Consider the following 144,179-nt stretch of genomic DNA (forward strand, 5'->3'; position numbering starts at 1 on the left):
CAGCTCCCTTTGTGTTGATGGTCATTTCCTCATCATTTAGTATGTCTATAATCATATAATGTTTTTTTTCACATGTTGTCTTCATCTAGAATAGATTTTATTCTAAGAGAAATATTGTCAATAAGAAATTGATCATTTACCTCAGTAGGAGTGTCAACCAATTGTGGGATGCCTATAATATTTTATTGTTGATATCATGAGTCCTTGAATTTTGCAGGAACCCCATTCAAGTCAATAGAAATGTGTAAGTACTTTATGATCTATGACATATTGTGCAACAAAAGGATTGGGCTATGTGCCTATGTTGGTTCTAAAATTATCTCTAGGATACTTAGAGGTTTTGCACTCAATTTTTGATGCATCGTTGGATTCTTTGGAGTTCCAATGGTGATGAATAAGTAAATCATTTAGTGATTAGTTTCTTTCATGCTCTTCCCTATAATTGACACATAATATAGAATGTTGGGGATAATGGTTTTTAGTATTGGCACTCGAGGAGTTGCTTCCATATTTTTCTATCTTATTTATTGTCAGTTAGATTTATTTAAAATGCGTTCTTGAGATCCACCTTGGTAAAATACTCCATTTATGGAGTTGGAAGCAATTTCCAATGAAATATTTCCTGCTTCTCCTAGGTTATTATGCAACAAATTTATTAGCTACAATCATTGGAGAAACAAGTGATTGGGATGTTTGGTAGCTAGTATTGTAGTTGTTGCAATCAAGGATATTAGCATTGTTATGTATATAAACCCCATACCTATATCCAAGTTATAGTCTCTTGTTGTTACAACAAATGTTTGGAAACCAGGAGTCTACTTAGGTCTTTTTATATATTCTTTCAAACTTGGAAGCTATAGATTATGACATAGGTGGCAAAACTACAGATGGATGCTATTTTTCAATTCTGAAATTTGCATAAAGTATATAGAACATTTGATATTCCTTGCAGTGAGATAAATTTTATCAACCACTAATATTTTTATCCAATGCAAGTTATGTCAAGGGCCTTCTATCCCAATACATGGAGTTTAATTCTAAAGCACAAGATGGATGACAATTCTTCAACAGGGTAATCTGGGTAAAGAACTTGAGGGCTTGATTATTTTCAAATAGAGCGAGAAAAGGAAGAGGCCAATATGACATAATTCAAAGGTTGGAAAATTTTACGTCCACTAAAACATGTAGAAGGAAATCATGTGGCAAGAAACCATGGGAAAGGACATCATGGTAGATGTTGTGTATATGTATCAAATGTGGAGAAGAAAAATGATGGGAACAATAATTCAAATCCTCAAGTTCCTGATTGTGAGAATATTTTAAGTAATTTGTTTGAGGGAAATTGTGGAAAGAACTATGTAAAAAATAACTCCCCTTATCTAAACTGATAACTATTTCCTCTAAGAAACAATTTCAAAATTAAAAATGAAACAAAATCCCCTAATTAAGAGATTAAACACAAATTCCCAATAACCTTATTTGACTTGTCAACAATATGTTGAGAATTGGACATCGAGTGCATTACTCTTTTCCCATCACATGCCAAAAATATACCCATCTTCAAAATTCAGTCCATTCTCAAATTGACAATTAAGTTTTTGTGAGTTGTAAAAGTCTTCAAATATTGACTATCAAGATGATATTGGATGTTATGTTTTGTACTAATTATTTTATATTGGTTATTGAAGTACAAATCCCTTGGACATGTAGGCATCGATCTAGGGACTAAAAAAAATGCAACATAACCACCAGTTTATTGTCCTTGTAACTCATACAAAAGCAACAAATCAATCCCTTTTGACACTTGAAAAAATTTGTAGCTAACCTGTAGAAATTTCTCTATAGATCAACTAGCTCTGATACCATGTAGAAATTCTATAAATTCTCTACAAATCTCACACTAAGATCATGTAGAAAATCTGACTGTAGATTAACCCGATAATGCAATATACCAAAGAAAAATGCTATAATCTACTTCTATTATCACTTTGCTTTGTGGAAGCTTAAATATTGAGCAAGATCAAGTTGAACACATATAACCAGAAGAAGAAGAATCAATGCACATGAAACACAAAAAATACTCAGGGGGAAGCCTCAGCTAAAAACCCCACTATCTGTATTATCATACAAGGTGGAAATACATCATAATTATACAAAGCCTTAGCTCTCACAGCTAGCCAACTCTCAGTACAATTCTCCTGGATGCTCATAGGCAATCAAAGCTTCTCACAAGCCTTCCTCTCTGCCCTCCAAGCTCCTATTTCCTTGTGCAGTTCCTTTGGGATGATCTCCTTCACCCAGTGGAACACTGCTCTCACACACCGCTCTAACACACTATTAGAACTACGCAATCCTCAAGGAACCTTACCTTGATTGCATGCATGAGTTTCCTTTATAGGAAAACACATGAAACTGATAGTACATTGTCCTTGACATTTAGCTCAATTGGGTCTTTCTCAGAATAAACATGCATGAGTTTCTGATGAGGGAATCTTTAGTTATCTAGAGTACACTGGTTGAGTGCATGCATGCATCAACTGACTAATAATTCACAATTAGTTCCTTAAATAGTTTGGAACTAATTTAACTGGAATTAACTCAGTAAACTGAGCTAACTAATTACTACTCAAATATAACTCAATCTTAACTCCTTAATTAAGGGATAATCTCCTTAATTAAGGGATAATCTCCTTAATTTAAGGGATAATTATTGCATGACTTTAGAAAGACTTCTAACTTGAATTTATCCAACTAATTAATACATAATGAATTAATTAACTATTTCCAAGCAACTGGTGAGGCTAAATTCGATTTTAATTCACAATTTTAATTCAAGGACAAATTAAAATTGGAATATTCTGGACTCTATTTTTATCATTTCTTGTTGTTATTTTCAACACTCCCTCTCAACATGAAAGGAATTCAACTCGATCATGATCGTGAACCTTTGGAATGTTATGCATGCAACACTTCTCTCTAGTGTTGTTTCTCCAGCAACTCTAGAAACAAAAAAAACATCTAACCTGAATTAGTATGATGCATCTGTTATCAAAGTCTCTGGCTGCTATTGCCTCTGTCAATTGAAAACTTTGCACTTCTGCTGACTCTGCCTTTCTACACTGTGGTCAATCCTTCTCTGCACTCTTCAATATCTAACTGCTCTAGCCTCTGTCACTTTGATCTTTGACTGCATCAATCCCACTGATTCCTCCCACTACTATGTACCTTGGGCTCCGTAGCAAGGTATGATCCATGAGATAAAACTTCTCAATGGACCCTGCCCAATTTCATCCTTCTTGGGACTATCACTTCACATCACCCAACCTCACACCTATAGGTATGGCTGCATGTGATCCCTCTGCCCACTTTTCCAATTGTGGCTCCTCCACAATTGTCTGAGACTTCTTCTAGGGCTACATGTTGAGAGGTAATTTACTCTCCCTCTCAACCACCAAGTTTCTAACATTTTCCTTGCTCCTCAAGGATTTTCATGCATCTTGAACCTCAAGAGTGTATAGGTTCTTGACTCGTGAACCGATCTGTTTCACTTGTCTTGTGGTGATGTGTCTAAGGAACGCATTTCCTTTACTAAAGACAACATCATAGCCTTTGTCCTCCAACATCGCAACCGATACCAAGTTCTTCTTCAGTACAGACACATACTTCACATCTGTCAAGGTGATATGAGCTCCATGCTCCCTTTGAAAAGAAACCATGCCTGCTCCTGAAACACTATACCTTTTTTCATCACCCATATCTTAAGGTCTTTCTCCTCAAAGGTACTGAATAAAATTTTATCGTCGGTCATGTGGAATGAGGCTCCCTTGTCAAGATACCAAACACAACCCATCATCGATGACACCATGCATTCGATGAGGGTAAAATCCATTTAAAACTGAGAGGCTAATGCCTCACCTTTCGATCCTTTCGAGGATCCCTTCTTGGACTTCTTCGATGGGCAATTAGTTGAATAATGTCCCATCTCATGAAAATTAAAGCATATCATTTTAGACTTGTCACCCTTCTTCCCTCCATGAGAAGATTTTTATTTGGAATGGGAATCCTTCTGCTTCCCTTTCCTTGCCTCCCTTGCTAAGGCCAGATTTTCTTCATCATTATCCTGGGATGAAGAACCATCTTGAGTGCTCCTGCTGATCTCCTCCTACATGAGATCCGACCATAGTCGTTTCCAATCCAGCAGTTTCTCTCTTCCATTCACAGAGTCTTGGTAGCTATTCCAGCTCTTTGGAAGTCTAAGGAGAGTGAGGCTAACCATATCATCACACTACCAATCTCATCTTTGCAAGTGGTGAGCTTGTTCAGATATGTGGAAATAGTATTGTCCTTGTCCATCTTGATTCTTCGAAGCTTATCCATGAGCGCCAATTTCCTCTGGTCGCTACTATTCTGGTAGAGGTCCTTCAATGTCTTCCACATTGAAAATGGAGTATCCTTCCCATGGAGACTCGAGACAATATGGTCTCGAACTCCCTCAAGGATAATCCATCTCACCCTCACCACACACTTCTTCCACTCAGCCAACTCTTGTGCATTAGTTGAACCTGGATTTTGGATTTCTTGATCAATGAATTCCTTCAAGTTGTTGTCTTCTAATACATCCTCCATGCAATCTTTCCATGCTATGTAATTTGAGCTGTCTTCCAAGGCATACTCGAGTCTCAGGCCATAGAACGCCATTGGCAAACCTTGAAGTATGATATGAATTCAATTTTCACCTGCAACCCCAAACTTCAAACTTCGAATTCTCATCTCTGTATACTTTTCATAGCTCCGATACCATGTAGAAATTTCTCTATAGATCAGCTAGCTTTGATACCATGTAGAAATTTCTCTATAGATTAGCTAGCTCTGATACCATGTAGAAATTCAACAAATTCTCTACAAATCTCGTACTAAGATCATGTAGAAAATCTAATTGTAGATCAACCCGATAATGCAATATAACAAAGAAAATACTATAATCTACTTCTACTATTACTTTTCTTTGCGGAAGCTTAAATATTGGGCAAGATCGAGCTGAAAACATATAACCAGAAGAAGAAGAATCAATGCACATGAAACACAGAAAATACTCAGGGGAAAGCCTCAGCTAAAAACCCCACTATCTGTATTATCATACAAGGTGGAAATACCTCAGAATTATACAAAGCCTTAGCTCTCATAGCAAGCCAGCTCTTAGTACAATCCTCCTGGATGCTCACAGGCAATCAAAGCTTCTCACAAGCCTTCTTCTCTGCCCTCCAAGCTCCTATTTCCTTGTGCAGTTCCTCTGGGATGGTCTCCTTCACCCAGTGGAACACTACTCTCACACACTACTCTAACACACTGTTATAACTACGCAATCCTCAAGGAACCTTACCTTGACTGCATGCATGAGTTTCCTTTATAGGAAAACACATGCAAATGATAGTACACTTTCCTTGACATTTAGCTCAACTGGGTCTTTCTCAGAATAGACATGCATGAGTTTCTGATGAGGTAATCTTCAGTTATCTGGAGTACACTGATTGAGTGCATGCATGCATCAACTGGCTGATAACTCACAATTAGTTCCTCAAACAGTTTAGAACTAATTTAACTGGACTTAACTCAGTAAACTGAGCTAACTAATTACAACTCAAATATAACTTAACCTTAACTCCTTAATTAAGGGATAATCTCCTTAATTTAAGGGATAATTGTTCCATGACTTCAAAAAGACTTCTAACTTGAATTTCTCCAATTAATTAATCCATAATGAATTAATTAATTTTTTCCAAGCAATTGGTGAGACTAAATTCAATTTTAATTCACAATTTTAATTCAAGGACAAATTAAAATTGGAATATTCTGGATTATATTTTTATCATTTCTTGTTGTTATTTTCAACATAACCCATATTATTCAGACATCGTTTGCATTCAAAACATTTGGATTATTTTTTATTCTTGTTTAAAATATCACATATCAACCAACAAGTATTCTTTTCATTGTTTGGAAACAAATTTTCCACACACAACATAGCTAGTGTATGGATTATAAATGCAATCTTCATGTATACCATAAGAAACTATAAATATAAGAAAAATGAAATGAAGAACTCAACTTTTTAAAATTTATGAGATTCAATCCATTGTCAAATTTACTCTATTATGTGCTGAAGTGCATTTCTTGAGTTTCTGTCCAAGCTAAATACATTATATTTATGATCTATATTTTCCTGTGTTAAGAATGTGATAAATTTAACTTAGACTTGAAGAAAACTATTTTTTTGCAATATCAAATAATTCTTCATTAATTGCATCTTGTTGAGGAACCTCAACAAAATGGACCTTGTGCATATTCCAGCCATGTGAGTGATTAGCATCCCTTGGATACAAGAAATCCACAAAAGATGTAGGTTTTAACCCCGTACAAAAATTACTTGCTGCATACGAATTCTAAAACACAGAAAATAAACAATGCGAGATCATAACACATAAAACACATATACAAAGATACTTTCCCCTGGATCCCAAAACTGGGACTACCAGCTTGATTTTTCATTATGTTCCTTTCAATATTACAATACATATTTATACATGCTGAAGCATCCAATACCATGGACCGAAACCATCGCGTCTAAAACCATGGACTGAAAACCATCACGTCCAAAACCATGTGCGAAAATCATGCACAAAACCATAGGTAGGTCTGCCTAACCTAACATAGGGTCCAAAACCAAAATTTCCCAGGGCACTACCTTGGACCCCATAGAGTGGGCTTACCTGCACCCCTCAAACCCCCTGTGACTCCCCCCGCTAAGCAATTGGCACAATGAAGGGGGGGGGATCCGCCCCCCTTATAACCCCTCAGTTAACTACGTGGGCTAGTCGTGGAAAGAATATAACACAACCCAAAATTCTCCCACTAGTTGTTTCCTTTCCACAGGGGTCAACAAGAGAGCTTAGTCATTTACCTAGCCCTGCAATTCCCATTGTTTCTCTACACCAAGAGAACTTCTCAGAGCTTACAGATTTTTTCAATGCATCTACAATATTCTTCAAAGTGTCCACCTTTACTAGTAACACCTTTTTTCTTCTATCATATCCCTCACAAAGTGATACTAAACATCAATGTGCTTTGTCTTTGAATGATATGCTGGGTTCTTTGTCAAGTAAATTGCACTTTGGCTGTCATAGTCTATCCTTATAGCTCCATGTACTAACCCCATATTTGAAAACAATATCTTCAACCAAACTGCTTCCTTGCTTGCATGAGTGGCTGCCATGTATTCTACCTTTGTAGTTGATAGTGCCACTATAGATTGTTTCTTATTCGTCCAACTAACTGCACCTCCAAATAGGTTAAGCACATAACCACTTGTAGATCTTCTCTGATAAAGATCTCCAGCCCATTCTGCATCAACAAAACCATGAATATCCAACACTCTATCCAATCCTGACCTTCCTTGGTAGCACAAAACATAATCACTAGTGCCACGCAAATACCTGAAAACCCGCTTCATTGTTGTCTAGTGCTCCTTCCCTGGTTTTAACACAAACCCGCTCAATACTCCCTTTGCATGTGTAATGTTTGGTCTAGTATAGACCATCTCATACATCAAGCTACCGACTGCACTTGCATATGGAACATGGGACATGTCCTCTTCCTCTTCTTATGTCTTGGGACACTGTTCAACAACTAACTTTACACCTACAGGAATAGGAACCTTCACCGGTTTACTATCCTGCATATTAAACCTTTGCAATATTGTCTCGAAATACTTCCTCTGGTTTAACCAGAGCTTCCTCTTTGTCCGATCTCTTTTAATTTCCATGCCCAAGATATATTTTGTAGCACCAGATCTTTCATGTCGAATTTGGAGGACAAATGGGTCTTCAAATCCTGGATAATTTCTTTGTCATTTCCAACCAGCAACATATCATCCACATACAAGACCAGATAAATAACACGGTCACCAATTAATTTAAAATAGACACAGTGATCTGCTTTTCTTCTAGTGAACCCAAGTCCCCGTATAAATGTATCAAATTTCTGATACCACATCCTTGGTGGCTATTTTAACCCATACAAAGACTTCTTTAACTTGCATACCAGTTATTTCTTACCCTTCACCACAAAGCCTTCAGGTTGTTTCATGTAGATCTCCTCTTCCAGATCCCCATGAAGAAATGTTGTCTTCACATCCATCTGTTCTACCTCAAAATCAAAAGCAACAACAATAGATAAAAGTAATCTAATAGAAGTTACCTTGGCAATAGGAGAAAAAATATCGCCAAAATCAATTCCCAGCACCTGGGAATAACCTTTTGCTACCAACCGAGCTTTGTATTTCTCCACCTTTCCTTCTGCATTTGTCTTCTTCTTGAACACCCATTTGCTACTAATGGGTTTCCTTCCAGCCATCAACTCCACTAGATCCCAAGCCTCATTTTTGTGCAAAGATGCCATTTCATCAACCATGGCCTCTTTCCAAAGTTTTCCATCCTCTGAATCTACTGCTTCCTTCACAGTTATGGGATCATCATTAGTAACAGATAAAGAAAAAATTGAGCAAAAAGCAGATGGACTATACCTTTTTGGTTTCCTTCTTTCTCAAACTGATCTTCTCAGACCCGGAGTTTGTGGCTATTCATCTTTTGATTCCTCCTCTGCTGTTGAGTATGATTCTTCCTCCTTTAGATCAAACTCTATCTTCTCAGGTTCCTTTGGTTGGAATTCATGTTTAATAACATCTTTCACTTCTCTGAACACCACATCTTGGTTGTACACAACCTTTCTTGTTACTGGGTTCTGTTATGTAGATTGTTTGGTAAACCAGACAACACCAAATTCTCGTTAGAATGGTTACCCATAGTAGATGCAGCCGTCAACGCTACAATACTGAATTGGGCCCAAATCCTATCTAATAACTTAGTTACAACGATTTTAGAGTACAAAAGAAAAATGGGTATTGCTTCAAGGGTTTACCCTCCATTTTTCATGAGTGCCTATGTTATGGATGCTATTTGTTTTGGTTCCAAGTTTCCTCTTATGGGATGTAAGTGGACTGCTCAAAATCCACTTCCTATTCAAATATATCACAAAGACATGTGGGAGTCTAATTTCACACCACATTCTTCAAAATTTGTCACGGGGTTATGCTTCTGATTCACAAAAGGATTTACAACCGAGATGCCCCTAGGTTCTCCCAAGAAGCTGAAGTAGATATTCTCCCCATAGCCAGATGGCTCGGGGAAGAATTATTCACATATATTAGAGTGTTTGGCAGTATTGCCTCTCCCAATGTTCTACCTTTCTATGTCCCAGACAAACTGATGGCTAGAGAGATAGCCTATCAAACATGCAACGAAGGAGGGATGAGTAAGATATTGAAGGATTCCAAGAAGGGAATTTGGTCTCAATTTCTTGTAACATGTGGAGTATTTGCATTGCATGACTTAGGAAATGGTTTCAAAGAGGTTGACAATGTATTATCTTTGCAATTACCTAAGTTCCCGGGAAGACAGTATGATCCATTTGGTATTGTCAAAGATTTTAAGGCAATGGTCAAAATAAGAATATTTACCCATGAAAATGATCCAGGTGGATATTGGTGGCCACCTGCCAAGTCCACCTGGACCCCCACCATTGTCTTTCTCAGCATTTTCAGTTTCCTTAATTGTAGCACAACTTACTATTTTTAGCAGTTTTTCGGGTCCTGAACTTCCGGAGCCATTTTGAGGCCCTAAACGACGTTTTTTGGGGAATCCAGGGGCAACACGGGTCCATGGAATGGACTGGTGTTGCCCGTTCCAACAATGATAGTGCTCGGATAGATCTTTCTAATGAGCTATTGTACGCGTAAAACGGAGATCATATGCCAAAGTTACGACCCCGGGAAGTTGATGTACCAACTTACCCCCAAACGGGGCCCACAGTTTGGCGTTTCATCTCCTAGGGTTAGGTTTTGGAATTTTAAGGGTTTTTCCATTGTTTCTCAACAATAAATAGGCCTTCGAGCCTCATTGTAACGTAGTTCAGAGGCATGTAGCCATCACATCTCTTCTCAGAGATAAGCTACCATCGCCCTAGCTAGTTTATTGCCATTTTTGTTTGTAAGCATATTTCAGTATTTTCCATTAATGAAATGAAGTATTATTTCCGCTGCATCTTTCTGTATATGGTTATCTCTGTAATTTGTTGCGTTCCTGTTTAAATCTGGATCAGTGGTATCAGAGCAGTCTGCTTTTTCTATGTTTTTCTTTGCATGTCCCCAACAAGGTCGGGATATAAGCAGTTAGGGCTTGAACTGGTTGAACCTTTGCAAGGCCAACCTCGCAAATCCCGACGGCCTCCCATGGCGGACGAGAAGAAAGACGAGGGGGCAGGAGATCCCATCAAAATCTTGCTCGAAGAAGCGCTCGAGCGACAACGGAATGCGATGATGGACAGCTTTGCGCAGATCCTTCAGCGGCTACCCAGAAGCGGCGCATCGGCTTCCAACAGCTCCTCTGGAAACGCTACACCCTTTAAGGTACAAGTTAATTTTGAAATCCCCATATTCGAGGGTCAGATAGACGCCGATGCCGTAGATAAATGGTTAAATATGCTAGAGGGTTATTTTTCTGTTCATGAATTTTCGAGTCGGGAAAAGATTGTTTTTGCTCTTCTCAAAGTAGCCCCCCACGTCAAGGACTGGTGGGAAACCTACTGCGAGCAGAAGGATGAAAGTACTGGCTCACTATTTTCAGCCGCACCCACCTGGGATTCGTTCCGGGATGCCATCAAGGAGCAGTACTACCCTGTCGGAAGCTATGAGGATGAATACATAAAGTGGACCACGCTGCGGCAGGGAAGGGACCAAGACATGCCGGAGTTCACCAATCTTTTCCATACCCTTCGCACAAAGTTGGGTATCAAGGATTCGGAGCAACATTTGATACTCAAATACCGTGGCTGCCTGCACAAGTACTCCAGGAAGAAATACAGTTCCTAAACATCCCCTCACTCGGCGCAGCATACCGGTATGCCGTCAAGGTTGAGCAGAAGTTTAAACAAAAGAAGCGCGACTTTGGATCTGCGAATCCAAAGTAGGGGAAAGGTGCCCCTAAACCACAGAACAAAGGACAAAGCCAAGGCGGGACAACCCAAGACAACCAGCCGAAGCTGCAAGTAAAGAGCAACACCGCGAAGCCGAGAAAGGACACTGGAAAATGGTGCGAGTTCCATAAGAGCTCCACTCACAACACAAGTGAGTGTCGGGCCAAGCAGTCACTGGTGGCTGAGCTAAAGGTTTCAGAATCAGATGCATGTTCCGACTCTAAGTCAGAACCCGATAAGGGGTATGAAAAAGGGAAGCAGATCATTGATGCGGATCCCAGCGCCACTGTTGCTACCGTAAAGATCCAGAAAAATGAACCCGAAGATCCAGAGGAGGAGGAGCGTCTCTTCCACTCCCAGATGTGGGTAAAGGGCTCCCTGATACAGTTCATTGTTGATAGCGGGAGTCAAAAGAACCTCATTTCGGCAGAGGTCGTGAAGCGGTTGGGCTTACCGACCACAGCACATCCACAACCATACACCATTGGGTGGCTTCACCAAGGGCGAGATCTTCGCGTGAGCCAGCAGTTTCGCCTTCCATACAACATCAAGCCCTTCACGGATGAGGTATTGTGTGATATTGCTCCCCTTGAAGTTTGTGATGTATTACTAGGAAAACCATACTTGTGGAAGTGACATGCTGTGTATGAATCAAGGCCCCGTGCTGTTATTATTACATTGGGAAATAAGTTGTTCAGGATACCAGAGGTAGCACCACCTGCTGCCATCTCTTTGATTACTGCAAAACAATGCAGTAAGATCATTTCCAAAACCAGGAAATTTGTTTTCCTGATGATACGCCCTCAAGGGAAGAAGAAGACAGTGGTCGCGGCCTCCAAATGGGGTCCCTCTGCACGGCAGCTACATATGGACAAGATTGTGGAGGAGTACGAAGACATCTTCACCTCCCCGGCAGGGGTTCCTCTGCACTGTCAAGTCAAGCACTCCATCGATCTGACCCCAGGTGCACTGCTACCCAATGGACCAATTTATCGGTGCTCCGTTCTGGAGAACAATGAAATCAAGAGGCAGATTCAGGAGCTCCTGCAGAAAGGTCACATCCGTCCGATTTCTTTGCCCTGTGGGAGCCCGATAGTGTTGGTACAGAAGAAGGATGGGACGTGGAGACTCTGTATTGACTATCGGGTGCTGAACAAGATCACTGTCCGTAATAGGTACCCGATCCCACGGATTGATGACCTCCTAGACCAACTAAAGGGGGCGAAATATTTCAGCAAGATCGATCTGAAGTCAGGATATCACCAGGTACCAATTGAACCCTCAGATGTGTGGAAGACTGCCTTCAAATCCAAGGAGGGCCTCTTTGAATGGTTGGTCATGCCTTTCGGATTGATGAATGCTCCTGCAACCTTTATGAGGCTAATGGATGACATATTGCGGCCATTCACCAACTCCTTTGTAGTAGTATACTTGGATGACATTCTGATCTTCAGCCAGAGTTGGGAAGAGCACCTCCACCACATCCGACAGGTTCTCCAAACACTGCGGAAACACAAGCTATGTGCCGATTTGGAGAAATGCACTTTTGGCATGACCGAGGTTCAGTATCTGGGATACATCATTGATGAACAAGGGGTGCATGTCGATCCAGCCAAGGTCCAAGTCATTCGGGATTGGCCCTCTCCAACCACTCTAACAGAGCTCCGCAGCTTTCTAGGTCTTGCCAACTTCTACTGCAGGTTTGTGTTGGGATTTTCTCATATTTCTTGGCCCTTGGTCAAGTCACCAAGGGCGGGGCGAAAGAAAAATTCTTTTGTTCTGAATCTCAACAGAAGGCATTCAGGGAGTTGAAGGATCGCCTCTGCACAGCACCAGTGCTCGCGTTACCAGATTTACAACAACCATTCGAGGTCGAGACAGATGCCTCTGACTATGCTATTGGGGCAGTCCTTACTCAACATGGACACCAGTGGCATATCACAGTGAAACACTTTCAGACACAGTCCGGAAGTACCCCACTTATGATAAAGAGATTTATTCCATTGTACAGGCCTGCCGACAATGGAAGCATTACATTTTGGGAAAGGAAACGGTCATCCACACAGACCACCGACCTCTGCAGTTCATACAGACCCAAGGGAAATTGCAGAATGATCGCCATCAGAAGTGGTCTACATACCTGCAACAGTTTCACTTGAATATCAAGTATAAAAAGGCCAGCACCAATAATGTTGCAGATTGCCTCAGTCGACCACCGATCATGGCGCTAACCACCGTGCTCAACTCTTGCGGGCATGAGACTTCTGATTGGCCACTTCTCTACAAAAGCGACCCAGAATTCGGCCACACATACCAGACACTCTTGGAGGGTCGGCAGGTTGCAGATTTTCACCTCCAGGATGCCCTATTATGCTACCTCGGTCACCTTTGTGTTCCTTCAAGCGAGCGTGCCAAGATGATTTGGGAAGCACACTACAGTCGGGCTGCTGGGCATTTCGGAGTCGAGAAATCAGTGGCAGTACTGCAAAACTATTTCTATTGGCCGAATCTTCGACAGGATGTTGGGAAGTACATCCGATCATGTACTGCCTGTGCCATTGCCAAACCGACCATTAAGAAGCAAGGCCTCTATACCCCATTGCCTACCCCTAGTCGACCTTGGGAATCCATCTCCATGGATTACATGTCAGGCCTTCCTTCCACTAAGCATGGAAATGACTGTGTTTTTGTGGTCGTCGACAGGTTCTCAAAGATGGCCATTATGATGGTCTGCAAGAAGAATATCACAGCAGAAGCCACTGCTAAACTCTTCTTTGAACGAGTGTGGGTGCACTTTGGGATCCCACAGTCTATCATCTCAGATCGGGACAGTCGGTTTCTCAGCACCTTTTGGTCCAGTCTCTGGTCAATGCTGGACACCAAACTCACGAAGTCCACAGCCTTCCATCCTCAAACTGATGGCCAGACAGAGGTTGTCAATAGGATGATTGTGCACATTCTGTGCATGTATAACTCAAAGCATCCACGCACATGGGACGAGAGCCTCCCCTACGTTCAACACAGCTACAACCGAGCTCTTCACAGCTCCACTGGCCTAGCCCTTTTCAGGTGGGTTTGGGATTCCAGCCACTATGCCCCATTGATGTGGCCATGCCACTTGCAGCTACTCACATCAGCTCATGTCCAGTCCGAAACAGATAAGGCCACCAGCTTCATTGAGCGCATCCAACATATTCGCCAGCAGGTCCATGACATTCTTGAGAAATCAAATGCCAAGTACAAGCAGCGACATGATCAACATCGGGTGCCACACAAGTTTCAGGTGGGCGACAAAGTCTGGTTGCATTTGCAAAAGGAACGCCTTACTAGAGCCTATCGGAAATTGAGACCACTCCGATATGGTCCTTACACCATTACTAAGGCTATGGGAGACAATGCATTTGAGCTGAGCATTCCCCCATTCCTTGGTCTGCACCCAGTATTTAATGTGGACCGCCTTCGGCCATACTTTCCACCATTGCTAGACACATCTGACATTGCAGAACAGCTCAAACCCACAGAATTAAATCCAGATTGCATGGAACAAGCTGCAACTGATCGGATCATGGACACACAGATCAAGAACACTTGCCAACAGAATATTCAATTGTATCGAGTTGTCAAAGCGGGCCAACTCCTTCAGCAGGGCAAGTGGCTCACCAGGGAACAAGTTCAGCAGAAGTTTCCTCATCTCATGGAGGAGCTCAACGCAATGGGGACCATTGCTTCCTAAGGGGGAAGGAATGATCCAGGTGGATATTGGTGGCCACCTGCCAAGTCCACCTGGACCCCCACCATTGTCTTTCTCAGCATTTTCAGTTTCCTTAATTGTAGCACAACTTACTATTTTTAGCAGTTTTTCGGGTCCTGAACTTCCGGAGCCATTTTGAGGCCCTAAACGACGTTTTTTGGGGAATCCAGGGGCAACACGGGTCCATGGAATGGACCGGTGTTGCTCGTTCCAACAATGATAGTGCTCGGATAGATCTTTCTAATGAGCTATTGTACGCGTAAAACGGAGATCATATGCCAAAGTTACGACCCCGGGAAGTTGATGTACCAACTTACCCCCAAACGGGGCCCACAGTTTGGCGTTTCATCTCCTAGGGTTAGGTTTTGGAATGTTAAGGGTTTTTCCATTGTTTCTCAACAATAAATAGGCCTTCGAGCCTCATTGTAACGCAGTTCAGAGGCATGTAGCCATCACATCTCTTCTCAGAGATAAGCTACCATCGCCCTAGCTAGTTTATTGCCATTTCTGTTTGTAAGCATATTTCAGTATTTTCCATTAATGAAATGAAGTATTATTTCCAATGCATCTTTGTGTATATGGTTATCTCTGTAATTTGTTGCGTTCCTGTTTAAATCCGGATCAGAAAAAGACCCCTTTGATGATGTTTTCCTGCAGAAAAACATCTTCAAAGAAGTACAACATATGGCACAAATACTTTTTGATCAAGAAGGTCTCCAAACATTTGATAACTACAATAAAAAGAGGTTATCTAAGGTACCATTAGACCAACTACTCATTGAACCAATGAGATATCCTACTCCCAGTGCAAGCATAGATGGGGACTCAAAGGAAAAATCCAAAACAAATTCTGGAAATGAGTCCGTCGAAAATTTTGTTGAACAATCTAAGAAAACATTAGAGAATGAACACAACAAGAGTGAGGAATCGATTAAAGACACAACCCAATGCACATCAAAGCTAGATCAACAAACTTTGCTCATAAAACAAGCTGAAACCTCAACTCCCCTTACACAGCGAGCAAGACAACTGAAAGCTGAAGTCGGCCAACCGACACTCCTTAAACCTATGCCGGATATTTGCGATCTCAAAGATCAAATGCAGGATTAGTTATAGGTATATTTTATTTATTTTCGCTTAAAAAGAGGCAGGTCATTTAAACCTCCTCATCTATTTTTGTAATTTCTATTTTTAGTTTCATAAATTAGTATTTAAACCCCTCTCATGCATTTAAAAAGGGGCCCAGAAATTTTATCAAAAAAATTCTTCAGAACATGCACTTTTGTCCCTTTGAGGAGGTTTTGATAAATTTAATGGGACATGATTTATTTTCTACTTGAGTTTAACATCTTCTACTGAAATTGCAGTTCTGTACTCTTAGTTGATGTTGAATGATTTGAAATTAGATCATTATTGCTGGAGCACATGAGTAGGACGTATTACAAATGTTACTTCTATCTCTTAATGCTTTTTACTTGTGTATCAAGCAATAAATCATTTTAAGTTATTTATGTATGAAAGTTTAAATTCTTAGTTATCATTATTGCACTTTTGTATGATGATGATTTATTCTTTATGTTGAATATATGAATGACTCTTTATGCAATATATCTCTCATATCATTTCAGCTAATTTTTTATATGAAACGATCATTATTAAACGAATTCTCTTCTTATCGTAATTGAATGATCTTTATTATCAATTACTTTTAGAAATAATTTTAGATCGCCTATATATTTGTTACTCCCGAGATAGTTTTAAAGTTAGATGTTTTCTTTGATTATGATAGATTGCATATGATAGTTAGAAGATAGATCCATTTTAGAATAAGTATTTACCTCATAAAATCCAGAAAATAAAAGCATCATCCTGTTAGCACAAACATTATAAATAGATTGGGAAACTAGTCCCATCATCCCCCGTCGGAGCCACTATTCCAAATGAAAAAGGAGTTGTCCTAAGTTCCGGACTGGTTGGTTATCTCCCTTGTTGGAGTCCCGATTTTTCAAGCCTTCAACATATTTGGCGCTAGAAGGAGGGCCCGACTGTGAATCGAAAGTAAATCTACATCTTCACGCCATTCTAAGAGTAAAACTCCCTCACCATCACCCTCAACTTCTCGTTCACATTCCAAATCTCTTATCTTTAAACCAGAAATTGAAAAGAAAAATACAGAGCACATTACTAAAATCCTAATCAAGCCAGATCATTCTTCTTCAGAGCCCCCTCAATTACAAACTTTAATCCATAAGTTATAGGGGATTTCAATATCTCAGGAAGAACCTGAGTTATCCCAAGGTAGTGTCACTTCTCATCAAACCCCATCTCAACGACTCACTAGAGCATAGAGCGAAAAACTAGGAATCCCACCAGTTGAGTTTCCTCTACCAAGTCGTAAGAAAGCTAAGAAAACACCCGAAGAATCTCATAGTGAGGTTCTATCGTCATTTTCTTCTGTCGTCCGACTCATATAATCACAAGGTCACTCATCCATCCCCTAACTCCAGATCATGGTTCATATAGGTACAGGAGCTACATCCTCCTCTACCTAATCACCTTCAACTACTGCCACACCTTCTTCTAATCATATCCTGATGATGGCACAAAATCCACCGAGGCCATGGGCCAACCCAGGGGCTGTAAGAATGGCTAGACCTTTATCTCAATTACCAGCTCATCTTGAGAAATGGTTGCCCAAATTCAATCCTGACAATGGCCTATTAGCCGAAGAACACATAAATAATTTTATGCTATCTGTTAATTTGAATGGAGTAACAGAAGAGGACGGAGTTGTAAGATTATTTCCCTATACTTTACAAGGAGTAGCAGGATCATGGTATTTTTCATTACCATCAGGCTCCATTAATAACTGGGATACATTTCAAGAACAATTTTTAACAAAATTTGGGGATGATAGGTCCACATAGACCTTAATAAATGACCTCTCTAATTTAAAATACGAACCAAAGGAACCAATTAAGGACTTCAACTCTCTCTTCAATAAATTATTGAACAAGATACCAACAACATCTAAGCCTAGCGATGAAGTCCAAAATGAATGGTACATTTCTACTTTACCTTTAAATTCATCCATATTTGTAGACAGAGCTACCAAGCCAACATTAGCAGAAAACATGAAAGAGGCAATAGCTGTAGAGAAATGTATCCTAGCTATAGAAAAGAAAAATGCTTTAGATGAAAGGAAATCGAAAAAAGTGTCCTTTAGAGATGATTCTTAGAAGAAACAACCGAAGGACCCTTTCTACCTGGAAGAGTTACAAAAAGTCTTGAAGACCATGTCTAATGAAATGGTTGATATAAAGAAACAAGTAGCAGAAACCTCTTCCAAGAAATCTTTTAGCCCCTATAAAAGAAATCCTCCAACCAACTCTAAACCTCCAAATGCTATAACAAACGCTGAATCAGAAGGGGAAGAGGAAGAAGTTTCAAATGAGGAACAAATCGACAATGAAGAAATCGTAGAACTACAAGGAATCTGGGACTTAACTCTTCCAAATAAGGAAGATCAAGAAGCATTACATGTTGCCACTAGAAGTATAAATCAACTCGATCCTCCATAGTCTGGTACAAAACAGGAAAACCCAATTCCACCTCCCAGGGATAAAATCGTAGGTAAAAAATCCTCACCAAAGTCTACTCAAACAAACCCAATCCAATCTGATTCGACATCTTCATCTAAAACGCTTATCATCTCAAATGAAATGGAATACAACATTATTGAAGATATGAAGAAAACTAGAGAAAACATTACTCTTCATGAGCTCAGTAAGTTAAAACATCAACATAAATTACTCTTGAAAGAACTCAATGCAGTACCTACTATGCCTCTTCCCACCGCTGTGATTTCACAGGCTGCTCATGAAATGGGAAGACCTCCAAATAGCATTGCAAATAAAATCGACCCAACCGACATTGCTCTGATTGGCAGAAGATCCAAATCCCATACTCCGCCATTTCTCCTTACTTTTGAAGTTTTTAATAAAAAGTTGCACAACTGTCTAGTTGATTCTGGTGCATCATCTAACATTTTACCTAGGACTGTTTGAACTAAGTTAAATGTTCAGCCTCAGAAATCTGCAGTAAAAATAGTACAACTAGATCGGTCTCAAGTCGAAGTCGTCGGAGAAATTAATCAAGTAACCATAAGACTTTCGTCAAACCCAAAAGTGTGTCAAGGATATACTTGTGGCTGACATTCCTAAATTTAATGGACTAATCCTCAGTACGGATTGGTCAGAAAAGCTTCACGATTACTTTGCAACCCACTGGTCTCATATGTGCTCCCCTACAACGACAAACCAAATCAGATCAAAGTTGAATGAGTAAAACATCAAAAGTACATAGTGACAGAGTTAGAAGGAGAAAACGAGTCTGTAGCGTATAGCAACAACATAATCAGAAATTATTCTGTTGAGTCATTCTTAGGAAATTTCAATGCTCACACTTCACCTTTTTCTGGAAAATTCCATTTTATCTCAGATAGGAATTTTTTCTCAAACTGACACTTCTAGATGTATCAATTTTGTAGATAAACCAGTAAATAAAACCTTGTTTTGGAAATTATTTTTTGATGGTTATAAATCCAACGATGGAGCAGGAGCAAGTTGTATATTAGTTAATCCAAGAGGAGAAAAAACCATGTTAGCATGTAGACTTGAATTCGATTGCACAAACAACACCGATGAATATGAAGCATTGGTTCAAAGGTTATACAAAGCAATCAGACTTAATATCAAATACCTTCAAGTATTTGGAGACTCTGAGATTGTCATTAGACAAGTAAGAAAAACTATACACTTTTTGTCGGGGCATTTGAAACACTATCAATCCCTAGTACAAGACCTGACCTCACACTTTATAGTGTTTAATATTTCATCTATTCCAAGACTCCAAAATTCTAGTGCCGATCTTCTTTCTAATGTAGCTTCCAAGCTTATTCCATCAGAGGACTACAACCCAGATAGATTCTCTATTGAATTAATTTTTAGACCCTCTATTCCCGATAACATTACCAACTAGAGAGTCTTCAACAGTGACCCAGATATCATGATTTTTATTACTTCAGAAGGCTCTTACAATGATCAGAAAATTGATGAAGACCAACATGAAAATCAACTAGAACAAGAAAACAACAATAACGCTATACCAAAATTTGTAGTCGAGTTAGAGGATCTATATGACTTACATGATAGATTTAAATGATCCACCAATTCAAAACTCCAGAGTTCGACTCTGAGATATGAATTAATCACTCTGGGGACTGACATGAAACCACAAAACATCAACCTATGTCTTGGCCTAACATCTGAAGAAAAATTAGCTTTTATTCGATTGTTGAAACAATACAAGAGTGTCTTCGCTTGGAATTACAATGATCTTAAAACCTATGACACTTCAATTATCCAGCATATAATTACTATGATCTCTGATGAAAAACCTATTCAACAGAAATTAAGGAAAATACATCCTAATTTGGAAAACCAGATTAAATCTGAGTTAAACAAATTACTAAGAGCCAAGATTATTTTTCCTGTCAGACATTCTAGATGGGTCTCCAATCTCATCCCAGTCAGAAAGAAAAATGGTGATATTCGGATTTGTATAGACTTTCGCAACCTCAATAAAGCTTGCCAAAAGGATAATTTTCCATTGCCCCCCATGGAAAAGATATTACAATCAGTCGCAAGGTCAGAGTTAATGTCCTTTTTAGATGGCTTTTCAGGGTATAATCAAATCTTAGTCCACCTGGATGATCAATTGAAAACTATGTTCAGAACAAAATGGGGCACTTATGCTTATCAAAAGATGCCATTTGGGCTAGTCAATGTTGGTGCCACCTTTCAAAGAGCCATGGACATTACGTTTAATAAATTAGTAAACAGGTTAGTGGTAATGTACTTAGACGACATAATGGTATATTCCAAAAAACTTAGTAATCATCTAAGAGACCTAAAACAAATCTTTCAACGTTGTCAAAAATATGGAATTTCGCTTAAACCCAATTTTATTTTATTTTATTTTTATTTTTTTTGGCGTTGAGCAAAGGAAAACTTCTTGGATTCATAGTATCCAAATCAGGGATCCATATTGACCCACATAGGATCAAGGAAATTTCTGAGATATATTTACCCCATAATAAAAAAGCAATGCAGTATTTCCTTGGTCATATACGTTTTTATAAGAGATTCATCTCTGACTTCTCAAGGATTGGGTCACCCCTCCAAACCATGAAAAAGAAAAATTCTCTTCAAATGGGGTCATTCGGAACATGAAGCGTTCAGCTTGATAAAACAAGCAATTATAAATGCCCCATCTCTACCAATGATAAATTTTTCCAATCCTTTCACCTTATATACATTTGCCTCCGAGAAATCATATGCCGCCATACTCACACAAGGGAATCAAGATAAAGCCGAAGCCTCAATTGCTTTCTTTAGTTAAAATTTACAAGGAGCTGAGTTAAGTTACTCTGATGTTGAGAAACAATATTATGTTGTTTTCAAAGCAATTAAACACTTCAGACCTTTCCTTCTCAAGACTCACACCAAAATAATAGTACCATTTCCAGATGTAAGAAATCTTCCGGTACAAAAATATGTGGGCGGAAAGAGAGCAAATTGGGTCATGACCCTACAAGAATATGACGCTATAATTAAACCAGCAAACATCCTAAAAGATCAAAGTTTTTGCAGGATGTTGGCAGGAGCATCCAACATATCAGAGTCACTGCCTCGAGATAGTGAAGTAAAAATTTATGAGGAAATCCATGACGGATCAGCGGGCGGACACTATGCAGGAGATGCTACAACACAAAATCGTGTGTGCTGGCTACTACTAGCCAACTCTATTTAAAGATGCACACAATTATGTAAGGAGATGTAAGATTTTCCAAACTGCTACTCGAAGACAGAAGAAACCATCATTTCCATTACAGTCGATCAACATTGATCAACCATTTGAACAATGTGGATTAGACATAATAGGTGAGATTGTTCCTCGTTCTTCTAAACATCAAAAATATATTCTTACAGCTACTGACTACTTTACCAAATGGGTAGAGGCAGTTCCACTCAGGACAACCAACTCTGAGAATATCATTGAATTTATAGATCAATTCATCATCACCAGGTTTGGCTTGCCTTCTGCCTTAATGTTTGATAATGCATCCTATTTCTCAGGCAATGCCATGACAAAATTTTCTCTCAAAATAGGTTTCAAATTCAAATATTCTGCTAATTATTATCCACAAGGAATTGGGTTAGCCGAATCAACGAACAAAAACCTTATTAGAATTATTAAACGGACTATTGATCAAAACCAAAAAAACTGGCATAAGTCTTTAGTGTATGCTCTCTGCACAGATCAAATAACTCAGAAAACCTCCATTGACACTTCTCCTTTTGATTTAGTTTATGGGAAAGAAGTGGTCTTACCAACAAATCTAGCTATTCCTTCACTAGCCTTAGTTCAATTCATTGAAGAAACTCCTTCCTCATCCATGCAACTAAGACAATTACAAATTCTTAAACTTGAAGAGGAATGAGAAAATGATAGAATTACCCATGAGCATCATCAACAATTAGTTAAAGCCTCTTTTGATTCAAACTTAGTATCTAGAAAATATTTTCAACTTGGAGACTTAGTATTAAATTGGGATGAATCCCATGAAGAGAAAGGCAATCATATGAAAAGAATAGTTTCGCATTTCAATTTTGTTTTTCGCTTGTATAAGTAGAAATGGTTATGAAAATTAATCTCCATGCATGAAAAATATGGTTAAGTGCTATTATTTTGAAAAAATATGCTTGTTCTTCTGTTTCAACTATCTGAGTTTTGGTTAGAATCAACCTTGGAGAGAAGTTTTCCTTACATTAGTCACAAAAAGTATCAATAACAAATCAGAGACTCTCTGCGGAAAAGCTATTTTTTAACTCTACAATTATCGTCCAAGAAAATTCTTAAGGAACCAATGACTCCCCCAGACTCGAGGAACTTGCAAGATTTGAGGTATAATCCAATTATACACTTTAAATTAAAGAATAAGAGGTCTCATCAAGAGCCGACTTATCATGATTATAAAGATTATAACTAACTAACATTGCCATACTGAATATCAAAACAGGGTAATGGCTTGAGATTGTTTCAATCAAAAGAAAAGGGGTCTTATCAAGAGCTAGCTTGTTCAGTTAAGTTATAAATCAAGTGAATGGAACTGTCAATTTTGGCCACCAAACCAAGAAATTGTTCTTTAAGAAATCAAAAGGAATAATAAAAGAAAAAAGCGATAAGTGTATATGAGGATTTATCTTTGAACATTGCATTCTTCTCCAGTGGGACACTCGATCATTGTTGGGTAACAGGTAACCCTGTCGAGGCTATGAATGCTTGATGGCAGTAGAGGCTCTACCTATGACAAATGAGTACACCAAAACTGATCTAACGAGATTCTTTTGTTTTATCTTTACAACCAAGTAATCGCTGATGTGAGTAAAATTACTAACTCAGAGAAGAATATAATCAGAATAAATATACTTAAAAAAAGATGTTACTAATAAACAACACTATTTACCTTATTTCGTACAATGTAATTTCATTTTCAAAACCATGTCTATTTTGGAAGTTTTAGAAAATTCAAAAAACTCTTTGAGATAACTGGTTCTTCCAAGTGAATCACCAATTTTTGTGCTTATCAACAACCCCTCTCCCCACCCATTTACTAGTATTAGTAATAACATTAATAAATGGGGACCCTTCCAAAAAATCAATCCTAGCATCTAGTCATGCCTTTTTATTTTTAGAATAAAATAAGATGTCAAAACAGAACTTGAAAAATCATGGAAAATTTCATACTTTATCGCATAAGACTTCACAGATGATGAGTTTCATAAATAAGCTCCACATGGTAAAATAACCTAAAAGTAACTTTATACCGAAAAGTCGTAAATATTAAAATAACCCTCGAAAAGACCATCTTTTAAAGGATAGATTCTCGCATCGCAAAACGATTACGACAGAAATTCCTTATAAAAAGTTACCCCATGAAATCACGATCCATGAAATGCAAAATCGTAAAACTCCTATAACCGTCTCGCATCACATTTTCAACCATGCAACACTACTCAATAAAGCATAGGCAAATATTGTGAAATGTGATAGCATCTCGCATATCACATATCACATCAACTCAAATGACGTTAAGTCTTAACGTAAATGAGTTTTTGCGATATAGCGATCTACGATATTGCGTAGCAAATCAATTTTATCGCAACTGAAAGGGCTCATGGTTCTAGGAGAGTGCTTCCCGACTTTCGATGTGAAGTGATGGACATTAAGTTAAATATAATGGTTCATTAGTGGACATTTATTAAAAGAATGATTACGATCAGGTGTGAAAGACCATTTGACGCAAGTTGATATCTTCTAACGTGATTTAGAATTAAGACCATCCGTCACCATTATTTTGTCCTTTTATTGATTTATTTTTGCATTCACTATCATTTTTATCCTATTCTGCTCTCCCCTTGGAACTTTCAGGAAGAACACACAGAGTAAGACATCCGAAAAAATGGTGAAGAAAGGAATGGCACCCACTTCTGAGAAATCAGAGATGACCCCACCGTTCACAAATACTACTTGTAATCAAGATGGAGGGACGTCCACATGGGAGACTATGTATCAGCTATTAGAGGAAGAATAACTGAAAGTTGTGGAAACAAAAGTTACAATGGATAGATGCATTTCTTCCAATGTTACTCTGACTGAACTTGCGTGCTCATTCTTGCACCGCATTGCAGCAAGATCAAAGATACTTCCTTATACCGACATGGTTAAATCGATCATAGACGATGCAGACATAGCAGACAGATAATTCAGGATGGCAAGCCAATAATTCATAGGGTCATTTACTCCAGACAACCTGAGACTCATGTACCATCTACCAGAGCCGCGGGCCATCTACAATGGGCAGTTTATCGAGAAGTCGTCAATTAAAATGAAGACCCAGGAGAATGCATGAAGAATTGGTTAAACAACGAAGAAAGAATAAAAAACGATAAGAACGGTATGTACACCATCAGTTCTCTTAGTTCCCCTTTCTGTGTGTTGCCGCTGTGTTATGTAGATTGTTTGGTAAACCCAGATAGCATCAAATTCTCGTCAGAATGGTTACCCTTAATAGATGTAGCCGTCAACGCTACAATAATGAATTGGGCCCAAATCCTGTCTGATAACTTAGCTACAATGATTTTAGAGTACAAAATAAAAATGAGTATTGCTTCGAGGGTTTACCCTCCATTTTTCATGAGTGCCTATGTTATGGATGCTATTTGTTTTGGTTCCAAGTTTCCTCTTATGGGATGGAAGTGGAGTGCTCAAAATCCACTTCTTATTCAAATATATCACAAAGACATGTGGGATTCTAATTTCACACCACACTTCTTCAAGATTTTTCATGGGGTTATGCTTCCGATTCACAGAAGGGTTTACAACTGAGATGCCCCTAGCTTCTCCCAAGAAACCAAAGTAGATATTCTCCCCATAGCTAGATGGTTCGGGGAAGAATTATTCACATATATTAGAGTGTTCAACAATATTGCCTCTGCCCATGTTTTACCTTTCTATGTCCCAGACAAATTGATGGCTAGAGAGATAGCTTATCAGACATGCAGCGAAGGAGGGATGAGTGAGATATTGAAGGATTCCAAGAAGGGAATTTGGCCTCAATTTCCTGTAATATGTGGAGTATTTGCATTGCATGACTTAGGACATGCTTTCAAAGAGGTTGACAATGTATTATCTCTGCAATTACCCAAGTTCTTGGGAAGACAATATAATCCCTTTGGTATTGTCAAAGATTTTAACACAATGGTCAAAATAAGAATATTTACCCATGAAAAAGACCCCTTTGATGATGTTTTCCTATAGAAAACCATCTTCAAAGAAGTACAGCATATGGCACAAATACTTTTTGACCAAGAAGGTCTCCAAACATTTGATAACTATAGGAAAAGGAGGTTATCTAAGGTACCATTAGAAAAGCTACTCATTGAGCCAATGAGAGATCATACTCCCAGTGCAAGCATAGATGGGGACTCAAAGGAAAATTCCAAAAAAAATTCTGGAAATGAGTCTATAGAAAAGTCTATTGAGCAATTTGAGAAAACATCAGAGAATAAACATAACAAGAGTGAGGAATCGATTAAAGACACGGCCCAGTCAGCAGCAAAGTCAGATCAACAAACTTCGCTCATAAAACAAGCCAAAACCTCAACTCCCCTTACACAGCGAGCAAAGTTGCGTGTAATTGATTTAGAAGAAGAATGGAACAATTTCAATAAGAGACTCAACACGGAGGAACAAATCACAGAGCTACCAACAAACCAACAAGAAATGACCACAAAAATTGTAACAGGAGGAGTTGTTAGCACTCAGGAAACTGAGCATATTCTCATTGCTCCACATCTGAGATTGTATTGAGAATAGAGGAAATTCCACCTCTAGATGTATTCTACAGCTCTCAACACAAAGTCGTCGTTAAAAGACAGATAAAGAAAATAAAGTTGGATTCCGTGCTCACTCCTGAGGATGAACCTCTAGATGTTCTCTGGAAAGACCCATCCACAGATCCATCGACTAACCTCACTAGACTCTTGCAGATCGCAGGCGCATATGCTTCAACGACCATTGACAAGGCAATGAAGGTACAACTGCTACTCAAAGAAAAAGAAGACAAAATTTTGTTATTAGAACAATAGTTACAACAGGCCAGTACCAACCAAAAAGCATAAATGTAGTTAGCTAAACTTCAACAGGAGTTTCGGCAAATGTAGATAGCACATCAAATCAGTTTAATATGTAAAGAAGTTCAGTTATAGAGTATAGCAGAACTGCATAAAGATGACCCAAAGATTGAACAATTTGTCACAGAAGTGCTTGGCCTCAGTTTCCATCTTTTTACAACAGAAAGAGTTATTATGCCAAAATATTTTGCAGTGGAATACTCATTTCGAAATGAGTGATAACATAATGAATCAAGTTGTGTACTTGCGACTTGAATATGATGCTATTCTTAAGAAAGTTTCAAATTTATTAAATTGGCAGAAATTCGAGAATGGGAAAAGAGCAGATATGCCCAAATTAGATGAATTGCATAAAGAAATCTTATTGTGAATTGGGATTCTCAACTCAGAGAGGCAGAATAGGCAATGGAGGATGCAGCAGCAGTAGCAAACGATGTCATCGAATGTGTGAATGAGAACTTATAGAATGCTAATTTGGTAGCAGAAACCACTCCTGGCTTTCTTCCAAATGCAAAACAACTTCAAGCAGTATGGAAACAGGCATCAGAGGAAAGGGTAGATGCGATCAGACGAGTAACCAGATTAAACTGGGAAGCATATTGGCAATACCTAATGAAACCGCACAACCAATGGATGACCCTGAGATGCCTGATTACTTCAACCGAGAAAATGATGCCAGCACTGACCATTGCCGTATTTGCAGGACAACTGAAAGCTGAAGTCAGCCAACCGACACTCCTTAATCCTACACTAGATATTTGTGATCTCAAAGATCAAATGCAGGATTAGTCATAGGCATATTTTATTTATTTTCTCTTAAAATGAGGCAGGTCGTTTAAACCTCCTCATCTATTTTTTTAATTTCTATTTTTAGTTTCATAGATTAGTATTTAAACCCCTCTCATGCATTTAAAGAGGGATCCAAAGATTTTATCAAAAACGTTCTTCAGAACATGCACTTTTGTCCCTTTGAGGAGCTTTTGGTAAAGTTAATGCAGTAGGATTTATTTTCTACTTGAGTTTAGCATCTTCTACTAAAATTTCACTTCCGTATTCTTAGTTGATGTTGAATGATTTGAAAGTAGGTCAATATTTCTTGAGCACATGAGTAGGACGTATTACAAATGGTACTTCTATCTCTTAATGCTTTTTACTTGTGTATCAAGCAAAAAATCATTTTAAGTTATTTATGTATGAAAATTTAAATTCTTAGTTATCATTATTGCACTTTTGTATGATGATGATTTATTCTTTATGCTGAATATATGAATGAATCTTTATGCGACATATCTCTCATATCGTTTCAGCTAATTTTTTATATGAAATGATCATTATTAAACGAATTCTCTTCTTATCGTAATTGAATGATATTTATTATCAATTACTTTTCGAAATCATTTTAGATCGCATATATAAACGCTACTCCCTGGATAGTTTTAAAGTTATATGTTTTCTTTGATTATGATAGATTGCATATGATAGTTAGAAGATAGATCAATTTTAGAATAAGTATTTACCTCATAAAATCCAGAAAATAAAAATATCATCCCGTTAGCACGAAAATTATAAGTAGATTGGGAAACTAGTCCCATCATCCCGAGTCGGAGCCATTATTCCAGCCGAAAAAGCAGCTGTCCTAAGGGCCGGACCGGGTGGTTATCCCCCTTGTTGGAGTCCCGATTTTTCGTGCCTTTAACATATTTGGTGCTAGAAGGAGGGCTTGAATATGAATGGCAAGTAATTATACATCTGACCATCACTCTCAATTTCTCGTTCTCATTCCAAATCTCCTATCTTTGAACCAAAATTTGAAAAGAAAAATATAGATTAGATTACTGAAATCCTAAACAAGCCAAATAATTCTTCTTTAGAGCCCCCAAAATTACAAACTTTAATCCATAAGTTACATGGGATTTCAATATCTCAAGAAGAATTTGAGTTATCCCAAGGTAGTGTCACTTCTCATCAAACCCCATCTCAATGAATGACTAGAGCACAGAGAAAAAAATAGGAATCCCACTAGTTGATTTTCCTCTACCAAGTCATAAGAAAGCTAAGAAAACACCCGCAGAATCTCATAGTGAGGTTATATCATCATTTTCTTCTGCCATCCCACTCATATCATCATAAGGTAACTCATCCATCCCTAAACTACAGATCATGATTCATACAGTTACAGGAGCTGCATCCTCCTCTACCCAATCAACTTCAACTACTGCCACACCTTCTTCTACTCATATCCGACGATGGTGCAAAATCTACCGAGGCTATGGGCCAACCCAGGGGCTATAAGAGTGGTTGGATCTTTATCTCAATTATCGGCTCATCTTGAGAAATGGTTACCCAAATTCAATTCTGACTATGGCCTATTAGCCGAAGAACACATAAATAATTTTATGCTATCTATTAATTTGAATGGATTAACAAAAGAGGACAAAGTTGTAAGATTATTTCCCTATACTTTACAAGGAGCAGCAAGATCATGGTATTTTTCATTACCATCAGGCTACATTAATAACTGGGATACATTTCAAGAACAATTTTTAACAAAAATTTGGGATGATAGGTCCACAACAACCTTAATAAATGACCTCTCTAATTTAAAAGCCGAACCAAAGGAACCAATTAAGGACTTAAACTCTCACTTCAATAAATTATTAAACACAATACGAACAACATCTAAGCCTAGTGATGAAGTCCAAAATGAATGGTATATTTCTGCTTTACCTTAAAATTCAACCATCTTTGTAGATAGAGCTGCCAAGCCAACATTAGCAGAAAACATGAAAGAGGCAATAGTTGTAGAGAAACATATCCTAGCCATAGAAAATAAAAATGCTTTAGATGAAAGGAAATCTAAAAATGTGTCCTTTAGAGACGATTCTATGAAGAAACAACCGAAAGACCCTTTCGACCTCGAAGGGTTCCAAAAAGTCTTGAAGACCATGTCCAATGAAATGGTTGATATAAAGAAACAAGTAGCAGAAACCTCTTCCAAGAAATATTTTAGACCCTATTAAAGAAATCCTCCAAGTGATTCTAAACCTCCAAATGTTATAACAAACGCTGAATCAAAAGGGGAAGAGGAAGAAGTTTCAAATGAGGAACAAACCAACGATGAATAAATCGTAGAACTACAAGGAATGTGACACTTAATTCTTCCAAATGAGGAAGATCAAGAAGCATTACTTGTTTCCAATAGAGGTAGAAATCAAATCGATCCTCCACAGTCTAGTACAAAACAAAAAAACCCAAGTCTACTCAGAGAAACCCAATCCAATCTGATTCGACATATTCATATAAAACACTTATCATCTCAGATGAAATGGAATACAACATTATTGAAGATATGAAGAAAACCAAAGCAAACATTACCCTTCATGAGCTGAGTAAGTTAAAACATCAACATAAATTACTCTTAAAAGAACTCAATGCAATACCTACTATTCCTCTTCCCGTCGTTGTGATTTCACAGGCTGCTCATGAAATGGGAAGACTTGCAAATAGCATTGTAAATAAAATCGACCAAACCAGCATTGCTTTGATTGGCAGAAGATCCAAATCCCATACTCCGCCATTTCTCCTTACTTTTGAAGTTTTTAATAAAAATTTGCACAACTGTCTAGTTGATTCTCGTGCATCATCTAACATTTTACCTAGGAAGGTTTGCACTAAGTTAAATATTCAGCCTCAGAAATTTGTAGTATTCATACAGCTAGATCGGTCTCAAGTCGAAGTCGTCGAAGAAACTAATCAAGTAACCATAAGACTTTCATCAAACCCAAAAGTGTGTCAAGTCATTGATATACTTGTGGCTGACATTCCTGAATTTTATGGACTAATCCTCAGTAGGGATTGGTCAGAAAAACTTCACGGTTACTTTGCAACCGACTGGTCTCATATGTGGCTCCCCTACAATGGCAAACCAAATCAGATCAAAGTTGAACGAGAAAAACGTCAAAAGTACATAGTGACAGAGTTAGAAGGAGAAAACAAGCCTGTAGTGTATAGCATCAAAATAATCGGAAATTTTTCTGTTGAGTCATTCTTAGGATATTTCAACGCTCACATTTCACATTTTTGGGAAAATTCCATTTTATCTCAGATAGAAATTTTTTCTCAAACTGACACTTCTAGATGTATCAATTTTGTAGATAAACCAGTAAATAAAATCTTGTTTTCGAAATTATTTTTTGATGGTTCTAAATCCAACGATGGAGCAGGAGTAGGTTTTATATTAGTTAGTCCAAGAGGAGAAAAAAAACCATGTTATCATGTAGACTTGAATTCTATTGCACAAACAACACCGCTGAATATGAAGCATTGGTTCAAGGGTTATACAAAGAAATCAGACTTAATATCAAATACCTTCAAGTATTTGGAGACTCTGAGATTGTCATTAGAAAATTAAGAAATATCATACACTGTCTGTCAGGGTATTTGAAACACTATCAATCCCTAGTACAATACCTGACCTCACACTTTACAGCGTTAATATTTCATCTATTCCAAGACTCCAAAACACTGGCGCCGATCTTCTTGCTAATGTAGCTTCCAAGATTATTCCATCAGAGGACTACAACTTAGATAGATTTTCTATTAAATTAATTTTTAGACCCTCTATTTCCGATAACATTACCAACTGGAGAGTCTTAAACAATGACCCTGATATCGTGAGTTTTCTTACTTCAGAAGGTTGTTACAATGATCAGATAATTAACGAAGACCAACATGACAATCAACTGGAACAAGAAAACAACAATAACACTATACCAAAATCCGTAGTCAAGTTAGATGACCTATATGACATAAAGGAGAGATTTAAATGATCCACCTATTCAAAACTCCAGAGTTCGACTCTGAGACATGAATTAATAAATTTGGGGATGGACATGAAACCACAAAACATCAACCTAGGTTTTGGCCTAACATATGAAGAAAAATCAGTTTTTATTTGATTGTTGAAACAATAGAAGAGTGTCTTCGCTTGGAATTACGATAATCTTAAAACGTATGACACTTAAATTATCCAGCACACAATTCCTATGATCTCCAATGAAAAACCTATTTAGCAGAAATTAAGGAAAATACATCCTAATTTCGAAAGCCGGATTAAATCTGAGTTAAACAAATTACTAAGAGCCATGACTATTTTTCCTATCAGACATTCCAGATGGGTCTCCAATCTCATCCCAGTCAGAAATAAAAATGGTGATATTTGGATTTGTATAGAATTTCGCAACCTCAATAAAGCTTGCTAAAAGAATACCATGGAACAGATATTACAATCAGTCATAGGGTTAGAGTTAATGTCCTTTTTAGACGGCTTTTCAGGGTATAATTAAATCTTATTCCATTCGGATTATCAATTGAAAGCTACGCTCAGAATGAAATGGGGCACTTTTGCTTATCAAAAGATGCCATTTTGGCTAATCAATGCTGGTGCCACATTTCAAAGAGCCATGGACATTTTGTTTAAGGGATTAGTAAATAAGTCAGTGGTAATCTACTTAGACAACATAACGATATATTCTAAAAAACGTAGTAATCATCTAAGAGACCTAAAACAAATCTTTCAACGTTGTCAAAAATATGGAATTTCGCTTAACCCCAATTTTTTTTTTTTGTTAGCGTTGATCGAAGGAAAACTTCTTGGATTCATAGTATCCAAATCAGGAATCCATATTGAACCACATAGGATCAAGGAAATTTCTGAGATATCTTTACCCCATATTAAAAAAGCATTGCAGTCTTTCCTTAGTCAGATAAATTTTGTTAAGGGATTTGTGATCCAAATGGAAAATAGCATCAACCCATGGTACTCATCCACCCATATTATTCATCGACCCATGGAATTTACCCATGGTATTGTAAATGGCATCCGCCCGTGGTATTGTAAAATCCACCCATGGTATTCATTCACCCATGGAATTTACCCATGGTATTGTAAATGGCATCTGCCCGTGGTATTGTAAAATCCACCCATGGAATTGACCCGTGGTATTGTAACTGAAAAATACTATAAGTAACAAGTCACATTTTGTAAAAGGAGAGATTGTCCACCACAATGTAGCCTTTACAGTTCAGAGGCATGTAGCCACACATCTCTTCTCAGAGATAAGCTATCATTGCCCTAGCTAGTTTATTTCAACTTGGGTTTTAATAAAAAGTCTCTTTGTGGTTTTTGTTTATTGGGAATTCTCCTATTTTTCTTCTGGCAATTTCAATTTTTCAGATCTTGGGGGTCTCTCCCCCCAAGATCCATTTCAATATTTTAGATCTTGGGGGCCTCCCTCCAAGATCTGGATCAGTGGTATCAGAGCAGGTTATGATTCCATGGGAATGAGGGTTTGATGCATATTTCAATTTCAAATTTTGTAGCAATATTCAACAAACTTCAGGAATATGCTACAACCTCCACAGAGCACTCTCTTGGGTCTAGCAGGAAGAATTTTTCTCTTCTCAATTTTTTGCAGGAATTTTTTTGGGCGGCACATTTGCATATCAGATTTGAAACATTTGGTACAAAATTTACAAAAGCAAATACCAGATCTGGATTCCTCTCGAAAAATCACCCAATTTCAAAAAAAAAAGGGTCGAATCGGAGTTTGGATGTGGAAGATATCGCTGATTTAAAATCATCTATTTTATCAGAATTTTTGTGACAGCGGAACTGTTGCAGCATGAATATGAGATCTTAGAGTGTCCAGATAAGGATTTACAACTCATGGGAAGATGAAAAATGATCCTTCTGCTTCTAAAAACAAGTTATAATAAATATAATGAGTTATATTAGCCGATTTATGTCCATTTTAATTCCGGAGCAGCATTCAGAGTGGGTTCCCATTGGAGACGTGCCCTCCCACCCCAATTTAGTAGGCACCTGCTTCACATTCATCACTTTCAACATAGCAGCAATCGGCTTGGGTTATTTGGAGATGTGCCCTCCCACCCCAGGCTATGTAGGCACCTGCTACTTCATCAGCAACCAACATCATGGTTGTGGGTCATCCACAAACCCACACTTCATCGAAGTCCATTTGATAGGCTGTACACTATTAGTATCATAGTTGGTCACAAGCATTACAGGGTATCTCTATCCTTGGATCTTCGTTCTTCATGGTTATGGGTCATACACAAACCCACAGTTCATCGAAGTCCATTTTCTAGGCCACACACTGTCAGAATCACAGTTGGTCACAAGCATTACAGGGTCTCTCTATCCTCGGATCTTCGTTTATCAGGGTTTTGGGTTAACCACATAAAACCCTTATCTTCAGTGGCTCTTCATATTCAACAAAGGCTTTGCAGGAGGGAACTTTATGCAATGGGGACCATTGCTTCTTAAGGAGGGAGGAATGATCCGAATGGAAAATGGCATCAACCCATGGTACTCATCCACCCATATTATTCATCGACCCATGGAATTTACCCATGGTATTGTAAATGGCATCCGCCCGTGGTATTGTAAAATCGACCCATGCTATTCACCCATGGAATTTACCCATGGTATTGTAAATGGCATCTTCCCGTGGTATTGTAAAATCCACCCATGGTATTCATTCACCCATGGAATTGACCCGTGGTATTGTAACTGAAAAATACTATAAGTAACAAGTCACATTTTGTAAAATGATAGATTGTCCGCCACAATGTAGCCTTTAAAGTTCAGAGGCATGTAGCCACACATCTCTTCTCAGAGATAAGATACCATTGCCCTAGCTAGTTTATTTCCACTTGGGTTTTAATAAAAAGTCTCTTTGTGGTTTTTATTTATTGGGCATTCTCCTATTGTTCTTCTGGCAATTTCAATTTTTCAGATCTTGGGGGTCTCTCCCCCCAAGATCCATTTCAATATTTTAGATCTTGGGGGCCTCCCCCCAAGATCTGGATCAGCAGATCCATTTCAATCTTTTAGACCTTGGGGGCCTCCTCCCAAGATCCAGATCAATTCGTCCCTGACTTCTCAAGGATTGTGTCACCCCTCCAAGCCATGATAAAGAAAAATTCTCTCTTCAAATGGGGTCATTCGAAACATGAAGCGTTCAACTTGATAAAATAAGCAATTATAAATGCCCCATCTCTAGCGACGCCGAATTTTCCAAATCCTTTCACCTTATATACATTCGCTTCCGAGAAATCATATGCCATCATACTCACACAAGAGAATCAAGATAAAGCCAAAGCCCCAATTGCTTTCTTCATTTCAAATTTACAAGGAGCTGAATTAAATTACTCTGATGTTGAGAAACAAGCTTATGCTATTTGCGAAGCAATTAAACACCTCAGACTTTTCTTTCTCAAGAATCACACCAAAATAATAGTACCATTTCCAGCAGTAAGAAATCTTCTGGTACAAAAAGATGTGGGTGAAAAGAGAGAAAATTGGGTCACGACCCTGCAAGAATATGAAACTATAATTAAACCTGCAAACATTGTAAAAGGTCAAGGTTTTTGTAGGATGTTGGTAGGAGCATCGAACATATCAAAGTCGCCGCCTCCAGATAGTGAAGTACAAATTTATGAGGAACTCCATGACGGACCAGCGGGCGGACACTATGCAGGAGATGCTACAACACACAAAATCCTACGTGTTGGCTACTACTGGCCAACTCTATTTAAAGATGCACACAGTTACATAAGGAGATGTAAGATTTGCCAAACTGCTGCTGGAAGACAAAAGAAACCATCATTGCCATTACAGCTGGTCAACATTGATCAACCATTTAAATAATGGGGATTAGACATAATATGTGAGATCATTCCTCATTCTTCTAAGCAGCATAAATACATCCTTACAGCTACTGACTACTTTACCAAATGGGTAGAGGCAGTTCCACTCAAGACAGCCAACTCTGAGAATATCATTGAATTTATAGATCAATTCATCACCACCAGGTTTGGCTTGCCTTCTGCCTTAATGTTTGATAATGCATCCTATTTCTCAGGCAATGCCATGACAAAATTTTCTCTCAAAAGAGGTTTCAAACTCAAATATTCTGTTAATTATTATCCACAAGAAAATGGGTTAGCTGAATCAACGAACAAAAACCTTATTTGAACTATTAAATGGACTACTGATCAAAAACAAAAAAAACTGGCATAAGTCTTTAGTGTATGCTCTTCGGGCAGATCGAATAACTTAGAAAACCTCCATTGGCACTTCTCCTTTTAATTTATTTTATGGGAAATAAGTGGTCTTACCAACAAATCTAGCTATTCCTTCACTAGCCTTAGTTCAATTCATTGAAGAAACTCCTTCCTCATCCTTTGGCAGGGAAAAGTGAATCTTTACCTGTTAATGGACAGGTCCTAAAGAAATATTTTCCATAGAAGATGATCTCTTCTATTTTTTCTATAGATCATAGTTTCAGTTAAGTTTTCTTTCGATAATAAAAAAAGTTGAGAATGTCCACTTTTGGCTTCACGAAAAGAATAGTTTCTCGTTTCAATTTTGTTTTTCACTTGTATAAGTAGGAATGGTTATGAAAATTAATCTTCATTCATGAAACATATGGTTAAGTGCTATTATTTTGAAAATTTTTGCCTATTCTTCTGTTTCAACTATCTGAGTTTTGGTAAGAATCGACCTTAGGAAGGAGTTTTCCTTACATCAGCCACAAAAAGTATCAATAACAAAGCAAAGATTCTTTGCTGAAAAGCTATTTTTAAACTCTACAAATGTCGCCCAGGAAAATTATTAAGGAACCAATGACTCCCCCCCACTCAAGGAACTTGAAAGATTTGAGGTATAATCCAATTATACGCTTTAACTTAAAGAATAAGAGATCTCATCAACAGTCGGCTTATCATGATCATAAATATTATAACTAACTAACATTGCCATATTGAATATCAAAACAAGGTAATGGCTGGAGATTGTTTCAATCAAAAGACAAGGGGTCTCATCAAGAGTAATCTTGTTCAGTTAAGTTATAAATCAAGTGAATGGCACTGTCAATTTTGGCCACCAAACCGAGACATTTTTCTTTAAGAAATAAAAAGAGGAATAATAAAAGAAAAAAGTGATAAGTGTATATGAGGATTTATCTTTGAAATTGCATTCTTCTCCAGTGGGACACTGGATCATTGCTGGGTAATAGATAACCCTATCGAGGCTATGAATGCCTACTGGCAGCAGAGGCTCTACCTATGACAAATGAGTACACCAAAACTGATCTAACGAGATTCTTTTGTTTTATCTTTACAACCAAGTAATGATTGACGTGAGTAAAATGACTAACTCTGAGAAGAAGATAATCAGAATAAATATAGTTAGAGAAAGATGTTGTTATTAGTAAAAAACACTATTTACCTTATATTTTGTACAATGTAGTTTCATTTTCAAAATCATCTCTATTTTGGAAGTTTTAGAAAATTCAAAAACTCTCAGAGATAACTGGTTCTTCCATGTGAATCGCCAATTGTTGTGCTTATCAACAACCCCCCCACATTTACTAGTATTAGTAATAACATTAATAAATGGGGACCCTTCCAAAAAATCAATCCTAGCATCTAGTCATGCCTTTTTATTTTTAGAATAAAATAAGATGTCAAAACGGAACTTGCAAAATCATGGAAAATTTACCTTTTCATACTTTAGCGTATAAGACTTCACAAACGATGAGTTTCATAAATAAGTGCCACATGGTAAAATAACCTAAAAGTAACTTTATACACAGAAAGTTGTAAATATTAAAATAATCCTTGAAAATACCCTCTTTTAAAGGATAGATTCTCACATTGCAAAACGATTACGACGGACCTTCCTTATAAAAAGTTACCCCATGAAATCGCGATCCCCGAAATTTGAAATCATAAAACTCCTATAACCGTCTTGCATCGCATTTTCAACCATGCAACGCTACTCAATACAGCATACACAAATATTGTGAAATGTGATAGCATCTCGCACATTGCTTCAGCTCACATGGCGGTAAGTCTTAATGTAAACGAGTTTTTGCGATATAGTGATCTGTGATATTGCATAGCAAATCGCTTTTATCGCAACTCAAAGGGCTCACGGTTCTAAGAGAGTGCTTCCCAACTTTCGATGTGAATTGATGGACATTAAGTTAAGGATAACAATTCATTAGTGGACATTTATTAAAAGAATGATTACAATCAGGTGTGAAAGACCATTTGACGCAAGTTGATATCTTCTAACGCGATTTAGAATTAAGACCATCTGTCACCATTATTTCATCCTTTTATTGATTTATTTCTGCACTCACTATCATTTTTATCCTATTCTGCTCTCCTCTTGTAACTTTCAGGGAGAACACACAAAGCAGGACATCCGAATAAATGGTGAAGAAAGGAAAGGCACCCGCTTCTGAGAAATCAGAGATGACCCCCCTGTTCACAGATACTACTTGTAATTGAGATGCAAGGACGTCCACATGGGAGACTATGTATTAGCTATTAGAGGAAGAACAACTGAGAGTTGTGGAAACAACAGTTACAGTGGATGGACACGTTTCTTCTGATGCTACTCTGACTGAACTTGCGTGCTCATTCTTGCATTGCATTGCTGCAAGACCAAAGATACTTCCTTATACCAACATGGTTAAGTGGATCATAGATGATGCAGACATATTAGGCAGAGAATTCAAGATGGCAAGCCAAGAATTCATAGGGTCATTTACTGTAGATAACCTGAGACTCATTACCATCTACTAGAGCCGCAGGCCATCTACAACAGGCAATTTGTCGAGAAGTTTTTCAAGGAAAATGAAGACCCGATAGAATGCATGAAAAATTGGTCAAACAATGAAGAAGGACTCAAGAAAGATAATAACGGTATGTACACAACTAGTTCTCTTAGTTCCCCTTTCTGTTTTGTTGCCGCTATGTTATGAAGATTGTTTGGAAAACCAGATAGCACCAAATTCTCATCATAATGGTTACCCCTAATAGATGCAACTGTCAACGCTACAATAATGAATTGGGCCCAAATCCTATCTGATAACTTAGATACAACGATTTTAGAGTACAAAAGAAAAAGGAGTATTGCTTCAAGGGTTTACCCTCCATTTTTCATGAGCGCCTATGTTATTGATGCTATTTGTTTTGGTTCCAAGTTTCCTCTTATGGGATGGAATTGGACTACTCAAAATCCACTTCCTATTCAAATATATCACAAAGACATGAGGGATTCTAATTTCGCACTAGAATTCTTCAAGATTTGTCACGGGGTTATGCTTTCGATTCACAAAAGGATTTACGACCGAGATGCCCCTAGGTTCTCCCAAGAAGCCGAAGTAGGTATTCTCCCCATAGCCAGATGGTTCAAGGAAGAATTATTCACATATATCAGAGTGTTTGACAATATTTTCTCTCCCCATGTTCTACCTCTCTATGTTCTAGAAAAACTGATGGCTAAAGAGATAGCCTATCAGACATGCAGTGAAGGAGGGATGAGTAAGATATTGAAGGATTCCAAGAAGGGAATTTGGCCTCAATTTCCTGTAATATGTGGAGTATTTTCATTGCATGAATTAGGAAATTCTTTCAAAGAGATTGACAATGTATTATCTTTGCAATTACCCAAGTTCCCGGGAAGACAATATGATCCCTTTGGCATTGTCAAATATTTTAACACAATGGTCAAAAAAAGAATATTTACCCATGAAAAAGACCCCTTTGATGATGTTTTCCTGCAGAAAAACATCTTCAAAGAAGTACAACATATGGCACAAATACTTTTTGATCAAGAAGGTCTCCAAACATTTAATAGCTATAGGAAAAGGAGGTTATCTAAGGTACCATTAGACCAACTACTCATTGAGACAATGAGAAATCCTACTCTTAGTGCAAGCATATATGGGGACTTAAAGGAAAAATCCAAAACAAATTCTGGAAATAAGTCCGCAGAAAAGTCTGTCGAACAATCTAAGAAAACATCAGAGAATGAACACAACAAGAGTGAGGAATCGATTAAAGACATAGCCCAATCCACAGCAAAGTCAGATCAACAGACTTTGCTCATAAAACAAGTTAAAACTTCAACTCCCCTTACACAATGAGCAAAGTCACATGTAATTGATTTAGAAGAAGAATGGGACAATTTCAAGAAGAGACTCAACACGGAGGAATCACAGAACTACCAACAAACCAACAAGAAACGACCACAAAAATTGTAACAGGACGAGTTGTTAGCACTCAGGAAACAGAGCATATTCCCACTCCTCCCACATCTAAGATCGTATTGAGAATAGAGCAAATTCCACCTCTAGATGTATTCTATAGCTCTAAACACAAAGTTGTCGTTAAAGGATAGATAAAGAAAAGAAATTTGGATTCCGTGCTCACTCTTGAGGATGAACCTCTAGATTTTCTCTAGAAAGACCCATCCACAGATCCATCGGCTAACCTCACTAGACACTTGCAGTTCACAGGCACATATGCTTCAGTGACCATTGACAAGGCAACAGAGGTACAACTTCTGCTCAAAGAAAAAGAAGACAAAATTTTGTTATTATAACAACAGCTACAACATGCCAGTACCAACCAACAATCAGAAATGCAGTTGGCTAAACGTCAGCAGGAGTTTCAGCAAATGCAGATAGCACATCAGAGCAGTTTAGCAAGTAAAGAAACATAGTTACGGAGCATATAAAAACTGCATAAAGATGACCCAAAGATTGAATAGTTTGTCACAGAAGCACTTGGCCTTAATTCCCAGCTTTTACACCAGAAAGAGTTATTATGCCAAAATATTTCGCAGTGGAATCCTCACTGTGAAATGAGCGATAACATAACGAATCAAGTTGTGGAATTGCAACTTGAATATGATGCTATTCTTAAGAAAGTTTCAGACTTCTTAAATTGGTAGAAATACAAGAATGGGAAAAGAGCAGATATGCCCAAATTAGATGAATCACATAAAGAAATCTTATTTGTGAATTAGGATTCTCGGCTCAGAGAGGCAGAATAGGCAATGGAGGATGCGGTAATAGCAGCAAACAACATCAACGAATGTGTGAATGAGAATTTACACAATGCTAATTTGGTAGCAGAAACCACCCCTGGCTTTCTTCCAAATGAAAAACAACTTCAAGCAGTATGGAAACAGGCAGTGGTGGAAAGGGCAGAGGCAATCAGACGAGTAACTAGATTGAACTGGGAAGCGTATTAGCAATATTTAGTGAAACCGCACAACCAATGGATGACCTTGAGGTGCCTGATTACTTCCACCGCTCATCAATGTCATATTCACAGGACAAATAAATCTGAAGTCGACCAACCGACACTCCTTAAACCTATGCTGGATATTTGAGATCTCAAAGATCAAATGCAGGATTAGTCATAGTCATATTTTATTTATTTTCGCTTAAAATGAGGCAGGTTGTTTAAACCTCCTCATCTATTTTTGTAATTTCTATTTTTAGTTTCATAGATTAGTATTGAAACCCCTCTCATGCATTTAGAGAGGGGTCCAAATTTTTTATCAAAAACATTCTTTAGAACATGCACTTTTGTCCCTTTGAGGAGGTTTTTGTAAAGTTAATGGAATAATATTTATTTTCTACTTGAGTTTAGCATCTTCTACTAAAATTGCACTTTTCTACTCTTAGTTGATGTTGAATGATTTGAAAGTAGATCAATATTGCTAGAGCACATGAGTAGGACATATTACAAATGGTACTTCTATCTCTTAATTCTTTTTACTTGTGTATCAAGCAATAAATCATTTTAAGTTATTTATGTATGAAAGTTTAAATTCTTAGTTATCATATTGCACTTTTGTATGATGATGATTTATTCTTTATGTTGAATATATGAATGAATCTTTATGCGAGATATCTCTCATATCGTTTCAGCTAATTTTTTATACGAAACGATCATTATTAAACGGATTCTCTTCTTATCATAATTGAATGATCTTTATTATCAATTATTTTCAAAAATCATTTTTGATCGCATATATAAACATTACTCCCAGGATAGTTTTAAAGTTAGATATTTTCTTTGATTATGATAGATTGCATATGATAGTTAGAAGATAGATCAATTTTAGAATAAGTATTTACCTCATAAAATCCAGAAAAGAGAAACATCATCCCGTTAGCATGAACATGATAAATATAATGGAAAACTAGTCCCATCATCCCTAGTCGGGGCCACTATTCCAAATGAAAAAGGAGTTGTCCTAAGGTCCGGACCAGGTGGTTATCCCCCTTGTTCGTGTCCTGATTTTTCGAGCCTTCAACAGGTTCCAAAGCTTATAACCCTTTAAACCAACCTTATACCCAATAAAGATGCACTTTTTAGATTTACTACAACTTGGTTTGTTTCACCTTTGGAACATGTACATATGCATCACATCCAAATACCCTCAGATGTGAAAGAGAGGGTTTCTTACCAGTCCATACCTCTTGTGGAGTATTATCCTCCAACGTTGATGAAGGTGATCTGTTGACCAGGTAACATGCTGTCTCCACCGCCTCTGCCTAGGATTCTTGTCCTAACCTGACACCATTGAGCATGCTTCTTTCCCTTTCCATCAACATCTTGTTCATCCTTTCTACAACTCCATTTTGCTTAGGTGTATATGGAGTAATCCTCTTCCATGCTATACCACACTTCTTACATAATTATTCAAATTCCTTACTGCAAAACTCTCCACCGTTATTTGTCCTCAGCACCTTTATCCTCTTCTCTATCTAGTTTTCCACCAGAGCCTTAAATTCTTTAAACCTGTCAAAGACTTCAGATTTCTTCTTAAGGAAATATATCCATGTATTCCTTGAGAAATCATCTATAAATGATACATAGTACACAGACTTACCTAGTGATGGAACCTTCACAGGTCCAAACACATCACTGTGTACAAGCTCTAATACCTGTTTCGGCCTCTTACCGCCAGAGGGGAAACTCACCTGATTCTGCTTCCCATATACAAAATTTTCACAAAAATCAAAATCCAGAGAGCTATTACTCATACCTTCTACCATATTTTTATCATGAAGTATTCGAAGGCTCTTCTCTCCAATATATCCAAGCCTTTTATGCCACAGCATGGTCTTCTCTCCAAAGACCACTAGATTTTCTGCTCCACTTTCAGGAACCACATAACTGTTGCACCCATCAACAACATTGCTACTTTGTAGCTTGTACAGAGTTCCAATCCGAAATCCCTACATCAATACCATTGCTTCTGAAACCATCTTGCATGTATCCTTCTTGAACATTGTTTTTACATCTGCATCATCCAACTTAGTTACAAAAATCAGATTTCTAGCCAATATAAGAATATGTAGGACACCTGGAAGTTTTCTAACCCTTCCACCTGTTGAGGGCCCGGAAATTGGGTAAAAAACAAGCGGGATACCCACCCAGTCCGGAACTTGGTTGGCAGCTCCTTGTCCGTTTGGTATAGCGGGTCCGACTGGGGATAATGGGACCAGTTTCCCAATGTAAGAGGGTGTATGTGTGTGTGTAGAGTTTGATGATGCTGATATAGAAGTAATTTAAGCTAATTTAATTCTAACTTCTAAACTGACTCTATGCTACTATAATCTAACAAAAAAAAAAAACACATCTAATCTACGCTAACCCGTGGTAGATTTCCTCTATTATGTGATCTAAAAAGATTTCGAACAATAACTGGTAATAAAGATCATTCAGCTATCATAAGAATAGAAATCAATTAAGATAAACCATTCTGCATAAAAAGTTAGGAAAAACAGTTGTGAACAGCATATCGCATAATAAGTTATTCATATGTCAAGCATAAATAAATGACTCCACCATACAGAAGTGCCAAATGGTAACCCACACATTCATACATTAGCATATAAACAACTCAGCTGCATATCACTCTAAGAATATAAGCAGAAATTAGTCAAGAGATAAAAGTACCATTTATGACTGATTTCACTCACAAAATTCAAGCAATAACAATTTATCTCTACTTGTTCTAATATCTACTAAGAGTACAGAAGTGCAACATCAGTAGCAGACATTAAAATGCAAACATAAATAAATCTCGATCCATCCATTCATCAAAAACCCCCTCCAAGGGTTCAAAAGTGCATGTTCTGAGGACAAGTTTTTTGACAAATTTCCGGACCCTTCTCCAAATGCCATGAGAAGGGTTAAATACTACTAACTAATTAATCTTAATTACACAAATTTAGGAAAGGGCTTCAAATGACCGCCCTTTTGCTAAAACAAATTTATTTCTAAAAATTGGATCTAATTTCTACCGTTTCTGTATCTGCTCTTTAGTGCTGTAAGCGATGCAACGTTCGCCTGGAAAGAGTCGGCTGGTTGTCTGTTCCTTTCGTTCGAGCGAATAAAAGTAGAAATAACAAAAGCTGACACCTCTTTCTGACAAACTAGAAGATATTTTCGAAAATCTTCCTCTGGCTGGGTGTATTCGCTGTGTGTATACTTAGTATAACCCAGATTTCTTTCAAACTGATTGTGTTGTTGCTATTTCGGTTTCTGGCCATGCGAATGACTCAATGAGTTAGGGATTTCATTGCCTGAACAATCTTCCGTATTGAAAATTGCTTCCGTTCTTTGTTCCAGGCTTTTCTGGAGCATCCTCCCTCTTTAGCGTTTTTCTTTTTGCTTTACCCAGTCTGAGCTTCAGGATCTTTTGCAAACATGCTACTTTTGTGCGCCTTTGACTCTGAGTCTTGGATAGTCTATTTTCATCAGTGTCTGTTGAGTGATACTCTGGAATCCGTGGTCCTGCTGCATGCGGCATCCATTTGCGAAGGCATCTCCTCTCTGTTCTCCTAGTATTGGCGCTTTCCCCTTTTCCTTAGATGTTTCCTGCATATTGATTTATATTAGCTGCTGCCTTACAGTTTACGCAAGGGAAAAGAGAAATGACGAAAAGATTGACATGAAAGCTTTAAGTTCTAATAAATTCATAATCATGACACTCATAATGACTTGACTCTTCGAAAAACGCAACACAATCATTCTTGGATATTTTGGCGTACAATCATTAATTTCCCTTAAGGTGTGTGCTCAATTTTGGGTTTACAGACCATGTCGAGGAAATCTTGCGATGAGTGGTTCCTACGATTCACATCGCAGTATCGAGGATTGCAATGTCAAGAAGTTGTTACACTAAAAAATGTCACCTTAACTTCTTACAGTTAGTATGGCTCAAATCAACAGTCATGCTACCCTCTTAGGCAAGTCTCATGCCTCTGTTATCCATCTCAAACTCAAAGAAGAGAGAAAGTCTTGTAAAAACTATGTTTATCTCTAGGGTCGCAGGTTCTCTCTAGCCTTACCTGCGGGGACGCTGACCATGTTCACAAAATCTGCGTCCATGGACGCTCTGTATGTTAAGGGACAGGTGCGTCCCTCTGTAAAAGGCAAAATGCGCGAGTTTTATCTTGAAAAAGTTACTTGTGGTTACTTCTAGAACATTCTAGAGGTCGGTTTGATGAAATGGATGCGCCTCCAGTTGGTTCATGTATCTCTATTAAGGGGGAACTTATCCCATCAATAAGGGAGCTATCCCACCCATAGAGGGGGATGATCCCATTGATAGTGGACCTGAATAACCTCTTTACAGCACTATAAATAAAGGCATTGAGCCAGAAGGAGAAGGGGTTGGAGCTATACATTTTCTTTGGGTAAATGCTGCAGGATTTAGGTCTTCCATTAGAGCCTTTGTGAGGAGAGATTGTCTTCACTTGATTCTACTTGGGAGAGGGTGAGCTTTGTCAAAGTAGAGGAAAACCCTTGATGGACCCTGGGAGGAACTTGCACAACACCAAGGCCAGGTTGTAAGAGTTTCTTTGTTTCGTTATTAATACAAACTGGTTTATTTTTCTCAATAGCTTGTGTTAATGAGTTATTTCATGTGTTCCTTGGTCTGCATGTTGAATATATGTTTTATTATATGAAATACAAGTGCTTGGTAATTGTTTGATTGTTTGTGGTTGCAGGAATTGACTTGAAGGAGGAGCTCATCCGGATCGTCAAGAACGGACTTCAACAACAGCGTTTTGGAATAAGGTAAGCCTAAACACTTGTAGTTTTCATGTTGTAAAAGGTGTATTTAGAGAAAGATCACTCCATTTTGTCTTGTTTGTCATTAGAATGTCTTAGACTTCTAGGAAGGTCAGTCGTGTCCGCACCCTTGACAAATTCCGTGTGACAAATTGGCGACTCCGCTGGGGAATCCATTAATGAGAGAGTCTTTTCCTTTATATGAACTTTGCTTTGAGAAAATCATTTTTATTTTCTGGTTTTTGACTGTGAGAATTAGTATTTGGGTGGCTTAGCTGTAGATTTAGTTGGCTTTAGTTTTTCTTCCTTTTTCCAGAAGGACGCAGTCTCTGTGTGCTGCACAGTGCGTCCTTGGACGCGCTGTTGTCGACTGCACAGTGCGGGGCCGCACCTGTGACAACGGGTGGCCTGCGTCTTCCTGTAAAAGTTAAGAAAATTCCATTTTTGCTTTAAATTACTTTTAGATTTTGTTTTTCCTTAGTGTTTTCTGCCCAGATCCTTTAGTACCCTGTCAAGAATTCTCACCTGAACTAGTTTTGTGAGCTTTGAGTGTTTTAGTGGTTTTCAACGAAGTTTAGACCTAGGGTTTGATTTTTGGAAAGGCTTTGTAGTGACTTTGATAGTAGAAAGTTGTCCAGCCTTAGATATCTCTGGTTAGTCAACCTTCTTAGAAGTTGAGCCTGCCGTAAAGTCTCCTTGTTTGAGCAACTTGTCATTTGAGTTGTTTTGGGTCAAATTTCGCTTTGCTTGTTTTTAAAGTATTGATTTCCATTTTACAAAAAGAACAAAAAGATTAGAGTTTTGTTTTGGCTAGTTTTTGATTCTGCAATAAGCTAGTCCTTGATTTGATTGTGATCAAGTAAAACACCTTAGAAATAATCATTGTTAGTTTTGGCCTCGTTAAGATTGCTTAGAGTAAATTTGCTTTTAGTTTGCTTATGAGTGCATTTTCATAGATTTTAAGAGTTGTTAAGATTGATTTTTGGTTATATTAGATTTACTTGCTTTATTAAAAGAAAAATACAAAAACATCTTCTTAAAAAGTCTTGTTTCAAGTAGCTTTTTGTTTTCAAAAGAAGAAAAGAGTTTTTTCGTGCATGTAAAGAGAAGTTATGTTTTTATGCTTGGAAAAGAAAAACGAATTGTTTCTTTGATTGTCTTCAATTAAGAAGTTGCTTTTATAAAGATTGCATTCTCTCAACTTTTTAGTTAAGCAATTCATCGAAAAAGTAAAGTAGTGGATAAATCATTTTAGGTGCATTTTGTAGTGGTTTCGAGTCGAGTCAACACACCACTAGTTTCACTTCCATCACCTTTTGACTTAAGAAACAACCTTAAAAGTAACGCTTAAATTAAAATCAATCTAGTAATCTTTATTTTTCTAGGGCTCTGAAGCACCAACATAGCTTAGGCTAGGGTCTTGGAGTAGGTGAGTACTTAACTCTCCAAGACTACAAAACCAAACAGATAGTCTATCTTGAGTAGAACAAATCCAATTGTTTCAGTTACATTCTGGGAAAGCTCCTCTTAAAGGAGAAACACGAGCTCGTGTCCGAACCAGTGAGGGGATCATTCCTCCCTCGTTGGGAACGACGCCAGGCAGTACGTATTACAAACGGTAAACCTCGGATTAACCATTGTCGAGGAGCCAGGGGTCACTTATCGGTAAACCTTGGATTGTTGTCAAGGAGCCGGTAAGGGGATTGGAGCTTGCTACTCTGCCCTTGCGTGCTGTCGGAGTTTAGACTGTTCCCCCAGGTGTAATTGTTGTGATTGGTAACCTTAGTGGCCATAATATCTAGGATTCTACCCAAGGTGACGGTGGAGGGAAGGTCCCACTGTACCTGGAGCAGACGTCGGTTATACTCACTTGGATTTTCTGGGGGGTTCGCTTCACTTCGAGACGGTTAAAGTGGAGGAACTTGGTCCAGTCTATTCATTAAGCAGGTTGCCGGGGTAACTGTTCCACCCACTATTTCTGTACTGAATCCTGCGAGGTTGGGCCTAATCACCAACTAGCGCTTTTGGTCCGGAAGACTACTGTTTGTGTGTGGTTTGACGCTCTAGATTATTTAGGCGTGTGCTTCAAATTTGATTGGTTCTTTAGAAGACTTTAGGTGGTTTGATTTGAAATTTTTTACTTTGATTTCGTGTGTTGTAGTTAAAATCTTTAATTGTGGCGGAATTACCGAGAAGGTCCCGTCGCATTGCGGGCCAGTCTCCTGAAGTTGTTTCTGTGGCCGAATTGTTGAGAAGATCCCGTGAACTTAGGGGTTCACCTCCTCGAGACGACCCCAGTAATTTAGAAGGGTTAAAGGTCCTTGTAACTCCTCCTAGTGGCAGTAGAGTAGGTTCACCTGAAGAAGGAGAATCTTCTTTGGTAGTCCATCCAGATTACCAAAGATTAGAAACAGGTTACAATCCCGAAGCTGTTACAGTTTCCGAGCTTGCTGGTAGTTTTTCATCTGCCAGTGAAACAGGCGAAGAACCTGAAATTTCCGAACCTGTTACTCCAACTCCTAGTGTTCCTGATTCACCAAGAATAGAAAGAATTATCACCGAAAATCTTCCTGTTGGATTAATTGCTATAGAAGAACTTGTTCCAGAGGAAGAAATAGGCGTTTCTGATTCTGAAGATCTAATTACCCTTGATCTAAGGGAGCGTGAATCCATCTTTTACAGTCCTCCTAGAAGTGAATCTTGGTACCTTGCATTAACCAATTTTTTAGACAACTCAGTAGGTTTTTCTACACCTCGTACTCCGGTTCCACCTAGAGGAATTCATTCTCCTGTAAATATGTCTGGTCAGTCATCTGTGTTTTCACAAAGTCCTGAATCATTTTTACATGGCGGTCCTTCTGTTCCTACTGGGTATCAATCACTTTCTGGTACCTTTGCGGGAGCATCTCCTCAACCTGTTGATCATGGGTTATTAGTTGGAAACAGTGGTAATGTACCATTGAGTATAGGTGAAGTTTATATGATGTCAGGTTCAACTCCCATTAACCAACCTCAAGGTGGCCAATTACCGCCTGGGGGGCAACCTCAAGGTACTTCATTTGTGACTGGGGGGCAACCTCAAGGGTATCAACCCCAAGGGTATCAACCCCAGCCTCAATATGTACCCCAAAGTCAACCTCAGTATCAGTATCAACCTCAAGGATGGCAACCTCAAGGATGGCAACCCCAAGGGTATCAACCCCAAGGGTATCAACCTCAAGGATACCAACCTCAAGGTCAAGGTCAACCCCAGTATTCGTATTTACCTCAAGGTTATCAACCTACGGGTCAATACCCTGGTCAAGGTTATCAACCACCTCAAGGGCAATCATATGGGACTACACCTTACAGTTATCAACCCTATCCTCAATACGGCTATGGATCTCAGTATCCTCAACCTGTTACGAGTCAATACCCTGGAATGTTAACATGGGATCCGTCACAGGGTCAACAGATGTCGCAACCAAGTATACAGTCGGTACCTCAAGCAGGACAACCTGCAGTTCCTGGTCCACCCCAGCAACCGCAACCTGTCCAGTCAAGTGTTCAGACCCCTGTAACTTCTGTAGTTACTCAGCCGCCAATTGCACCTAGTACTCCACCTCACACGGCTGCAGCAACTACCGCTTCATCTACCATGCTTACATTCTGGAGTATCGGCAGCTCCGGTTTCTACTGTCCCTGTAACCGCTCCTCAGACATCTGTACCGTTGTCTGGACCCACGGTTCAAACCACAGTCCAGATGCCTGCAGGTCAACCTGGTACAAGTACGGTTGTTACTACTCAACCTCAATTTGTTCAACCTCCGTACCAGGGACAGTATCAACCTGGGCAAGCTGCCCAACAACCGGTTTACCAGTATCAACCGTATCCTGGGTACACTTATCAACCACCTCAGCAACCCCAGTACGGTCCGGTTAATCCTGGTTTTCCAGGAGGATATAATATCCCAAATGCGACTCCTGTTCCTAGTTATCCTGGATATCCTCCTCCTGGGGCTGGTATTGTGACTCAGAGTTTTAGAGATCCTAACCGGCAGTTACCGTTTATTGCGACTTTAGATTTACCCGACTTGACGCGCCTAACGAACGATCCAATTCAATATCTTCCGTTCTGGCCGCCAATGCCAAATAAGTTGCCCAGCGATATACCCAAGTTCGAAGGTAAGTCTGGAGAGGATCCGTCTAATCACGTGATGACTTACCACCTCTGGTGTGCATCAAATTCCATCTCAGATGATTCTATCCGCTTACGTCTTTTCCAGCGTACACTCATTGGTCTCGCAGCCAAGTGGTACATTGAGTTGCCACGGGCTTCTTTTTACAACTTTAGCCAGTTAGCTACTTCATTCTTAACTCATTTTCAGTTACCAGTCAGATACGATAATGGTACAGAATTATTAACTTCGCTAAAACAATCGACATCCACGTACATTTCTGATCACATCCATGAGTGGAGACGTCGAAGAAGATTAGTGAAAGTTTTTATCCCGGACCAAATTTTAGCTGAATGGTTTGTAAAATCATTATTACCAAGAATTACTGAAGATGTAGCTAAGGCCGGCGTAGTTACTGAGGAGCAAGTCATTGCTCAGGCACAATACCTTGACTTAGTTTACACTCAGTCGGGTACGTTACACGAGAAAATTCCGGATCTTCCAAAGTCAAACCAAATCGCTGCTGCTCCTTCGGGATCTCATGCCGCTGATGGTATGATCGGTATCGTGACTACGAAGAGTAAGAAGAAGTCTTCCAAGACCTCCAATACTCCAATTATCACTTTGCCTGATTCTCCGACAGGAGAGTCTTCTCCTCCTGAACTTACCGCCGACATTCACGCTGTAGAGTCATCTACGGCCAAATCCAAAAACGGTGGAAAGAAGAAAGGAAAGAAGAAGGCTAAAGCAGACAAGGCTCCAAAGGAGAAAACGGAAAAGTCGGAAACCAATGACGAAAAGCGCAAACCTCGTTATCCTTGTCTTATTTGTGAAGAAGATCATTTTACGAGAGACTGCCCTCATCGGGCCGAGGTAGTGAAAATAGTCAAAGGTTCTCCGACTCCTGCTGTGTTAAAAAATCCATTTCCCGAGCAGGAAAATAAGATGATAGGTTCTTCTTCGAATGCCAGTGAAGAACCCATTTTGATGATGTCTCATGTCAGGATTGCGACTCGATCGCAAGATTATGGTAGTAAGGCTCCTGTTGATGGTAAAGAAGCAGAATCTTCTCACTCTAACCCATCAACCTCAGCTCCTGGTTCCGATCCACTACAGATCGAAAAACCTAACCCAGACTTAGTGATTAAGCCGCCCGCCAAGGGTGTACTTCGAAGGTCTGCTTTCAATCCACATGCGAGAGCAGCCCAGAATTACAACATTGTTGAAGACTTAGCTGTTTCACCTTCAGCAATGTCGGCACTCGAAGTGCTGCAATCATGTCCAGCGCAACGAAAATTGCTTTTGTCGGCTATTGGAGCTGTCGATGTTCAGGACCCGAACCTAATGATCTTTGATCTAGAAAGTAGTACACCGCGTCTCCCCCATCAAATGGCTTTCCAAATTCCAGTGATAGTCAAAAACAGGCCTATTCATCGGACTGTGATTGATGAGGGAGCTTCTACGTGTATTATGTCGATTCAATGTTGGAGATCGCTTGGTTCTCCTTCGTTGAACCAATCCCCCACCATCCTTAAGGCCTTTGATGGCCGTGGGTTCCGTCCGTTTGGTATTCTACAAGAATTGCCTATAGGGGTCGAAGGTAAAACCGTTAGTCTGGATGTGGAAGTGGTTGATGCCCCTCTAGACTACAACCTTCTTTTGGGTCGAAGTTGGTCATATGCTATGACAGCGGTCGTTTCATCGGTCTTCAGAGTCATTAAGTTTCCACATAACGGTAAGATCGTGACTATTGATCAGCTGACATACTTTTCATCCGACCCAACCTCTTTAGAAACTATCCAGCATGTTGGTAAAACGACAATCCCTTATAGGGACATTGGTGTAGGTTTAGTTAAGGATTCCGGTTTACTGGGAACTTTTCCTCTCCCTCCACTCAATGCAGACCCTTCGTTCGCAACAATTCATATGATCACGTCAGAAAACATTATTTATGATGATCCTTGGTATGTTCCCTCTGACTCTGAGCTAGACTCACTCGGTGATGTTATGCCGTTGAGTCCGTATGAGATTGCTTATGAAGCTCTTATGTCTTTTACCGACTTTCATTCAACCGACCAAATGAATGTGGTCAGTGAAGAGTCACTTTTCACCTCACCCTTAGAACGGATAACGTTTCCCGAAGAAGTGTCATCTGACGAACAACTTCGCGAAATCCTAAGTGTAGATGATCTACCATGGGAAGATCTCCATCACAGATCTTCGTTTTTACCTAAGGATGATGCATTTGAAAATGATTTTTCATCTATCTTTACCGCTGAATATGTCAAAGACGCTCAGGATCCAACGAAACATTCTGATTCAGAGCTGAATTTAGGGAATATTTCTCGTACTATTCCCATTGATATTTCAGTGAAGCCCGGAATCGAGGAGAACATTCATATAGGTGCCGCATGTACTGACGAAGAAATTGAAACTTACAAGGCCCTATTCCAAGAATTCCGCGACGTGTTTGCCTGGTCCTACGAAGAAATGCCAGGAATCGATCCTGCCATTGTTGTTCATGAAATCAAAACCTACCCGGATGCTAAACCCATTCGGCAACGGTTGCGTCAGATTCACCCTCGAAAAGCAGCTGCAATCAAAGCCGAAGTCGAAAAGCTGTTGAAAGCAGGTTTCATTTATCCGATCCCGTTAACGGATTGGGTATCGAATATTGTTCCCGTCAATAAAAAACAAGGAACAATAAGAATCTGTATCGACTATAGGGATATCAATCGAGCTTGTCCAAAAGACAACTATCCTACGCCTTATATCGATCAAATTATTGATGATTGTGCCGGAAGTGAGATGTTTTCCTTCATGGATGGTTTCTCAGGCTATAATCAAATCAATATTCTACCTGCCGATCAACCAAAAACGGCATTCATTTGTCCATGGGGGACATTTGCTTATTGCAAATTACCTTTTGGCCTTAAGAATGCCGGTGCTACTTTTCAACGGGCCATGTCTTATGCATTTCATGACATCAAGCACATTGTGCAACCCTATCTCGATGATTTGCCTGCTCATTCTTTACACCGAGCTGATCACCTTGTCCATTTACGAGCAATCTTTATGAGGTGTAGGCATTATCGAATTCGGTTGAATCCCCACAAGTGTGTTTTCTGTATAGAAACAGGTCGATTGCTGGGATTTGTTGTTTCCAAAACCGGCATTCGCGTCGATCCCTCGAAAGTCGAGGCTATCATCCAATTGCCTCCTCCTTCGAGTTTGCGCCAACTCCAAAGTTTGCAAGGGAAAGCGAACTTTTTACGCCGATTCATCCCTAACTACGCCGAGGTCACTAAAGGTTTTACACGGTTGTTGAAACAGAACGTACAATTCTTTTGGGACGAGATTGCTCAACAATCTTTTGATGCATTAAAACACGCGTTGACCCATGCACCGTTATTGCATCCTCCCAACTACAACCAGGACTACTTCTTATACCTCGCAGCTTCGCATTCCACCATTGGAATGGTGTTAGTTCAAGAAGATGAATTCAAGGCAGAGCATGTGATATATTACCTTAGCAGAACCTTAAATCCAACTGAGTTAAAATATTCACATGTGGAGAAATTGGCCCTGGCAGCCGTTCAAGCTGTCCAGCGTTTTCGTCACTACATTCTTCTCCGCAAAACTACTGTTATTTCGGATTGCAACCCTATGATTTATATCTTGACAAAACAACTGCTAGGGGGCAAGTACTCTAAATGGATCGTCATCCTGCAAGAGTTCGACTTGGAGTTTGAGAAGTCCAAGTCTAAGAAATCTTTAGTCTTCGCGGAATTGATGTGTGATTTCCCGAGTGCTGACACAGAGACTGTGGCAGAGGAGTCCATTGCGGACGAATCTTTGTTTCTTATTAGCACTGTAGATCCGTGGTATGGGGATATAATCATCTATCTCCAAACCCAAACCTTTCGGCCTGAAGCTTCCAAGGAAAACCGTCGAAAAATTCGGTTTCAATCCCAGCAATACAGAATTATTGGAGATACACTTTATCGCCTGGGGGCAGACTTAGTTTTTCGACGTTGTTTAACTCACGATGAGGCTGAGAGAGTTTTGAATGATTGTCACTCTGGAGCATGTGGCGGTCATATGTCTGGGTATGCCACAGCTCAGAAGGTGTTGCGCGCTGGCTATTTCTGGCCGTCTATGTTTAAAGATTGTATCCTTGCCGTCAGAAAATGCCACAACTGTCAAGTGTTTGATCGCAAGATGCGCGCTCCACCTGCTCCTCTCCACCCTATAATTGCCGCTGGTCCATTCGCCAAATGGGGCATTGACTTTATTACTTGTAACCCTCACTCGGCCGGGGGGCATGCGTATATCATCCTTGCGGTTGATTATTTTACTAAGTGGGCCGAGGCGATGCCTACATTCGACGCAAGCGGCAAGACAGCTGCACTTTTCGTATTCAATCATATCATAACTAGGTTTGGTGTCCCACAAGCAATCATTACGGACCATGGAAGCCATTTTCGAAATGTCATGATGACTGAGCTTACAAGCCAGCTTGGTTTGCGCCACGATAGCTCTACACCTTATTATCCGCAAGCCAACGGTTTGGTTGAGTCAATCAACAAAGTTCTAGTCGTCATGATTCGACGGATCATTGGTATCCATCGAACGAATTGGCATAACATGTTATTTTCGGCGCTATGGGCATATCGAACTTCAGTGAAAAATTCAACAGGTTTCACCCCTTTTCAGCTAGTTTATGGCTTAGAAGCTGTGTTACCTATTGAGTGCGAAATCCCATCACTTCAAATGGCTGTCGAATTACTTCCAGCTACTTCCGAAGAGGAGAAACGGTTGTTATACTTAGCTAAATTAGATGAGACTCGACGTGACGCTACTTTAGCTATCGAGACTCACGCGAAACGAATGAAAGCTCAGTACGATAAAAATGTAACCCCTCGAAGTTTTTCGGAAGGAGACCTAGTACTATTATATGATCAAGCTAACGATAAGCTAGGTGCCGGAAAATTCGTTCCCATGTGGCATGGGCCCTACATTGTAAAGCGAAAGCTAGCAAAAGGGGCTTATGAGTTAGTTGATTTTGATGGGGACTCTTTGGGCAAACCCAGAAATGGACTTTACCTAAAGAGGTATTATGCTTAAAATGATGGATGGAGAAATTTTTAGATAGGTTAGATTTCCTTTCTAGCTAGCAAGTGTGTTAGTTTAGTCAGTGTGCTTAGCTTAGCAAGTGTGGTTTTTCGTCATTATTTTGGCTCATCTTGGTTTTACTCTTGATATTGTAGATGTCGACGCCTCTCCAAACATACATTGGATTTGCTGATGGTGCTTGTCGTAGTACACGGAATATCTCTTCCGCAGCTTGGGTTATCTATTCGCCCTCTGACGAGTTAGTTTCTATGCATGGGGTAAGCCTCGGTCAAACAACGAATAACATTGCAGAATACAGTGCAGTGGTTGAATTATTATCCGAATCTATTTCATTTGGAATTCGACGTTTGATAGTGAGGTTAGATTCTGAACTTGTTGTATTACAGCTTAATAGAGTTTATGCCATTAGAAATCCTGTGTTATTAAGGTTGTTTTTGAGAGTGCGTCTCTTGGAACGTGAATTTGATTACATTGAATATCAACATATTCCAAGGTCTTTGAATACATTAGCAGATGCAATTGCTTCTCGAGTGTTGGACAGACATTTATAATAATCATGCAAGTAAATTTAAAGACATTTCATCATACATGTTAAACAAGATAAGCCGGTAATAGTGATATATAGATATAGATAGAAGTGTGTCCAAAAATATATACATCGTCTTCGATCATAGGTTTAACACACCTTATGATCGGCAAAATGATAGTACAAAAAGTCAAAAATGTCACATGTGACTACAAAAGTGACTAGTCAATCACTGGTGGTGCTCTCTGTACGACACCACTGCGCGGGCTACCTTACGCAAAAATCTCCTAAACGGTCCAGGGACCGCGACTACGAAGCGCTGAAGCCTCATAGGAATATCATCCATAGTAGTCTCAGGTATATCTGCCGTGAGACGCTCTAGATCATGCTCCAAATCAGCTAGTACTTCTGCTGTCGCGTCCTGTGGGGCCGGTGCCGGTGCAGCTGGATGTCGTCTGTCGTAAGGCCGGAGATTGGCTGGACGCTGTGGTCCAACATCTGCATTTTTAAAATTTTACTGTTACTTTGAGACGATATATATGAAAAATAAAAAATACATAATTAGAAAACTTGTGAAAATGAAAGTACCTCTGTCATCCCATTGTTCTCCCTGTGGAAGAACCATGTCCGGATCACCTCTGAAATCCATTCCGGCATATGGAAAGTCTTGTATCACAAAAAGCTGGCCCTCTAGCCAGTCGAAGTAACTGTCTGAGAATCGAACCACTGCAGCACCCTCGTCAGGATGCCGGGCCATCACCGCAACCCATCGAACAAGCTTTGGCTCCCGAGGACCCAAGTCATCAACAGTGAGTTGCTGAGGGATCAGCATAGGAACTCTCTCCAAGGCAAAGCTCACGACTATAGGCCCATATCCAAAAGTTTTTAGTCGTCCGTTCTTTGCCTTGGTTAGTTGGCTCTTCATATGAGCCGACACAGCTTCGCACCAGTTGAAGATGGTGCCTTGGTAACAGTCAACTGCCATCCGCATTTGGGATCCGGAGGCAATGTGCAAGGCGGCCGCGCCACAAATCCTGGTGACCGTAAATGCAATAACTCTAAGTTCCGCCAGAGCGATGTGCTTTATCTCCACGCCTTTTTTATGGCGAGTCCCTGGTCTGCACCACTCCTCGCGGAGATCATCAAGGGATTGGCCACCCGGCCTGGTCCCCGCAAGGTTGAGTTGCTCACCTCTGTTTGGCAAGCCAGTGAGAAAGTATACATCCGAGGGCTCTATCTCGAGCTGGTGCCCTCCAATGTAAAAACATTGATCTTGAACGTTCCATCGCTCAACCAGCCATTCCAAAAATCTTACCTGGCCCCTCATGCCCGGTATGGTCCAATATTTGTACAATCCACATGTTCTTAAGGCATCCAGAGAGGGTTGGTGGTTAATCGCAGCTTCATCGTCCTCTACGTGCTCTCTCTCTCTCCAGTCTAACATGTTTTAGGTCCTGCACATCAAAAGAGTCAATTAGAAATTAATTTGAGTAAATTTGGTGGTTTTTTGAGAGAGTTGGGGTTTTGAAATGCGCCCTTTGCGGAAGACGCACCCCGGCTTTGTAGCACAGGGCGTCCGGACGCAGCTCGCCTGAAGGCGGACTGCGTCCCCCGACCTTTTTCCCGTGTGAGAAAAAGTCGGGGGACGCAGGTCACCCGAAGGGCACCTGCGTCCGCCGAGGGGCGCATTTTGAACCCAAAACCCCCCAAAAAATGAAACAGAGACCAAAAACAAAAAACTAAACGGATAAAAATGAAGAGTGGGATGTGTAAAATACCTCGGTGAAGCGGCGTTCGATTCCGACGGTCAGATTTTCCGCAGCAACCACGGGAAGTTTCTTGTCAAAAGCTCCTTTTTCAACCTCAACAGTGAAACGGTAAAAATGACATGGTAAAAGGTCTTTTTATAGGTTTTTTGGATGAATTAGTTCATTTTTTACCATGAAAAGATGTTTTCAAATGTATTTTTGCCTATTTTAAACAGGTATGAGTAATGTGTCGCTTTTGTGCAGGACGAAGGGATTTCGAGGGAAATTGTAATTTTTCACAAACAAAATTTCAGAGTCATCTTTTAAGCCCTTTTCTGACTCCTAAAACATGAAAAGATCGCCGAGTGTTTCTTTTTCACTCGTTAAAACGGAATTAAAAGACGGTCCCCTTTTAGCTCTTTTCTGACCGCAAAATCAGGAAAAGATTGCCGGGTTTTTGTCGTTTCAAACTCGATAAGGAAATAAAACGACGTGTCTTTGATCGCTTTTTACTTTTCAGGTCAACGACACTATTATGAAAGTACTCCTTGGTCGCAAGATCAAGCGGTTCCCCCAGGTATTATTTTATACTTTTTCGGGCTTGAGGGACACAACTTACGAAAAAGTTCAACGTGGAGTCTCCTTTAGTTTTTTCAGACTCTCTAAAAATTGAAAAACGCCGAGTTTCTCCTATACTGGGCTCGTTAAAACTTTTACAGTAAAGGACCTGTTCAATTACAAACAGGAACGAACCACTCCTTCCTAGGGTTCGAATTTAAACTAGGTTGGACTCGTCCGAAGGATGAGCTTATAATCAAGCATATGTTATCCTCCTCAAGCTTGTTAAAAATAAAGAGGTACTTGCCAGAAATGGTGGGGGAAAAAAGAGAAGAATGAACCTATTTGTCACCTTTTGTCTCAGAAGAAACTTTATTACCGCTCTTGAACACGACACTTTTCATTCACCTGGGTTGGGAAATCTTTTACCTCACAGTTGACCAAATCACTTTGAAAGTCTTTAACCGGGTTTCGGGATTAACTTTGAGTTATTCGTCACCAAGCCATCTGTTGTGTCGTTATGTGTTCAAGAGGTCTGCAAGCAAAACTTTCATCTGCAAAATACTTGTCATCCATTTGACCATCCCTGAGTCAGTCCTTACAGCAACATTTCTTCAACTTGAACAATGATTTCGTGTTGTGGGCTTGCCTGCAACGGGTCGCTTTCTATCGACATCGACACATTATCTAGAAAGATGACTTAGGAATCGACAGTACCTTGAAGTCTGCATGCATCAATGGCAGGTTTCTCGCCTTTGACGTCAGTTTACATCATTGACTTTCGATCAGAGGATTCCGTGAAGTGTTCGACATCAAAACATCTATTCACATTTCACGGGTTGTGCTTGGTACTTTGAGGACCATTGACATTACTGGTGGTTTCTCTCACGCTTGTTAACAGTTTACATCATTGACTGGTAATCAAGTGGTTTCTACCATGTTCGACATCGAATCATTTAATCACATGGCTAGAATCGTACCAATTCGGGAAGTAGAAGTGAAGACCCTGGATCTAGTTTCTACCATCCAGGCTGCGAGGAGTTTTGTATTCATTGTCTATGTAGACTTATCATAAACAGATGGCTGCGTCCATACTGTATCTACAAAAGTCTATAAAAATAATGTACTGCAAGATCATTCCTGTATCAGAATAGTTAGTCCATTAGTTAAAGTTTTGAATCTGAGTATGGGAATGCCTACCTCAGTGATGATATAATCTTATCCATGTATTTTGTGTTGAAAATTGCAGGTTCCAACCAGACCATCCACAAGGCAATCCTTGAAATGATAAAGCGCTTCACCCTTCCTAGAATTACAAAACCCTATTCTATTCCAGGCTTCGCACTTTAGGGGGCAATCTGTTACACTAAAAAATGTCACCTTGACTACTTACAGTTAGTATGGCTCAAATCAACAGTCATGCTACCCTCTTAGGCAAGTCTCATGCCTCTGTTATCCATCTCAAACTCAAAGAAGAGAGAAAGTCTTGTAAAAACTATGTTTATCTCTGGGGTCGCAGGTTCTCTCTAGCCTTACCTGCGGGGACGCTGACCATGTTCACAAAATCTGCGTCCATGGACGCTCTGTATGTTAAGGGACAGGTGCGTCCCTCTGTAAAAGGCAAAATGCGCGAGTTTTATCTTGAAAAAGTTACTTGTGGTTACTTCTAGAACATTCTAGAGGTCGGTTTGATGAAATGGATGCGCCTCCAGTTGGTTCATGTATCTCTATTAAGGGGGAACTTATCCCATCAATAAGGGAGCTATCCCACCCATAGAGGGGGATGATCCCATTGATAGTGGACCTGAATAACCTCTTTACAGCACTATAAATAAAGGCATTGAGCCAGAAGGAGAAGGGGTTGGAGCTATACATTTTCTTTGGGTAAATGCTGCAGGATTTAGGTCTTCCATTAGAGCCTTTGTGAGGAGAGATTGTCTTCACTTGATTCTACTTGGGAGAGGGTGAGCTTTGTCAAAGTAGAGGAAAACCCTTGATGGACCCTGGGAGGAACTTGCACAACACCAAGGCCAGGTTGTAAGAGTTTCTTTGTTTCGTTATTAATACAAACTGGTTTATTTTTCTCAATAGCTTGTGTTAATGAGTTATTTCATGTGTTCCTTGGTCTGCATGTTGAATATATGTTTTATTATATGAAATACAAGTGCTTGGTAATTGTTTGATTGTTTGTGGTTGCAGGAATTGACTTGAAGGAGGAGCTCATCCGGATCGTCAAGAACGGACTTCAACAACAGCGTTTTGGAATAAGGTAAGCCTAAACACTTGTAGTTTTCATGTTGTAAAAGGTGTATTTAGAGAAAGATCACTCCATTTTGTCTTGTTTGTCATTAGAATGTCTTAGACTTCTAGGAAGGTCAGTCGTGTCCGCACCCTTGACAAATTCCGTGTGACAGAAGTGTCGTCGCAGGAATTGATAGTCTCATTCATCGCATATCGCAGATTGTAAGATCGCAGATCGCGTTTTCATTTACTGTGTGTTGTTTATGCGATGCTGCGATATGTGACATCGCATATCGGCCGTCGGTGATTCCTTAAGTTTTTCATTTAAGGGCGCTTTCAATATATGCGATGCAATGAATTTCACGTCGCTTCTTCTCAACTCATTTATGCGCATAGGAAATGCTTCACTCTCTCTTCGTAATGCGATCTAGCTTTAGGGAGTAGAAATACAAAAATTTTGATAAAAATATTTTTGGATTTTTTGTTAAGGGTCCCCCTTTGCTTGGTGTTATTGCTAATATCAAACAAAGAGGGGGGTTGTTGGTGACCACAACACCACCTTGCAACTTCAAATTTACTTTTCGACAACCAACGATTCTAGCCTTCCTATTATCCCCTAACAAGACATCACCATTGTATTTCTCATACTCGTAGAACCACTCTCTATGGGGAGTGAAGTGACAGGATGCACCTGAGTCAATCAACCATGTCTCATGATCTACATGTGTGCTTGAAGAAGCCAAGTACACATCCCCACCTTCATCTAAGGTGGTTTTCGCCTCTGCATAAGGAGCATCATCAGATGCCTTTCCTTTGTCATGAGCTTTAGATTTACAGTCCCTTTTGTAGTTCCATTCCTTTCCGCATTTCCAGCACACCACCTTTACAGTTTTTCTTGGAGATTCAGATCTCCCTCTAGATTTAGATCTCCCACTCGATGACTTATTTTTATTTCTATTCTGGGAACGTCCTCGTACAGGCAAGGCATCTCCATTCTGGCTCTCCATATTTTTTCGTCTCATCTCCCCCATCAGCAAGGATGAGACTATTTCATCAAACTGCAAGGCAACTGCATTGCTACCTATTGCAATAACTAGACTATCCCACGAATCTGGTAGAGAAAACAACAAACTAATGCACTTATCTTCAACTGAAATTTTGATATCAACAGATGATAACTAACTTACCAAAGTATTAAATGCATTCAAATGCTCTGTCACCGAGTCTCCATCTTTCATCGTCAGGTTATACAACTTTTTCCATAGGAATAGTTTATTCACCAGAGACTTAGATTGGTACAAAGTCCCTAACTTGTCCCACAAAGCCCTCGCCATAGCTTCCCTTGATACATTGAACAATACTGAATCTAAGACACGTAATCGTATTGTTCTCTTTGCCTTCCGATCCAAGTTCTTCCATTCTTTATCAGATACTCCCGTTGGTTTAGTACCTGGATCTACCATGATCCACTGATCTTTATTGACCAATAGATCCTCCATCTTGAGTTTCCATAACTCAAAACTCTAACCACTAAATTTTTCAATCTCTATCTTTCCACTACCCATCATCTTCTTTCACCACTAAAATCGATCCCGCAGATCTCCCACTGAACAATGTCTACCACAGGTTCGAGCAAAACCCCTTAGCAACAAAGGCGTCCCCTTGAAGCCAAAACAGATCTGATACCAAATGTAGGTTTTAACTCCATACACAAATTACCTGCATACAAATTCTAAAACACAGAAAATAAAAAATGCGAGATCATAACACATAAAACACATATAGACAGTGATTTTCCCCTAGATCCCAAAACTAGGACTACCAGCTTGATTGTTCATTATGTTCTTTTCAATGTTACAATACATATTTATACATGTTGAAGCATCCAATACCATGGACCGAAAACCATCGCATCCAAAACCATGGACCAAAAACCATCGCGTCCAAAACCATGTGCAAAAATCATGCACAAAACCATAGGTAGGTCCGCCCAACCTAGCATAGGGTCCAAAACCAAATTTTTTCGAGGCGCTGCCCCAAACCCCATAGAGTGGGCTTACTTGCACCCCTCAAACCCACTATGACTCCCCCCACTACGCAATTGGGACAACGAAGGGGGGGGGCGGGGCTCCGCCCTCCTTCTAACCCCCCAATTAACTACATGGGCTAGTCGTGGAAATAATATAACACAACCCAACAAAAGAGTATAATGAATGACAACGACCAGAGTTTTATCTTTCAACCATTATAACTTCTTATGTTCAAATGAAAAAGGACACACCTCTACATAACTCTGTAGTTTTCCCTTCCTTCATAATCATAGGCCCATGTATATATTTAAATGCTTTTCCAATCATATTTATCAGTAAGTTATTTTCTGCCTTTCTGTTAGTAAAAAATATCCTTCTTCATTTACAATATGGAAGTGAGAAATACATAAACTGGTTTAGACAGAAGGAACAAAATTAGTTCAAATTCCATGGTCATAATTAGTGAGTGTAGAATAACTAGCCAATGAATGAGTTCCGATAGTGGATATAATAGTCGAGTAGTTTTCTCACTAATGGTACACTTGAAACCTAGCTTTTCAAGTAAATAATAACTAAAACAGAAATGTATCAAAGGCAACAAAAAAACTAAAAATCAAATGACATTAAATATTTATATACTTTCTGTGGTAGATCTGTAAGTATCTAAACACCCTATTTGGTTTTGTCCCTTTGCTAAGTCTGTCTAGTATCGAGTTTTCTCTTTTCATGATCAATTCCTTCCCACTCCCTTTACCTTGCTTGAGGATGAACTCCCCTGGGTTGTGGAGTTTCAGGAAATATAGTATCTAATAAGAGTAGAAGTATTTTTTTTTCATACGGACAGAAGGAATGATGCATTATTTGTTAATTTCCAGCCTACTATAATTTTCATATGGTATGGAAATTAGATATTCAAGAAAATCTTCATATGGAAATCTCAATACAAGTGAAAAAAGTTGAGTTGGATGTGTTCCATTTGAGGCAACATCTATTGGACATTTGGGGAGGCTCCCTATCGATTGAGCAAGGAACCCCCAGGTGCTTCTTTCCATTCATTTCACTCCATGCTCAAAGACCATGCCACCAAGATGGACATCCATTCAGAGAGTGGAGGGAGCATCAAGATAGATGACCACCCTATCAAGTACTACAAAATGACAAGTTTCTTACACTTGATTTTGCATTCTTGGATGCTAAAAAAACTCTTGAGGATACCAAACAACATATGTGAGCTGATAGTTATTGATCATGAGACTAGTTTGGATAGTTGGGGGTTGGCTCCAATGATCACAATGATATGCCAACCCATATTGTGATTACCCCAACTACTGCATAGCCTTGTTTGAGTTCTTATATTATTTTTGGGCCATGGATCAATGGAATAAATACTATGGACTTTATGTTTCATCATTTTCACCCAAGGGTCATTGGTTAGGCTAATGGGTTTTTTGGTTTTCCAACCCACCCAATTTACTTTGGTAGTTATGTTTGTGAGCCCTTTTTTATAAAATGCCCAATGTATAGTCATTGTTCATATAATAGTTGAAGAAATAAATTTATTCCAAAAAATAAATGTCCTTCAGATATTCAGTATAGGGTATGTGGAAACCTATTATTGGCACCAAGGGATTTGATTTCTATACATCAAAACCCATTACAAGTCCTTAACAATACAATCCAATATAATGTTACACCATTAATAGTTAAAAACAATTGCAAACAAAAGCTAGCATGGACAAACTTGTCCAACGAGAAATAACCACAACCTTAAGTAATGCACCAACACAAGTTAAAAAATATTTCGAATAAAAACATGTGTGTCATAACTATTCATATTTTAACCACTTTGACCAAAATTAGATTAAAACCAAACCAAAACTGAGTTGCAATTGAACAACAACAGGTATTACAATGCCCCACATCTTTGTGTGGTGATGCAAAAGAACCCAAAATAGTTGCACAACATTCCCTCCTCACCCTACTGTCATCTGGAGAAGGCTAGTTTGATGAAACTATGGCCTAAGAATATGCACTTTAAAAGGATGAGAAAAGAATCCCTTTTAGCAATTAAAGTTTCGATTGTTATTCCCAAAAGAAACAATACCATGAGAACATTTAAGAGTTATACCTCTGCCCTGATATTGATTCATGATGTTACACCCTGATACAACTAGGCATAATGACCCAAAACATATGATGTTGGGTATATTGCAAATAATTATTCATTCTGCATAAATTCAATATATATTTCAAGGTAATGGTCAATGGGACAGAGTCTGCAATTTGTCTTTTAATTATTAAAAGAATACAAGTATCAACGAGTAAAAATAATTGTGCCAGAAGCCCCTTTGTTATTCATTCTACTACCTCATTATAAGGAATGCCAAAATTGTTTTATTGACATTTTGAGACAGATACAAATTAAATAATGATTTGACTTAAAAAACATTTAAGAATATTTCAGCCAAAAATCTAAAAGATAAAGCTCAGTTATAAAACATCATAATATTTTAATGGCAATCACAAGACTATGAACCAATTACTTTTCTCAAAATATATTTGTCCATATACATGGAATATATTGCATTTTTCCATAAATTTGTCACCCATAAAAAAACCACAACTATTGTGAGTTGGGGAAAAATAATACATTAAGAGGTTCTTCTTTAGTGAAATATCTATTCCATGATAGACCCAAGAAAAATGATATGAAGAACCCATTCACATAGTGGGGACCTATCTTGATGTTGATCAATGATTTCTGTTGCAGTGGATGGTGATCCTTTGTCACTTTTCACATCTCCATCTACACTTAACAATGCTCTGGACATTATATCACTAGACACCCTTTGAATGTTTGCAAAGTAATCAATGGTAAAAGGTTGAAATTGACAACTCCAAATTATTGATTCGCTATAAATGGGTTTTAAATTGTCCTTGAAGAGCTTGAAGAAGAATCTTGTTTCCATTTCTGCCATGGAAGACAAAAGATATAGAGTTGCATTCGTTAATGGAAAATTCCTTGGATGGCAAAGGAACTCTAGCTTAAGGGCAACCTTCACTCTTGGTGTGAGAAATGAATTTCTATACAGAGTTTGTGGATGACCAATTCAAGCATTGGTCCATGATACCACGAATCTATGTGAGCTTTGGTGACAGAGATTTACTCACCTTCATTACAAGGCTTTGCTTGACTTGAGTAGGTTGGTTTTAGGGATTCCTATGATTTAAGTGGATCATGAAGGTATATGTTAAGGATGTGCTAGTTGAAAGAATGTCAAGGGACCATTCCCTTCTACTAGTAGCATTTCTAAAGGGATTCTTCAAGTCTTTCATTCTGATATTTGTGGGGCCCATGCCGGTGACATTTCTTGGAGGATATCTATACTATGTGATCTTTGTTGATGACTTCTCCTGTAAAACTTGGATATTCTTCTTGAAGACCAAGGATCAAGTTTTTAGCATGTTCAAGGACTTCAAAGCTCTAGTGGAAATTCAAACTGGAAAGATCATGATCCCGAGGACAGATAATGGAGGTGAATACACTTCAAATGATTTCAAAGACTTTTGTAGAGATGTCGGGATTAAGAGGGAGGTGAATGTTTCATACAACTCTCAACAAAATGGAGTTGCTGAGAGGAAGAATAGGACCATCTTGGAAGCAACCAAATCCATGATTCATGATAAAAAAACTTCTTATGTTTTTTTCGGGAGAAGTAGTAAACATCACAATATATGTCCAAAATAGATACCCTCATCAAGTCTTAGGGAACAATATTCTTGAAGAAGCATTTACAGGTGTGAAACTGGAAGTTGGATACTTGAGAATTTTTGGCTGCCCTGTCTACTTTCATATATTGAAAGAGAAGAGGTCAAATCTAGAGGCTTCAGGAAAGAAAGATACATTTGTTGGTTGTTGTGAAAATTCTAAAGCTTACAGGATATATGTCCATGGCAGAGGAACATTGAGTTCAGTAGGGACGTGACCTTTGATGAAGATGTTACCCTTGGGAAAGCAAGGGACTCTCCTGTCCTTGCCAACACTGAGAGAAGAGATGATACTATGGATATAAATGAAAAGTCATTTGTGCTAGAGCATGACCTTCCAGATGAGCCTATGGCATCTTTGGATCCTCCTCCTTGTGATCCACCTTCTAGGAGGAGACCCTTATGGATTCATGATACTTTACAAGATGTAGAGAGACATTCAACCCCTAGAGGCACCTTCATAGAAAGCAAGCAGCTGCACATATATCAGGGATATGATGCATTGATGGGTGACATCATATAATCTGAACCTTGTAGCTATGAAGAAGCAGTGAAGGAACAAGTTTGGAGAGATGCCATGACAGAGGAATATCAATCCATCATGAAAAATGATGTATGGGAGGTTGTTCTGAGACCTGAGAGGAAATTTGATGTGACTTCCAAGTGGATATAGAAAATCAAACATGCAGCTGATAGTAGCATTGAGAAGTTCAAAGCGAGGTTTGTGGCCAAAGGATTCTCCCAAAAAGAGGGAGAAGATTACGATGAGATATTTGCACCTATTGCCCAATACACTACCATCTAGTCTATTATTGCTTTCGATGCTAATCAATATTGGAGCCTTCTTCAGATGGATGTGAAGACAACTTTTCTTCATGGCATACTCAAGGAAGAGGTGTACTTGGAGCAACTGCAGGGCTTTGAGGAACATGACATGGAACCCATGTTTGTAGATTGAAGAAAACCTTCTATGGACTGAAGCAAGCCCCTAGGGCTTGGTATGCTCGGATTGATGGATACTCGATGAAGCTAGGATTCAACAAAAGTAATGCCAATCCCAACCATTACTTCAAGGTTGTGCAAGGTATGGCTTTGATTTGGTTTTATATGTTGATGATTTGTTCATGACAGAAGCAAAGCCTTTGACCATCAAGTGTAAGAGGGAGCTTGCCTCTGAATTTGAGATGAAAGATCTTGGGTTGATGCACTATTTATTGTACTTAGAGGTGTGGCAGAGACCTGGAGAGATTTTTCTCAGTCAAGGAAAATATGTTGTCAAATTCTTGGAGAGATTTGGGATGGTGGATCGCAAATCCATGGCCACACCAATAGAGAAAAACTTCAAGAAGTTATGTGGTGAAGCTACAGGACCAGATCTTGTGGATCCTTCTATGTACCAGTAGCTCATTGGGGCTTTGATGTTTCTGGTCAACACAAGACTAGATATATGTTTTTCTATTAACACCTTGAGCCAGTTCATGGTGGAACCTTTGCATGCTCACTGTGTGGCCGCAAAACTGTTCATTTTTTTAGCATTAGATAGTGTTCTAGTCTTAAAACTTTGTGAAGAGGCTAAAACACAGGAATTCTCCAAAACCCAGAAATCGTTTTTGGAAATTCCACCTAGAGATGACTCAATTAAATTAATTGATCGATAATTAAAAATGCCTAAGTCTAACTTAGGGAAATTGGTTACTTAATAGTAATTAATTGAGAAAGGTGAGAATTCTCTAGAAACTCACACAGATCGACTTGGAGATGATCTCATCCATTGATTAAGTTTTAATCTTGGCCATTGAAGACTCAACTGGAGATTATAAGAGGAGTTTGATGGGTAGATCGAGAAACACATCACAGTGAGTGAGAGCCAATAGTGCGAGTTCCTTCGGTAGGTTGAGCTAGCCAACAACAAAGTTCATGAAAGGGGACATAGGGCTAGAGAGGGGCAAAGATAGTGGTCCAAAGGAAGATTTTCCAGTTCTGGAGAGGCAAGAGAGGAGGCCAAATTATTTTATCCAGGAGGTAGCGTAGATCCTTAAAGAGGCAGTTCAATTTAGCTGGAGAGGATATTGTTTCAGTTTCCAGAGGCTGGGAGGATTTTCTAGTAGGTAGGAGATTCACTTCCCCAGTCAGTAGTAGGTAGGACAACTTGAGTAGCATCAGTTTTGGGCTAAGCATGTGATAGGCTATGCAGAGGTGACACAAAATCTGCATGGAGTGTTTGGGTGGCTTGCTTGGGTTTGTGAATTTTGAGTTGGGATTGCTTGGAGACGAGGGTAAATTCCCTCAAGTGATTTTTCCATAATTTCACTCAAATTGGATAGGTAGTTAGGCACCCATGTTTATCGTACTCAAAATTCACCGATGCATAATAATAAAACACTCAGCTGTTGCACTGTTTTTCCCACATTGGGTTTTTACAGGGACATTTGTCAAAAAATAACTGTGTCAATTTTTAGTGTGCTAGCATTTCTGAGTTCCTATTTTTTCTTCCGTTGTATTTTTATTTGTGAAGAATTGTTGTGTGATTAATTCAATATTTTGTGTAAAAAAATCAACTGCATAATTTATCAGTTAGAATAATTAATTATAGTTGTTGCATTTCAAGAAATTTTGACATGGTATCAGAGCATAGTTGATGAAAAGGAAGCTCAAAGTTGGAGAAGGGAAAATTTCGCTGTTGAGAGGGAGTAGTAGGTCGAAATTTTCAGAGGTTGTGCAGTGCCTAGCCATGCAGTGCGAATTGCTCGACAAGGGTTTGATTTTCTAGTTGCAGGTGGTAGGAAAATTTGATTTGTCCAGGAAAGCGACTCTAGCAAGAAGAGGGAGCAACGACTCGATATTTTGACAGAGAAGACTTCTTGTTTGGGCACAAAGGGTTTGCAATAGTTTACTAGAGCAGATTCAATGTCAAGTGGAAGAGGAGGTGCACACACAGAGGGAATTTCTCTTAGAGGGTTTCTAGTTCAAAATTTTAATATTTCCAGTTGTAGCAACCAATAGCAACAGGCATATTTTTTGACTCCGGAAGGGAGTGCGAATAGAAGAGCTAGCAACCGAGCATGAGAAAGAGGGAGATTGCCATTACTAATCGAGTTTTTTGTAGAAATGGTCATAGTTGGGCTTAGAGATCAGGGCAGATTGGATGATGCTTCCAACTATATCATCTGGAAAGCCATGATGTCCTTTCTCCTAAATGAGCATGGTATGAGAACTTATGTAGACAACATTGTGGTATAAGCTACAGATCAATAGAAAGTAGCGAACTTTAGAAAGGAAATGCCCAAGGCAAAGAAAATGGTTCTAGATGGAGTTCGAGATCATATAGTCTCACACATATGGACCAAGAATATGGCCAAAGAGATGTGGGGTGATCTCACAGGGTTATATCAGAATCCTTCCGAGTAGCGGAAGATGTTTCTGAAGGAAAAGTTGCAAAAGGGTGAAGGCATAGATCCCTTTCTCACCAGAATTTAGGATATTCGGGATCAACTTGTAGCTGTAGGAGAAGCGACTCAAACTACAGAGCTTGTGTGTTTGGCCTTGGACAGTGTCTCTAAGGAATATGAAATCTTCATCCAAGGCATCTTGTGTTAGGTGTGTGTTATATTCTTTCAACAACTAGTCGCACGCGCAGTGGGGTCACAGGGGGGGCGATAGCCCCCCCTGTTTGTTGTGTCGGGTGTAGTAGGGGGGTCAGAAAGGGGCCTCAACCACCCATATTGGGGGTTTTCAGGGGGCAGTAGCCCCCCTGCACGAGGTCTAGGGTAGCGCCTGTTATCTCAAAATCAGATCCTGATAGGCTGCTGGTCAGGTTGACTCTAAGTAACTATTTCAACCTACTTTAGGCTGAGGCTTAGCCTCCTCAACCTGAGAGGGCTCTCTCTTGATGGATTAATGATTTTGATTAAAGATAAGATGGCTAACTCTTATAGAACAACTGTGAAAAATATGAATGGTGGAAACACATTAAACAAAACTATCCATTGGGCTTATGGAGTCAACAACACCTCAATATAACAATGAACTCAACCCTACATGGAAGTCAGGGCATTCAACATTTAAACATTCAGAACATAAACTCATATGGGACCACACAGTTTATAAATGTATACAGGAAGTCAGAGCACATTCAGTGAATTCTGAGTGATTATACATCCATACCACTGTAAGAATTAAGAAAAGGACAACATCACATATTCTGAACATAAAAAATCCTTCATGAATCCTGAGAAGTAAAGTCAAGCATGTATTACTGAAAATGAGTCTTACATAGGCCAAATACAAGCTTTTCCATAAAATTTTCCAACCCCGATTACATTGCTGTTTCAGCTATATATAGAGCTCTTATTCTAACTGATCGAGATTCCTCCTCAAGCGTGAGGGGAATTCGAATACTATTTCTATTACTGACAACTCTTAAACCCTAACTACTTAATAAATACAACAAAGTGTTGACTGGAGTTTTTTAGAGATCTAAATCAACTATGATTCTAACTCCATATTACATGCATGATGGCTTTAATTAAGATGATTCCTTTCTATGACATCTGGTTCTCTTTCAGTTTGGCTGAGATGGGTGTTTAATGCTCCATGTTAACCTTGGATGTTGTATCTTCTTCACTATCCAGAAAAATTAGGAGACTATCCTTGCTTCTCGGCTGTATGATCTTCGAATCTTTATAAGTCGGTTTTTTAATTGTTGTCCCTCAAAATATGACGGTGGCCACGTTTTGATGTGTTCTCCGCTGTTATGAAACCTAATTTGATGATGTGTCATCCATTGTTTCAAAAACAAAAAGGAAAATGTATTCAAGCTGTCTGATACATGCTTCAATTTCCTTATGATATGACAAAATGCCACTTTTTGATTCAAACTATTTATTTCCACTTGTGCTAGTCTGATTGGCTGTTGTAACTTCAGGTGTTCTCGTTGTATACAACTGTCCTTCAAAATTTTCCCGCTTCAACTTCAAAACTGCTTGATTTATGTTGAAATCATCACTTTCAGCAGTTTCGTAGTGCGCTACGAAACTGCTGAGTTATTTAAAACAACTTGTTTTTAACCTGAGACCTTTATTAACCGAGTGCTTGATTGTCAAAAACTTCTTTAGACTTTCCAAAGGCCGAATAGGGATTTAGATTTCTTCAGAAAGATAAGATCAAGCAAACTTATCAAAATTTTGAAATAGAATCTTACTTGAAATGAAAACTCATTTAGCAGGTCTTTTAAGCTGGCTTAGTTGTGCCTTCAGATCTTCAATTTGTTTCTTCATAACCTTATTCCCAGCTCTCAGTTGCATATTGATCCTTTGGATGTACTTGGCTTCTTTGATTGCTGGTAGTGTCCAGGTGTGAAATTGTGAATGACCATCAACCACTGAATTCACCTGGGCTTCTACAGTTGCATTCCCTTTCCATAGAGTTTTATAATAGTTTTCTTGTATGACTGCGTGTCTTCTAGCAGCTTTCTTCAATTTGGCAATCTCATGCTTAGCTGATTCTAATTGGCTCTTCAGGTCTGCTATATTATCTTCTTTAGATGTGATGACTGTTTTGCCTGTGTTTTTCTTTTGCCAACGTTGTGTCCCTTCCCCTGTTTCCTCTGTTCTTGACAGTGCTTCCTGTAGTTGCTGGAATCTCCTTGTCATAGGTCTTCTAGGTTTAAAAACAAACTCTTCAGCTAGCTCATCAAATTTAAGCCTTTTTGAGGCCTTGGCTTTCTTGGTGCTTTCTTGTTCTGACTGTATCAACTCAATTTGAACTGGTAGAGACTGCTCAAAGTCAATAGCCTGTAATAAGGCATTTAAACTTCCCTTGGACACTGGACTTTCTTCGACTGCTACAGCTTTACCTTTTTCCTTATTCATCTGGCTTCTTGTTCTTATCCTTGAGACTACTTCAGATGTGCTTGTTTCAGGTACAGTGTTTTTACCATGAGCTTTTTCCTTAGTTGATTGCTGAGGTTGATCTTGGATGATGAGTGGCTTCACTTGTTTTCTTACTTGTGAATTTGGAACTCTTTTAGCTCTTGCTTCTGTTTGGAGCTCAGCTATTGTAAAATCTCTAGCAGGTAGAGGAGTGAGGCCAGTCTGGCTTTTGAAGCCAGCCATAAAAATGAATGAATTCCAATCTCTGTCTACCTTTTGGAGCCCATCTAAAACCAGTAGTTTGATCAAACCATGATGAAACAAAGAGGTTTCACAATCCTCTTTCCTCAGCTGTACCTTATCACACAACTTACTAAAACTACGGAAAAGATAAAAAGGTAAGTCTATGGAGACCTTCCCGGTGAAATGCAAAAGGAGTTTAAAATGGTAAGAGTAAACCTTGTTATACCTTCCTTCACAAGTAAGATATTTCTGTATGCAGGTGAGTAAATGAGCATAATATTCTTTGACATAACTCCTAGGCACTGCCTTAAATCTTCATTTACAAATTCATCCTTCAAAAACTCCTTGCAAGGATTCATGTCAAACTTGAAATTTTTAAACCATTGCTCTTGTCCTCGTGGGATCTCTATCACAGTAGATATCACTTCTGGCGAAACCTGCAATTCTATCATGGCTACTTTTGAATTTAAGCCTGTGAAGTTAAGTGCAAATTCTTTAGTTACCTGTGCGTGCCCTCCTTGTAACTTTTTGCAAAAATTCCAGCACCCGGCCTTTTTAAATTCTTTCTCCACCTCTTTATTTCTCAGCGTTATATCTAAGCCTTCAGGCTCAGTCCTTAGACATTTGCCGGATCTGTGCTCCTTTTTCTCCATTGATTCTTCCAAATCTTCGCAAACAATGACTACCAGCTCCGGTTGGAATTGTGATTTAGCTTCTATTTGAATTCAGCCTCGCTTGATTATCTTTGCAGTTGAATTTTAAATTTTGCCGTTTAAAATATTTCAAGTTGTAATCTTGCAGATTTGTCATTTCATGCAAGACTTACGACCATCATTAAGTTTTATGCACGGTGGTCTTTCTTGGAAATGATGATTCATGTGTATCAACAGATCTAGTGGTGGTGATAGTGGCAATGAGTGGTGAAATGTGATAAGAGGGGTACATGAGCTGTCATGAGAAGACACGGCCTATGACTCACCTAACGGATTTGACATTTCAGGAAAGATTCGCTGCGAAATGTACGAATCCATGATTTCGCAGCGCTGGCAGTTTTAAATTTGAATGATGCGCTGCGAAACTGCCTAATCAGGATTGCGCTGTGAAATTACAAAAAGGCACGGTGACTGACATAAGATAACAGGTGGCTATAAAACAATGGTAGATGGAGGGGAACCAATGGGAGCTGAGAATAACTTGACTCAAAAACTCTTCAAAACTTCAGATTCTAAGGGAAGAAAATTAAAACAAAAATAAACTAGCACTGACCTTTGTCATCGGGCTAGGATGAAAAGTTACATATATCAATTTTAGTTCTAAGTGATAACAGCGCCCTAGGAATTTTTTTTGGACCCTATATTAGGTGGGCGGACCTACCTATGGTTTTGTACATGGGTTTTGCACATGGTTTTCGGCATGATGGTTTTCTACCCATGGTATTTTGTAGATCTAGTCAAGGGAACTATGGTTATATTCTAATCCATGGTTAATGGATTGTGGTTTATGAATGCTTCGACATGTATATATATGTATTGTAACATTGAAAGGGACATAATGAAAAATCAATTTGGTAGTCTCAGTTTTGGGATCTAGGGGAAAATCTCTGTGCATATTTGTTTTATGTTTTATGTTTTCGCCATTGTTTATTTTCCTGTTTTTAGAATTCATATGTAGGTAATTTCTGTACAGGGTTAAAAGCTACATTTTGGGAAGAGATACATTACCTAGGTAGGACCACATGTGGTCAAACCTGCAATAGGAGGAGATGAGGAGATCTCTAGTTAAGAGCTCCATTAACGACAATAGCAACAAGGGATCGAAAGATGTGGAGGAAGATGTTGAGAAATCTAGGGCAGTAGTGTAAGGATGATTTCTCTTACTTGATAACTATTTGTGGTGTATTTTTACTCATTTTTATTAGCTTCTTCCTTCACTTGTTTCTTGTTAGTGTTTTCTCCATCAAACAAATATCAAATCATAAAGAACAATAAGACAAATGACACAAGATATAGGCAATCAACCAGGGCCAAAATCTCTTCGATCTTGAGAGGAAAACCCACAAAATTCTTCTTCTTATAAAATCTTCAATTGATGAATTCCAATACCTAGACCCTTGACCAATAACCCCTCCAAGATCAAGTCAATCCTTGCTTCAAGTCAAAGTCAACTTCTTGATATTGCTTCAATCTCCTGTTCGACCTTGACCCTCGACCTTGCAATCTTGAAATTTTTGGCCCTCCTTCCTGCAATTCTCGGCCTCCTGCAATTGACTGTACTTTTCGCACATGTGACAAGATTAGGGCAATGTTTAGCCCTTATTCTTCTTTGCTTGGCTTAAGCTAGCTTCCTTGTGATTTTGGCGTTCAAGATAGACTCTTTTCTTATCTTGTTTCGACCTCCTTGAGATGACTGTACTTCAGATTTCCAGTAGTGTGATAAACCCTAAACTCCTCGCACATGTGAACAAAAAATAGCCCAAAAACAGATCCAAACTTCTCAATTTTCTCTCTCCTCTTCTTCGTTTATTCAAGAGGCTTCCTATTCGTAATTCTTTCCTTGACTTGTAAGCTTGATGATTGATCTCTTGAGTGAGGCTGAGTCCTCCTATATATAGGCTTCTCTCCCTTGCTTTTAGGCTGACTTGACTTCATCTCTAGGCCGACATGTCCTTTTGATAGGCCGACTTGATTGTAGCACATTGACAAGGTCTTCGAGGGTTATTTGACTTGACTTCGACTTAAATAATTTCTTTTTACAATATGTAACATGTCCAAATGGGTCATACATGACAATGACCTAGAAGCTCTCAATGGTTGCTTGACCTAAAAAATAATTTTTCTTGAGCATGAAACCCATGCCTTAAGATCAACAAAAGTAATTTATCTTTCTTATTACATCAAATACATAAAAACATGATTACATATGTCATTATGAAGACCAAACCTAGGTATATATTTAAACAGAAGACAATGTGGCCCTTGCATCGAAGGGGAAAGAAAAAGGTCCCAGTCAGGGACAAGGCTCGCAGGGAGAGAAGAAGAAGAAAAAAGGTCTAAGATCAAGTGCTTCAGGTGTAGTGAGTTTGGCCACTACAGTACACAGTGTCCTCAGAGGAAGAAGGACAAGAAGGAGAAGCAGGATCAAGCCGTAACAACCATAGAGATAGACCAGGTGTCCTCCCTGTTGGAGGAACAATTCGCCATATATGTAGCTATACCTCTAGGAGAGAGGTGGGGCGATATCGAGCTTTTGTCCCAGAGTTGCACAAATATTTGGGCAAGGTCCATTGAGGTGAGCATTGGATGGTGATTCCTCATGGATCATTACCTTGCTGCAGGGGCCCACAGTATTCAGTAGTAGGAGGATCAACGTCAGTTGATGCAGTTAGATTCCAGAGTGACAGTTGCAGACTAGTGGTAGTCAGATGTTGAGGAGTGCAGAGCAGTGTTGATAATAGAGAAAGAGGCTCAGTGCAGAGTCGACGACAACAAAAATTTCCTAGTGGACAATGGACAGTGCAAAAGCTAGTAGCATTTAGAGGCTCAGGAGGCAGTTGCAACATAGAGACACTATTGATTCATTATTTTGGATGTTGCTGAGTTGCAGTAGCAGCAACAATAGTGAGAGGGATGTTAGTTGGGTTGCAGTACAGATGCAGAGTTGGCTACAAAACAAGTTGTACAATGCAATTTCAGTAGCAACACAGATGCAGCATGGTTCAACTATAGTTAGTGGCAGATGAACCAGAGATAGTGCATTGGTTGATGGACAGTGGCAGACAACTACATATGTCATACATTAGGAGCATGTATGGAGGATGTTATGAGAGAGAACACCTTCCTAGCTAACAGGGAGTGTTAGTTTTTGTAGCATCATATAGTGTTCTAGTCTCGAAACTTTGTGAAGAGGCTAAAGCACAGGAGTTCTCCAAAACCCAAAAATCATTTTTGGAAATTCCAACTAGAGATGGCTCAATTAAATTAATTAATCACTAACTAAAAATTGTTAAAATTGGCAACTAGGGCCAAACTCCATGTGGGTCATCTTATTTTTGGCAGCTAATATTTTTCTTGGATTCCTCTCATCAAGAGGTGTGAGATTGATCTAAATATCATCCGATTCCAATAAGTATTCATGGAGATATGACTTTATTTGTGTTATGGGACAATTCGTTAAGGTTGGCCAACAACCAAATAACCCCCACTTGTGCTCAACGTTTTAGTATAAAAGGAGGTGACTTGATAGTCATTTGGACACACACTTCACTCTTGATTTCTCTCCACTTGTTTTGGGTTTTAGTGGCAAGAGAAATCTAAGAGGATGAAGCCCTAAACGCAGGTCTAGAAGGAGACCCTATTCGCAGCTAAACAAGGAGACTTAGCCATAGTCCGAGCAGGGAGATCTAGCACGGTGAAGGAGGCCTAACAACTGACCCTAATGCAGTTCTATCATGCCCTAGCCACAGGCCTTATCATGCCCTAGCTAAACACAGTCATGCCCTAATCCTATATGCTATTTTGGAAGGCTTTGAGACAGCCCTTAGACGCAGCAAAAAGGGATGCCCTAACCGCAGTCAAAAGAGGCTCCTAGCCATAGCTAAAGGGAGATATATCCATGGTTAGGGTAGTTTCTATACGCAGCAAGATCTGCTATCATGAGGAGGCCTTAAGAATCCCAAGCCGTAGATCTAGTAAGAACCCTAACCACAATAAAATATGCATTCACACAGCTGAAGGTAGAAGGTCCTAATACACTGTCTCCATTATGTTGGCCACAGGTCATGAAGGGAGCAGCCTAATCTGCAATCTTCAAGGGACCTCATCCGCTGTCATAATATCCACTTTAGTGAGATCTATACATTGGCCTAATGATAGGAAATACTTAGTCACCCTCACTATGTCCTTAACACTATGGCCACAGTTAAGGAGGATGCATATGCTGCCTTCTATATGCTACTTGTAGACTGCCCTAAGTCATTATAATGGAAACCTAGTAGCAACAATATTAAAAGATTGTTGTTCTCAAGCCTAGATTATGTATGGTAGAAACTGTCTCTGTATTGAGGGAGAAGATGTTTGTTTGAACTTGAACTATAGCTTAGCTGCTATACTAGGTTGAAAGCCATAGCAAGAAGCTAAGGTTGGTATATGCAACATAATAATGGTGCAACATAGTGCACAGTGAGTACAACAACATAATCATGTGATAGGTGGCAGCATGATGAAGGCAACATGGTCCTATTACCAGTATGATGTAGCACAATGGCACAACATGGTAATAATAGGCATGGATGGATAGCAGCAACAGGATGATGATGTATTGTAGCATGCATTCAGGTGCAACATAGTGCAATGAAGAGCTCATCATAGTGCAACATGAAGAGATGCAGTATAGTGATGATTGGGTGCAGCACAGTGTCACGTATAGCATGATGATTGAGTGCAGCACAGTGAGGAGCGCATGGTGATGGAGTCACCTTGGATCAGTGTAAGCAGTATGCCTTCTACTCAGCTCAGATCAACTGCCTATTATGCTATCTTCTTAGAGAAGATCTCTGCTCTTATTTAGATAAGTCAACATGTAGACTTATGATCTATGTGTACTATCTCTCTCTCTGTGCTGAACTATTGAAGAACATATAAGAAGAATTGATCAAGGGTTTCCCCACATTGGAGTTTGTCCCTGGCTAGTGCCACATCTTGTGTCCTCTTGTCTTGGCTTGTCATGGTTATGTTCTATTTGAAATTTACTATTATGCTAATGTGATTGCAAATCCGGAAAATATATTGAGCTAATTGGAAAATTTGAAATAAATTGCTCTAAGCATATAACATACCTAAAATTAACATGGTATCAGAGTTGAGGTGAAGACAAAGCCCAAGCAAGAGTGAAAGAGCAATCACCGAAGACAATTGGAAAGGACAAAAGGATCAATGGATTCCTCATCCCTCTTCAAACTCACCAAGGGTGAAGTCGAAGTAGAGAATATTATCAAAATGGTGCACCAAAAGCTTCTGATGGCCTACCTAAAGATCACTTCAATAGGAAGTCCAGATCTAAGGGTGGAAGGAAAGGCAGATGACTTTCTTGCAATAAGTTCGGCCATTATGTGAAGGAGTGTCCAAATGGTAGGGAAACAACACTTAATGACGATAACAATCATTCCACAGACATCTTCAATGATCGAAGGAATGCAGGTGATCAAGGAAATGGCCAACTCTTCAAAGAGAGCAGGGAACCCCAGGCATGAAGAATCCAATGTTGTTTCTGATAAGTTAAAGGAGTATGAAGCTCTTTCTAATTTGGTATAGATGGAAACAATCATGGGATTATACTTGGAGTCAATGCCACCTATCCCAAAAAGGGTGTAGGGAATGTTACCCCTCAATTGAATGAGGGTAACTCGATTCATTTAAAAGAAGCTCTTTATGTACTCGATCTTAAGAAGAACCTGGTGTCCATTTCGGCAATGGAAGTCAAAGGTTTAAGGGTAAAATTCATCGATGGAATGGTACGTGTTTGCAAATGGAATTTTCAAAGATGCTTTTACTCATGGGTTCAAGGTTGGCAATTTGTATCAAGTTGTGGGAAGTCCATTGGGGACCATGTCAGTTGACACATCTCATCTATAGCACTGGAGGTCTACCTATTGTGGGGCCCTACCCGACATGAGTCAGATCGTGATAGGGATGCCTGAATTCAAGAAGAGCAAGAAGGTACATGTCCGAGATGTACTGAAGGAAAATATTACAAGGGGACCATTCCGCTCATGTAGTAGGTCCACAGGTTTGGAACAACTTGAGGAGTTTGAGATTCATGATCGGGAATCTCATGTATGTAGGTGGAAGAAAGCCCTCTATGGCTTGAAGAAAAACACCTCGAGATTGATATGAGAGGATTGATAGCTGTTTGATGAAGCTGAGATTCACTAGGAGTGAAGCCTATCCAAACCATTGCTTGAAGGTTGTGGATGATAGACCTCTCATACTAGCTCCTTATGAGGACGACCTCTTCCTTACAGGTGCAAACCTTCTCATTTGCAAAAGTAAGAGGGAGTTGGATTCTGGATTTGGAATGGTAAACTACAAGCCTGTGACTACCTCGATGGAGCTTAACTTTCAAAAGTTATGTGGTAGTGATGCCAGACCTGATTTTGGAAATGCCTTTGAGTTTCATAAACTCATACTAGCATTAATGTTCTTGGTGAACTCCCATCCGGATATATGTTTTGCAGTTAGATGTTGAGCTCATATATGGTTGAGCCTCACTGGATTGGTGCCAAGAATCTTCCACGATATCTTCGGGGCACAATCTCTCATGGATTTAGATACACTGCCGAAAATGTGACGTTGCATGATTATTCAAATACTGACTTGGCAGGCAGTGTGGAGGATCGCAAGAGCACTTCTGGGTGTTGGTTCTCTTTGGGTTCTGCTACGATATCCTGGATGAGCAGGAAGCAGAGGTCGGTTGCCATGATCACTACTGAGACCGAATACATAGCTACGATCATGACCTCGGGTGAAGATACTTGGTTGAGGAAGCTCTTCAGTGAGCTGTTTGGACACATGTTGGATACCATCGTGATCTTTTGTTACAACTAGAGGGGGATTCGATTGCTTATGAATCCCGTATTATATGATTGATCCAAGCATATAGACATCATGTACCACTTTATTTGGGATATGGTACATCGACGAGCAAGAAGGCTCCATCGCATTAAGACTAATGTGTAGGTAGCCGACATTTTGTCGAAGCCCCCGGGAAAGGTCAAATTTGTGACTTTCTGAGAATGACCAGGAGTCATGGAGAGACTCTCTCCTACGAGTCCTATATGATATGGACATTGAGCTCTGGGAGCTTCAGGGGGCTTGGGGGTACATCTTGGAGCAATGAGAAACCATAGGGTGAATGGTTCAACCTTCCCCTAGTGGTATGCTATGTAGGCAGGATGAGTGGTTCATCCTTTTCCTGCTGAGACACAATCATAAGGTGAGTGGTTCATCCTTCCCCTAGTGATCTATTGTGTACAGGGTGAGTGGTTCATCCTTCCCCTCGAATACCCTTTGCGACATGTAGGTAGGATGAATGGTTCATCCTTCTCCTGCTGAGACATGCTACCCATGTAGTCTGCGACTCATGGGAAGTACCTCTCATTTGGCCAATGAGCAGGGAAATGAGGATAGGGACCATAGTAGTATTGATGGAGCATCGTGTTACTACCGTACTCCCTATGCTAGGATGATATTGATCTGGGATCAATGAAACTAAATTTGGGTCGGTATGAGTGGTTTCAGACACTCCCTTTTGATATTGATCTGGGATCAATGAAACTGACTTCGGGTCAGTATGAGTGGTTTGAGACACTCCCTTGTGATATTAATCTAGGATCAATGAAACTGACTTCAGGTCAATAAGAGTCATATAACTCACTCTCTTTTGGAACTGATCTGGGATCAGTAAGAGTTGTATGACACACTCTCTTCATATGTGACGGACTTCAGGTTAGCAGAGAATGGTATGAGACATTCTCAGTCAATTCTTCTTCTTCATGGTTCAGCATAGTGAAGCAGAGTAAAGTAGTGCAGGGCACTGATAGTAGAGAGAGTACAATATGGCAGATGGATCAACGGATGGAGTTCTCCCTAGTAGAGAGGGGGTCTAAAAATTTGAATCTAGGGCCAGTCTCCATGTGGGTCCATGTGGGTCATCTTATTTATGGCAGTTGATATTTTTCTTGGATTCCTCTCATCGCGAGGTGTTAGATTGATCTAAATATCATATGATTCCGATAATTATTCATGGAGATATGAATTTATTTGTGTTTGGACAATTCGTCAAGGTCAGCTAGCGACCAAAAAACCCCCATTTGTGCTCAATGTTTTACTATAAAAAGAGGTGATTTGATAGTCATTTAGACACAAACTTCACTCTTGATTTCTCTCCACTTGTTTGGGTTTTAGTGGCAAGAGAAATGTAAGAGGATGAAGCCCTAAATGAAGGTCTAGAAGGAGACCCTATTCGTAGCTAAACAAGGAGACTTAGCCACAATCTAAATAGGGAGATCTAGCACAGTGAAGGAGGCCTAACAGCTGATTCTAACGCAGTCCTCTCATGCCCTAGTCGTAGGTCTTATCATGCCCTAGCTAAACGCAGTCATGCCCTAATCCTATACGTTGTTTTGGAAAGGTTTGAGATAGCCCTTAGATGCAGTAAAAATGGATGCCTTAACCTCAGTAAAAGAAGGCTCCTAGCTATAGCAAAAGGGAGATCTATCCACGGTTAGGGGAGTTTCTATACGCAGCAAGATCCACTATCATGAGGAGGCCTTAAAGGAGCCCAAGCTGCAAATCTAGGAAGAACCCTAACCGTAGTAAAATAGGCATTTACACAGTTGGAGGTAGAAGGTCCTAATACGCTGTCCCCATTACGTTGGCTGCAGGTCATGAAGAGAGCAGCCTAATCCACAATCTTCAAGGGTCCTCATCTGCTGTCATAATATCCACTATAGTGAGATCTATACATTGGCCTAATGATAGGAAATAATGATTCACCTTAACGTTGTCCTTAACACTATGGCCACAGTTAAGGAGGATGCATACGCTGCCTTCTATATGATACTTGTATACTTCCCTAAGTCACTACAATGGAAAACTAGCAGCAACAGTGTTAAAACATTGTTGTTCTCAAGCCTGGATTATGTATGGTAGCAGCTATCTCTATATTGAGAGAGAAGTTGTTTGTTTGAACTTGAACTATAGCCTAGTTGCTCTACTAGGTTGCAAGCCATAGAAAGCAGCTAAGGCTGGTATATGCAACATAATAATGGTGCAACACAGTGAACTATGAGTAAAACAACATAATGATGTGATAGGTGGCAGCATGATGAAGGCAACATGGTGTAGTATGATACAGCACAATGGTACAACATGGTAATGATGAGCATGGATGTATAGTAGCAGCAGGATGATGATGTATTGTAGCATGCATTTGGGTGCAACAGAGTGCAATGAAGAGCTCAACATATTGCAACATGAAGAGATGCAGTATAGTGATGATTGGGTGCAGCACAGTATTAGGTACAACATGATGATTGAGTGCAGCACAATATCAGGTACAACATGATGATTGAGTGCAGCACAGTGAGGAGCACATGGTGATGGAGTCACCTTGGATTAGTGCAAGCAGTATGCCTTCTACTCAGCTCAGATCAAATGCCTCTTATGCTATCTTCTTAGAGAAGATCTCTGCTCTTATTTAGATAAGTCAACATGTAGACTTTTGATGTAGATGTACTATCTCTCTCTCTGCTAAACTATTGAATAACATATAAGAATAATTGATCAAGGGTTTCCCCACATTGGGGTTTGTCGCTGGCTAGCACCACATCTTGTGTCCTCTTGTCATGGCTTGCCTTTTGTGATTTATGTTTATGTTCTATCTGCAATTTACTATTATGCTGATGTGATTGCTAATCCGGAAAATATATTGAGCTAATTGGAAAAATTGAAATAAATTGCTCTAAGCATAGAACATACCTAAAATTAACAAAAATGCCTTAATCTAACTTAGGGAATTTGATTAATTAAAAGTAATTAATTGAGAAAGGTGAGAATTCTCTAGAAACTCACATAGATCGACTTAGAGATGATCTCAGTCATTAATTAAGTTTTAATCTTGGCCGTTGAAGACTCAACTGATGGTTAAGAGGAGGTCGATGGGTAGATGGAAAAACACATCTCAGTGAGTGAGAGGTAGCTGTGTGAGTTCGTTCGACAGGTCGAGCTAGCCAGCAGCAAAGTTTGAGCTAGAGAGGGGATGTAGAGCTAGAGAGGGGCAAAGACAGTGATGTGAGGAAGACTTTCCATTTTTGGAAAGGCAAGAGAGGAGGCCAGATTATTTTCTCCAAGAGGTAGTGCAAGGCCTATGTAGAGCCTCAAAGAGGCAGTGTGATTTAGCTAGAGAGGAGGTTGTTTCAGTTTATAGAGGTCGGGAGGATTTTCTAGTAGGAACGATATACACTTCCCAGTCAGCAACAGTTAGGACGACTTGAGTAGCATTAGTTTTGGGTTGAGTGTGTGATACACTGCGTAGAGGTGATGTAGAGACTACGTAGAGGGTTTGGACGACTTGCTTGGGCTTGTCAGTTTTGAGTTGGGATTGCTTTGAGATGAGGGTAAATTCCCTTTAGTGATTTTGCGAGTGTTTCTCTCATATTGGATAGCCAGTTGGGCATCCATATTTATTGTACTCATAATTCACTGTTGCATAATAATAAAACCCTCAGCTGTTGCATTGGTTTTCCCACATTGGTTTTTTCCGGGGACATTTGTCCAAAAATAAGTGTCAATTCTTATGTGTGTGTGATAGAATTTCTTAGTTCTTATTTTTGCTTCTGCAGTATTTTTATTTGTGAAGAATTGCAGTGTGATTCATTCGATATTTTGTTGTAACAAAATAAACTACATAATTTATCAGTTAGAAGAATTAATTCTAGTAGCTACATTTCAAGGATTTTTCACAAAAACATGTGTTTTGATATCTATGTGGGATGATCAATTATGGAATGAGATATGCCTCTGGTGATGATTTGAGACTGCATGGATATACAGATGCAGATTGGGCTAGGAGTGTTACCGATAGGAAGAGAACATTAGGGTGTTATTTTAGGTTGGGATCTCCCTTAATTTCCTGGATGAGCAGGAAGAAAAAATCGGTGGCTCTCAATACAACCGAGGCAAAGTATATTGTAACTAGTATGGATAGCTATGAGATAGTGTTGTTTCAAAAGCTCTTTGCAGAGTTGTTTGATCATGTGCTAGATACAACCATGATATACAAGTGAAAATCAAAGGGGGATCAAACTTTTAGAGAATCCAGTATTGCATGATAGGTCGAAGCACATCGAGATCAAGTACCACTATATCAGAGATATGGTATAGAGAGGAGTAGTGAGGCTCCAACACATCTCGATAGATGAGTAGGTTGTAAACATTCTCACTTAGCCTTTTCCAAAAGCGAAGTTCTTATTTTTTAGAGTGTAGCTTGGAGTGCAGGAGAATGTATCCCTCCTTGGGAAGGAGCACTGCTAATCAAGAACACTGAGCATATGCTCTTCCCCCAATCTTTTGACTAGCCATGGACTTGTGGGGGTGGGGAGGATGAGCAGAAAGGCTCCTAGGTGTGAGGGTACTCCTTGAATCCATGGACTTGGCTGAGTACATACCCCAATATGCATCCTACCCCCAAGTCACCTTCGTGTCATTATATATACCAAAGGCCATATTGAGATGAGTAAGCTTGTTAGGAATGCCACCCATCTGGCCAGTGGGTGATGAGACTTAGGTGTGTGTGATTTTTACCAAGGTCGAACGTGACTGCCATAGGCTTGGTTGTGGTAAATTGATCTCCCCTAAGTATCGGATGTAGGCCTTCTACCACTTGATCATTGAGGATCAAGTTGGGTGAGGACCAATCAATGGACATAGGGTGTGTGATCTTTACCATGGACTTGGTTATGGTAAATCGATCTCCCCTATTGTCGTGTGGATCATACTTCTTCTTCCATGGATTGAGTCATCATTTTTCAACCAAAATGAGATGAGATGAGATGAACTTTGCTTATGTTGAGACATGTACATCCAAGATTATAATTATGGTGCAGCTAGAAATTCCTCCCTAGTTGAGAGGGAGTGTTGAAAACGGTAGCTCCTGTAAGAATTTCATCATCAAAATGATGGAGAAAATTCATATTTGTGGGTTTGTCCAAGTCGGCCTTAAGACCATCAAGTTGGCCCCACAAGTGGAAAAGACCCCTCCTAAGACACATCAATAAACCATCGTTGGAGGTCATTTGGAGCATCAGATCACACATGAATTCAACTTGAAATTGTAGGAGTCTTCTCACATGTGCGAAGGAGAAAGGAGCCTTTTCTTATCTGCGTTGACCAACATTTTCTCTGCCTTTTGACTTTCATTGACCTGGGATGTTTGACTTTGTTGATCGAGAATTTTTGCTACTGTTTGGACTGAGATTTTCATTGCTTGGAGGCCAAATCTTTGATTGGAATATTCTCTGCACTGATTGAATTTTTGTTTTGTTTTTTGAGGTTGACCACAGGCTTTGATTGAGCTTTGACCATAGGGTTTGACTATGGCATTGAACCAAAAGTTGCAGGATACTTTGACTCTGTTTGATCGAGTTCATACTGAAGAAAGGTCGAATATTCTGCTGCATTGAAAGAAGTTTTCTGGGCATTGACCGCATGGTTAACTATTGACTTTGATAAAAAATTGCAGGGTCTGTTGATTGTGTTTGACCGAGCTGCCACAAGGTGAATTTCGGCCCTCTGTTGCAAATTGTGATCATTGACCAAATTTGACTCTTTCTCATTAGATTGGTTTTGACGTGGTTGACTTGTAAAGTCAAAGGCTTGACTTTAACTGGTTTGTGGATGTACTATTAGACTATGTATCTCAAGCTGAATGTTGATTGACTAAGAAGAAGAATAATTGATTTGGGTTTTCCCCCTGTGGGGTTTTGCCATGTCTTTGACCAAAAATCTTTGTGTCTCATTGTGCTCGACAATCTTCTATTGTGCATTATTGTTTACTGTTCTATCTATAATTGCTTAACTATTATTGGGGTGAATGAAATTGTTTTAAGTAATTATTGCAACATAGAACATGTGAAAAATTAACAAACCCCTGCAGCAAAAACTACCTAGAAAATATGCAAACCAGGAGAGAGAGAGAGGCCTTCCACATGCGTGAGCTTGAGAGAGAGAGAAAGATATGTATTTCACCCTTCTTTTTGTCCTCCTTTCCCTTTGCTTTCTTGCATAGAAGAAACTTGCTTGAGAGAGATGCGAATTGTTGCCTTGAGGAGATCGAACTACCTTTATATAGTGATTGATGATGAGAAATCTAGGGGTAGTTAGATTAGGTGATTTCTCTTTGGTAACTGCTTGTGATGTATTTTTACTAAACTTGATTACATTCTTCTTTCACTTGATTATTATTAGTGTTCTTATCACTAAACAACTACCAAACAACGAAGATCTATGAGACAAGAGGACACAAAATGTACACTATAAGCTAGGGCCAAAACCTCTCTTCTTGAGAGGAAAACCCATAATAATTCTTCTCTTCTTATAGAACTTCAAATGACGAATTCCAAGACCTGTGACCCTTGACAAAGACCCCTCCAAGTCCAATTCAAACTTCTCCTTGAAGAACTTTTTTCTTGCTAAGTCAACTCAAGTCAAACTTGCCTTGTAACAACTTCAACTTCTCCTTAGACCTAGATTTTGGACCTGCAACTTGTGACTGTAATTTCAGCGTGCAATTTTTGGCCTCTAACACTTATTGCAACTTCGCATGTGTGGGTAGTTCGGGTAGAATTTAGATGCTTCTTTCCTTTGCTTTGTTAGGATTTCATTCCTTGTAGATTCAATTTGCAAGATGATCCTTTGGATGCTAGATTTTGGCTCCTTTTCAGGTCTGCAATTCTTCACTTTAGAAACCCTAGCTGCAGTAGAATGATGCCCTAGTTTAGTTGCACGTGTGAGAGACTTCAGTCCTAAAAGCAATCCTCTTAACCCTTCGCTCCTCCTTATTTTCTCCTTCGCTAATTCTTTTTATGCTTCTTGTGCTTCAATGAATGTCTTTCTTGCTTGAAGTGTGTCTCCACAAATGAAGTCGAGGTTCCTTACATATAGGCTTCTTTTCATGGTCGAATAGCCCTTATGAGGCCGACTTGTCATCTCATGAAGGCCGACTTGTTGCTGCTCGTTGACAAGGTCTTGGAGGGTCTTTATGACACTTTTGACTTTACAATAATTTTATTTGACTTGATACAATAAGCCCAAGAGGGTCTTCCATACATGGCAGTGACTCAATTGACTTGTTAACTCAATGACAAGCCCTAGAAGTACTCAATGGGTGCTTGACCTATAAATAAAATAACCTTGAGCATGAAACCCGTGCATCAAGAATGACAATAATAAATTTCTTTTCTCTTCAATATCAAATACATAAAATCATGATTGCATTTGTCATTATGAAAACCGAACCTAGTTACATATTTCAACAATCGGCTGGGTCGAATGGGTGTGACTCTACCTGAGCCTACTTGACTTGGAGGGAGGTTGACTCGACAAATTTGGAGCCAAAATTTTCAATTTCAATTTCAAAAATTCAAATTTTCTTTTTTTAAAAGTCCAAAAGAACACGACTTAAAAATATAATTTTTCTTTTGACTGTAGCATGAAGAACATGCTTTACAATAATTAATATGAATACATCAAGGGCCAAAATATACATTATGAAGACCGACCATAGTTACAACATTCAACAAAGGACTCCCTAAACTTCGTAGCGAACTTATTTACTTGAGTATCTTCAGATGCTACTTCCTGTTATGACTTACCATTACCCTTATTGTTTGGACATTGTGAAGCATAAAGCCCAGTGTTGTGGCACATAAATCATTTCACTTTGCGTAGGTCGTCCTCCTTTCGAGCTTGCGAAGTAGCCTCTTCACCCATATTCTTCTTGACCTTCTCTTTGCCCTTTCTTTCTTGGCTGGAAAGGACAAGGTTCTCATCATCACTCTTCTATGGACCTTCTAGAGATTCCCAAATTTCCTCTTAGACAAAATAGCCTGTCCCAATCATGAAGATGCTCTCATGCAACAATGCCCTTGATGAAAGGAACCCATGGCTTGGTGAAGCCATTTAGTGTTGTCCTTACCATCTATCATGGTCTCCCCAACTACTGCAAACTTGTTAATTTCTTTAAACCCAGTTACAAATTTAGTATCTCAACAAATAATCTTAGATATGAAATAAACAAAACTTTCTAATTTGATTTGTGACAATAAATATTCTCGTTTTTTTAACCAAATAAATAGTAGAAGCAAAAATACTCTAAACCAATCACTTGTAATAGAGAATAACACAGATATGCCCTAGAAACCCTAGTTTGGGGAAAACTATCAAATGTTGGGCTTCTTATTCAGTGTCAAGAGAAATACTTTCTTACAACAGTTACACAAGAATTTGTTTTGACAAATACTTAGCAAAAGATCTCAACCCTTAACCTTGAGCCATTTATAAATTTAACCATTTAATAAAAAGCACGCCCTATATTTTATGCTCGACACATACCAAAGAATGACAGAATAGCCCCTCTAATGTTCTAGAGTGAAATAAATTGAACACAACCACTTTTTCTTTAAATATTTGCACTATAAATGTCAAGACTCAATGTTTTGTAGCAAAATACTTTGTATAACAAAAAAATGTTGAATATATATTTTTTTTGATGTTTAGGGGCATAAAAGAAACGTTTCTTACAACAAGACAAAACAAATGATCATTTTTAACCCATAAAAGATGACATAAACCATGTTCTCTTAAAAAATTGAAAAAATTTCCATTATTTTGGCCAAATGTATTGGTGAAGTAGTCTTTTCATTTTGCTGAATTCTTTCAATACTAATTTAGATTGTGCAACTTTAAAAGATATTTTTCGTTCCAACTTTAATACAGGTTTCCACTATCTCTATTATTCTCCATTATGAGGCTCTAATTTCATTCACAGCGTGGGTTATACTTACCAAAGGATGCCTTCCTTCGGTTATTCCTCGTCCACAAAGGGATGTATCAATCTGGATACATATAAAACTGTTTCTTGTTTTGAGTAAATATACTTTGATTGCATCATGCCATCTTAATAGATCTCTAAGCTAATTGTGCGAATAGTAGAGTTCTCATTGAATTTTACTAAGTTGGACAAGACCTTTGCTAGAAAGCATCTTTTTGTGAGGATGAATAACTTTAGAATAGAGGCCAATCATAATTACTTGCAGCGCAACTTGAAATGCTATTAAGGGTATATCCAATTTGTTTGGGTTATGTCCCACTTTTTCATATTTTTTTGATCCTGCATCTTTGGTTTTGTGCCACTTAGCTTTGTAATCAAGCATGCATCATTTAAGATCTTTGTTTGCATTGCCTGAGAAATGTCTCATGGTTCTTAACTAGTCTTATATATTCCTTGTTTGTATTGTAGGTTCAGGGGATGGAAGCCTCCGTGCATGGAATATCAATAGTGGAAATGAGGTGCAGTGTTGTAACCTTATATGATGTTTTTCATTGAAATACACTAATTTATGCGATATAAAATATTCTATGATGATAATTGCGAGCTTGTCTTTTGAATTGTAGGTAGCATGTTGGACAAATCATGCAGGGATTCCAACTGTTGTCAAGTGGGCTCCTCGTCGTGTGATGTTTGCAAGTGCATCCTCAGTGTTGGCACTTTGGATCCCTGGCCCACCTAAGATTACCTCTTCCAATGCAACCAATAACAACGCTACACTGAAAGAATAGAAACATTCTACTCTAATTGTGTTTTCTTCTATAGTTGAATGTGAATAATTTGTAAGGATGCATGTCCATATTTTCTTGTTTGAAATAACATTTTGTACATAATGCCATATATTATGGAGGTAAGTGGGACCTTGACGAAAAAATTGGGGAGAAATTGATCTTTATGGGGAAAACATTTGTTATCACAAGCATGTATTCACTTCACAGTATCATAAACCCAAAGCGTTAATGTCTGGTATGGGAAGAAGACATATTTTGTTATAACAAGAGGTGGCTTTTGCTGATGGTTAGGCTAGTTTTAATCGATTTTTTTAACTTGAAAATAATAAAGAGATTTCATTTACACGATTTATACATGTTTCATAATCTTAATCCCTCATTTTCATTTGTATGGAATTAAGGCTTATTGACATTCGTGCAAAAATTTATTGTAATTGTGATAATATTAGATTCCTTGTATACTTTATTTTGAACAGGAAAATTGGTTTCTTGGAAACTTTCGAGGCAAATGGAAGACATATATTATTAATAAACATCATTTGACATTTGAAATTTTAATTGATTAAGTAGAGACAAAACATGTGAATCCGACCAAATTGGACCAAATTGGTGGTTAATTTGGCGAGGTTTTCTTTTTAACAATTTGGAGACCTGAGCCTCATTTGTGACATTGTACAAGTTTTGGGTGTATTGAGCTTCTTAATGGAGAGTTATTTGTCCCATTAGGGGTTTCGATTATAATTTGTGCGATCATTGTGATGGTGTATGTATTGGACTATTTATATCTCTTTACTAAGTTAGTGATGCTTGTCTTTATAGTTAAGTTATGGTACATTCATGCTTGATGACGAACTAGTTCAATATGATTGAGGTCTTCTGAATTTATGTTTGTATTTATGAATGAAATGTTAGGTGTGAAAATATTTTGGGTGACAACAGAATCATCTTATGTTTGCGAGAGCTTTATGGAGCTTGTTTGAATGGTAACTTCCTATTGTCATTTTTTTGATGTAATTTACATTTAAGGGTTTTGGAGGCAGTAAAAGTAAATTAGAAGAATTTCGTTTATAGCCTTTTTTTGCACATGTAAACTTTTAGAGATGTTTAGGAAGGTGATTTACTATTGCATCAAGGAATTATAATGCAAATTTCAATAATTGGAAGTGTGTGTTTTTCTTTGGTTATTGTTGGATTGAGGTATTTCTTACAATCATAAGAACTTTCTTATTCGATTGAATTTTTGAGTGCATATTTTAGTACATTGTTCATTGCAGAAAATTAGAGTTGGTACTTGTTTCACAAATTTTCTTGTATCACACAATTTCTATAGAAACATTGTGGTCGATGTTTGGTCAAATGTGTTAACATAGTTAAATATTTGATGAGAATCCTTCATAATTCTCATTTTTAGAGGTTACATTTAGTAAAAGATAATTGTGGACATATCGTGGTCAATCTCTGGTCAAATATATTAGCATAGAGATTTATTAGACAACTTGTTGTGGTGAAATCACAATACCGCCATTTTTAACTTATTATTTCATAATAATAATGGAGACTTTTTTCTTAAATTTTGGCTAAATCACTTTTCAATATTTTCTTTTGGTGAAGTGTTTGACAATTTGGCGGGATTTTTAATTTCTTCAGATTTTTCTTTTGATTGCTTCATTGCGTTCGACTTTTCACTAGCGTTCCATCGGTTCTCATTTCATTCATTTGGATGCATGATTCACAAATGGTGTTTATTCAAATTGTTCTACGAACCACCACAACTAAATTGTAAAATAATTAAAATTATATTTTTTGGATCTCGAAAGTCTATTTCAAATTCCAATTCTAATTTCCTACGAAATCTGAAATCACGATGTGTATTAACGAAGTGGTTGTAGTTTTCATAAAATCAAGACTTATTAAAATATATATAGTTCCTTTTATTTTACTTAACATTCAAAAGTGATCGTAGTTTAAAAAGTGAAGAACCCACTCAACCTAGAACTGACCTCACCTCACCTCACCTCACCTCACCACCCTCTTCTCATTTCGGGACCTTGACACTCCATAGTGTAACTTCTTTTTTAAAAAGCCTCTGAAATCCTTCTTCCCGAAATCCCATCACTCCCTAGAGCTCTTAAGATTCATCCTCTCTTCCCATTTCGAAACCCTCCTATCTCGTAATTCTTTTCTGTATCCTCTTCTCCAAATGACTGCCTTCGAAACCCCTATCTCTCCTGCCTCCTTGACACCTTGGACTTACCTCAATTCAGGATCCCTCACTTCGTAACTTGTTTTAAAAAACCCTCCCGAAATACCGATGTCCTCCTGTTGTGGTCACCAACAACCCCCCCTCTTTGCTTGATATTAGCAATAACGTCGAGCAAAGGGGGGACCCTGAACAAAAAATCCCAAAAAATATTTTGTTAAATTTTTGTATTTTTCTCCCTAAGGCTTAAATCGCATCGCAAAGAAAGGTTGAAGCATTACTTAAAGCGCGAAAAGTAAAACTGCGAAAGAGCGACGCGAAGTTCATCGCGTCGCATGCATCTCAAACGCGCTCTAAAAAGAGGACCTCCAAGAAGCGCCGATCGCCGATATGCGACATCGCACATCGCAAACGTCACGCTATGGCACCATGAACCATTGAATAAAATCTGCGATCTGCGATCTGCAATGACTGCGATCTGCGATATCAGTAAACTGCGATCTGCGATCTGAAAAGACTCATCACACGATAAACCCAAGACCAAGCGCGCGCCTTAAAGGAAATTAATGACCGCATGCTTGAGTATCAAGGAATGATTGCATCGCATTTATCGAAGAGTCAAGTCATGATGCATGTCAGGATTATGCATTTATTAGAGTTTAATGCTTTTATGTCAGTCTTTTCATTTCCCTTCTTCTTTGCGTAGACTGCAAGACACGCAACTGATATAAATCTATATGCAGGAAACATCTGAGAGAAAGGGGAAAGCGCCAATCAAAATAGCAGAGAGAAGATGCCTTCGCAAACGAATGCCGCATGCAGTAGGACTGCGGATTCCAGACTATCACACAACCGGCACTGATGAAATTAGACTATCCAGGACTCAGAGTCAAAGGCGCACAAAAGCAACGTGTTCACAAAAGATCCTGAAGCTCAGACTTGGTAAAGCAGAGAAAGAAGCGCACAGGAAGGAAGACGCTCCAGAAAAACCTGGAACAAAGAACGGAAACAATCCTTGAAACAGGAGGATGTCCATACAGCGGGACTCTTAACCCACTCAGTCATTCGCACGACCGGAAACCGAAACAGCAACAGCAAAATCAATCCGAGAAGAACCTGGGTTGTGCTAAGTATACACGCGACGAATACACCCAGCTAGAGAAAGGCTTTCGAAAATATCTTCTGGTCTATCAGAAGGAGGTGCCAGCTCTTGTTATTTCCACTTTTATCTCCCAAGCAAAAGAAGAAGGCAGTCAGCCGACTCTTCCCAGGAAAGCGTTGCGCAGTTGACAGCACTAAAGAGAATATACAGAAACGGTCAGAAATTAGATTTAAAGTTTTAGAAATAAATTTGCTTTTAGTAAAGGGCGGTCATTTGAAGCCGATTCCCTAAATTCGTGTAATTAAGATCAATTAGCTAGTAGTATTTAACCCTTCTCATGGCATTTGGAGAAGGGTCCGGAAATCTGTCAAAAAACTTGTCCTCAGAACATGCACTTCTGCACCCTCAGAGGAGGTTTTTGATGAATGGATGGATCGAGATTTATTTATGTTTGCATTTTAATGTTTGTTACTGATGTTGCACTTCTGTACTCTTAGCAGATATTAGAACAAGTAGAAGTAAATCATTATTGCTTGAAGTTTATTAGTGAAATCAGTCATAAATGGTACTTTTATCTCTTGACTAAATTCTGCTAGTATCCCTAAAGTGATATACAGCTGAGTTCTTTATATGTTACTGTATGAATGTATGTATTACCATTTGGCACTTCTGTACGGTGGAGTCATTTATTTATGCTTGACATATAGAAAACTGATTATGCGATATGTTGTTCACAACTACTCTGCCTAACTTCTTATGCAGAATGGTTTATCTTTATCGATTTATATTCTGATAACGGTTGAATGATCTTTATTACCAGCTGTTGTTAGAAATCTTTCTAGATCGCATAACAAAAGAGAACACCCCGGGTTAGCATAGATTAGATGTATTGTTTCTCTTCATTAGATCACATTAGTATAGAAGTAATTTAGCTGTTAGAATTAAGACTAGTTCAGAGAAACCTTTTAGATTAATATCATCAAACTCTACACACACACGCACACCCTTCACATTGGGAAACTGGTCCCATTACCCCCAGTCAGACCCGCTACTCCAAACGGGCAAGGAGCCGCCAACCAGGTTCCAGACCGGGTGGGTATCCCCCTTGTTGTTGACCCGACTTCGAGGCCCTCAACATTTCTGGCACTAGAAGGAGGGCACGAGCTATGAATGGCGCATAATTCAAAATCCAAATACCATTCTGAGAGAAAATCACCCTCACCAACTTCCCCGACTTCTCCACTATGACTAATCTCGGGACTAGAAGTCGCTCGGACATCCACCGCTGCTATACACCCCGATACATCAGACCGTCCTATTATCGATCCCCCCGAAGTTCAAACTTTGATCCGTAAACTCCAGGGATTCTCTATTTTCACCTTGAAGTCTGATAAATCTAAAGGCAACTTGACTTCGCAGTACAACCCTGCTCATCCCATGACCCGATTGAAGAGTGAAAAGTTTGGCATCCAGCCAACTGAAACCCCTCTCCCTACTAGGAAACGAGCAAGGAAAGCACTTCTAGAGTCTGACAGAGAGACTCTTTCATCCACTTCGTCCATTTCAACTCCCTCTCCGCGAAGTCTACCACCCACGTCGTCACCTCAAAACACTCATCCATCTCCCACAACCCTTCCTCCGCAATCGTCGAAGATCATAACATCTCCATCTTCTCAACATCAAAGATCATCTTCTGCACTTTTGTTAACTAGTCACTCAGCGATGGCCCAATTTCCATGGAACAATCCTGGGGCGGTTTTAATGCCTCCACCCCTAAGTCCAATACCTGCCCATCCTGAGAAATGGCTGCCGAAATTCAATCCAGAAACAGGAATGCTAGCTGAAGAACATATCAATAATTTCATGCTTTTTGTTAATCTCAACGGAGTTACCAACGAAGATGTCGTGGTCCGACGTTTCCCCTATACAATGCAAGGGACAGCTGGGTCATGGTACTTTTCGCTGCCCTCCGGATCTATCACCAGCTGGGACATTTTTCAAAATCAATTTCTCACCAAATTCGGCGATGATAGATCGACAGCGACACTGATCAACGATTTATCCAATCTCAAAGCTGAGGCTAGAGAACCCATTAAAGATTTTAACTTATGGTTCAACAAGATCCTCAACAAAATCCTCGCTGCTTCTCAACCCAGCGAGGAAGTAAGATGCGAATGGTACATCACGGCCTTACCTTCAAACTTGGCCATCTTCGTATATAGGGCGAGCAAGACAACCTTAGTCGAAAATTTGGCTGAGGCGTTGGTAGTTGAAAGACGCGTAGTAGCCCTAGAAAAGAGATCTACAATCGAAGAGCGTAAATCTAAGAAAATCTCTTTCAAAGAAGACACCAAGAAGAAGCAAACGAAAGATCCTTTCGACATGGAAGGATTACAAAAGGTATTAAAGGCCATGTCCAATGAGATGATTGACATAAGGAAACAAGTAGCAGAGTCGTCCCCAAGAAAGCCTTTTAGGAGTTTTAAAAGAAATCCTCCTATGGAGACGAAGCCACCCAACGTGGTCTCAAATGTGGAATCTGACGAAGAAGAAGAAGAGAGCACCATCGAAACGCAGACCGACGATGAAGAAGTGGTGGAACTGCAAGGAATGTGGGATTTCATCCTCCCACAAGAGGAAGATCAAGAAGCACTTCCGGTTATCACACGAAGCAGAAATCAGCTTGATCCTCCCCAGAATATCCCAAAATAGAAGGGCACAAGCCCTGCAGCAAAAGAAAGGGTCGCACCAAAGAAAACAACTGCTAAAGCGACCTCTTTTAGCCCAGTCCAATCAGAGCAAACGCCTCCATCAAAGACACTAATAGTGTCGGATGAAATGGAGTATAACATCATCGATGACATGAAAAAGACTAGGGCTAATATCACCCTGTACGAGTTGAGCAAATTGAAACACCAACAGAAAATCATGATGAAAGAGTTACACGCCGTACCTACTACGCCTTTACCTACAGCCGTAGCTTCCCATAATATAGAAAGACCTCCAATCAACACAATCAATAAAATCGATCCAAATGACATCGCTTTGATTGGAGGGAGATCTAGATCTCATACTCCTCCTTTCCTCCTCACTTATGAAATCTTTAACAGAAACGTGCACAACTACTTAGTTGATTCTGGTGCTTCAACCAATATTCTAACCAAGTCAATATGTGTCAAACTCAACGTTCAACCGCAAAAATCTGCAGTGCGCATAGTTCAACTTGATCGATCACAAGTCGAAGTGATAGGCGAACTAAATCAAGTGACCATAAGACTGTCGTCTAACCCCAAGGTATGCCAAGTTATCGACATCCTAGTGGCTGACATCCCTGAATTTTATGGCCTGATTCTTAGCAGGGACTGGTCCGAGAAACTCCACGGATACTTTTCGACCGACTGGTCGCACATGTGGTTACCCTTCAACGGGAAACCAAATCAAATAAAGGTTGAATGAGAATTGCACCAAAAATACATAGTGACGGATTTGGAAGGAGAGAATGAATCCATAGCATACAACAGCAGCATCATAGGCAACTACTCGGTAGACTCTTTCCTCGGAAATTTCAATGCTCACATATCACCATATTTAGAAAATTCAGTTTTGTCCCAAGTAGAAAACTTTTCCCAGACTGATGATTCAAAATGTGTTAGTTTCTTAGATAACCCTGTAAATACTTCTTTATTTTGGAAATTATATTTTGATGGCTCTAAATCCAATGAGGGAGCGGGAGCAGGATGCATTTTGATTAGCCCTGACGGAAATAAGACCATGCTCACATGCAGACTGGAGTTCGATTGCACGAACAACACAGCGGAATACGAAGCCTTGGTGCAAGGCCTATACAAAGCAATCGGCTGCAACGTCAAATATCTTCAAGTCTTTGGAGATTCTGAGATCGTCGTCAAACAGGTACGTAACACCATACACTGCCTGTCTAGTCATTTAAAGCACTATCAATCTTTAGTACAAGATCTCACTGCACATTTTACAGCGTTCAATATTTCGTCAATCCCGAGACTTCACAACGCAAGCGCAAACCTGTTAGCTAACGTAGCCTCCAGACTCATTCCCTCCGAAGACTTTAGCCCAGATAGGTTTTCGATAGAATTGATTTTTAAACCGTCTATCCCTGACAACATCACTAACTGGAGAGTATTCAACGACGACCCAGACATCGTAAGTTTCCTCACCTCCGAAGGATCCTACTCAAACCAGATAATCGACGAAGACTGTCATGATCACCAGATACAACAAAATAACACTGATAATGCCATACCCAAATCGGTGGTCAAACTAGAAGACTTATACAACTTGAAAAGCCGGTTCAAAAGGTCAGCTAATGCCAAACTTTACAGTTCGACTCTGAACTATGAATCAGTGAACCTAGGAACCGATGAGAAGCCGCAAAATGTTAATCTAGGCCAAGGCCTGGCTCCTGAAGAAAAATTAGCATATATCCGTCTTCTACGACAGTACAAAAACGTCTTCGCCTGGAATTACGATGAGCTGAAGACTTACAACACTTCTATCATTCAACACACTATCCCCATGATTGACAACGAGAAACCTGTCCAACAGAAGCTCAGAAAGATCCACCCCAACTTGGAAAGTCAGATAAAAACTGAGCTGAATAAATTATTAAGAGCTAGAATAATCTTCCCGGTCAGACATTCCAAATGGGTATCCGATATGGTACCCGTTAGGAAGAAAAACGGAGATATTAGAATCTGCATCGACTTCCGGAACCTCAACAAAGCCTGTCAGAAAGACAATTTTCCCCTCCCACCTATGGAGCAAATATTACAGGCAGTCGCAGGCTCAGAGTTAATGTCTTTCCTGGACAGATTTTCAGGATATAACCAAGTGTTGGTACACTCAGATGATCAGTTAAAAACCACCTTCCGAACTAAATGGGGTACCTACGCGTATTGGAAAATGCCGTTCGGTCTGATCAACGCCGACGCTACTTTTCAAAGGGCCATGGACATTGCGTTTAAAGGTTTAGTCAACAAATCGGTAGTGATTTACCTGGATGATATAACTGTGTAATCCAAGAACCGAAACGACCACCTCAAAGATTTGAAGCAAATCTTTCAAAGATGTTTAAGGTATGGGATCTCGCTTAACCCGAAGAAATCTTTTTTTGCTTTGAGTGAAGGAAAATTGCTAGGATTCATAGTGTCCAAATCTGGCATTCACATTGAACCTGACAGAGTCAAAGAAATTTCCGAGATATCCATGCCCCATAACAAAAAGACCATGCAATCTTTCCTAGGACAGATCAATTTTGTCAAAATATTTGGCCCAGATTTTTCACGTATTATTTCTCCTTTACAAAAAATGATAAAAAAGAATTCAAACTTTAAATGGGGTCTAGACGAGCATGAAGCGTTTAACTTAATCAAACAAGTCATCATCAACGCCCCATCTCTAGCAACCCCAAACTTTTCAGAGCCTTTTGTCTTATACACGTTTGCCTCAGAGAATTCGTATGCTACCATCTTGACTCAAGCGAATCAAGAAAAGGTAGAAGCTCCGATCGCCTTCTTTAGCTCAAACTTACAAGGTGCTGAGCTGAAATATTCGGATGTAGAGAAACATGCATATGCCGTTTTTAAAGCGATTAAATATTTCAGACCATTCTTGCTAAAGGCCCATACCAAGGTCATAGTACCGTTCCCAGCGATAAGAAATCTCCTGATACAGAAGGAAGTGGGCGAAAAGAGAGCGAATTGGATCACCGCCTTGCAAGAATACGACCTGGAGATCAAGCCGGCACACATTGTTCGAGACCAAGGCTTCTGCAAGATGTTAGCTGGAGCATCGCAAATCCCTGAAAAATCATCTGAAGAGGTACACGCGTATGAGGTAAGCCTAAACAACGCAGAATCATTATATGCTGACATCATTTATTTCCTGAAGAACGGGCATGCTCCATTTCACCTGGATCACATCAAGAAGAGAGCCCTGAGATTAAAAGCCAAACAATACCAACTCGTGAATGATGTCCTGTTTAAAAGAAATTATGATTTTGTGCTTCTTAGATGTCTTGAGAAAACTGAAATCGAAAAGGTTTTGCAGGAACTCCACGATGGACTAGCAGGTGGGCACTATGCTGGAGAAGCCACCGCGCACAAAATCTTACGTGCAGGATACTACTGGCCCACGATGTTCAAAGACTCGTACAATCACGTAAGAAAATGCCAAGTCTGCCAGACTGCTGCAGGAAAACAAAAGAAGTCGTCCATGCCACTGCAACCGGTTAACATCGAACAGCCGTTCAGCCAATGGGGCCTGGACATAATAGGTGAGATCGTTCCTCACTCCTCTAAACAACATAGGTATATCCTCATGGCAACTGACTATTTTACTAAATGGGTAGAGGCAGTTCCTCTCAAGACAGCTAATTCTGAAAATATTATTGAATTGATAGATCAGTTTATCATTACTAGGTTTGGATTGCCAACGGCCTTAATATTCGATAATGCTTCATATTTTTCTGGAAATACCATGACTGAGTTCGCGCTCAAAAGAGGGTTCAAACTGAAGTATTCTTCCAACTACTATCCACAAGGTAATGGGTTGGCTGAATCAACGAACAAGAACCTAATCAGGATTATCAAAAAGACAGTCGACCAAAACCAAAAGAATTGGCATAAAGCGTTAGTAAACGCCCTATGGGCAGACAGAATTACAAAGAAAGCCTCTATCGGCACTTCTCCCTTTAATTTAGTTTACGGGAGAGAAGCAGTTCTTCCTACTCACTTAGTCATTCCCTCCTTGTCCTTAGTACAATACAATGATGAAGTATCCACTTCTCCCTTACAACTAAGGCAAACAGAAATAATCAAGCTAGAAGAACAACGAGAACAGGCCAAGAAAACCCATGCTCACCACCAAGCGCTGATAAAATCCTCTTTTGATTCGAACATAATGACCAGAAAAAACTTTCAGATGGGAGATTTAGTTTTGAAGTGGGATAAGGCACATGAAGAAAAGGGCAAACATACGAAATTCCAGAAGCTGTGGCTTGGTCCTTTTCAGATTGTAGAGGTCATAGGCCCGTCGAATTTTGTGTTGCAGGACTTAACAGGCAGAAGAGATTCTTTGCCTGTAAATGGACAAATCCTCAAAATGTATTTTCCATAGAAGGTTATCCTTCTAATTTTTGTAGGATAATTTTAGTTTTATTTTAGTTTTATTTATTATAAATAAGGTTGGTTGTGAATGATCATAAATTGTATTTATGAAGAATATACCATTTCTCTATCAGATTTTGATTTCACTTGTATAAATAGTAAAACTTTTCGAAAAATCTGACTTTTATTATTGACAGATAGAGTTAACTTTAGCCTGAATATGATGTTAGTTTCAACTTCACAAAGAAATCTGGGATGAAAGTAACTTTTGGAAAAAAATTGTTTTATGCCAACGCAATGAAAAGTATCATCAATAGCAAAATAAGTATTCTCCGCAAAGCTGTTGTTCTTAAAACTCTATTATTGTCATCCAGAGCTTTCTTAAGGAAAAACAATGCCTTCCTCCCTGTTAAGGAAAATCGCAGAATCCAGAGAAACAATCCAAGAAAACACTATATCTCAAAGAATAAGAGGTCTCATCACGAGCCGGCTTATCATGATCACAGATATTATAACTTGCTGACTTTGCCACTACTGTCTATCAAAACAGGGCAACGACTCAAGATTGTTGCAATCAAAAGACAAGGGGTCTCATCGCGAGCCAACTTGTTCAGCAAAAGTGTAAATCAAGTGAATGACTGTGTCATAATTTGGCCACCAAACCAAGACATTGTTCTTTAGAGAATAAAAAATCAAAAAAGAAAGAAAAGTGTCAAAAGGATTTTTCTCTGGAATGTTGTAAATAACCTCAAGCAGGAAAAAGGATCATTGCTGGATAATATGGTAACCCTGTCGAGGCTATGGATGCTTGCGGGCAGCAGAGGCTCTACCTACGACAAATGAGCATACTTTACAAAGCCAGTACGCAGAGAAGACCTTATTTTGTCTTTGAAAAGACTGAGTAATGTCTAGGTGTGAATACAAGAAATAACCCAGAGGAAGCAAACAATCGGAATGAAATAAAAAGTTGTGACGAAACATCATTGACAGGATAAGGGGTAATACTCTATCCGTCCATAACAAAATTTAGACATAAGAAAATCTTTTCTGTTTTGGAAGTGAAAATGCAATAGAACAAGCAGAGATAACTGGTTCTTCACAGTGAATCACCATTGTTATGGTCACCAACAACCCCCCCTCTTTTCTTGATATTAGCAATAACGTCGAGCAAAGGGGGGACCCTGAACAAAAAATCCCAAACAATATTTTGTTAAATTTTTGTATTTTTCTCCCTAAGGCTTAAATCGCATCGCAAAGAAAGGTTGAAGCATTACTTAAAGCACGAAAAGTAAAACTGCGAAAGAGCGACGCGAAGTTCATCGCGTCGCATGCATCTCAAACGCGCTCTAAAAAGAGGACCTCCAAGAAGCGCCGATTGCCGATATGCGACATCGCACATCGCAAACGTCACGCTATGGCACCATGAACCATTGAATAAAATCTGCGATCTGCGATCTGCGATGACTGCGATCTGCGATATCAGTAAACTGCGATCTGCGATCTGAAAAGACTCATCACACGATAAACCCAAGACCAAGCGCGCGCCTTAAAGGAAATTAATGACCGCATGCTTGAGTATCAAGGAATGATTGCATCGCATTTATCGAAGAGTCAAGTCATGATGCATGTCAGGATTATGCATTCATTAGAGTTTAATGCTTTTATGTCAGTCTTTTCATTTCCCTTCTTCTTTGCGTAGACTGCAAGACACGCAACTGATATAAATCTATATGCAGGAAACATCTAAGAGAAAGGGGAAAGCGCCAATCAAAATAACAGAGAGAAGATGCCTCCGCAAACGAATGCCGCATGCAGTAGGACTGCGGATTCTAGACTATCAGACAACCGACACTGATGAAATTAGACTATCCAGGACTCAGAGTCAAAGGCGCACAAAAGCAGCGTGTTCACAAAAGATCCTGAAGCTCAGACTTGGTAAAGCAGAGAAAGAAGCGCATAGGAAGGAAGACGCTCCAGAAAAACCTGGAACAAAGAACGGAAACAATCCTCAAAACAGGAGGATGTCCATACAGCGCGACTCTTAACCCACTCAGTCATTCGCACGACCGGAAACCGAAACAGCAACAGCAAAATCAGTTCGAGAAGAACCTGGGTTGTGCTAAGTATACACGCGGCGAATACACCCAGCTAGAGAAAGGTTTTCGAAAATATCTTCTGGTCTGTCAGAAGGAGGTGCCAGCTCTTTTTATTTCCACTTTTATCTCCCGAGCAAAAGAAGAAGGCAGTCAGCTGACTCTTCCCAGGAAAGCGTTGCGCAGTTGACAGCACTAAAGAGAATATACAGAAACGGTCAGAAATTAGATTTAAAGTTTTAGAAATAAATTTGCTTTTAGTAAAGGGCGGTCATTTGAAGCCGATTCCCTAAATTCGTGTAATTAAGATCAATTAGCTAGTAGTATTTAACCCTTCTCATGGCATTTGGAGAAGGGTCCGGAAATCTGTCAAAAAACTTGTCCTCAGAACATGCACTTCTGCACCCTCAGAGGAGGTTTTTGATGAATGGATGGATCGAGATTTATTTATGTTTGCATTTTAATGTCTGTTACTGATGTTGCACTTCTGTACTCTTAGTAGATATTAGAACAAGTAGAAGTAAATCATTATTTCTTGAAGTTTATTAGTGAAATCAGTCATAAATGGTACTTTTATCTCTTGACTAAATTGTGCTAGTATCCCTAAAGTGATATACAGCTGAGTTCTTTATATGTTACTGTATGAATGTCTGTATTACCATTTGGCACTTCTGTACGGTGGATTCATTTATTTATGCTTGACATATAGAAAACTGATTATGCGATATGCTGTTCACAACTACTCTGCCTAACTTCTTATGCAGAATGGTTTATCTTTATCGATTTATATTCTGATAACGGTTGAATGATCTTTATTACCAGCTGTTGTTAGAAATCTTTCTAGATCGCATAACAAAAGAGAACACCCCGGGTTAGCATAGATTAGATGTATTGTTTCTCTTCATTAGATCACATTAGTATAGAAGTAATTTAGCTGTTAGAATTAAGACTAGTTCAGAGAAACCTTTTAGATTAATATCATCAAACTCTACACACACACGCACACCCTTCACATTGGGAAACTGGTCCCATTACCCCCAGTCAGACCCGCTACTCCAAACGGGCAAGGAGCCGCCAACCAGGTTCAGGACCGGGTGGGTATCCCCCTTGTTGTTGACCCGACTTCGGGGCCCTCAACACCTCCTTACCATTTCGGGACCTTGGAGCTCCTTTTTTATTTCTCCTTCCGAAATATTTTTTCCATGAGAGCCTTATTTGTGAGGTATTTTCAGTGGTTATCAAATCCCTAACCTGAGAGCCGAAATCATCATATAACATTCATAAATACTGAGACCTGTATGAGAGGAATCCAAGGCTAGAAGTAGCCCTACAGTCCAACAAAATATGGCATCTTGAAGAGGACACAATTACGCATCTTTTGGATAAGTGTTAGACCTATTTTAAAAGATCATTTTTGCACTTGCTGGAAGCCCTAGTTTGAGGGTCGAGATTATAGTGAAAACTTTAAGAGGTCCAAGATCTAAAAGTGTGAAATAGGTGACAGACCTATTGTTTAAGACAAAGATTAAAGAAAAATATTTTTGTCTTATTCAAGGAATTTTGAAGCTAGTACAAGTATATAAGACAAACTTGAAGGACTATAATAGTAACTAATTCGAAGTCAAGTAAAAACAAAAGTTAAGTATTTTTGGAAGCTTCTCTTGAAGACAGTTCTGAAGGAAGCATTAGAGAAATTTTGAGGTCAAAATGGGTCTCAAAACAAAATTGTACAACAAAAATTAACTTTATAAGAACCAATATGATTCAATATGATGATTTCAACCATGAGAAATGATTCGCTTCTTTTGGAAAAAAATAAAAATAAAAATAAAAAATAAAATAAAATACTTATATTTTCAAGTTGTCTCCGAATAATTTTACTCAAATTTAGAGCGAGAACATTCATTAGATGTGTAATTTAATTTTTCATTCAAGGAGTACCCATGTTGCATACTTTCGATGGACTCTACAACACGAAAAATGTGAAATACATGGAAAAACGTGATTGCATCACATTTTTATATGTATTTCTCATTTTTCATGTAGTTGGGTCCATTGGAAGTATGAAACATGAGTATTTCTTGGATGCCAAATTAAATTATGCATCCAACGCGTGCTTCCACTCAAAATTTGAGTAAAATCATAGGGAGATAAGTTGGAAATACGAGTTGAAATATATATATATATATATATATATATATATATATATATATATATATATATATATATATATATATATATATATATATATATATATATATATATATATATTCCCTCCAAAGCTTTATGAGGTAATCTAACATTATTTTATTATTTCCACTATTATTTTATTATATTCCTTAGGAGGCCCATTTTAGGCATGAAAACTTCTCTAATGTATCTAACAGTGTAAGGAAGTTTTATTTAATGTAATTAGAACATTTTCCTCCTACACTTTAACAAACACTCTCTATAACTTTGTCATCGATTGTTCGTTAGCATGATTCATAGTGTCTGTAAACCTTTCCATAGACCCACAAGAGCTAATTCCCATCATTGAAATTTCCTAAATGCTTTGATACTGAACATATAAGGATGTCAAGCCATTAGAATATTGACAATCCTTACACTTAGATGTCAAATGATACTCACTTATTAACAACTAATGTCACCTTTATTGAGTTTCAATGGATTGAGATATCATAACTTATCCCCTCTAACATAACACTTTATAAAAAGATGCAATATAAGTTTATCCCTATAGATGGACGATTTCTTGTCCTAGTAGACAAAAGCATTGCCATCAGTTGAAGTGTATCCCCTAAGATATAATGATATTAGATGTCGATATTATCGAGTATTAGGTGTTGAAAAATGTGTAACTAGGTTCGGTCTTCATAAATATGAAATGTACTTTTTGATTCTTGTAAAATGAAAGAAAATTATTATTATTATTTGAATCATGGGTTTCATGCTCATGGTCTTTTATTTTAGAGGTCAAAGCACCCAATGAGTGCTTCTAGGATTTTTCCTAGGTCAAGAAGTCAAAATAGTCATTGTCATAAGTTGAAGACCCCATCGGGCACATTGTAACTTGTAGAGGAAATTATTTTTTTCATTAAAACTGTCAACATACCCTTCAAGACCAAGTCAGGCTAACATCTAGGAAGTCAACTTATTTTGAGGAGCCATGACCAACTTTAGAAGCCTATATAAAGGAGGGAATTTGACCTCCTTGGAATACATTCATCACTCACTCATTCAAGTGAATAAGGAAGAAAAAGAAGGCAACAAAGAAGGAGAATGAAAAATAAGAAGTGTTTTTGGGCTAATTCTCTCTCACATGTGCAAATGAAGGCTAGGGTTTCAGCTGTTAGGCTTGGGTTTTGCTGATGCAAGATCGAACTTGAAGAAAGAAGAGAAAGAAGTTCATCGAAGGTCACATTAGGTCATCCGTGAGCACCAGAAGAAGGAGAAATCCAAGAAAAGGTCTGAAGAAGCCTAAGGAGGCTAGAATAAGCTCACATGTGTGGCAACAACTACTACTGGGAGGGCCAAAAATTTCATACCTATAGTAGAGGCTGAAATTCTGAACTTTGGGGTCGAAGTTGTGTTGTTGGAAGAGATTTGACTAGGTTTGACTTGGAAAAAGGAAGCACATCATCCCGAAAGGTTGGACTTGGTCATGGAGGGTATTGGTCTTAGTCTAGAGGTCCTACAATTCGCCAATTGAAGAATTTATAAAAAGAGAAGAGATTTACGGGTTTTCCCCTCAAGTGGAGAGGTTTTGGACCTGGCTTGCAACCTACATTCCATGTTCTTGTGTACTATTATTCTTCTTGTTTTGGTAGTTGTTTGATGATATAAAAACATAATAATAAAAGAAGAAGATCATAAGTAAGCATTAAGGGATTTTTGAGGTCTAAAATGGGCCTCCTAAGGAAATTATAAAGTAATAGTGGAAATAATAAAATAATATTAGATTACATCATCAAATTTTAGAGGGGAAAAAAGACAATTATTTTTTCAACTCCTATTTTCAACTTATCTCCGTATGGGTTTACTCAAATTTCAAATGGAAACACTCATTGGATGCATAATTTGGTTCCTCATCCAAGGATTACCCATGTTGCATACTTTCAATGGACCTTGCTACACGAAAAATGAGAAATACATGAAAAACGTGATTGCAATCACGTTTTTTCATATATTTCTCATTTTTCGTGTAGCAGGGTCCATTGAAAGTATGAAACATGGGTACTTCTTGGATGAGGAATTAAATTTTTCATCCAACGAGTACTCCCGCTCAAAATTTGAGTAAAAACTTAGGGAGATAGGTTGAAAATACGAGCTGAAAAAGTAGTTTTATTCTTTTATTATTTTTTAATCTTTGTACATTTTTACTCCAAAAATGGTGAATCATCCCCCATGGTTGACATCATCATCTTGAATCCTATTAGTTCTTACGAAATTTATTTCGGTTGTACATTTTTCTTAGGAGGCCCATTTTAGACCTCAAAAATCCCCTAATGAAAAAGTAATAAAACATCACAAACAATTATCAAGAAAAGAGAAATCATCCCAACTATTTCCCTATAGATTTCTCAACATGGTATCAGAGCTAAGGTTGGATAAGGGCATAATGAAGATATCTACTACATTGAAGAAGTTTCGAAGAAGTGTTCAAAGGTGGCAAGTCAAACTAATAAGGGAATCAAATAAGTATGGGATCTCTTATTTTTATCTAAGAAGGAAGTGACCAAGAGATCTACAAAGGATGAAGGATTATTCTCAGTACTCACTGGCACATTTCAAGATGAGAATATTTGGGTGATCAACAGTGGAGCATCAAGGCATATGACTAGTCAACATAAGCAATTGAAGACATTATCAAAGGGGAAGTCCTCTTACTGTGTAGAGCTTGGTGATAATAAAAGCTACCATGTAGGAGGAATTGGAACAACTTCGATTGAGCTGGAAAATGGGGGAAACATTCATCTCAACAATATGTTTCAGGTTTGCACAAAAAATTACTTTCCATTTTTCTTAGAAGACAAGGGTGATCGAGTTGCATTCATTAATGAAAAGTTTGTATTATGGGGTAAAAACTCAAGCATAGAATATGCTATGATGGTTGGAATTCGTGAAGGAAGACTCTATAGATTAATAATGCCCCTCACTCAAACTTTGGTTCACATTGAATTTAGCCCATGTGAACTTTGGCATAGAGGATTTGGTCATCTCCACTACAAAATATTACCAACCCTAAATACCATAGTAAATGGAATCCCTGAACTAAAAGAAGATCATGAAGAAGTTTGCAAGGGATGTGCATTAGGTAAGAACACCAAGAGACCATTTGGAATCAGTGCTTCAAGGTCAAAATAAATCTTGGATCTTATCCATTCCGATGTCTGTGGTCATATGACTCCAAAGTCACTTGGAGGCCATCTATACTATGCCACATTCATAGATGACCATTCAAGGAAAAATTGGGTTTACTTAATGAAATCCAAGGATGAAGTCTTTACCAAATTTCAAGAATTCAAAGCTGAAGTAGAGAACCTTACAAAAAGGAGAATCAAGATATTAAGATCTGATAATGGAGGAGAATATAGTTCGAAATAACTTATAGCCCTCTTTACGGAGTCTGAGATTAAGAGGGAGATGATAGTCCCATATAATCTTGAGAAAAATGGAGTTGCAGAGCGAAATAATTGGTCCATTGAAGAAATTCTGAAAGCAATGCTACATGATCAAGATTTACTGAAATTCCTGTGAGGTAAAGCAACAAAGAGAACTGTATACATACAAAATCAAAGTCCCCACATGCCACCAGATAACTTGACTCCTAAAGAAGTATTCTTTGGGAAGAAACCAAGCATAGATCATCTCCTAATTTTTGGTTACCTTGTTTATATTCATATACCAAAGGACAAGAGAAAGAAGTTGGATCCATCATGCATGAAGGGAACCTTCATTGGCTAGAGTAATTCTTCTAAGGCTTATAGGATCTACAGAAAATAAGGACACAAGATAGAATTCAATCAAGATGTAATATTTGATGAAAGTATTACATTCAATAAATCAAAGGATCTCCCTATGGACTCTCATGATGAAGAAATTCCGATATTTGAAGAAGAAGTCACTAGGGAGGAAGAAGAATCAAACCATGAAGATGAAGGTCCCAATGAACCCATACAACCTATGGTAATCCATGAGACTAGAAAGAGACTTAACTGGTTAAAATATACTCTATTAGATGCAGAGGGACATGGAGCTGCTAAGGGCACGTTCAAGGAAAACAAGAAACCAAAACGGTATTCAGCGTATGTAGCATATATGACAAAGTTAATAGAAGTAGATCCATCCACTTTTAAAGAAGTTGTCAATCATCAAGAATGGAAATATGCCATGAATGAAAAGTATCAATCAATAATGAAGAATGGGGTATGGGAGATCATATCTAGGCCCAAAGACAAGTTTGTGGCGACTTCCACATAGCTTTATAAAATCAAACATGCAGCATATGGAAGTATTGACAAGTATAAGGCAATATTTGTGTCTACGAGCGTCTCTAAACAAGAAGGCATCGATTATGAAGAGAATTTTGCTCCAAAAACAAGGTATACAACTATTTGATCATTGGTCTCTTTGGCAACATCAATGAGCTAGAATATACATCAAATGGATGTTAAAATTGCATTCCTGAATGGCACAATTGATGAGGAATTCTATATAGAGAAACCTTTGGGATTTGAAATGAAAGATAAAGAAGCATATGTTTGCAAGTTGAAGAAAGAATTATATGGCCTTAAGTAGGCACCAAGGGCATGGTATGCAAGGATGGATGCATACCTTCAAATATTGGGTTTCAGAAAAAGTTATGTTGATCTGAACATTTATTTCAAGGTTGTAAAGGATGAGCCTATAATAATTCTTCTGTATGTGGATGATATTCTCTTGATAGGTGTGGAAGGTTTAATTGAAGAATGAAAGAAGTAGCTAGCAACAAAATTCTATATGAAGGATCTTGGTTTGATGCACTATTATTTGGGACTCGAAGTATGGTAGGGACCTGAAGAGATCTATTTAGGTCAAGAAAAGTATGTGATCAAGATGTTGAAGAGGTTTGACATGATGGATTGCAAACCAATGAAAACCCCAACGATCACAAACTTGATAAGACTAAGGAGTTCCAAATCTAAACTAGTGGATCCCACCAGTTATAGAAAATTGATTGGCTCACTAATGTACTTGGTGAATACCCAACCAAACATATGTTTTGCAGTAAATGTTCTCAACCAGTTCCTAGTGGAGCCGAAGCATGATCATTGGATAATAGCCAAGCACAAACTAAGGTATCTACAATGAACATTCCACTACTGCTTGAAATATGATAGGAGGAATGATGTCCACTTGATTAGATATTCCAATATGACTAGGGACGTAGTGAGAAGGATGGAAGGAGCACTAGAGGAGGATGTTTTAGTTTGGGATCCTCCATGATCTCATCGATGAGAAGACATAAAGATGTGATTTCTTTAAGTAGTGTTAAGGCTAAATATATTGCAGCTTGTGCAATAAGCAGAGAAGCCATCTCGTTGAGGAAGTTGGTGTTCGACTTATTTAAAGGACCAATGGACCCTACATTGATACATTGTGATAACATGAGTTGTATAAGATTGTATATGAAGACCCAATGTTTCATGGAAAGACAAAGCATATCAACAAGTATCACTAAATTTAGAAGCTACAATATATATCCATTGATGAGAAAGTCGCTGACATATTGAAAAAATCTCTTCCTAATAAGAAGCTTATGTATTTGAGAGACAAGCTTGGTTTGGTTGATATATCCTCCCTGGTTGAGAGGGAGAGATAGGCACATCATTCTTGTCTTCACTTGGGAAGAAATAATGGAGGATTGGGTAAGCATATGGCATCCAATACTCTTAGAGGATGAGGTAGGGCATCCAATATAAGAGTAGTCAGGGACCGATATTCTTTGAGGACTAGCTATCCAAGATAATAATAGTCCAAGGAAGGACATACTCTGTGAACACTCAGGTGGGATATGTACCTTGAGAGACAATGATGATGGTGTTTATAAATCATTAGTCTCACCAACATTGTGTTTTTATCTTGTGGAGCGATATAGCTATTAGTCAAGGCCTTGCTATAAGACAATGATGGTTGTTATGATGCTAAACAAATGGGTTGCCAATCTGGCTCTTCTTATGAGATCTCTTTATATTGAGAATATCCATGTACCATTTATGAATACCTCCCTAGTCAAGAGGGAGTGTTGAAAAATGTGTAACTAGGTTCAGTCTTCATATATATGAAATGTACTTTTTTTATTCTTGTAAAATGAAAGAAAATTATTGTTATTATTTTTTGAAGCATGGGTTTCATGTTTAAAGTCTTTTATTTTAGAGGCCAAAGTACCCATTGAATGCTTCTACGATTTTTCCTAGGTCAATAAGTCAAAAGAGTAATTGTCATATGTTGATGACCCCATCAGGCACATTGTAACTTGTAAAGGAAATTATTTTTTTCATTAGAAGTTTCAAAATATGCTTCAAGACCAAGTTAGCTTGGCAGCTAGGAAGTAGACCTATTTTGAGGAGCCACGTCCACCTTTAGAAGGCTATATAAAGGAGGGAACTCAACCTCGGAACACATTCATCACTTACTAATTCAAGTGAATAAGGAAGAAAAAGAAGTTAACAAAGAAGGAGAAGGACAAAGAAGTGTTTTTGGGCTAATTATCTCTTACATGTGCAAAGGAAGGATAGGATTTTTGCTGCTAGGCTAGGGTTTTTTTGCCGCAAGATCGAACTTGAAGAAAGAAGAGAAAGAAGGTCAATGAAGGTCACATTAGGTCATCCTTGAGCACTAGAAGAAGGAGAAAGCCAAGCGAAGGTCTGAAGAAGCCTAGGGGTGCCAGAATAAGCTCACACATGTGGCAATAACTGTTGCTGGGAGGGCCAAAAATTTCAGGCCTGTAGCAGAGGCTGAAATTCTGAAGCTAAGGGTCAAAGTTGTGTTGTTGTAAGAGATTTGATTGGGTTTGACTTGGACAAAGGAAGCACATCATCCATAAAAGTTGGACTTGGTCTTGGAGGGTATTGTTCTTGGTCTAGAGGTCTTGGAATTCATTAATTGAAGAATCTATATGAAGAGAAGAGATTTGCGGGTTTTCCTCTCAAGTGGTAAGATTTTGGCTCTGGCTTGCAGCATACATTATGTGTTCTTGTGTACTATTGTTCTTCTTGTTTTGTTATCTATTGGGATATACAATCATAATAATAAAATAAGAAGCTAATAAGTAAGAAAAGGTAAAACAACATCACAAGAAGCTATCAAGAAAAGATAAATCATTATTGCCCTATATATTTCTCAAAATTAGGGATATCAAGGATTGAGGATAATGGGTATTGGGAATATTGAGTATCAAGGATATCGAGTATTGGATCTATTGGGTATCAAGGATATCAGGTATAGACGGATCTACAAAACACTTATTAACTAAAATTGTTGATATGCTTCTATCTCGATACCCACATAAATGTTATATAAAAAACCCCCTTCCTATTAGTATTCATATATGATATTAGGTGTCAGGGTTTGAAGAGTTATAATTTAAACAAACTTAAGGTGAGGCCCAACCTGATATTGGGAACTTCATTCTAGAATCTCAAAGTACTACTAAAAACACATACCTTCGTAATTAGTCATAGATGACCACTTGCCTTCTTTTGAACTGATTAGCCTAGCCTTGAAATTACACTATTATTACGTAAATACACAAAAGTTGATCTTACAAAGAAATAAATATACATGCGACTATGTGCTGGGAGGTAGTCCAATATTGAAATATCTAAATACATAAAGAATAAATGATTTCACTAACAATTCTACTATGTGTTTGACTAGATAAAAGACACATTAATGGGAGAAACACATTCTCTACTCAAATACATAAACATATTACTCCATTACAACTGAACACTATTTGCTATTCTTCTTTCAAAATTACCTTGAGGACATGAGGCCAAACAATAATAAGGCTTGAAGCCATTGCAATAATATACTCCTTATGGGCTCAAACATGTCACTTGAGAGAATTGAATTTGGGTAGGGAGGATAATGACATTCCCTCCAACCACTCGAGCTACAACTAATTGGCACATGTACATAATTGTTATTGACACTAGTTTTCAAATTCAAATTATAACCCTTGATATAATCCTTTGTGCACAATATGAATATATTTGTCTAAAACTTCCAATATAAGGTTATATACAGTGTAAAATCACAAATTACACCATCTAAAAGCTGAACCACTCAATTTGGGTCAAAATTGAGACCAGGGTATGCATTTCACTCTAAGGAAGTTTTTCCTTCAAATTTACATGAATACCAATCCTAGATTCATGAAAAAAACCTCTTTTGTTCTTCAATTTCACTTTAAATGAGGTATGGAAATTTATTGTATATCTAAGTTGATATTACAAGTTATAAATATTTTTTTTTGAGATACAAGGAAGTTGGGATGCCAATTTCAATTTCTTCACTTTGTATAGTTTGACCTTTCAAATTACAAAGCAAAAATTGCCTCTTTTACACAACAATCCTTTTTTAAAATTGTAATTGAAAAATTAACAATGTAAATGGGTAAAATATGATAAACCACACCCTCCGCCAACTTTCACAACTTAAATCTAAGTTATAATACAACCTTGGCTTACCTTTTACAAATATGTAGTGCATTTATAGGCTTTTGATAGGCATCTCTTGCCTTATTTTTGCACAACATAATCTTTTATAATTGAAAATGAAAAAACAAGTATATAGGATTATATAAAATGACTTAACAAATAATTTTCAATGGAAACACTGTAATAGAATGAGTATTGAGACCTTCACGTGCATTTCAGTGTAGCCTAGTGTGCCCTTTGGTTTTACAAGGACTTTTTAGCCCTTATGCACAAAAGTTAGCCTTTTGTTTGAGAATGCCAACCTAAGTTTATATACAAGTGTAAAATTACAAATTACACCTTCTAAAATTTCAACCACTTGATTTGGATCAAAATTGAGACTAGGCCCTGCATTTTCCTCTAAGATAAATTAAGCATCAAATTTACATGAAATTGTAAATCTTGGTGCATGAAAGTAACCTATTCTAATTTTGTATTTTATTTTAAATCATGTAGATAAATTTACCCCCACCCCCCGCCCTCTCCCCACCACGCCCTAAGCATACACACCCCTCCATATTACAACTTACAAAACATTTTTTGAAGTTGAAAGGAAGCTTGGTCATGTATTTTAATTTGGTCACTTAATATAGTTTTGATCTTCCAAATGACAAGGAAAACATTGTCTATTATGCACCAACCCTTTTTAAACTAGAAATTGAGAAAATAACAACATAAGAAATTATAATATGATAAACCACACCAATAACAACTTGCATAACTCAAATCTAAAGTATAATGCAACCTTGGCTTACTTTTTACAAACATGTTGTCCATTTGTAGGGTTTTACTAGGCATATCTTGTCTATTTTTGCATAACAATGTCTTTTTATGACTACATAGTCTTTTATGACTATGATGTATTTTTTCATATCAAAATATTTTTAAGTTTTTTTTATCCTAAGTTATGCTATGATATTTTGTGAATGGAACAGATATTATTGGACAATAATCTTATGTGATGTTATTTATGAACTTGAAACATGCATAATTACTATTGCTCTATTTTTCTTAAGAAGAAAGTAAAAAGGGATTGAATTGATTCATAAATGATAGTTGTTTGTGGAGAATTAAAGTTGATAGGAATTGCAAAACCCTTAGGTTTGAACTCATGCGACAAAGCTAGAGGGATGTCTTAGAAATAAAGTATTCATAATTCAAATATTATTATAAACATGCACTAAATGTCTCTTAAATATTGCATATATTAAACACTAAAAATCACAACAGCCATCATATGTAAGGCATTAAGAGTTAAAACAATATTGATCTTCTATTAATGCCATGTGTTCCTAATAGTTCATCAAATATGAATTGAAATTCCAACAATGATGAAATGTAGCTAGAAATATAATGTACAACATAACGCCAAGGATTAAAAAAATTGATTTTTTGATAATTATCTAGTAATTTCTAATGGTACCATCAATTCTACCTGTCTTTTCATAACTACCAATCAATACCTTTTCCATTGGATGATTTTACTGCGATATTCAATGGACAAGATTAAAAGGAAGTAAATCAATCATTGGCTTATTTCTTGCAACCTCTTACACCTTGGCGGGCATAATTAATACGAAAGGCAAAAAACCCACTCATGAGATGAATACATATTGATGTGGAAATTCCATGTGGGTGCTATGTGTTAGATCATAATGGTTGGTCATGAGGTGTTAGTGGTCATGATAGGGAACCACATGTCCCCAACATTTTGTCAAATTGGATTTGGATATTGACGATGATTAAACATCATAAAAACATAATGAATGTTAGGGCACCAAAAAAATTGATAATTATTTAGTAAATTCTAATGTTATGGTCAGTTTTATCCATGTTTTTGAAACTACCCATTGAGTTTATAAACCATACATAGTAGTGAGCTGTCTACACTTAGACAAAATAAGAATCATATATTAGCTCTAAAATGTTATGGACCTTAGAAGTATATTGACAAAATTGGACAAGTGGAGTATGAGTTATATTTTCCTTCTTCCTGCATCCATAAGGTTTTTCATCTATCTTTTCTAATGAAGGTTTTCAGACAAACTATGCATTAAAAAAATCTAAGAATTAGATGAAGAACAAAATTTGATCTTGGACTAGAAAAGGTCATATATTGATGTTCTCTATCTCTTTGATATATAGAAATATAACTATTATGAAGTACCTAATAAACTAGAAGAATAAACCTCTAGAAGAAGCTACACATGGGAAAATGAGTAATTCATGAAGAAATGCCCTCAATTACAAGCTTTGAAGGATTTGTTTTAAAGGGCAAGGCTATGTTAAGGCCACTAGGGACCCTATTTTGAGGCCCTAGAAATAATTCATTATTAGTTTATTATTTATGGTTAGGTCGACCTAGTGGTAGGTTACATCATGACACTTTATCGCCTATTTATAATAAATACGATCCATTTGTATATGCATATCATATTTTCTTGTGCATTGGATTCATTTTAAGATGAGGTCCCTCCTGGAAGTGGATTTTTATTCATTGATTTTTTATTATTTTCAAGGTGTTTGGTTCAAAATAAATGAAAATATTAAAAAAAAATTTTAATGCATTCATATCATAGTTGAGTTGCTTCAGAGATGGAAGGGTCTCGTGAGGGATTGTTAAGTAGTGAAAGGAGAGGCCTTTTGAGTACTCATAAGCGATTATTGAGTAGATAAAGGAGGTAATTTCCTTGAGTTGTTTCTGACTAAAGAGGAAAGTGTGTGTGTGTGTGTGTGTGTGTGTGTGTGTGAGAGAGAGAGAGAGAGAGAGAGAGAGAGAGAGAGAGAGAGAGAGAGAGTGTGTGTGTGTGTGTGTGTGAGAGAGAGAGAGAGAGAGAGAGAGAGAGAGAGAGACTTGAGTCATTTCTTTAGCTGGTTAAGGTAGATACAAATGAAGAGATAGATAAATATGGAATTTAGTACGAGTTGTTATCCAACATTGTACAAAGGTGCTATGAGTAAATGTTGTGATTCGTGAATATGATGAAGGTGGAAATGTGCATTTAAAATGTGTGAATTATGTATCTATGAGCATTGGAATAAATTCTTGAATGTACTATATAAATGATATTATGATGGTAATACATATATAGTGAATGATATTTCATTACATTCAATATGTTTTTTTGCTAGTATGTATGTGATTTGTAAGAATAGCCTTTGGATGAGAAACTATTAACCAACAAGATCTAAGACATCAAAATCATCTAGGGATCACACCCATACTAGGCCACACCAACCATTACCCACATGGTTATGAAATGACAACCTTCACATAAGGAGTGCCTTAACTGGGCACATTGTCACCTAACTATTCTAAATGCCTTAGTGTTTAGTTGGCTTGAATTGCCTTTTGAATTTGAGTTTTATGTATGCATTAAGGTTGAATTTATAGGAAGAATGCCTCTATAATTTGAACCAACTTAGTGCATTTATATTCAAATTTATGTTATTCCCATTTGGCATTATGTGAATCATTTGAAGCTAGAATGTGTGGGCCAAATTTAATTCAAATTATTTATTTATCATGGCATTTAGACTATAGGGTAGCATTGATTCTAAGACCTTTCGTGTATTTAAAGTATTAACTACAAAGAGGCTAGTTGGTTATATTGAATGTAAAGTATTATTTTAGTTAAGGAGGGTTCCTTTTGTTTATGTTCAAAATGTTAACTTTCAATGATGATTGTTCTAACCTTTATTATATTTACCTTAAAGGGATCCCTCTAAAAAGGCCATTTGGCCCTTGTTTGATTTAAAGTTCTTATTTAAATGGGATGAATTATCCTTTTTATTGAAATATGAAGTAGTTAAACCATTGAATAAGTTTAATGACCTTTACCTTATCATGTCAAAATGGGATGACGTCTTTCAATACAACATGATCTTTTATTTGGGCATCTCCAAATATGTGAAGTTGTTGTTTCAAATTGGCCCAATATTTCATTGGGGACACAAGATATTAAATTGTTCTTTCAAAGAATCTTAACAATGCATCAGGGATTTTTGAAAGATGTGAAGTCAATCTTTCAAAGGGGCTTAATAGTTCTTTAAGGAGTTTTAAAATATGCAAGGTTAATATTTTAAAGAGGCCTAATAGTTTGTCAATGAGTTTTAAAATATTTCTTTTAAAGTAGCCCAATAATTCATTGGATAATTTTAAAAGATGTAAGGTACATCTTTCAAATATGCCCATTAGTTCATTTGGGAATTTCAAGAGAGATTCTTTCAGAGAGGCTTGATAGTTCATGGAAGAGCTTCAAAAGCCTCTACTTCGAAAAGGGTTGATAGCTCATTGACAATTTCAAAATATGTTCTTTAGAGAGGCCTAGTGATTTGTTGGGTGGATCTTTCGAAACTAGCCAACAACCATCTTCTAAAAGATCCAAATGGATTTCTATTACTAAGATAATTCTAAAGGAAGAATATCTTTAGAAAACGTACAATGGCATTTGCTTGGGAATTGGACACATCTTTAGGAGGGGGAAAATGAAATGTTTTGAAAGGGCTAGATGAGTCGTTTTAAAAGTGATTAATGTGTTATCCAAAAGAAGTCAACAAGTCTAAATATTGATATGTTTTTAAATGTACCATGGATTTAATGAATGTAGTTCATGACTATGCATGTTTTGAACCAAGGTAAGGGAATTTAAACTAGTTTAGTGAGGCATCGAAGAAAGAGTAAAACTTGGTATGATGGGTCTCACGAAGGACTACTTCACAAAGAAGGGGATGCCAAAGGTTGAAAGAGTTAAGCTTGAGGGAAACTAAAGAAATAAAAGTATCCTTGTTCCTTAGTAAGACTAGATAGGGGTTTGAGTACATTACATTTATGATGTCAAATTGTCATCAAATACTAATCTAAGGTCTCCTTTTTTCCATATAGATATTTTATAAAATAGTTTGTTTTTTATTCACTTTTAAATGTGCTACCACAATTAGTGAATACAAAACAATAAAAATGTTAACATTAAGGTTGTACCATACTCTATTGTAACTACTAATTATATTAGAAATATGGGTTTGACAATTAAATTTAATTAAAACATATAAATTTATAGATATCTCTATGTTATTATGTTGTGATATTATAATAGCAAAAACTACTAGAAAATAAATAAACTACTTAAACTTTTTGTGAACTATTATAAACTCATTACCACACTAACCATAACTCTTAGGATTAACTAGGTTTATACATACATTGGTGAAAGGATTCTTCTCTCAAAGAACAACCATTAATAGTCTACCATTTTTTGGTCCTGATGATGGTCCCCCTTTGGGGTTTGAAACGTCGACATGATGAATATAATACTGTGGATAATCCAAATCATATTACACCAAAAAACAACCACAAAAGCTTAAAGTCTAACATTACTTCCCTGTATAGAGGGGATACATGGAATGAGATCTGTCTTCTCGAAATCTCAAGGATAAAAATTGAAAGAAGAACTGTCGACCTGCAATTTCTGAAACAATGCATTATTTAGGATTAATTAGGTTTACATATATGCTGGTCGGTGGATTCTTCTCTCAAAGAACAATCATTCATAATCTACCATTTTTGGTCCTGATGATGGACCCCCTTTGGGGTTCGAAACGCTGACATGATGAGTATAACACTGTGTATAATCTGGATCATACTACACCAAAAAACAACCACAAAAGCTTAAAGTCTAACATTACTTCCCTGTACGGAGGGGATACATGGAATGAGATTTGTCTTCTCGAAATCTCAAGGATAAAAATTGAAAGAAGAACTGCCGACCTGCAATTTCTGAAACAGTGCACTATTTAGGATTAATTAGGTTTATATTTACGCTGGTCGGAGGATTCTTCTCTCAAAGAACAATCATTCATAATCTACCATTTTTGGTCTTGATGATGGACCCCCTTTTGGGTTCGAAACGTTGACATGATGGATATAACACTGTGGATAATCCAGATCATACTATACCAAATAACTCTTAACTCTTAGTTTAAAAAAATAATTAATATATTCTACTTTACCACACTAACCAAAACTCTTAACACTTAGTATAAAAAAATAAATAATATATTCTACTTTGAAACAAATTTTTTTTCTTATCATGTTTATTTTACCATTCCAATATATTACAATTTAAGTGTAGGGGTTTTCATAGTGCATTATATTAGATATCATTTTGGGATTCAACTGCGTTAAGTAATTCATTCATCTATGACCATTTCTATGAGAGGTAGTTGTAGCTGACTAATTTCTCATGATTTTTGAATAGTTCACTTAGCACTCATTGCATCGGGTGATGCTCACAGGGGTGAAGAAGTGGGATTGAAACTAGTGAAATGAATCACATAGCATCAATTATCACTTCCAGGGCTTGCACCGGGTAACCAGGACTTCCCGAGAGGTCACCCATCCCAGATTACCTCTCGCTCAAGCACGCTTAACTGTGAAATTTTCCCACAATCAAACTCACTTAATTTTTTTCTCTACCTAAACTAACTAATTTTTATATCTTTACATAACAATACTAATTGTGAAACTGACTGATTTTTATATGCTTTGCATAACAATACTAATTGTGAAAAGCATTGCACCCCTTAAACTTATAATAAACACCTCCCCTCGAGCACTCTTAAAACATACAAAGTACTCTTAAAACATACAAAGTGGTGCGATCCATGGGATTATAAATATAAATTAGACTCCTCAATCTTAGAGAGTTTAATTGAATAAGGAAAAATAAAATCAACAATTACGTTTAAGTGAGGTTTCTCACAAACAAATTAAACACCACTAAATTTACAATACTAGAAGAATCTAGGAAGTGCTGGCTAGTGGTGGGTTTGTTTGTCCACTTTTCCTTAATGGATTGCTTGCACAAGTTATTTAATGGTACAAATATTTATTTCTTCTCGCTATAAAATGTAAATAATCTCGAAGTTCATCGCTGAAGCCATGCAAGGACCACAAATCATGACCACAATTATGAAATTTATTTATAAAACTTAATGATTTGATTATTAAAATTTATATAAGTATATATATTTTATATTTTATATTATTATGTGTTTAGTTTAAATTTAGAATTGTTTGAATTATAAATAAACATATATTATTACCCAAAAATTATTTATAAAAAAAATTATAAATTAAAAAAATTAAGTTATTATTTATTTTTAATATAGTTAATTTCCTAAACATATAACTTACAACATATTCAAGTTGTGTTTATTGTATTTCATAAATTTATGATAATAAAATATGGTAAATAAATATATTTTTATTTTTAAAATTATGTTATCAAGACAAGTATTTATCTATGATTTGTATGTATAAATGTTTACTGAATATTTATTTATTTAAATTATATATAACATTTAAATTTGTATTTTGTATTTAGTAATAAATTTTATGAATTTTACTTTGAATTATTGAGTAATATGATATATAATATATTTGATTAAAATATAATAATTATAATAATTTTTTAAAATTTATATTTAGTTATTATAAAGATGTAATACATATTTTAGCAATTTAATAAAATTTAAAAGGAAAATAATAAGTTTCTGTAATTCATAATGAATTAAGCAAAGTTTTTTGGTAAAAATTACATAAGAGAAATTTTTGGAACCAACAAGTGTGGCTCATCATGAAGACTAGATGAAGAGGCAAACCATGACAAAAGCTTAAATAGAGAAAAATGTAGAAACATAATTGCAGGCTACATTTGAAGAATAATATTTAAATTATGATATTAATTTAGTAATCTATTAAAAACAAATATTATTAAGTAACCACTATATTAAACTGCTAGTTTTTTTTTGTAAGCTTAGGTGGGACCTTCTCATTTTCGAGTTTTTACATGTCCGTTATTCACCCCATTTCCAGGGAGGGTAGCACAAGAATCGAACCCAAGATCTCCGGTTCGGTGAGACTTCATTTCCACGGCCATTGCCACTTGAGCTACCCCATGCGGAAAAACTGCTAGTTTTTGAAAAATAATATTTAAATAATTATATTAGTTTATTAATTTATTAAAAATATTAATAAGCCATGACTATATTAAACTACTAGTTTTTGAAAAATAATATTTAAATATTGATATTAGTTTATTAAAAAATATTAATAAGTAATGGGATATTAAATGGCTAGTTTTTGAAAATAATATTTAAATTGATTTATTAAAATGCTAGGATAGGTCACGTTGTTTTGGTGTTGAACTATTTTGTACTTATTGGAGTGTGACAATTTTCATCGAGGTTTGGTATGTTGAGCATGGAGAAAAGCTTCAAGTGCTAATTGGATTTGTTTTTATCTATTCCCTCGAACTCCCGGATCATTTAGCCTTCCCCTGGATCGCATGACTGATTCACCCACCCTTGCATAGGCTCACAGACCATAACTTAGAGATTGCACAGACTAGCTTCCAAACCAACCACTCGCCGCCACCCAGAGAGCAAGGAAGGCAGCCTCTCCCGCTTGCCGACGAGACTTGGCTTCCAAAGCAACCACTCGCCACCATCCAAAGAGCGAGGAAGACAACCACTCCTGCCTACCGACGAGACTTCTTTCCTCTCCCGCTTGCTGACGAGACTTTCTTTGACATCGAAAAAGAGGTAGGTATCCACACCCACTATAAAAAATAAATTTAAATTATGATATTAGTTTATTAATCTATTAAAAATAAATATTAATAAGTAATTGTTATATTAAACACCTAGTTTTTGAAAAATAATATTTAAATTAATTTTTAAAAAATCAAAGTCAAACTCTAAATAACGAGGGAAGTAAACAATTATAAAAAAGAGTCAAGACCCTAATTACAACAAGAGGATTTAATAAATAAAATAATGAATAGAAATAAAATAAACCAAATTAGAAATAATTAATGAAAAATAAATAAAATAAAATAAAAATATTTGTTTAATAAACCTCAGCCCCATATTATATTGTTGACCCTGTTTTATTTATTGATTTCTTTTTTTTTGAATATATATATATATATATATATATATATATATATATATATATATATATTTAGAAATGTTTATATTTAGGGTCTTGATTCTCTTTTATAATTTTTTACTTCTCTTATTATTTAGAGTTCGACTTTGATTTTTTTTAATTAATTTAAATATTTTTTTTCAAAAACTAGCCATTTAATATAGTTGTTACTTATCAATATTTTCCAATACATTAATAAACTAATATTATTATTTAAAGATCATTTTTCAAACACTAATTGTTTATTATAGCCATTACCTATTAATATTTTTAATAAATTAATAAACTAATATAATTATTTAAATATTATTTTTCAAAACCAGTGGTTTAATATAGTGGTTACCTAATAATATTTATTTTTAATATATTAATAAATTAATATTATAATTTAAATATTATTGTTCAAACCGTTACTTCAAATTATGTGTTTACATTGCTCTCTATTTAAGCCTTTGCAAAGGTTTGCCTCTTCATCCTAATGATGAACCACATTTGTTGGTTCAAAACACATTGGCAAAAAATTTCTTAAGGAAAATAATATCGTTATTCTGCGAAATAAATAAAGTAATAAATTGAATTTAAAAACATGCAAACTTCAAACCAATTTCAACCTGTAGAATTTTTTATCTAATTAATTATGATTTTTTTTTAAATATATAATAAATTTAATATTTTATTTAAATTTAATAAATAAAATTGAGTAGAAATTCTAAAATATTTGTTTAACCATAAATAATACCGGTCAAAAAAACAAATTCCTGTCTAAAAGTGATTTTTGTTTCTTTCTTTTTTTTTTTTTTTTTTTTCCGAGAAAAAAATCGAACTTTTCATTGCATGATAAAAAGTTACATTGTATATGTTGTAAGCATTCAAGTGACTGTATGATTTTACTCATAGAGTGGCTGAGATTTGCGTGAGGGATTCCCTCTGCTGCCTCTCGAAGTTTCGATTGCAGTTCACTGACCAGGTTTGGTTCAAGGTCTCCTGTAAGTGGAGAAGCCCCAGCTGAAGTCAGTTCAGGTGCTGCGTGGACATCAAAAACAAATTATGAACCCACTGTTTCCAGATTTTTTGTTTTTTTGTTGAGGCTGCTCCAATCCTGGGTCTCCTCAAAAGGGAAAACAACCCAAACAGGATGGGGCAGCATTGTATTTTGTAGTTTTTTTATTTTTTATTTTTTAAAAGTATTTGTGCATGTCTGAAGAAATGTCTGAATAGTATAACAAAATAACACCGCAAAAGAAAACAGATAGATGCCAATTCTGGCTGAGATTTCAGAGTGATGGGTCCTGCGCATATGGTGGACGATCCGACACACAGATCTCATCCATCTCTTTGTGCTCTATTCATCAACTGCCCAGATTTTGTTGTAGACCCTCTTTAGAAAGCTTGTCTGCAACATCATTGTGTTCCTTGTATATATGACATGGTGAGATATGATTAAAATGCGATTTTAAGCTCATGGTTTCCTCTAGAAGAGATGATAACAAGTAGTTCTGACATTTGTTGATTTCATTGAACCATTTGACAATGTTTACAGAGTCCCCGAAGATCTAAATCATGACAATACCCAAATGAATGAGCCAACATAGGAGAAATTTTAAGGTTGTCAGCTCGGCAAAGTTGTTGGTTCCACTCCCTATGCCTACAGAGGCTGAAAGGCTTCTATGGGGGCTTAGATGTATGATCAATCCTGCTCCACATTTGTTTTCCTGGCTAGATGCCCCGTCGAAGTATGCCCATGGAATCGCATCCCTGATGGTTTCCTGTATGATTGGTCTGGAGTGTTCTTCATGGGTAGGTTCAGGGATGCTTGTGAATATGGATGCACTTCCAATGGTTGTGCGGTCCACTGATGGAGGAATATTTTGAAAGATACATCTGTTCCTTGCGATCCATACTCCCTAGGAGATGATTAGGGGTAGATTCCTCATGTTCCCTTCAAGATGGTGGGTCCACCATGACTTCTAGGTTGATGTCATTGACTGCTCAGTCCATTCAGTCCTTTTTTGTATCATGTCCCTTACCGATTGCCAAACAGCTTTGAAGAAGGAGCATTCCATAAAGAGGTGCGAGATTGTTTCAGAGGCTTGTTTGCACAGGGTACATATTCCTGGTCCTGATTTGAATCTTTTCTGAAGGATGTCCCATGTTGGAACCTTTGCTTTTAGAATACACTAGAAGAGCACTTGGGCTTCTTCCAAGCATTGCAATTTCCAGATTGAAGCTACCCACCATTCTTGAATCCCCCAGCCTTTCTTGGTCATTATGTATTTGTATCCTTGCTTTGGGGAGTATCTTCCTGATTCAGCATGAGCCCAGACTAATTGATCTGGTCTGTCCCTTAGCCTGACATTGGATTGAGACAGCTCCGAGGTGAAGGTATTCCATTCTCTCATCCATTGTGGGGTAAGATTTAGATCCACTCCAGTGAGCCATGCTTGACCCCAAATGGAGGAATGACCCTGATTTTCTATCTGGCTGAGGTTATTTATGCCTCTGGAGTTGAGGTGTGATGTGAGTTCCTGAGATAATTTGAAATCTTCATTGCATCCTACCTAGGGGTCCTTCCCTATGCGGACATGTTCTCCATTTCCTACCTGCCATGAGAGGCCTTGTTCTATGATCTTAAAACCTTCCAAGGTTGCTTTCCACACCACTGATATACTTCCTTTCTTTTTGGATGAGCTTCTGATCCAGTCCTCTAGTGGCATGGGGTCAATATATTTCCTTTTTACCACTATAGTCCAGAGGTTGTCCGATTTGATAAGCCTCCATCCTAATTTTGCTGCAAGTGCTGCTCCAAAGTCTAGTAAATCCTTGATGCCCCATCCTCCCCATTCTTTTGGCCTTGCCACTTTTTCCCAGGCCACCCATGGGAGCAATGAGCCCTCCTTTGATCCTGCCCATAACAATTTACTGCAGACTCTTTTGATATTTTCCAGTATCCCTTTCGGAACCTAGGTTAGTGCATCCCGGTATACCGGGATAGCCAAGAGGACTGATTTGATCAAAGTCAATCTGCCAACCCTAGATAGCCATTTGAAGCTCTAGTGGGACTCTTGATTCAATTTTTGCTATTAACCAATGCCAGTACTGCTTCCTGTACGATTAATGTTTTAAGAAGAATCCGAGGCATTTGAAGCTATCTTGGAGCTTTCCATACTTGAAAGGCAAGTCCTCTTTGATTTGGGTCACTTAGCTTCTACTGAATCCTTCAAATAGAATATGGGATTTTGCATTGTTTATTTGAAGGCATGTGGCTTTTAAAAATAGCTTTAGGATCCTTTTAAGTTTCAGTATTTCAACTCTTCTTCCTGTGGTGAAAAGCAGGATGTCATCCACGAATAGGAGGTGGGTTATTTTCAGATTGGCTGCCACCTCTAGCCCTTGGATATTGCCTTCCCTATGACTATCACTGATCAGTTGGCTAAGTCCTTCCGCTGCCAGTAGGAAGAGGAGGGGCAAGAGGGGACATCCCTGACGAAGACCTTTTTGACTATGGAAGAAATTGGTGGCTGCTCCATTTATGAGAATAGAAAAGCTTACACTGGTTAAGCATCCCATTACCCAGTTTATGAAGTCTATGTGGAATCCCAGATGCGTGAGAAGCATCCGAATGTACATCCAGCTTACCCTGTCAAAGGCTTTTGACAAATCTATTTTCACTACTGCTCCTTTGATTTTTTTCTGGGTAATGTTGTGGATGGTTTCCTGGGCTACTCCAATTGCTTCATGGATCTGTCTTCCATTCAAAAAGCTGAACTGTTCCCTTGACATGTGCCTAGAAAGAATAGGTTTAACCTTGAGGGCTATCACCTTTGCTATTATTTTGTAGATACAATTACAGAGGGAGATTGGTCTGAAGTCCTCAAAGGAGGAGGGTTCTTCTTTTTTAGGGATGAGGGCTATGAAGGTCATGTTGAAGGGAGGGTAGATTTCTCCTTTCCTTCTAGATTCTTCGACCACCTTGGTTAGATCTTGCCCTATCTGTTCGAAGAAATGCTGGAACAGTTCCACTATCCACCCATCTGGACCAAGACTCTTGTCTTTAGGCATTTCTTTTACAATTCCTTCCACCTCCCCCCTTGTGACTTCCCCCATCAGTTCCTGCGCATCCTCCTCTTCCACATATCGGGGGAAAGTTTGGGCAGTCTGGATCACTTCTGCCAATGAAATTTCTCCTTGATTAGAGAATAGATTCTGAAAATGTCTGATGCCCATCTGGGAGAGCTCCTAGAAGGAGCAGGCCTCCCCACCTCCTTCATCTTTTAGATGCCAGATGGTGTTTATATTCTTCCTTCCTCTGGCATAATTATGGAAGAATTTAGAGTTTTCATCACCTACCTTTAACCAGATGGCCCTGCTTTTTAATCGCCATTTCTCTTCCCTTGCCAGCAGGATTTGGTTCCTTTTGCCTTCCTATTGCATGATTATTTCCTTCTTCTCCTGTGTTTCATAGCCATCAGCTTCAGGGCTTTCCATCCAGTTTAACTTCTATTCAATTTGTATGAGTTCTTCATCTTCTTTCACCTTCTTTTCCTTGGCCCATTTCACTGTGGCTTTTTAGAGGCGTTTTAGATTTTCCATAAAGAGGAAAGCTTTGTTGTCTGATTCACTGGAGCTCACAAATCTCCATGTGGACTTGAAAAGGGAGTTGAAGGAGTCCTCTTGGAGCCAAGTAGGGTTGAATTTGAAGGGGGTAGCTGGTTTTATAAGGGGCTTAGATAGCTCAAGCAAGATAGTCATGTGATCCGAGATTCCACCTTCCCCAACCCAAGGGCGAAGAACTGGAATTTCCGTAGTAGTTTCCTCCCGGAGGAGGAATCAATCTAGCCTTTTTGCTACACGTCCTTCCCCTATTCTTCTATTCCTCCAAGTCAGTCTGATCTTCAGCAAGTTGATGTCTAGTAATTTATTGTCTCTAAAAAGGTTGGAGAAGAAATTTGATAGCTGATCTTGTCTATCCATGGGACCCCAAGTTTCAGAAGAGCCTATAGAGAAATTTAGGTCTCCCCCAATAATCAGATTAGGGCTGCTCATAGAAGATTTGGAGAGAAGGGTCTTCCAAAAATGAGCTCTTCCTTGGCAGGGTCCATAAATGTTTACTATATGCTGAGAGGTACAGAGTTCTAGGGAGTACACCTCAGTCCCTATCACCTGGTCCATTCCCTAGGAGTTAAGGCCTTTGAACTTCTCTTGCTTGTATGCCAGGGCTAGGCCGCCAGAGTGCCCTTTTGCATCTAAAACTAGGATGAAGCAAGCTGGCAGCAATTTTGAAAGAGTTTTGGTGACCTCTTTTTCCGCTCCCAGATTTTCTTGAAGGAGAAGCGTATCTGAGTTGTAATTCCTGATTACTTCTTTTAGGGCCAGCTTTTTAGGGTTGTTGGCTAACCCTCTACAGTTCCAGGAGAGAATGATCATTGGGTAACACAGGGAGGGGGTTTACTGCTCTAACCTCCCTAGAAATGGACATATGTTTTCCATCCGTAATATCTATCTCGGCTCTTTTCTTTGCCTTAGATAAGTTTGATTTCTGGCCTCTTGATTTCCTATCTTCTTGCTGGGAGGATTGCATGTCTAAGCCTCCTACTAACTGCAATGAACCCCGCGGGGGAGGTTTTTTCTCACAGGGTCTGAGGTTGTATGGATTAGAGTAGGATCCTCTCTCAGAGGCATGGCTGGGGAAGGGGCATAGTCACGATTCAGATCTAGGGCAGGGATGGAGGTGATAATGTTGTCCAATTGCATGGGGTCTGAATGAGGCAGAGGGGTTTCCATGTTCTGGAGCCTGGAGGGACCAGGATTTGATTCAATTTCATTCAGTAAGTTTGCTGGAAAAGAGGATGGATTTGGAATAATACACATACCCTCTTTTGTGATTGCTTGGCTTCTTTCCAATTGTGCTTGAAGGTCCTGCATCATTACCGACCCTTCAATTTGGATGGAAGGCTGCTACTGGATCTATGAAGCCTACTACTGCTGATCAGGTCCTTCTTCTAGATGCTTCCGGGTCCCCTCCATGTCTATGTCCATCAACTCTGCCTCCTTGCTGCCCTCCTCTATCCTGTTTTTGGGAGTTTCCACTGCTAATCCCCCAGTCCCAGCCTTATTCTTCTTGCCTTTGCGTCTGTGGGCCATTAGACCTTCTTTTGCCAAGTGTCCATATATGTGACACCTGTGGCATCATAATGGCAAGTGTTCATAATCAAGTTGTTGAAGATATTTAAATTCTTTATATTGCAGGTGTATTTCTTCAGTGAGTCCTGATCGGGGAGTGAGGCTGACCAAGATTCGTGCCATTCCCATGTCTCTGCTTTGGATGAAGGACATATCCATCTCCATATACTTCCTAAGATGGTTCCCTATGGACTGGAAGACAGATTCGACCAAGAGGAAGGGTGGTAGCCCTGGTAATCAGACCCAAACAGGTAGCTCATCAGTTCTTTCCCTCTGTGCATCGAAGAGGGGGTTCCATCTTTTAAATAGTATCGGTGTCCTACCAAATGCCCAATTCCTTTCCAATACCCAGTTCGCAGTTTCTTTGCTGGAAAATTTCACCATGAACTAGCCTTTGCAAGTGTCGATACCTAGTAAGTTGAGTTCGGCCCTTCCTTCCATTGCTGGGAAGCCCATTCTTGGATAAATTTTGTTGAATATTTCCCCCCTTACTCTTCCTACCAGAGTCAGATCCGCGACATCCATGGCTTCGTCTATTGACACATTTTCCCCCAAAATAAGATTTGAGACCGTTTCTTTTCTCTTAATGAACTTAGGTTTTTTTCCTCTTCTCCCCATTATGCCTCTGGTGTGGCACTTCCTCCTTTTCCGGACTGACTGTTTCCACATCTGATGCTTCTTGGTGGATCTCATTCGTGACTCTTTCCTCTTGGGTGAGAACTCGACCGTTCTCATCACCTCCTTCTTCCTGTAAGTTACCTCTGTCTCCCTTTTCCCCCTTGGGGGCGACCTCCTCCCCCGACATTAACCCTGGCTTCACTGTCGATCCTTCACTCTGTCCAATTTTTAGGCTCAGGGCCCCCACAAACCCTAATACCAAACTCCGAAAATTTTTCTTTAGCTTCCTACAACTGGGAGGGTTTTGGGCTTTAACCGCATGTGGGAATGTCGTTCCCGAATTCGGTTAAGCATTGTTCTCTCCTGGTATCCCTAGCCCACAGCTAATTACCATGTCTTCTAACCCTCCTGAGAAGAATGGACTGAGAGGGTGGGGTTTTGATAGACTTACCAAAGGGATTTTGTTATCGTTCTTGCTTGATCGTCATGGGTCTGTGCTTCTTGAATGAGAGGGAAAACCTTGTGGCTGCTTAGGAAGGGTAGACTTGTTTTTCCATCTAGCTTCCCTGGGGTATGATCCAGGTTCCAAACCTCCTCCGAGCCGTGCGATTCTTTTCCTAGGCTTACAATTGGATGGACATATCATTCTATATTTAGATATGTGACTTCCAAGCCCCAGAGCGACAAAATATCGCTAGGTTCAGGTTCCAAATCAACGGTGTCGTTTGAGTAGCCCATCCTCTTGCTGGTTGTTCCTTGGTAAGTGTTGGCTATGCTTAGGTAACTGCTAGCTGTAAATCCCTCTGCTGAGCAACCTTTCACTATTTCCTCCAATAGCGATCTGTATGCTGGGTGCAGGTTTTCTTGAGCCCTGTTTTACTACTCTCGTTCCTGTGCCCATTTTCCCCCTTTACACCACACATGGTTCCCCGGATTCTGCCTGGGGCTTGACCTTCGTACTGACCCAGCTGGCGCCCTCCTTGGGTCCTGCTCTGATGACCCTTCCCAAACTGCAGCCAACCGTCTGTCTTCCGTACTCAGGCATGTCGTTGTCCAGGCCTCGTGGCCTCCACCTGGTTCCACAGATCGAAACCCTCTTCTTTCTTATTTTATATATCATTATATATTTTCTGTTATTTTTTAATAAATTTTATATATATATATATATATATATATATATATATATATATATATATATATATATATATATATATATATATATAATTTAACATAAAGCTTTCAACTATCAACCATATAAACTATTAAATTTTATTACATATTTTTTTTTCAAAATTATTCTATCACTGTATTTATTATGTGAGGCATGGTATAACACATTCAATTTTTCTTTTGACTTTATATTAATTTGTTTTTTACCAAAAAATTATGGCACTTGTCCATAGTTTAATGTTAGGAATTAAATTTTTATTATTTTTTATTATTATTGAAATTTATTTATTTGTAAGGTGATTGGTTGGGGTCTTATTATGGGTTGTTTAGTAACTTCCATTTCTATTACTTACTATTTTTTTTAGTTTTTTCCTTTTTATTTAACTTTTTGATTTATTATTATTATTATTATTATTATTTCTATTTTCATGAATTATAATTTTTTAAGGTGATTTATTATTATATCAAAAACATATTTTAATAAATTTAATTATAGACAATTATATATATTAATAAAAATAAAAAGCATAAACACATAAAGATATCTATATGTATTTTAATATAAACAATATTAATTAATTATATTTCTTAATTTTGGGTAATTGGCATTTAACAATATAATATTTTATTAGTTGTTTTATTTTTGTGATGAAATCTTTGTCTTTGTTATTTTTTTTGTTTCATTAAACTAAACCTGAGGTACTAGCTACTATGTAGCCCTTGTTATATTAGATCTAAGACTTTTGTGATCCATATACTAGATAAATGTCTTTCGAATTAATCACATCATTAGGATTGGGTCAATGTTTTGAACCAACCAATGTGGTTCATCCTCATGATAAGGTGAAAAAATCATACAATCCTCATGAATAAATAGAAAGGATGCATCGTTGCCCAAAGTTTGCGGTTGAAAACTAGGCGTTGGAGAATAGTCAAACAAGTAATTTTTTTTTAATATATATATTTAACAATTAGATTTAATATTCTAAAATTAGTTATAAGTTATTAGAAAAAATAAAAATAAAAATTAATTTTAGTTATAAAGTAGAAGTTAGGAGTATGGAGCTTGTTAAGAGAATTAATAAGGGGTTGATAAATATGTAATATTAAAAATAGTAAAGTTAAGAGATTTAAATCTAGCAAAATCTCAAATGTAATGAATAAGGTAATCTAAAAGGGTTATGGATTAATTAATATTATAAATTTAGTCATACAATAACATTAAGGAATAATATATAGCTAAGAATAATCATCAATAATAAGGGTTAAAAACATATGCAAGGAGTTTTATAAAAATATCAAAAACTAATAAGGTATAGATCTTATATATTATAGAGGCTATATATTATTGAAGTAATTAGGAGTTTAATAATTGATTTTAATTAAGTAAAAAAGGGGAGTAAAAAACGAATCAAAATGAGGACATAAGATATAGAGAGGAGGGAAATTACAACATATAAAGTACTAAGGAGCTTGAGCAGATAAACCTATAAACAAATAAAGCGAAAAAGAGACAAACAAAGAGGGAAAGGGAGACATGAGGATCATAAGGAGAGGGCTAGAGCAGGAGAAATCCCATCTTCTTGAAGTCTTTAAGAATAATGGGTACAACAGAACTCAGAGTCTCAAGGCCTTTCAAAGAGCTTGTAAGGAGTCCAGAGTTAAAACTGCTCAGGTTGATCCTATCTCTAAGGTTCATCTCCCATTTATTCAAGGGACCACATATAGGATTGCCCATATCCTTAGACGGAATAATGTTTCCTCTTCGTTCAAACCTCTAAGGACCATTAGGAATTCTCTTGGTTCAGTTAAAGACCCTATTGACCCGAATTACATGAAAGGTGTTTACTAGGTTTCGTGTTCCTATGGTACTCCATATATTGGAGAAACAGGTCGATCAATTAACCAAAGGATCCATGAGCATGCGACAGACATTAGACACAATCGTTCCCACTCATCATCTCTAGCTGAGCATGCAGAGAAATCCAAGCACCATGTCTGTATTGAAGATTCTAGAGTCATTGCTAGGGTTGACCATTTCCACCATAGGAAGCTTAGGGAGGCTATTGAGATTGAAAGACATGCTAGGAATCTCAACATAGATGATGGTTGGAAGTTCAGTAAAAGTTGGATTTCGACCCTCTCCTTATGATCCTCATGTCTCCCTTTCCCTCTTTGTTTGTCTCTTTTTCATTTTATTTGTTTATAGGTTTATCTGCTCAAGCTCCTCAGTACTTTATATGATGTAATTTCCCTCCTCTCTATATCTTATGTCCTCATTTTGATTCCTTTTTGACCCCCTTTTTTTACTTAATTAAAATCAATAATTAAACTCCTATTTACTTCAATAATATATAATCTCTATAATATATAGATCTATACCTTCTTAGTTTTTGATATTTTTATAAAACTCCTTCATCTGTTTTTAACCCTTATTATTCGTGATTATTCTTAGCTATATATTATTCCTTAATGCTATTGTATTGTATGACTAAATTTATAATATTAATTAATCCATAACCCTTTTAGATATTTTGCTAGATTTAAATCTCTTAACCTTATTATTTTTAATATTAAATAGCACCGAGTATTAACTTATTCTCAAACCTTATAACTTTATTATTATTTAATAACACTATTTTACCAACCCCTTATTAATTCTCTTAACAAGCTCATACTTCTAACTTCTACTTTATAACTAAAATCCTTATTAATTCTCTTAACAAGCTCATACTTCTAACTTCTACTTTATAACTAAAATTATTATTATTATTTTGTTTTAACTAATTTTAGAATATTAAATTTAAAATATTGAATCTAATTTTTAAATTAAAAAAAAAATTATTTACTTTTTTGAGGTAACTTTGGGCAATGATGAGTCTTTACTATTTATTCATAAAAATTGTATGATTTTTTCACTTTGTTCTAAGAATGAGCCACATTAATTAGTTCTAATAGTTTCAGAAAAAAATTTACTTCCTTTATTATACTTGCTATATACAATTTATAATATATCCAATTTTTTTTATAGTAATTAACTGTTAATTATTTTTACCAAAAAATTATGGCTTTTTTATAATTTAGAAGATTATTTATTTAAAATCTAATTTGTTAAATTCTTATAAGTCTTATTTCGTAATCATTATTTACGTACAGACGTACCTTGTACTTCACCGTTCAGATTTTAATGCGTAAGCTTTGGGTTTTGATATTTGTGTACTTGTTTTATTACTGGCCGAGGAATCAAGATATCCAAAAGGTTAAGTATAAATATTTTAAGGATTGGTGTTGTACAATGTACTTATCACGAAAACAAATTACGAGGAAATCTAAGAGTTAAAAAACATGATAGTTTTATGCTGGTAAATTATTTCAAAATATGATTAATAATTTACTAATAAATTATTTTGAATACTATATTATATTATAGATGTAATGGACAGTGACATTTCAATTTGTTATGAGATATCTCAGGATTGTTGTTTACTTCTAAAAAAAATAGGCTATCAAATTTAATGAAAGTATACGGTGAAACTTAGAAATAATTTTTATTTAAACTATAATCTATAATAAAATTAATGGAAAATTTAATATATTTTGGAATATATTAATTTGAGAATTTCAAGGTATATTGGTTTTGTTTTAGTTTTTTGATATTCTAAATATAATATTTTTTATAAATTAAATAATAAATAGATAAATAAATTGGTTTATATATTTTTATAATGTTAAAATTGAAGGTCATGAAATGACCTTTTTTTATTATGATTTATGAAGGGTATTTTTAAAGTTATAAAGTAATATTTTTAAATATTTATTTTTAATCTTAAAAAATAAGAAATAAGAGTGTATGACAATTTTTTTTATATTGACTATGATTTATGAAGGGTGTTTTTTAAAGTTATAAAATAATATTTCTAAATATTTATTTTTAATCTTAAAAACATAAGACTGGATAATTAATTATAGCTTCTTCTTTTTTTTAACTTCTTGTTTTTCAATTTTATCTATTTTTCTTCAAGTTTTGGTTTTTGGTTGCTGCATGCACTTGTATTTGCTTCCATTTTGTCAAATCTTCATATTTTTTTACTTTAATTTAGCTATATTTAAACTAAGTGGCAAGTACTCACTACTATGTAGCTTGCTTTAAATTTTGACACATTTAAAATAATCATACATTACGGATATCACAAATTCATCTCTTAGCACTTATTCAAAAACTTACCTATACTTAATAACTTATATTAACTAACAATTCTGTAATTTCATCCTAAATCATCTTTAAAAAGATGTTAGTTGGACGTTAGCCTTCCTACATTTCAAAGATATCTATCAATTGGTAAAATGTGATATTTTAAGATTTATTAAATTTATAAGTATGTTTACTTTGGAATATGGTTTAAGCTTTATGAAGTTAGTAAATATATTTATTTTGGAATATGAATTTTAAAATTTTATTTAATTATTAATGGATAATAAGATTTAAACTTATAAAATATTTTAAGAATATTTCTAATAATATACACAAATTAAAGATTAAGATTTATTTTGAAAGTAATTATATATATATATATATATATATATGAATAAGTACTATATAAAATAAGTTATGATGTTTTGGGCATGTGGTATTGGTAGTTCATAGTATTGGCCCATAATATTGTAACAAATTCTATCTACAAATTATGAATCTTCATAGTAAAGTGAGGATGCATTTAAATAATTAAAAATCTAGTTACATAGTTTTTTTTTTTTAAAATGTATATATGTTTAATTTATATATAAGTTTTTTTTATCATTAATAATTATTATATTATTTTAAATAAGGTTATACATTTTTTTTTTAAATTTGAGATGTGTAATTAAATAAGTATTTTGATACTTATTATGAATTGATGGTTATGACTTTTACCAACCATTTAATTTAGGAATAGTCTAAATAATAGATGAAATGATCTTTGGGTTTAATATGACAATATAATTTCTAATGAGATTATATTTTTTTGTTATTTATAATATATTTTTGAATACATAAATAGATTCAACACCTTGAAAAAAATATCATCTTTACAAAAATAACTTAAAACTTATTATTTTTAAAAATATATAACATCATAAATAAAAATAAATAAAAAATAATTAAAAATTTTGCTATATCATCTATTAATTAAACTACACATTTAATTTATATAACTCCTCCCATTTATAGTAATATTGTTAAATAAATACGACACACTTCTGAAAAATATAATCATAAGTGGTGGAAAATACGGTAACATTCACCTCAAATTCCTCCATTAAAACAATATTAGTAATGTGAAAAATATCATCATAAGTGAAAAAGATGGTAACATTCACCTCACATTCCTCTGTTAAAACGATATTTGTAATGGCCCTTTGACCTTCATCATAAGTGAGAGAGACTCAAGGGTAGTTTAAGTTAGGCTATCCGGTGCAAATTAATTAGAACCTAAAATCTACCCTGGTACAAGTTTACTAGCAAGAGATTCAATCGGGCATTATCAATTTTGGATAATATGTATACATGTAAGTGATCATTATCATTTCAACTAAGGAAACTAGATATCTGTAATGTCCCTTTGACCTTCATCATAAGTGAGAGAGACACTCAAGGGTAGTTTAAGTTAGGTTATCGGGTGCAAATTAATTAAAACCTAAAATTTCCTTGGTACAAGTTTACTAGTAAGGGATTCAATCGAGCATTATCAATTTTGGATAATATGTATACACGTAAGTGATCATTATCATTTTAATTAAGGAAACTAGAGTAGTGGTAGTATCTATCGACTTTTTTTTGTGTGTGTTTGTGTGCGTTTTTTTAATATGAATGTTCAACTCAACATATTTTGGTCACCTTGCTAACCCGCAATATGAATGGTTACACGTATCTATTTATTGGTTGCCACAACATGAATGGTTACATGCATCTACTTATTGGTTGTCATGTATCAGGACCAAGGCAAACATTCTTGAGACTTGCACAATTTTATACAACTTATTTTCTGAGGGAGCTATTATTAATATGAATTGTTTTTAGTGTGATTTTTTGGACTTTTTGGCTGAAAAATTTGAGATGAAATCTTGATTTGTGTTATTTACACTGTTTTTTGACCGTGTATATAGATTAAGCACCTTGGAAAACCCCTAGGGCACTTAGATTATGCAGAGATTAACCATCAAACTTGTGATTTGAATAAATTCCTACCGGATTTTTAAAAAATTATACCGGAAAAATTTCCAAAAATTTGCACTAAAGTCAATTAGTTATTAATATAAAAATAAAAACCACAAATCTATTTATTAAACCATGTTTTCACGATTGGTGCTAGAAGGCTTTAACGAGAAACCACCGATATGGGCCTAAATATTTCTCTATTTTACTCTAACCCCAACTGTAAGCTCTATAATGAAATGATATTTTACAAGTCTATTTATTAAACCACGTGTTCACGATTGGTGCTGGAATGTTTTAACGAGAAACCACCGATATGGGCCTAAGTATTGCTCTATTGTACTCTAACCCCAACTGTAAGCTCTATAATAAAATGATATTTTAAGGTCCACGAGACTAAAAATAGCCTATGAGACCATTAGTTCCCTGTTTTTCACCTTTTACAATTCAATCCATTTCCGATTCAAATTGATGATGCGTTGGCCCAACCTTCCAACAATCCCCTTGCTCAAAATACAATGCCAATAAACTGATGCTAACATGTTCTCATTACTTTCTCTGATGTCTTTGAATGCATCACACTCCAAAATGAAATGTTTTTCTGATTCCACAGCCCCAGAGGTGAAAAATATACACACCCTTTCTTCCCAATCTTCTTTAGGCTTTTTTCGCCGTGTGAGTTGGTCCTTAACTGAGGAATAAGAACCTTTGGCCTCCATGAAATGCTAGCTCTAATGAACTCTTTTTGCTGTAGATCACACATACGGTTGAATTCCTCAATGTAATATTTCTTTTTTTCTACCCAACTCTTTTCCGTCCTTAAATAAGTAATAAGAACCTTTTCCCTCCATGAAATGCTAGCTATAATGAACTTTCTTTGTTTTAGATCACACGTAGGGTTGAATTCCTCAATGTAATATTTCTTTCTTCTACCCAACTCTTTTCCCATACTTTTTAACGAAACTTCTCCATAACAAAATCCTTTAGCTCCTTGCTATTTGTGAGAAAGGCATTAAGATAGGTATTCCATTTTTGTATCCATGTGTAGTTTTGTTTAATCCATATTTTATTTCTTTCACTTATCCTTTCATTGAAGATAACATTAGACCATCTACCTACTCTTATTTTCTTAATTCTTTTTAAATATGAAAATAATCTCATTCATTCGTAACACTGTTATGAGTGGCTCACCGTTTCATGAGGAAATTCATAGCATTACTCGCGGACAATGGGAAAGATACAACTACACGTGGTTCTCTAGTTCCTATTATTTATCTAGGCGATGTGCATTTCTTCTTTGACATTATACACCTACTGATTGGAAACGGAAGCAAGGTGGTTGTTCCAGCCTGCAGTGATGGAAATTGAGCATGCTAAGGTTTATCTTGTCCACACTTGTTGGTCAGAGCTCGCAATCACACGGTCATGGGTGCATCAATCCATTGGTCATGAATCTGGCAACGGATATGGAACTCACAATGGTAATAGATATGGAACTCACAATCAACTGATCATGGGTATGGTCACGCTTCTCGGGCCAACTCTTCATGGCTTCAATGGGTTCTTATTTAGATCAGATAATGTGCTCCCTCCGTGAGTGTCGTTGCATCCAAACAACGACTCTAAGTCATAAGGCTATACAGGGACCACTGATGCTCCAACCTACCTTGAGTGCTAATGGGGTTGTAACTAGGTACTGTGTCTTTATAAGCTGGGTCTCGATTTAATTTTGGATAAAGAGCAGAGGTAGATCCAAGAAGGGAGGCGATACTATAAGGTTAGATTTCGGCTCAGGTGTTGTGATATGTCTGTATTTTCAGAAAGCCAACGATCCTCGAGGAAGGACTCAATACTGAGGTGTTTCCCACTGCCAAGGATTCCACGTAAGTTTCATAGAACTCTTAATTCTATAAATTTGAATATGGAAATTATAGGTTTAAAGAAGGGTGTGTGTCCAAAGGCACCTCAATATATATTTCAGATTAAATACGCCATGGTTTCAAAAACATGTAAGAAGAGTTCACTATTGACATTACTTTGTTGAGTACGAACATCAAGTGGATTACGTCTCTTACCGAGTGATCACCACCTGAATCAACTCTTGGATCAACTCTTGTATCAAGTGTGATATCCTATACCCTCCCTATAAGGACCTCCAGTTGCGGACACGACGGGCGCCGGTGAAGTCATGCACGAGGGCGTGAGGGCAGGCGCACGGGCAGGCGCGTGGGCGGGCGCGCGGGCGGGCGCACGGGCGCGCTGAATGACACAATGCGACGAAAGGCAAAACGTGGAACGACACTTAGAAATGCGGCTAAGTGTGAAACGATATATATATGTGATGGTTAAAGCTTGCAAGCCGACTTGTAAAAGAGTCTTGTGGGCGCATGTTGGTGGCTTTGGGGGTTGGCCAAGGGGCTGCAAACCCCATGTAAAACCCATGCAGAGGAGGCTATATATATGTGAGCCTTAGAGCTCATTTCAACATCGAATTCTCTCCAACACTTCTACACATAGCTTGAAGGAGATAATAAGAAGTGCGCAGATTTAAGTGGAGCTGCACATATCTCATGCGCTCTACTTGAAGGTGCACTTTGAGGTTGTCTTGAGCCAGTCGAGGTGTGGGCAAGGTGTGCCCGGGGTTTGGTGGATGTGTAGAATTGTGCAGGACTTGGCAAGGGTATCTAGGTGGCTTGGGTGAGCACCACCCTTCGTGCAAGAGGTGCACATGTATTTTAAAAGGCAGGGTTGCCTCTCTTTGTAATATTTGGCTAAGTGTGAGACTTGGTTTGGCAAGACACACTTGTATGTTGTAAACTGATATTCTTAATATATTGATTCGGGCAGACTCACATTACGGGGAGTTGCCCCTCCCCTTTATACTTGTTGCAATTGTTGATGTTCTTGTTATAATTGCATGATGATAATGAATGAGTATGGGCTTCATTAAGTATAAAGGATAATTACATGTTTACTTGGTTGCGAAACACAAGCTAAGTAATGTTAATGTGAAAGTAGGCGTAATCCACGAATGTTAGTATTGGTGAAAAGAAAGCGTTCGGTGGTGCCGCACCTTGCTACAAGCGGTTGGAAGACTACCGCAGGTGTAGGGGTGTGACAGGTGGTATCAGAGCAGCTTATTCCAGGTATTGAAGGGTGAAGCTGTTAAGTAGGGTTGCTCGTGACAAGTACTTGCAAGTGAAGGAATTCGTTTCACACGAAGTGGAACAAGGGTTGGTTCGGATTGTAGGTGACTTGGTAAAGATGTCTATCTTGCAGAAATTGGGTTTTGCAACCTTCAAAGAATTTGAAGGAAGTCTACTTGAAGAGTCAAAAGAAGCAAGACAAGGATTTGCATAGTGTGGCAAAAGGTTGTTTGAAACAAAGGATGCTCTTCGTGCCTTGGTCAAGAAAGGGGTTTCTGACATGAATAAGGAGGAAGCCTATCAACTTGCAAAGGAAGTGGACTTGCTTGAAGAAGGACTCAAGGGACTAGAGATAAGACAGAAATTGAACCAGAAAAAGTGGGATTGCCTAGCTCTTGAGGTAAGGCATCTCAAAGCCTTGAAGAAGAAGGTTGAGTCTGATGGAAAGAATGAAGATGCTTCTGTGGGGATGATGCAGATACTTGGTGCTTCTGCTACTATGGAAGTGGCCTCTAAAAGGGATCCTGAAAGGAACAAGTTGGAGTATGTTCGGATGAAGGTTGGAGGTGCTGATGTGCTCACTATGGTGGATAGTGGGGCTTCAGATACAGCGAGAAGAATTGGGCTGAAATTTGTACCGGCAAAGGCACAAATGATGACATTGAATTATCCTCCTATTGAGATTCTTGGTATAGGTGAGAGGGTGGACACTACACTTGATGAATGGACCGGGAAGGTGGACTTCACTATAGTGTGGATTGATGACTATGAGGCTGTATTGGGGATGGAGTTCATGAAACAATTTGATGCTATGATCGTTCCACATTTGAGGAAGCTCTACATTTATGATGGAAGGGAAGATGTACCCATTGGTGTTCCAACCATTGGTGTGACAAGACCTGATCGTAAATTGGGAGTGATGCGAGTGGAGGATAAGGAGAAGGTGAACAAGCGGTTGTCTAGTGTTGAGATAAAGCTTGTGGAGCAGTCATTGGTCATCAAGACACTTTCAGATAGCATCTTGGATTTGACAAGAAGGCTAGAGTTGGTGGAAGATGATGATGATGAGGAGGAGGTATATGTGAGGCCGGATGTCCAGAAGGAAGATCGGGTTGCTTATCTACAAAGGATGGAGATTGAGGATCCTGATAGATGGATCGAGTTGATTAGTGAGGGAGAGCCTTCAGGCTCTACTCCCTCTACATATTCTTAGATGGATGAAGAAGATGGGGCTCATTGTTAGCTGCTCATGGCAGTGAGTCCTTAAAACATGTTTGAGCAGGTATGAAAGATGGTGCAGGGATGGCTTGGCATCAAGCATCATGACATGTTGCAGATGAGATGGATGGAGTTTCCATGGACTTGAGTATGGATTATGGAGGTAGATTCTTGATGAGTCAAGGATGTGGTAGATGTCTGAGGAACGGCTGATGATGGCATGAGGATGTTCACTCTCATAGATTGAGCGTGATGGTTGGATTAGCTACCCAACTAGTTTAGACATGGGGACGCATAGTGTACAGAGATGTGCTGGCATTGTGTTGGAGTATCATGACAGAGGTTCACATTGAGGACACATGATGAGGTTGACACGAGATGTTGCAGTGGAGATTGTGGCAGAAGGGTCGATGATCATTGATTGCGATGATATCTGATGGAGAGCATACCGTTGAGGTGCATACCTTGGTATGGTGAGATTGGTGGCAGTTGGTCACTAAGTCGAGGCATGATGGAGATGAGGCTCTAGATATGTTGCAGGGATGTTTGCCTATATGGAGGAGCTAACATCATGGATGATGATGATCTTGGTGGATGGCTACCGGGATGGTATGTTGTCGAGGACGATAACGATTTCAGGTGGCGGAGGATGTAAGGACCTCCGATTGCGGACACGACGGGCGTCGGTTAAGTCATGCACGAGGGCGGGCACGAGGGCAGGCACGCGGGCAGGCATGTGGGCGGGTGCACGGGCACGCTGAACGACACAATGTGACATTTATTGCGACGAAAGGCGAAACGTGGAATGACACTTAGAAATGCGGCTAAGTGTGAAACGATATATATATGCGATGGTTAAAGCTTGCAAGCCGACTTGTAAAATAGTCTTGTGGGCGCATGTTGGTGGCTTTGGGGGTCGGCCAAGGGGCTGCAAACCCCATGTAAAACCCTCGCAGAGGAGGCTATATATACGTGAGCCTTAGAGCTCATTTCAACATCGAATTCTCTCCAACACTTCTACGCATAGCTTGAAGGAGATAACAAGAAGTGTGCAGATTTAAGTGGAGCTGCGCATATCTCATGTGCTCTACTTGAAGGTGCACTTGGAGGTTGTCTTGAGCCAGTCGAGGTGTGGGAAAGGTGTGCCCGGGGTTCGGTGGATGTGCAGAATTGTGCAGGACTTGGCAAGGGTATCTAGGTGGCTCGGGTGAGCACCACCCTTCGTGTAAGAGGTGCACATGTATTGTAAAAGGCAGGGTTGCCTCTCTTTTTAATATTTGGCTAAGTGTGAGACTTGGTTTGGCAAGACACACTTGTATGTTGTAAACTGATATTCTTAGTATATTGATTCAGGTAGACTCACATTACAGGGAGTTTCCCCTCCCCTTTATACTTGTTGCAATTGTTGATGTTCTTGTTATAATTGCATGATGATAATGAATGAGTATGGGCCTCATTAGGTATAAAGGATAATTACATGTTTACTTGGTTGCGAAACACAAGCTAAGTAATGTTAATGTGAAATTAGGCGTAGTCCACGAATGTTAGTATTGGTGAAAAGAAAGCGTTCGGTGGTGCCGCACCTTGCTACAAGCGGTTGGAAGACTACCGCAGGTGTAGGGGCATGACACTCCCATTCCCAGTGGAGCCAAATTCCCACCTGTGCTAGTGGTTATGGATCAATGAGGTCTGCTACCATAGCTTATGTTTCCACCAAATAAGATATGACTCTCTAATTAGATATGGATTATCGACTATCACTTGCAGGGACTTGCACAATAACAGTTACTAGCTAGATAAATAAATTTTTCCAAGGGGTTGTATTTTCCCCAATACTTATGAATGTCATTCTTCCCAAATTGGACATATACGCAATGTCCCTTCAAGGGAGTCAAATATCTCTAGTATGCTGATGACTGGACTATAGATATAGTGGTGAATTCTGACACCTTTCTTTATCTAGGAAATTGTATCAGAATTCAACCATTTTATTATAGCGGAGCTATCGGGACTTTCGTTTCGTACCAAAATTTTTTGGGGTCAATAACACAGACCCATATAAACCAAGTTTGTCTGCAATTCACCATTCTAGAACCGTAATATAATTCATGGAGCTATTTGGCCAGTTTGCTAGTTGTCCATGGAAACATCGAAGGGGATTTTTGCTAGTCTTTGGAATGAGCATAACTAAAAAAAATCTAATTCTTTTAAACATTGAGATTATTGAAAAAGTCTATATTTTTTGTTTTTTACTTGCAAAACCCTTAGTTTTTCTTTATAGAAAATTGAAAAACATAGAAAATTAAAATAACAGTATGGTTTGTTTTTTTGTTATTTATTTATTAACCCTTTCAATTTTTTCTTACAGATTTTAATAATATGGTTCTTTATATAATAATATAAATTCTATTATTATAGTGGTTTGTTTTTTAGTTATTTATTTATGAATTTTTTCAATTTTTATTGCAAATTTAACAATATGGTTTCTTATTTAATAATATAGTTTTTTATATAATTTTATTATTATAGTGGTTTGTTTTTTTTGTTATTTATTTATAAACCCTTTCAATTTTTTGGTACAAATTTTGATCAACAATGAGATTTTCAGCAAGAGACACACACAAAATGCAATGCAAACACATACACAAAGAATGCAATACAAACACATACATAAAGAGAGACATATATGTTGGCATGTCTAGTAAAATGCTTGAAGTACATACCTAGCATGGAAATGAAGGGTAAAAGATAGGGATATTCATGAAAAAAACTTGATCAACAATAGGATCTTCAACAAGAGATGCGCACAAAATGATACAAACACATACACAAAGAGAGACATATATGTTGGCATGTCTAGTAAAATGCTTGAAGTACATACTTTAGCATGACAATGAAGGGTAAAGGACGTGGCTATTTATGCAGAGACATGAAAAGATATGAAAATTTGCATTCATTACAGTGAAATTTTGCAAATAAATAGAGTTATAGAGTTAAATTTCTATAAAAAAATTCTATACATAATTGTTTGATTTGTTTGAATGATTTACATGTTGTTTGTTCAGAGCAGGATTGACCACATACTTGACTTGAAAAACTTGGAGTTTTTTAAGAACACAAAGGACTTTACCAAAGGAGTTTTCCACATTTGTATGAAAAAAATGAAGGTAATGAGACATATATTTAGGTTATTCTAACCTCATATGGGCCTTGAAAAACTTGTAGTTTTTCAAGAATGCAAAGAACTTTATCAAAGGATTTTTCCACACTTGTATGCAAAAATTGAAAGGCAATGAGACATATCTTTATGTTATTATGGTGCGCTACCTTTATGCTAAGTTGAGCCTTCATAAGCACAGCGTTATAGAGTATGCAAACAATAAGTTTCCAGCAGGAGTTTGTGTTGTTTAAGCATCTGTGGAAGCTTGAACAACTGATTGGTTACATGACACTGGTTGACACCATTTGGGTTACTAGGTGATAGAGAAGAAGTTTGTGTTATATTTTTATGGAATGGAAAATATCCAAACATTAGTTTAATGTTTTGGAATTAATGCTAATTCCAAATTAACATTAAAATACCATTGGGTTATGCTTTAATAGAGTAGAAAATATCCAAACATTAATTTAATGTTTTGGAATTAATGTTAACTCCAAACTAGTATTAAAATACCATTAGCATTAAAATATCGTTGGGTTATGCTTTGATGGAATGGAGAATATCCAAATATTAATTTAATATTTTGGAATTAATGTTAACTCCAAACTAGCATTAAAATACCATTAGCATTAAAATATCATCAAATAAAACTTAAAAACTTTTTATCTTCAAATTTAATAAAAATCACAAAATTCATACAATCTAACTTTTGATCTTAAGTTTTAATAAAAATCACAAAAATAATACCATCTTTGATTACAATAAGAGGTCAAAATTGAAAATTTGAATTAAAATTTATTTAATATTGAAATTTTGAATAAAATTTTATTTCATAGAATATTTTTTTTGTTAAAATTTGGGTAAAACATGAAATATAGGGTAGGTGAAAGGAAATTAATACAGAG

Source organism: Pinus tabuliformis, chromosome 5_2, assembly GCF_031772625.1.
Source record: "Pinus tabuliformis cultivar Carrire ecotype Pingquan chromosome 5_2, CPIR1, whole genome shotgun sequence".
Taxonomy (NCBI): Eukaryota; Viridiplantae; Streptophyta; class Pinopsida; order Pinales; family Pinaceae; genus Pinus; species Pinus tabuliformis.